The sequence below is a fragment of the Xenopus laevis genome, chromosome 6S (assembly GCF_017654675.1).
Source record: "Xenopus laevis strain J_2021 chromosome 6S, Xenopus_laevis_v10.1, whole genome shotgun sequence".
Lineage (NCBI taxonomy): Eukaryota > Metazoa > Chordata > Amphibia > Anura > Pipidae > Xenopus > Xenopus laevis.
In genome coordinates, this window is record NC_054382.1 from 113,504,021 (window position 1) to 113,648,199 (window position 144,179).

The following is a 144,179-nucleotide window of genomic DNA, read 5'->3' on the forward strand; positions in this document are numbered from 1 at the left end:
TCTCATACCTTTCCCAGAGTCGGTCCTTGGCAGTAAAGAATCTTGGAGGCATCCAATGCAATATGCTGGGTCTCATAGCACTAGAATGATATTGAGTCCAACTGTGCCAGACATCAGAGAAGAAAAGTCATTGCTTTGTAACAAATGGAACTAATTGAATCTGTTGAATGAAATACATGCCATTATAAGAATATTACCTGCTACACAATTCTACTGGCTGAAACAAGATAGTGGCTGATGGGAGACCACTTCCTAATGTCACGTCTGTTTTAGCAGCCTCATAGAAAGTATTTAAACAAAGAGAACAGCACTTTCACTCAAAAAAGACTCTGCTTTTCCAGCACAACGATTCGTTTAGCTAACACCAAACAGCAGTACATTGATGGCTCTCAGCAGTAACCTTTTCAAACCCTTCCTGTTTTTTGGACTATGCCCAAGAATAATTAAATGATTCTAGGCCGTAAGTTCCAAATGGTCAATCATCTAATGTTTAGAATAATAGGGGCTTATGAGATCACTAGATGAGCGAGGAAATCTATTGAAAATAAAATGCAGATTTAAAAGTTTCCTTGTTATACCAAAATCAAACAGACCAAGGGAATGCTTTTGTTTGTATTTTGCTTCATTAATAAGTCAGTTTCTGAACGGAGATTTAATTCCCAGTGGTTAGACTTTTGCCTAAGCTAATAGTATGGGCGTGTGTTCCTGCACAGCAGTATTTCTTTCATGTTGGGGAAATATAAACCCAATTTAATGTTAGAAAGTGGTACTTAATAAGGACACTGGTAAAGTTTAAATAAACATGGCTGCTAACCTCAGTCAAAAAGTGATTTGTGCCTGTCCACTTGCAATTCAAGTCTATGGGAATCTTGGTAACATTTTTTTCCTAAATGCAGGAAAATTTAAATTTTCCACTTATTGGACCAGGGAACAAGCTTTCCGCTTTTAGTAGGATTCAGATTATATACTGTATATCTTATAGGGGGCTCCTTTTGCCTAGAAGATGTATTAAAACTCACTCTAAAACTACTAGGCATCATCTCTCTCTACATGCAGAATTTGTGCAAAAGGCAGTTATTTTGTTAGATTTAGTTCGTACTGGAATAAATTATTTGAGTGAGCTCTAATTCATCTGCTAGGAAAGAAGCCCCCCTATAAGATAAATTGGATCTAACTATCAATAAATATCTGACACCCAACTGCTGCATGAAGAGAGAATGAAGAGAAACAGATGCTGAGAGAGGAATAGTAAAGATAAACTTGATTATTTCAGAAACGGTACTGAATATTTAATTGATTGTATTTATAAGTTTTTTTTTATTTTAGTGTGATGAATCAGTTAATAGTGCTACTCCAGCAGACTTCTGCACTGAAATCCAATTCTCAAAAGAGCAAACAGATTTTTTTATATTCAATTTTGAATTCTGACATGGGGCTAGACATATTGTCAGTTTCCCAGCTGCCCCAGTCATGTGACTTGTGTGAGCACTTTAGGGTGGAACTACTTGGCTTGGCTTTTACTATTGAGTGCTGTTCTACCAGGGAGCTGTTATCTTGTGTTAGGGAACTGCTATCTGGTTACCTTCCCATTGTTCTGTTGTTAGGCTGCTGGGGGGGGGGGGGTGACAGTGTCAGACTGGCCCACAGGGATACCAGAAAAACTCTCGGTGGGCCCAGGTGTCAGTGGGCCCTCCTGCTTCTAAACATTTAGCTTATTTCATGGCCATTCCCTATTTCTATGAGAATAAAGAGGCTAAATAGATGGAATAATAGGTTATAGTCTGTAAAGAAAAGAAAATAGCAGAATAGAGGTTGAGTGAGGAGAGGAAGAATATAATACTTAGAGTGAGCCCCTGGTCTAAAGGTTTTTGTGGGCCCCTGGTCTAAGGGTTTTTGGTGGGCCCCTGGTGTCCCAGTCCTACACTGGGGGGTGATATCACTCCAACTTGCAGTACAGCAGTAAAGAGTGACTGAAGTTTATCAGAGCACAAGTCACATGACTGGTGGCAGCTGGGAAACTAACAATATGTCTAGCCCCATGTCAGATTTCAAAATTAAATATAAAAAAAAGAGTTTGCTCTTTTGAAAAATTGATTTCAGTGCAGACTTCTGCTGGAGCAGCACTATTAACAAATGTATTTTGAAAAAAAAACATGTTTTCTCATGACAGTATCCCTTTAAATATTAATTTTCACGATAGTTCCCCTTTGAAGATCACATACCCATGCAATACCTGCAGAAGTCAGGATTTGGCTGGACAGATTTTTGTGGACCACTCATGAATACCATGCAAAAGGAGTCAGGTCCTGGAATAAAATAATTTTTCAACAAAAAAGAGGATTTGTGATTCTGGATTGTATTTACTGTAGACTGGAAATTACAGAAGTGATTTTGATAATCTTACTTCTAGATTCAGTGGAGATAAATTGGCTCCATGAGATCTGCTGTTCGGGGGGGCTTGGGTGGGGGTGAACTTGGAGAAATGGGCTGAGTCAGTGGGTCCAGGTGGTGTCAGAAATGGTAGCTGAACTAGCCAGTAATAGCCAATGTGCTGAGCAACCAGTTTCAAACATAGATTTGACAAGAACTAAGTATTTAAGCAAGGAAATGCAATAAGAACTGAAAAAAACAAGGACCAGAAGAAAAGTATAAGAAGAAGAGTAGAAAACAAAGTTAGAATAAAGGCAATTGGTCTGACGAAGGTAGGGTGTAACGCCCCCCACCACCACCACCACCTCCGAGATGTTGAAACCTTTGGTGAAGCAATACATGGGGTAAAACTCCCAAACATGTACAAAAACAAACACAGTGTAGGGTCTGCGACAAACAATCAAAGTCCACCAGGTCAAATGGGTCAGAAAATGGGGGAACAAGGACAGAGCCAAAACCTACAGGAGCAATGGTTTCAGGATACAGGAACAGAAATTCAGAATCTCGGAATTAAGAACAAAGGAAGTCAAGGCTTGGTCAAAACAGAAGGGATTATTGATCCTGCCCAGGGTATTGGAGGAGACAGTCTTAAATAGTCCCATGAGGCCTTCAGTGGTTCAACCTGGAGAAGCAGCAGCCAGTACACACCCGGTCCTTGGTTCTAGACCAGATAGTTCTTCGCAGTTGGGACTTAATTAAACAAGTAGAAATTTGTGTGGGTTTGCCACACATGGGTCAGTTGCATCAAAAAACATAACCTGCCAGTATATATTTGTAAGAGCTCAGAGGAAATCCACATCGACACAAAAGGAATGTGTGCAGACAGTGCTGTGATCAAGTACAAGTATAAAGTACAGCCTCACTGATCAAATCTAATCAACAAGACTAAATTAGCAGCACATATTTCCTACACTCATTCAACATAAATCATCAGCAATCCATACTAAATGCCCAATTGTTTTACGCTGCAGCTGTACCTCCAGAAGACATCAATATGAGCTGGTGAGCTTACAATCTAGCAAAGATAATAAGAGGCAGAAAAAAATGCAAATAACTGGATTCCATATACTTGTGGTAATCATAGTTTATATACAATCCCAGGGAGTAAATATGAAAAGAACGCGTGGGTTAAGTAGTCCTTTAACCACCTACAGTTTTAATGTAATGACCACCTTACAAGCGAGCAAAGCAGCAGAGTCATCATGTAGATGCGGAACTTGAACATTCAAAAGCCAAAACGAAAAACAAGATCCTTAAGTATTTCTTCACAACAAACAACTTCAAGCCGCAGTAATAACAGTGCCAGCAGGCGCAGGGTTTTATACAGACACTTGACTTTTTCAATTGCCTTACCATGGCGTTACTAGAATAAAGTCGTTTTTGATTTATACTGAAGTTAAGGAGATTCATTACTCCTCAACTCCTTATTTAACTCTAACGTGCTGCCTCGGAGCCTACTGTGTAAAAGGTACTTAGCAGAAACCTGTACATTTGGGCAGCTGGGACGCTTGATAGGAAGGCCCCTCGCACTGCTATTTGCGCAAATTCTCTGGTACTTAAAAGGTTTTACTCTGGTTAACCTTTTGTTGAGAACCCAACGGGAAAAAAAATTGACATGAGGTAAATGGAAAGTCGACTTGTAACAACTCTGCAGCAGCCAATTGAGCGGCTGAACTCTTAGCTACAATCGGCACAATTTTATATTATTATGGTTTAATGAAAGCGTAGCCGGCATATTATTAGATATAGACGCACTAGTAAATTTATATACTTAGAATGGACTGGGGAGACCAGACGCTCCCACACACTCAATGGAAATCTCAAATCGGGATAAAGCAAGAAATGAAAGCACATGCTCAATCTTTATGGTTTAATCCAGCCAGGCAACGCACATTCAATGTTCCAAGGAAACAATGAAGAAGGAACGGGGCTACGTAACTCTTATAGAGACACGACTGATATTCAATTGATTTTCTCCAGTTTATTTTACCTACAGTTTCTCTGAAGATTTAAAACGGCTTTAAAAATTTGTGAAAGGTTACAGTAAACTCTTACTAAGCATCGTCTCGCCAGTGCCAACAAGTCATGTCATGGTTTATATAGTGAACAATGTACCCTGTATTGTAAAATATAGAGATATTATGTCACCAAGGAGCTCCATGGCAATTTATATAATTTATGGGTGTGGATGACTGAACAGTACAATGTTGTGCAATCATGCATGAAAATATGAAGGTAGATATAATGTATATATAATATACCCATACAAGGGTGCATACATTTCCAGAATTCCAAAAACACTCCTGTCCTAATCCATTTTCAAAAGAACTCTATTTAAGGCATCAAAGTAACAACAGTTAAAACAGTATATGTTAGTATTGGGAAACAAAAATTTATAGTTAAAGGGGAACTCCAAAATTTGATAAAGAGGCCCACATAACACAGAAACCCCTAATATACCCATCACAGTTACCTGTTTCTTCAAAAAGTATAAATAAATGCCATATTCTATGCTGAAATCCAGCTGTTTAACAGTTCTTCACTTTCTGCCTCATTTGAAATCCTGGCAGGGAAGGAGGGACTAAACACAGATGTTACAAATTGTAACAACTACTCCATAGCTTACAGACAGCATGCAGGAACTACATAACCCACAATGCATTGCACTGTGATGTTCTGTTCCTTATTGAAATCACGTGTGCAGGGAATTGTGGGGTTTGGAGGAAGCAGGCTATGGACAGATGGCTGTGGATACAAAGTAACAGTAGTCAGCCAGCTCAGCAAAGTAATCAGACAGATTAGCAGGAGAGCAGGGGGCTAGGCTTAGGGAATGTCAGAAACCATTAAAAATCATGAAAAGTCTGCATATTTTTTAATTGATGTATATTGGAAAGTTGCTTGAAATTATGTTTACTTTTCTAAAAGCTTGTTATGTTTGTGTGGAGTTCCCTTTTAACAAATACCAGATAAGAGAGTATGAGCGTAGGCTTATACTAACAGATAGATGATCGATGAAGTCTTGCACCTTTATTCCAGCTGGCGTCTCCACTCTTATAACAATGTTGCTGGGGCTCAGTTGGGTGTGCCCCCAGCTTGTAACGCTGACCTTGACCCAGGCTATTCCTCTGCACCCAACTAAATACGAATCCTAATTTGCATATGCAAATTAGGGGCGCGAAGGTAAAAAGTGTGAAAAACATTTTTTACTTCCTTCTTTTGTGACAAAAAGTTATGTGATTTCCGTCCCTGCCCCTAATTTGCATATGCAATTTAGAATTAAGTCCGGGCAGGCACAAGGATTCAGCCAAATCCAAATCCTGCTAAAAAAAGGCCGAATCCTGAACCGAATACTGGATTTGGTCCCTAGTATATATATTATGGGAGTCTTTCCTTTCTCTGTCAAGTACCCACCTAACTGAGACAGAGGGGCACAGCTCAGGGCACAATTAATTCCAGTACAGGAATAAGATTAATTTATTCCAGTAGAAGCTGTGAAGAAAGCTTCTAATTCCTTGCACTGTGCTGTCACTTCCCTGGGTTGATAATCCCAAGAAGGTTACCAGGGCTACTAGTCTCACAGCTACACTGGTATCTCTAGGCTAGCGTACACTTACAACCATTTCAAATATGTCACCCTTGCTGTCACCCTATCTCAAGTCACACCTCCAGGACACCACCTTGACCAGCATAGGATCAGGTCAAAGAGGGTCCGCATCACTAGAAGAATGATCGAATATAGTGCTCTCTGCACTAGCGGAGCAGAATTTCTGGTTAAAACCCGGAAATTTGTCTCTTGAGGTGGTTTTTTGCTCCCCCCTTGTAACGGGCCACTCTCTGCCACCTTGTTCTCACCTTCCCTCATGGCAGGAGCAGCACCGATTCCAACATTTTGTCCTATGTACCGGTATGCACAAATTTCTGCATTGTATAACTTATTTTTGGGAATATATTTCCCTCCGCAGGAGCAAGAAATAACTCAATATTGCACGTTATTTAGCAATACTTGAGATGGCTGCTAAGCAAGGCTAGTAATCTCATATGCCTTACAACCTATTATTGATTTGCGAATCTGTCCAGTTTCACTTCGCCAAAAAATTCGAGAATTTACAGCTAAACGTCACAAAACCGTGAAAAATTTGTGAAATGCATTGAAGTCAATGGGCATCAAAATAATTTTGACGCAAGTGTCAATCTTTATGCAACTATTTGGTACAAATGTATTTAAGTCATTGGGCGTTTAAATAATTTTAACGTGCAGCAATTTTTATGCTCGCAGCAATTTTGACGTGGCAGATTTTTCGATGTATAAATTTACAGTTTCACAAATTTATTTGCTTGTGGCGAAATGTGGAAATTCGCCGTAAATTTGTGTCACTACAACCTATCAATAGCAAACTCACAGCTGTTTCATTGTGCCTATAACAGAGAAATAAAACTTGCCTACATTGTTTCTTTAAACAAAACAGTTAACCCTTTTATTGTCAGGGATTAAAGCAGTGGTCAATGGGAGATATATTAACTGAACTTTTCACTCACTTTACACTTCTTCATCATATCATATCACTCCTATCATGTGAATATATACGATTCCTGAATTCATCCCAGAATTCTATTTTCTTCATGAGGAGGACATACTATTCCAACATTCTAACTTCTTCATGAATGGGATGTACCATTCCAGATTTCTAACTTTTGCGGGTACATGCTATTTCAGAATTCTAACTTCATGAGGGCTACATCATCATCATCATCTTCATAAAGAGGACATCTCATCCCAGAATTCTAAATTCATCATGTGAAATACTGTGCATACTATTCCATAATTCAAATTTCTTTATAAACAGGAGAACATTGGAACGCAGTGCTGGTCACATTTCATTGTAAAACCTTCACATTTACTCATGCGGGGAAAGTTCAGTTTGATCATTCTTAATGCTTGGTTCATACTATTCAAAAATTCTAACTTCTTTATGAGGGGAATGTACTAGTGATGTGTGGGCAGGGTTGGACTGGCCCGGCGGGACACGGGGAAAAAACCCGGTGGGCCCCGACCCTCTTGGGCAAGATCCTCTCTCCCAATATTGGGATTCTGCAAAAAAAAATTTCTTCGGCACCGTGAAGCACCGTCTGCTTATGTGCGGCAAGAGGCACCATTCACGTATGCATGTGGCGCCTTCATGCATGCGCGCTGAGCAGCGAGTCACAGTAGGGGGGGCCAGAGGAGGCCCTGGAAAGCAGTCCTGGTGGGCCCCGGGCCCCCCAGTCTAACCCTGCCTACAGGACCCGCTCTTCTTCCTGCTCTCGCCTCCTGCCACTTTACACTGCCGGCTTCTGACTTCCAGCTTCCTCTTTTATAGCCGCACTCCTGCTGCCCCACCTCTTTTGTGACATCATCGGTGGGGCGGGAAGGCGCATGTCTATAAAATGAACCTGTAAGTCGGGCTGGAGCACATCACTAGAATGTCCTATTCCAGAACTGCCACTTTATGCTGGTCACATTCTGTTGTAGAATTCTCTTGTCATTATTCTTGACACATTTCATGTTGAACTTTACCTCTGGAATGCCCTATAAACCTCATTAATCTCCACTAAAGGCCAGAGGCCATTAAAACCCAGTGCTTTGCATTCTGTTCTGTATGTTGCCTCTGTCTAATAATGCCGTTAATTTTGTTTCTGTGCTGGCTCTCTATAAATGCACTTTAATAAAATCACATCTTGAAAGTCATTTACACACTCTATACCACAAACCATATGTTTCCATGCTCATTTCTGATAATCTGGTAATAACGTGAGGGTGACATATATCACATTTTATAGCAGTGACCCATTCGCTTTATGTTACATTTCGTTCTTATTTAACTTTACAGCTGCCTGTGTTAAATGCAGCATACTGCAATTGATGGCTTTGTTCTCTTCCCTAGCACCAGAATGGTTAAGAAAAATATTGTAATGTCAGTCCCTGCAAAGCAAACGCATATTAATATGCTTTTACATCTGTCTAGTATTAATATTCATGCCTGAATCCACATCCCTACACAAAGCCAATTTTCTGGCCATCTGTGTGATGGCTGGTGGATGCAATGAATAAATTTTATTTGCGAGGGGAGTGATAAATCATCTATCTTCTATATTTCAGCTCTCAATGTCTCCTCTTAGGTGCTGAAATTCAAAAAGAAACCCCAAAACGATTAACCCACTCCAGGTGTTAAGATTCTTGTGGTTTTTACCTTAAATCTCAACCCCCATACTATGTTATGGCACATTGTTTTCTCCTGGATAAGATGATGGGCTGCATGTATAAATATAAAACTTCATAGAGGAGTGCTGTCCAGTTTCCTAGATGAGCGGCCATTTTTGATTGACTTTCTGACATTGGAGAGCCAGCCATGAAAGTTGAATTTGGTCCCATATGAACAGACCCTACAGAGCCCTACATAAAGAGCAAAATGATCCTCATGTACATACAGCAAAAGCCCTTAAATGTACATTGGCCCCGTTGGAACTTTTTTTTAATCCCGTACCTAATCTTTTTCTTTTCAGTGGCTTTTCTATTTACTTTTTTCATTCTCCTTTATATACATCTTCCTTAAGCAATTGGAACTATCAGATGTCCTTTCCCATCTTCTTCCTTAGCAGAGCTACATCAGAACATTTCTCTGCTTTGCTTCTGATGGTAAATCTCTTGGACTGTACAGTAACAGGAACTGACCAGTAGGTGGCCCTGTTTTTTTTTAAAAAAAAACATTATATAACCAGTTAACAAAAACTCTGAAACTGGAAAAAAATAAATAATGTAAAATGCAAAATGCTTAGAAAATGCAAAATGTATTTTTAAGGTTTACTTATCATATAAGTTTTTCTTTTCCTCTTGCAGTCTTCTTTCCCCCTGAGTGCTTCAAATGACAATGTTAATTTTCTTCCCTTTATCTCTCTCATCTCATCCCCAACTTTCCTTCCCACAACATCCTCTCCTCCTCCTCCTCTTAATCTCCCCTATTCCAATTTCACCCCTTTCCATTATATACCTTTCCTCCTGATCTAATTTTAAGCTCTGAATAACCTTTTCTTTACTCTCTACAGAGCTTTTCTTTGTTTCTCTTTACCCCTTCTTTAATGGTTCCTCTTTTTCCTTCAATTGCTCTTGTTTACCTCTTACAAATCAGTTTCACCCTCTTTCCTTTTTTTTGTTTCCTCACCATCACCCATAAGGGGTTGTTCATCTTGAAATTTACTTTTAGTATGATGTAGAGAGTGATATTCTGACATAATATTCAACTAGTTTTCATTTTTTATTTGTGTTTTTTGAGTTATTTAGCTTTTTATTCAGCAGCTCTCTGGTTTGCAATTTCAGCCATCTGGTTGCTAAGGTCTAAACCTATTAAGCATACATTAATTTGCATGAGAGACTGGAATATGAGTAGGAGAGGCCTGTGTAGAAAGATTAGCATTTGTTTTTTAGATTGGGTCAATGATCCCCATTTGAAAGCTGGCAAGAAAATAAGGCAAATTATTCTCAAACTATAAAAAAAAAAAATTAAGACAGATTAAAAAGTTGCCTAAAATTAGCCATTCTATAGCATACTAAAATTTAACTTAAAGGGCATGTAAAGGCAAAAAAATAAAATCCCATTTTTACTTTCTTTAATGAATAAGAAACCTATCTCCAATATACTTTCATTAAAAAATGTGTACTGTTTTTATAAGAAACCTGACTGTATGCAGTGAAATTCTCCCTTCATTTACTTCTGTGGATAGGAATTGTCAGTTGGTCCCTAACTGCTCAGCAGGGAAACAATCATACTTATGAACAGCAGGGGGAGCCCCCGCCTTACTTCCCAGCCATGCAGAACTCAAGCAGCTTTGTTTATGACGATCCCTAAGCAGCCCAGACCACACTGAGCATGTGCACAGTCTTAGTCTTGCAAAGATGTGTATAACAAAGTTACAAGATGGTGACCCCCTGTAGCCAACTTTGAAAGCATAAATTATTTGTTTGATTAGGCTTGTGGTGAAGTAAGTTCATGTTTATATTTAGTATACAAAATACAGCATTTCTAGCCTTATTCTATTTTAGACTTTACATGCCCTTTAAAGGTCAACTGCCCCTTTTAAAGCTTTAACACTCAATTTTTTGTGTACCCTGACAATTAACTTCTGTCCTCTCTTTCTTTTCTAGCTACTCCACCAACCTTCTTTTCTCCATTCTGTTTTTTTATTTCCCTTCACTATTTCTCTATATACTGCATCTTTCCCCCATGCCCCTTTTTCTTCCGTGATGCATTTGCGATGATGGGCTCTCAAAATTTGCCATTCTCACAATTTAGTGATGTCATGGTGAATTTTAATTTTAGGTGAAAGTTCATCAAATTTGTCATTTTTGCACTTTTGTAAATATGCCTCAAAGTCTTTATCATTCTAAACACACAGAAAATGAAACTCACACTATGTAGGCCTACTTATGAATGATGGGCTATCCCATGAATAATGGAATACTATTATTTAGGGATGCACCAAATCCACTATTTTGGATTCGACGAACCCCCGAATCCTTCGCGAAAGATTTGGCTGAATACCGAACGGATGCATATGCAAATTAGGGGTAGGAAGGGGAAAACATTTTTTACTTCCTTGTTTTATAACAAAAAGTCACGCGATTTCCCTCCCTGTCCCTAATTTGCATATGCAAATTAGGATTCGGATTCGGTTCGGCCAGGTAGAAGGATTCGACTCAGAATCCTGCTGAAAAAGGCCAAATCCTGGATTTGGTGCATCCCTACTATTATTACCCTCCTAAAGACAGAACAAAGGGTGCCACGTTTTAACTGAATTTATTTTCCTAGACTGGTGCATTCAGGGTCTGTAAAGCATTGACGAATGCTGAATTTGAACTAAAATTTGAATCTGGCACAGATAAAAAAATGGTGCTCACAAATGTTATAACCATTCGCAAATGCTTTATTATTTATTGTGGTTGGTGCTTCCCACCATAAATTATTGTTTTAAATGAGATCTCATATATAACTTTATACAGATGATTGACTCTCCCAAATCAGCAAATAAAATCATGTTTTTCCTTTTGGCCCCCAAAATATTTCATCCCACTCTATATACCAAAATACCTTAAACAGAACTGGAATTCACCCAATCCACTATTTTTTGATAAAGTCAAATACAGAATTCTCTACCACGGATTTTTGCCCAATTCCAAACCAAAATACAAACCCAAATCTTGCAGAAAGTGGTAGGTAGTGTTGAGAGAATAAATTCAGCACGCATGGATTCGCGGCAAAATTCAGTTTTTCAATGTCAGCGAATAAATTTGCAAAACTGCGGCGAAAATTCACCAGCCATAAATCTGCTGAGACAAAAAAACGGCTTTAATGCATTAGGACAAAATAGTCGCACGTATAAAAATTGTCGCTCACATCAAAATCATTGCACGTCAAAATTATTTTGACACCCATTGATTTCAATGCGTTTCACAAATTTTTTGGTAAATTCACACATTTTTCTGCAAAGTGAAACGCCACAGATTTGCCCATCATTAGTGGTAGGATTAACCCTCGATATTCGACTGTCGAATTGAAATCCTTCGACTTCGAGGATTTACCGCAAATAGTCCGATCAAACAATCGAACAAAAATCGTTCGATCGAAGGATTAAATCCATCGATCGAACGATTTTTCTTCAACCAAAAAAAGATAGCAAAGCCTATGGGGACCTTCCCCATAGGCTAACATTGACTTCGGTAGGTTTTAGATGGCGAACTAGGGGTCAAAGTTTTTTTTTAAAGAGACAGTACTTCGACCATCAAATGGTCGAATAATCGAACGATTTTTAGTTCGAATCATTCGATTCAAAGTCGTAGTCGAAGGTCGAAGTAGCCCATTCAATGGTCGAAGTAGCCAAAAAAAACATTCAAAATTCGAAGTTTTTTTATTCTATTCCTTCACTCGAGCTATGTATATGGGCCCCTAAGTGTTCTCCTCCACTGCAATAATTCGGAGAAGGTATCCACTACCTTTGAATCTAAAGCATAAGCAAGGGATGCATAGATTGCTATCGTTTATGAGCAGAGCAGCTTTAGCATAGCCCTATGTTGGCTAAATGCCTAAAATAGTGAAATTGTCCTCTAAATTCAGCATTTAATGAGTTCAAATGTGCTTTGCGATTGAAATCATCAGATTAGCACAGGACTGAATTTCCATAGGGTAAAAGAACACTGTTTATTCAATGGAACACGACAATAGAACAACAAATCCTTCAGAATAATATCATAGCCAGTAGGAGAGAATTAGCTGCTTTGTTGATGCAGTTCTTTCTATTATGAATGCATCAGTGCCATCTTGCTAATCCTGTATTTACACTCTTGAACCCTTAAATACCAGCTCCCAGCTACTTTTAGTGAACAAGGCAAAGCAAAACATATACCATTAGAGATAATGCATCCATTTGCAGGGTTAAGGGGAACAAAATAAAATAATGATTTAAATCCTTGTAACATATAAATTATGCATTACACGATCATTACAATAAGAAAATGATGCATTAATATAATTCAAGGTCTGGCATATATGAAGAGTTTTATTTCCTGCCTGGTTCATTACTGAATACATACAATTCTTTACACTGTTGCATTTAGAATATGTTTTATTCATAGGTCTGTACTTAATGGTATTTAATAGTGTGCGATCTGTTTAAAAGTACTGAATGCTATGTAAATGTTCCCTTCAACGTTGATAAAGCCTACACTGAAATCAATAAAAGAAATTAAATGTTTAATACCTGTCACATTGTTAAAGAAGTACGTTATGTACCAATTGACAGCAGTAATGTACTGTGTCCTTCTCTCCGCCTGCAATAACAGTGTCGATTGCATTCACGCCTTTCTAGACTCATTGCCAGTTACCTAATGAATATATTGTACCTATCTGTATTGTGAGCATAAATACGGTATCTTTTAAACGTGCGCATTCATAGTGACTGGCAGGTGCTAGTGACAGACATGTTTTACATACACAGGGGCAGAGTGAGTGGCAATATCACATTTAATTGTACAGGTATGCAACCTGTTATCCAGAATTCTCACGAGCTGGGTTTTTCCAGATAAGGGGTCTTTCCATAGTTTAAAGGGCATGTAAAGTCTAAAATAGAATAAGGCTAGAAATGCTGTATTTTGTATACTAAATATAAACAGGAACTTACTGCACCACAAGCCTAATCAAACACATAATTTTTGCTTTCAAAGTTGGCTACAGGGGGTCACCATCTTGTAACTTTGTTAAACATCTTTGCAAGACCAAGACTGTGCACATGCTCAGTGTGGTCTGGGCTGCTTAAGGATCATCATAAACAAAGCTGCTTGAGTTCTGCATGGCTGGGAAGTAAGGCGGGGGCTCCCCCTGCTGTTCATAAGTATGATTGTTTCCCTGCTCAGCAGTTAGGGACCATCTGACAATTCCTATCCACAGCAGTAAATGAAGGGAGAATTTCACTGCATACAGTCAGGTTTCTTATAAAAACAGTACACATTTTTTAATGAAAGTATATTGGAGATAGGTTTCTTTTTCATTAAAGAAAGTAAAAATGGGATTTTATTTTTTTGCCTTTACATGCCCTTTAAGTCTACTAAGAAACATTAAACAAATTGATAGGATTGTTTGTCTCCAATAAGTATTTATTATATCTCAGTTGGGATCAAGTACAAGGTACTGTTTTATTATTGGGGAGCAAAAGGAAATAATTCTTAAAAATCTGAATGAGAGATGGCCTTTCTGTCATTTAGGGCAGGGGCACACAACGCTACTGGGGGAGATTAGTCACCCAGCGACAAATCGCTTCTTCTTCAGGGACTAATCTCCCCGAACTGCCTCCCCACCGGCTAGAATAGAAATCGCCAGTGGGATGGCACTCGGAGCGATTTCGTTTTCCAAAGTCGCCTGAAGTTGCCTCACTTCGGGCGACTTCGGTATACAAAGTGCTCCAAGTGCCATCCCACCCGCGATTTACATTCTAGCCAGCAGGAGGCAGTTTGGGGAGATTAGTCGCCCCGTAGAAGAGGAGATTTGTTGCAGAGCGACTAATCTCCCCGAATCTGAGCATGTGCCCTGACCCTAAGGGGTTTCCAGATAACGGATCCCACACATATACATAGAATTATTGCTGCCTGCATAGGCATGATGAGTGTCCTTATCTAATTCACTAATGATTATTTAACAGGTTAGTGAGTTAAGAAAGTGATAAAGAACAGAGGCTATAATCATATGCTGTTATTTGTTTCATTATCAACCCCACTAATTATTTTTTAAGAAAGACCATACTGCTGGGAAACAGCAGAGAGGCTCATGAGTACTAGGAATAAAGCCAACAAAAAAATGGCTATGCTTTTTTCATAATTAAAACTGACATTATTTTTCCAACTGTGCCCTCATTCATTGGACATGATATATTGGTTTAGGTTGAAACAAACACTTGAACTATACTCTCCTCATAATCAGACCAGTCTATGGAGATTTTTGCTTAGTAAAAACCTACCCCCTCCCCCACCTGAAAGAAAAATATTGCTTCTAGTTCATTTATATATGCCCATACTTGTATATGTTATATAAATGATGAAAGTGCAAGAATAAAAGTGTTTGTTTCAACCTAAAACAATATATAAGGTCCAGAGAATGCAGTTAGAAAAAAAAATTTCAGTAATGAAGAAGAAATTCACTGTTACAGATAAGTTAGCAGGAGAGCAGGGGGTTAGGCTTAGGGAACGTCAGAAACCATTAAAAATCATGAAAAGTCTGAATATTTTTGTAATTGATGTATATTGCAAAGTTGGTTGAAATTATGTTTACATTTCAAAAAGAGTAAGATTTATTTTTGTGGAATTCCCCTTTAACAACGTGAATGCTGGAAAAGATGTATGTTAATAAAATAAAGTATGTAAGAGTAGTGACATGCTGTAAACCCTTACTTATGGAAAAGTACCTTCATAAAACAACACCTGTTCTGCCCTCCCTTCTCTTCTGTAACCCCTCTCTGTCCCTATTTATCATAGTAACATTGTAAGTCAGATTGAAAAAAGACACACGTCCATCAATTTCAACCATATAAGTCTATATATAACCTGCCTAACTGCCAGTTGATCCAGAGGAAGGCAAAAAAATCCTCTCCAATTTGCCTCAGAGGGGAAAAAATTCCTTGTGAACCTGCCTCCAAAATGGCAATGGGACCAGTCCCTGGATCAACTTGTACTATGAGCTATCTCCCATAAATCTGTATTCCCTCACTTGCTAAACACCATCCAACCCCTTTTAAAACAGGAAAAAACTATAGCCTTCTACAGGATGAAACATGGCACTCCAGTTGATTTTATAGATACTTGGAGTCATTTATTGATGGTGGGGCAGAATGCTTCGTGCAAAAAACTGCAGAAACCCACCATCAGGGCCTGCATTCCCTCCATGAATACAATGTAGATAGTGCTGTTTTCATCGTCCTTCGCCGCAGGTGTCGGAATCCTCAACGTCATGACGCAGCGCGTCCAGATTCGACTCAACGTTGTGACGCATCACATCCAAATTCGACACAGTGTCATGACGCAGGCAACGTGATGCAGGCGCGTGACGTGCGTCATGACGTGTCGCTATTGATGCTGGGGCCAATTTAAACCTTCTTTCAAGGTCAGGACTTTGCTCAGACATCGTTTTGGCTACACTACCTGAAACTTTTTGAACTCTATTCATGTATTGACCTTTGGAATTCATCTTGAATACGTTTGCTGATCTTCCTTTACTGTTGTAACGTTCGGAATTTCTCTGCTTTCCTGGTTTGACTTCACCTGCCCCTGACTACGTTGGATTTCCGCCTACCCTGACTTGGCCTGCCTGACCATTCTATTTCTTCACTACAGAGAGCCGTATTCTGCAACCACCATCACTGTTATTTCGGCTCTCATACCTACCACTACCAGTTTCTTCTCTGTCCATACTTGGAGGACACAGTGTGGGGTACTGTAAGAGCGCCTTCCTGCAGCTAATTGGTTCCAGACTCCAGTAAGCCTGATAGGGGCATTAGAGAGAGGCACATAGGAAGAAAGTGGGTAAAGTTTTGATAAATGGGGAGAATATTCTTCAAGAAACTCCAGGTCTCAAGCATTTTGAATAATAGAACCCATACCTGTATTCTGGAAACACCAGGGAGAAACAATAAAGCCTGTAAAATCAACATTAAATATCAACTACACTTTGCGTCAAACATATTTTATGTGGACTTCAAATTGGCCCTGTACAGGATTTCTTATAAAAACTGTCCTGTCACTGTTTGCACAATGCACTACAGGAAATCATATGGTTTGCACATTTGCAAATGAAGGGGAGGAAAAAGCCTTTTGCAAACACTGATCTCTTAGGTCAGTGACAAATTGATTAATGTCATAATGAAATCAATATGTATTTACAGAATATCCATTAGAAATAGCTCTTGCATAAAGGACTTTACTGATTTGCTTTCTTTGGGAGCCTGGTGGATGTCAAATAAACACTCATAAAATCACCAGTAGGAATACCCCAGTGTCTAATTTTGCACATTTTCATCAAATAAATTCCCCTTGCAGCCATCTCCACTGTCAGCCATTAGCTGAGCACATCTGCCAACTCTAATGACCATTGTAGTGAATAGATACCTGACTGCAATCTAATTTAGACGTCATCCTTAGGACACTGATGTTGTGCGCTCAGGGGCACGCTATAGCCTACATTTCTATCTGCCATCCGCCGAACATAAAGTCTTGTTATAATAAGATCAAATTCCCATGTTTGCATTGGATGTTCAAGATCTAATAAAGAATGTTTGTTTTTTTTGTTGTTGTTGTTGTGGAGTTAAGACCCATGCTGTAATAATGATACATTGTAGGATGGATCCAATGATAGGCAGACGGCACTTCTGGAAAGGGTTTTATTGGGGTTACTGCTGTAGAACCGAAACGCGTAAGGTTCTACAGCAGTAACCCCAATAAAACCCTTTCCAGAAGTGCCGTCTGCCTGTTTCAAGTTCATTGGAAGTTCGCAGTGGGGACACTGTTCGACAGAGCACCTGGTCAGGAGTAGCGGTGAGCAGTAGCGGTCCCTTCTCTTTGTTTTCTATCTCCAGATCCAATGATAGGCTTTCACTTCTGCACATAATGGAATCTCTCTTTTGGATTATGACTAAATGAATGCAATGCCAAACTTTATTCATGTCTTTCCTATTCCTTGCCCTACTAATGTCATGAAATTATTGCTAAGTTCAATAAAAAAAAATGGTGTACCAAAAACACCTTCAAAACACTTGCTTCTGAAAGGATTTCAGCGATGTTTATGACTCCATGATCTAGTTGGTGTAGTTGGGAGTTACGGTTGACTCTGATAATATAATAAAAGTTGAGCCTGGTCTACTAAGCAATAGCGACCAAGACCAAGAGGGAAGTATTCTCTGGTAGATGTTAAAACAGATCTGATTGCTTCAGCATGATGACATCACAGGCCATACCAATCCTAAGGCGCAGTCCAACCTTACAATATATGAATTTCTAATTTTGAGGCTTTACATAGATACTATTAAAAGGAGAACTAAACCCTTAAATTACCATATTTTTTATACTGAACTTATTGCCCCAGCCTAAAGTTTCAGCTTGTCAATAGCAGCAATGATCCAGGACTTCAAACTTGTCACAGGGGGTCACCATCTTGGAAAGTGTCTGTGACACTCACATGCTCAGTGGGCTCTGAGCAGCTGTTGAGAAGCTAAGCTTAGGGCTCGTCACTAATTATCCAGCAGAAAATGAGGTTGGTCTGTAATATAAGATGTTGCTACAGGGCTGATTAAATGCTGATGCCAATTGCACTGGTTTCTGTGCTGTCATGTAGTAATTATGTGTATTAATTACTAATCAGCCTTATATTGTGACATTTCTAATCTATGTGTACTGTATATTGTGAGTGGGCCCCTAAGCTCAGTAAGTGACAGCAGCACAGAGCATGTGCAGTGAATCAGCAGAAAAGAAGATGGGGAGCTACTGGGGCATCTTTGTAGACACAGATCTTTACTGCTAAAGGGCTGGGGTTGCCTTGGGCTGAAACAGAAGCACAAAACAATGTACAATATTTCTAGCTACTTCTTTAGTTAGGCTTTAGTTCTCCAATGTGTTGAAATATAATTTATTAACCAATACTGTATGTCCCTAAATATGTTTTTTTTTCTTATTTTTTGAAATATGAAAAGGCCACATTCTCTTATAATCAAGGCCATCTGATTTTTATCTGATTAAAGGGGTTGTTCATCTGCAAAACACTATTTTCAGTTGATTAGTTTTCAGATTGTTCACCAGACATAAAGACTTTTTTCAATTGCTTTCCGTCTTTTATTTTTTCAATTTTTTTTTCCAAAATTGTAGTTTAATGTTCGTGTCTCTAGTGTCTTAGGCTGGCAGCTCAGTGATCTAGGAGCATTCTGAACTGTTACAATTGGCTACAGTTAGTTGATACAATTAATTGATACACTTCTCAGCAGTATATGTGGGAATATAAGCAACTATTGTATCAATTCAGATACAATACAAAAAAAAACAGCTGCCTTTAATGAAAAGGAATTCAGCTCAGCAGGGACAAATATTAAAAAATGTATCAGTTTAGAACATTTACAGAGTCGGTGACCCCCCCCCCCCCCCGCTCCGAGCTGCTTTAGTATTAGAAAAACTAAATAGAAAATAGAAATTAATTGCAAAAAGTCTTTATTACTTGTAAACAATCTGAAACCAACTAAATTGAAGGTGAACAACATCTTTAAGGCTAAGGGGCAGATTTACTAAAGAACTAAGTGCCTAACAATATCGACAATTTGCTAGCGTTGGCACCCGCAGGGTCATCGCCAATTCACTAACAGGCGCAAGTGCCAATTCGCTAGCAAACCAGACTGTCGCTAGGACAGTTTCGGACCCTATCGCCAGGCGTATTTTCATTCAGGCGCAAATTCACTAAAGTCCGGATTTTACTGAACATTATCTCTTTCGCCAGAGTTGACTTCGCCAGCTTAGACCAGGTGAAGTTCTAAAAAGAAGTTAGCTCTTCCTCAATCTTCTGTCACATAATATCCCGTGTGCTGAAAATGCATTAAACAATGATTGCTTTCTGGAATGACTGGAACATACTCAAGGGGTGCTCAGGGCCAGTAATTCCTGTGTTTATGTAGCCTTGCGCCATAAAAGAGTAAAAATATTTTATTCACATGACCCCTGTAAATGACAATATTGCTTTCTGAATAGTATTATATTACAGGATAGGATGTAGATTGTTGAGTTTGAAAGAAATCACCTGAATCTTGCAATTCCTATAAAGCTGACAATTGCATAATATAATTTCTTGCTCACAATGATTTCAGTACAAATACGAGGTGTCTTTGAGGTTAATGCTTACTAAAGACACTGTTCAATCAGGTAAAAAAAAAAAAAAAAACCTTGGAAAAAGACTCAAGACCTGTCATTAAAATCTTGGAATTAGAAACTTTTGTTAAAGTAATGAACAAAATAGGAAAAAAAAGCTCTTTAATTTGACCTTCAAGTAAATGCCAGATTCTCCTTATAGAAAACATTCTTTATTCAAGAACAAAATTCATTTGTGAGTTCCTAAAATGTATAAAGTAGGCCTGTCTAATGTATGGGCCTTCAGTTGTTTGTGCAGTACTTCAACAATTAAAAGTTTCAGGTATTGTGGGAGGTTTAGTTAATTAGAACAATTAACCTTGGGGTTATCTTTAAATTTGCCCTGTCCTTCTCCACTCGTATCCAATCAATAACTTAATCATGTCACTTTCAGCTAATGAATATTGCTAAAATGTGGTCATTTATCACACAAGATGCCACTAAAAGTATGATTCACTCGCTCATCATGTCACGTATTGACTTCTATTCTATTATTTGGCCTTTCCCTCTACAGACCACTCCGGGCCATAATAAATTAGACACACACCCCACCAACTACTCTTTGTGTAAAGACATGTGCGGGTCTATTTTTTAAGACGCATACCCAATCCATACCCAATTACCATCAGCCCGACCCACACCTGCTTTCTTGTTTCTGTACAACTCCACCTGACGTACTCCCCATAGTAAACCTTGCATAGACTGGAAGTAATGTCACATAGCACGGAAATGGCATCACTCACAGATCCATGTACACAGGGAAAAGTATATTTCTTTTTTTTTCCCCTTTTAATTGGCCGCCTGTATCTCTGTCTTTAAGAGTTGGAAATAAGCTGTCTACAAGTTTGAATATATTTCTCTGAAATTTAAGACTGTTCAGTACTATTAATCCAGTGGTTCAAGGTGTTAAGGGGGCTGCAGACACTTTAAAGAGGTAATTTGCACATTTATACTCATAATTCCTTATGTGAGGATTAAAATTTATACCGTTAATGGCACTACACTAGGCAAATCCATTATGGAAAAGGACCTTGGAGTCCTTGTAGATAATAAATAATAAACTTGGCTGTAGCAAGCAATGCCAGTCAGCAGCATCAAAGGCAAATAAGGTCTTGAGCTGTATTAAAAGGGGCATAGAGTCACGGGAGGAGGGGGTCATTCTTCCACTGTATAGAGCACTTGTAAGGCCCCATCTAGAATATGCCGTACAGTAAAGAATCTTATCAAACTGGAATATATATTTAAGTAAATATTACCCTTTTACATCTCTTGCCTTGAGCCACCATTTTGTGATGGTCTGTGTGCTGCCTCAGAGATCACCTGACCAGAAATACTACAACTCTAACTGTAACAGGAAGAAGTGAGGAAGCAAAAGACACAACTCTGTCTGTTAATTGGCTTATGTGACCTAACATGTGGTTTGTTTGTGTGCACCGTGAATCCTATGATCTCAGGTTGCGGCCCTTATTTCTTAAAATGGCTTTTTTCTATTTATGATTACCCCATATTATGAAAATGGTTTATTTACATGAAGCAGGGTTTTACATATCAGCTGTTTTATGCAATATCCTTCAATAGAGACCTACATTGTGGGGTAAAGCTTTCCTTTAAGCAACAAATAGTTGATATCAAATTAAGGGGCATATTAAAGAATCTTACCTAACTGGTATATATTTTTAAGTAAATATTGCCCTTTTACATCTCTTGCCTTGAACCACTATTTCGTGATGGTCTGTGTGCTGCCTCAGAGATCACCTGACCAGAAATACTGCAGCTCTAACTGTAACAGGAAGAAGTGTGGGAGCAAAAGACACAACTCTGTCTGTTAATTGGCTCATGTGACCTAAAATATATGGTTTGTTTGTGTGCACCGTGAATCCTGAAATGAGCTGTTTTATGCAATATATTTTGATAGAGACTTACATTGTTCGGGAGGTATTTTTCCTTTAAGGGGGGATTTGATAACTAGGTATAAATATATAATAATAAAGATCATATAATAATCTCTGTAATGCTTTATTTACCAGTAGGTCTTTCCAACTGACACAAAGTCACCCATTCCTATTAGAAGAAAAGAGGTTCCCCCTAAATATTTGGAAGAGGTTTTTTACAGTGAGAGCTGTGAAGATGTGGAATTCTTTCCCTGAATCAGTGGTACAGACTGATACATTAGATTTAAGAAGGGGTTGGATGGTGTTTAGCAAGTGAGGGAATACAGGGTTATGGGAGATAGCTCATAGTACAAGTTGATCCAGGGACTGGTCCTATTGCCATTTTGGAGTCAGGAAGGACTTTTTTCCCCCTCTGAGGCAAATTGGAAAGGCTTCAAATGGGGTTTTTTGCTTTCCTCTGGATCAACTAGGCAGGTTATATATAGACTTAAAAGGTTTAACTTGATGGACGTGTGTCTTTTTTAACTTAACTTACTATGTATATTACTGTGTATCAATGCTCGCTCAATACCGTACATGAGGCTTGTCTCTGTGAACCATAGGAAATAAAGTACGAAATACTATGGGTTTTATTTACTTGAAAGAGGAAGCTCCGTGCTTAAAAAAATAAAAACATTTTGCTGGAGTTAAAAAAGGATAAACATGTTATCATTCCTGACATTTTGAATTTCTTAGCAAAAAAAAAAAAAGCTGGCGCTTGCAGTCAAGAAACAAAGTCATTATTCCAGCATATTTCATTTGAGTGAGCGATGGAATACATCATTTAATGCACCATAAGGAAATAAAAAGAAGACATTGTGATTACCATAAAAGACATATTCAATAATGTATGAGCATGCAAGTTTATTAGCAACCAGATGTTGTGTCCTAATCAAGTTAGCCTTAATATGCCATAATTAATATTGTTAAAATGTTACAAAAAAATCTGGATATGGCAAAGATGTTCCTTAAAACTGTAGGTAATCAGGAAAATAACATATTCTTTATTTAATGTATTATATTTAAATAATGTGACATTTGTGGTTATGCCTATAGATTTTTTTTACTGTAAAATGTACCAATATACATACCCAGTTTATTTTTAATTTACCTTTCCACTAAACAGCCAGGTTGTTTCTCTGATAATCTAAGAAATTCTCCACATGCAGCAATAGCAACATCTGTCTGTTTATGTCAATTTCTGTTCCTCTAGGTCAGACTATTGGATTCATGGATGGGTGGAAAGCCAAACTCTGTTCATGGAGCTCCCTGTTAACATGCTCCTGATTTCTTCTTCCTTCTGCTGGCCTTTTATTTATATACTAGTATCTAGTACTGCACTGGGTCAGGTTTTCGGTTGGTAGAGAATGAGTTAGGAGGTGAGGTTAGTAGAGGATGGGTTAGGAGTTGAGGTCAGTTTTGGGTTGGTAAAGGATGGGTTAGGGCAGGGGTCTCCAACCTTTTTAACCATGAGCCATATTCAAATGTAAAAAGATGTATGCCAAATATGCACTGTAATTGGCTCTTGGTAGCCCTTATTTGGACTTGCAGCCTATAGGAGGCTATCTTTGGCAGTACACCTGTTTTTTTAGCTGGTTTTCATTCAAACCAGGAATTGAAAAATAATCACCTGCTTTGAAGCTTCTGGGAGCAACATCCAAGAAGTTGGAGAACAACATGTTGCTCATGAGCCACTGGTTGGGGATCACTGGATTAGGGGTTGAGGTTAATTTTGGGTTGTTAGAGGATGAGCTAGGGTTGACTTTTTGTTGACACCCGAATTACTAATAGGCACAACCTAAGGTGACCATACATGGACTGATAAAAGCTACCAATGGACTAAGTAGCTGGTTTATTGGCCACTGTATGGGGACCCCTTTAGCAGGCCTATCCAATTCATATCTGTCTGAAAATCTGGCATATTTAGATCAGGTTGAGGACCACATCTGCATGTTGATGTGGACCTCGTCCCAATATATCCCCGATATAGGCTAACTCAAGGTGCCCGTATCAGAAGATCTGCTTATTTAGAATCCTCCCCAAGCAGGCATTCAATGTATGGCCACCTAATCTTGCACCAGAGACCAGATAATGCTGGTGCCTTGAACTCAACCCTCCTATAAAAACAAATCACTCTTTTATTTAAAAAAAAAATATCAATACAGATTCTATTTGGATTTAAATCAGGGCTTTAGCTGGGGATTGAACAGTTACATAAACAATTCATTTCATGTTTTTGTAACAAAAATAACAAATGTGGAATGTATGGAATAATAAAATCACAGACAAATAAATCTTGTTCTTGGTAAACTGAATTTTTCCTTGAGAATTCGTCAAGGGTCTGAATACATCTGCAAGGCACTGTATATATTCATTATTAATGACTTTGCTTTGCTATTCCAGAAGCTGATTGCTATATTCGCTTTCATCTTTTTTTTTTTTTTGCAGTTACATTGGGAATCAGAATCTCCAGGTGGGGCTGGAAGTGTTCTGCTCTTCTGGCATTAAGATCATCTGGAGGAATTAAAGCCAATGGTCTTTAATTTATCATAGCAGTTCTATGAATGAGCAACAATTTGCCCCAAGTAGGCGTTAAGCCCAGGGTTCTGGACTATGATTTATAAAAGTAGAGCTTACCATATTAATTCTGACACTCATATATACGAGTACCCATTCCTATGGGATATTAAAACTCAAATTTATCACTGGGTGAAAGTAAAAGTGCACCATTTGATAAAATAATCAAGAGTAGGGGAATTTCATAGAACAGAATTCTGAATCAGGTGCATAAGGCTTGCAAATCTATCAGCTTACAATGTGACATACTCTCAGGGGTAGTGATGGGCGGATCTGTCCCGTTTCACTTCGTCAAAAAATTTGCAAAACAATTTGCGAAAAAATGATACAATTTTTATACGCACGACTATTTTGTCCAAATGCTTTAAAGTTAATGACCGTCCAAATAATTTTGACATGCGTCAATTTTTGTGCGTCAAATTTTACGCCAGTGAATATTTTGCCACAGTTTCATGAATTTTGCCACGAATACATGCCTGGTGAATTTATTCATCCCATCACTACTCAGGGGTCATCTCACAGGCCACTCTGTGAAGTTGGCATCAACATCAGCTTTGGTCACCTCTACGGTGTCATGCAGAGAGCAGATTAATTTGCCCTCATGGAGTTGGAGCTCTAGGGCTTGATGGGCCGTGTGGAGATGCTACTGAAGGCCCTTTATAACCGCTCCTGCTGTGCACCAAATCCATGTCCCTCAACCACCTCCTGGATTCAGAGTTATGCTGCAAGGTTCCCAGTAAGCAAGGCTAATTGCTTCCCTGCCAGTGACACTGCCTATAGGCATCAATGGCAAGATTGAACATTAGCTTACATTTGGCCAGAAATGTGCTGCTATAGAGGGAGTAAGTGGCCCTGGTCCACATAAACAGACAAAATTGAATTCAACAGAAATAATGATACAGTTAAGGTTATCACCAGTAATGAATGGTAGCCTTTATGTCTTCTTCTTGTGCAGGTAAAATACCAAATCCATATACAGACTTGCCATATTGATACATTTTTAAAATAATTTGTTACATACAAAGGGGGTTATTTATTAAAGTCCAAATGCTTGAAAAACACTTTTACTATACAATGCGAATTTCTTGTGGAAAAAAAACCTAAAATTTTTCGAGATTTATTATCGAGGCTGCAAAAAGTCTGAATCCGAAAATACTCCATCTTCAACCTGTCGAGGTCCTGTAGAAGTCAATGGCAGAGGTCCTATTTGAAATATGGAGATATTTCTTGTCTGCACTGGGTTTTGTACCATAATCTGAACATTTTGGGCTTTGCTGCCGATTTCACAAAAAATTCAGGCTTTTCAGGCACCAAATACGAAAAAGTCACGGTTTTTTAGCAACAATTCGAAAAATGTGTAGCTTGTATTTTTTTTATTGATAAAATTAAGGGTAAATTGTGGAATCTAGTTTGGTCAGACTTTTTTTATTTCAAAAATCCGAAAAAATTGAAATTTTGATAAATAACCCCTTGAAGTTTGGATTTTGATAAATAACCCCTTGAAGTTTAGTGTACGGTAACGGGTGGGTGGTATTAGTTTACTCACAGTACTTGTCTGTAAAACTTTCATTTGAACTATATCTAAAACTCAATTATGAGGCAATATTATGCATTAGTAAGCTTTTCATGCTGGTTTGTTTGGGAAATGTTATCATTTGCTGCCCCCTAAAGGTCATACTTGCAAATATTTTTTTTTTTTACAGTGCCAACGAAAGATTCTTTTTATTTTAGGGAAGCAAAGATAAATATGACTTTTGGGGGGATCTGATTGGTTACTCATTAACTGTACATATTAAATTAATTAGGGCATCCTGGTTTTAACATCAGTAGCTGGAAACAGCACTTATTGACCTAGAGTTGAGTGTGAAGGTTTCGACTATCACTGACTCCTAGGATACAGCAGATGTTGCATGAGGTTTTCCTTCTTATCTCAGTAGGGGTTGAACTTTGCAGTCTATTGAAATATTGTGCATTTTTGTTGGTGCAGTTTTTGACAGATAATTCTTCTGTACCATTGGATCACACTGCCTTGGTTGGTTTAGACAGATGCAGGGGCAACAGGTCATTAATACTAATTTCTAAAGTATCTGCTTAATGTATAAACCTTTTTGTTAGATTATTTTGGTTAAATGCTTAATCCTGTACAACAGCTATTTACCTGGCAGTGATTTGTACCAGAACACGGCCTCCTCGCTTTCTCCTCACAACGCTAGTCAAGTACTCAGGAAATTCTCCCCAGAAAAAAAATAGTGATCATGTAAATAAGGAGAGCACCCACCAAACAGTTTGCCAGGAGCTACAGGCAAATTAGAACATCCCATGTAAAGTATTCACAGAGTACCCGAACTGCCTCTCCTTTAGTAAAATCTTACTTGTATTATTTCCATTAAATGCAGTATAACAAGCATGCTGTATATTCTTGTACCATACATGTAATTTGTTTCATGGCCTCACACCACTTCATCAGGAGCCAGTATGGCCATGCTTAAAGGAGAACTAAAGCCTAACCAATGAAGAAATGTAGAAATGTTGTACATTATGTTTTGGGTTACTATACCAGCCGAAGGCAACCACAGCCCTTTAGCAGTAAAGATATGTGTCTCCAAAGATGCCCCAGTAGCTCCCCATCTTCTTTTCTGCTGATTCACTGCACATGCTCTGTGCTGCTGTCACTTACTGAGCTTAGGGACCCTCTCACAATATACAGTACACATAGAATAGAAATGTAATAATATAAGGCTGATTAGTAATTAATACAGATAATTACTACATGGCAGCACAGAAACCAGTGCAATTAGCATCAGAATTTAATAATCAGCCCTGTAGCATCAGTTTATATTACAGGCCAAAAGTCATATTTGACTAAAAAAGAGACAGTTTTGGTGCTCTGTGAATATTTTACATATGATCCCCAGAAAAAATGCACTAACGATCAGTGAAAAGTGGGCATATACGGCGGGTTCTGGTCGGGTGCAGGTCAAATTGTTCCTGTGCCGTGCCACAAACAGCACCTTGTAAAACTGCTTCCTTGTAAAAAATGGAAAGTTAAAATCATTGGGGGAGTGCCAAATGTTAGTCACCCCAGTGATTTTAAAAGCTTATCTGATACCCCAAACCTGTGCTCCATCTCTGCAATCACCACAAAGCAAACTTTTTCTGCTTATTCTTTCACCCTGGGGCTGGCGTATGCACAATAGATTGAAAAGGTAGGCTTTTTGCTTGGTTTGGCTTTTCAATCTACTGCACATGTGCAACTCTGTGAAAAAGGAAGAAGCAGAAGAAGCTCACTCCTGGTGCTTGCACATAAGTGACTCGGACTTGTGCGTTTTTCTGCTAACAGGAGCCCCAGATATCAGATAAATGCTTATAAACACTCGGGAGTACCTAATATTTAGCACCCCCAGTGAATTTAACTTTACTGCTGAGCTTGTTTATGAGCAGCTGGGAGGACAATCGGGAGAGCATCATGTTTGTCAACTCGCTCCATCTCTGCTCTCGATCTGCAAAATACCTCCACTTGTTCGCAAGAATATACTGTATTCATGCCGCTGATTTAGTGTAAGAGTTGCGTGCAGGTCCAACAGTGATGACAATTTTTGGGTTAGGACCAGGTGATGGTTCTGCAGGTTAGGGTTGGGTGCGGGTTGATTTTTTCCTAACCTACACATCAATACTGGGCATAAATTGGGAGTGAAGTTTGCATTGATGCTGTCCTCTCCAAATGTTGGCCCAAGAGCTAAATGATTGGTACTACTGTGTTTGAGGGCAAATCAGTTAAAAGATTCCCTCATTTGGCAACCTTACCATGTATAGACACTTTTTGCCTGTTTGTAATTTTTCCCTCTCATTGTTAAATCAGCCACAAGCAGTGGAAACAGCCATATAGAAAATGTTAATGAGCCATTCAGATAAAGTGTAACCGATCCTGCTTTTTCTTATAGAATAGTATAAGATTTTTCTCATATGTTTTAACATGAACCCTCAGTGCAACGTTTTGCTCTCATTTCCTATTAATTCTATAGATATTAATTGGAAATCACGGTGTAAAAATATATAATATTATACTCACAATTCATATAATTATGTATCAACCTGTTTTGAAACATATGGTATTTTTATGCCCTGATTATTGTGCCCTATATTGCTCATTGAATATACAGTGTATGCTGTTCCTGCTGCACTGCTTTCATTTCTGCGCCCAGGTATAAATAGGAGGAAGAATGCGAGTTCCTCTGCTCTGTTTCTGCAGTGGAATTGGCTGCAGCAAGCAGCAATCACAGTGGGACAATTTTTCTGCTCGCTATTCCAATTGCAGTTGAAACCACCGGCACTGACACTTATAAGAGAACGCAGTATGGTATAATGTTGCACCCACTCAGTATAAACAGTAAACGAATCACATGCATATATCTGTACACTCCAGAGGAGGCGTATTTATTGTTTGTTAATGGGCATCCATTTAAAAAGACCCCAACGAGCAGAATAACCAAGGAATATTTGAATTTGCCGACCATTTAATGCACAAACTAGCTAAATCATATGTTTGTCACCATTTGATTCCATAATGCATGTAAGTAGCGAGGGCTTCAGTTGAATGAAGCATCATTATTAGAATCATTTGGAGAAATGGTTTGAATAGCCTTCCTTCTTGGCTTTCCAAATAAAAAGACCTCCCCCCCCTCCCTTCCTTTATAGGTTTCCTTTAGAAAATCGACTTGGCTGATATTTCCCAGTTCTGATAAGAATGTTAGGCCTTTCAGAGAAACCATTAGCAGCAAGTTTTTAAGTGCTTTTTATTGTGCAAAGATGCTGTAAGGTCCTATTGAAGTCTATGCGGTTTATTATATATATATATATAATTTATTATATATAGGCACTTATTTACTGAAGCAACTGTACGCAAAGTATATTCTTTTATTGGAGAGTATTTTATAACATTGCATAGTATTTACAGGCCCGGATTTGTGGAAAGGCCACAAGGCCCAGCACTAGGGTGGCAGGATTTTAGGGGGGTGGCATGCTGCCTACCCACACCCACACAGGTTCAGAAACATGGTGGATGCAGGAGATATGATCGTTTTTAAAATTTCTTGTGCACCAATCCCCATTGCTCCGGTCCCGATGATGAAAATTGGCATGAAAAAAGGGGAGGGGATGGGGGCAATGAACTACAGTGAGCCTAGGGGTGCCTGCAATATAAATCCGGCCCCGAGTATTGATTTAACTGTTTTCAGAACTTTGCTCAATCTAAGATTATATATAGGAATTAGGAATCCTGTTATCCCAAAGTTTCCCTTTGTCAGATATTTCTTTTATTTCTTTAAATAACAATTTTATGATTATTTTCTTTTATTGATTACATCTACAGTATTACCTCTCTAGATCATTCATTTCTTCTATCATTTTCCACTGCAGGTTTCCTTGTATCCCTTAATTCTGGCACTACCCAGCAAACAAGCACTTTGGTTCCATCCAGTATTCTCCACTGCAGCACTCACAACTGGTATGGGATCGGTTACCTGTAAAACCAATATTCAGAGAGCATGTAAAATAAACCAATGCCATTCGCCATGATGGCCTATTTAAAGAAGAACTAAAGGTAAAATTACTTGGGGGGGGGCAATTTGTAAGGCACCTTCATTGGATACACCAGGCTGGAGTTCTACTTCCAAAAAATTACACCTATTGTACAGTAAATGCAAATACATTTATCTTATTGGCTGTTCTTTCAAGGGACTGTGCAAAGGGAGAGTTTTTTTCTATTAACTCTAAGAAAGCAAAAATCCAGGAGCACACCATTGAATTGCTCAGTGAAGTCATTGTTTTATTAAGCCCATGTGTATCCGTAAAAAGGGCAACATTTCAGGCCCCTCCGGGACCTTTATCAAGCCTTGAGCCCTTTCGCTAGTGATGTCACTTCACCCTTTAGTAAATCTGCCCCATCATGTTTTGGGCTTCTGTAACAACCCAAGGCAACCACAGCCCTTTAGCAGTAAAGATCGGTGTCTCCAAAGATGCCCCAGTAGCTCCCCATCTTCTTTTCTGCTGATTCACTGCACATGCTCTGTGCTGCTGTCACTTACTGAGCTTAGTGACCCACTCACAATATACTGTATATAAACTGGAAATAATGTAAAAATCACAATACAAATTCTCATTAAATGGTAGCCCAGAAACCAGTGCAATTAGCATGAGAATGTAATTATCAGCACTGTAGCAGCAACTTCTATGACATGTGACCCTCATTTTTTGCTGGACAATTTGGACGACCCCAAATTTAGCTTTTCAACAGCTGCTCAGGCCACACCGAGTATGTGCATGGCACTGGAACTCCTAACAAAATCCGTGATGGTAACCGCCGGTGCACAACTCTGAAACTTCAATCGTTATTTTTAAAGAGATTCTAAAACTTTACGCTGGTGCCGTAAATTCTGGGTTTAGACCTACTTTAAAGGGGACCCGCCGCCCAAACAAAATTATCCAAATCCTATTTTATCATGTTAGTCAAGCAAAATGAACTTTAATTACACTGTATAAATTATTTGAATCTTGTTTCCATCAGTCTGGGAATTCATAATTATAGTAACCAGGAAGGAGCCATTTTGTGGGCACTGTTATTAAGGCAAGCCTTGTATCATCTCAGAATCTTGTTTGTGCACCAGGGGACAGGGACCCAATGTCCATCCCCATGTACTGGTTACACAATTTTAAATCGTTAAGAGAACTGGGGGAATGTAGGGAGAGCGGTGACATCTAGGAAATGCTGAATGGAAAGTGAAAGTAATTGCTTGCCCACCTCTATGCCTAGGCATAGAGGAGGGGCAGACAATATTTGATTGACAGCTGATATTTTTAAATGAGTTTACAACAGCTATGAATCTTTAATAAAAAAAAGAAATTGGATTTCATATTTAATTTAAGAAGGACTTTTATTATACAGCTTTTTATGTCTGGGTGACGGGTCCACTTTAAACAGGCCAATTTAGGTTTAACGTTAACATTTTGGGGGAGTGACAATTGGTACTATAAGCCACCTTGTGCCCCCAACTTTAAAGGGCACCTGTTCGCTAAATATATTATCCTCAACCAAAAGTGCGCGCTAATAGAGCCCACATTACTGTTATGGGGTAGCAGTCTTTTTTAAAAACAAAAAAATTGCCCCTGCCAGAGCACCATAGTTTTTAAAAAACAAAAAATCTACTGTAACCCCCAACCAGAGTCAGGGCTCTATTAGCCCTTTAAGGAGTTGTGCAAACGTTTTCTCCAATGTATTTTTCCCCCATTGAACACAGTGCCTGCTGGCTACATGGAGTTAATAAAGTGTAATCCCTAGGCAAAAAAAAAATCATAACACAGCATAAGGGCAAATTGAATAACTTTTTATTATTGTATTTCTTCTATTCAACACCTACATAAGATGATCGGGTTCCTGTAAAAGAATTCCACAGATTCATTAAAACAATTGTTCAAGGAAACATGACAAGCAGAAATACACAGGCAACGGAGATGCCTGGCGCAACTTTAGCCTAATATAAACATATATGAGTGTCTGTTTCATGTAAGGCAAGGGAAAGTGAAACTACACGATTGGGTAGTGGACTGCATTATATAATAGAGTAGATTTCCTTCTGTTTGCTTGTGTTTGTAGCGTACTCATCTTAATGAACCACTAGATGGCACTGAACACTATGCTATAACCTACTATGAAATTATAATAACAAAATTAAAGTACTGTAAATGTGTTATAGTAAATGAATATAGCATACCTCTGAAAAATGAAAACAGGGACAAAAACGTATGCCGTGTGAAACACAATTTTTTTGCCATGCTCATTTTGTGGCCACACCCCCTAATTACCATGTCCATTTTACAAAATTTGGCAGGTTATGAAAGTTTGAACACATTTCTATGAGTTTTAGTGCAATGTTTTATGTGTTATAACAATTTTGCTAATGAAAGTGAATTGCCCTTTAAGCTGCAAGTCTCAGTTCTCTCAAGAGACTTGCTTATCTTAAATAGTTACAATTGTTTCTTTGCTTAGCTTAAATTATTACAAAAGTATCCAAGTGCAGCTGCTGGCTGTTCTGGGCGCTCTGTCAAAAAGCTTCTTATTTTAATTAAGTTTCACAAACGTATCTTTTTCTCGAGTCAGTGCAGGAGATCAAAGAGAAAGTCAGGACATTTCAGTAACAAACCCAGGACTGCAGGCTGAGCTGTCTCAATCCGGAATGTCCCGCAGAAAACGGGACAGTTGGGAGGTATGCATAGTGTAAATGTAGTGTAATGTAAATAGTGACCATACCTGCTGCAGAAACCATGGTACTGTACCTGTATGCTAGTAGAGTGGACTTGGTAATGGCATTAGCAGCTGTGTCGCCCCATACAAGAAAAGTAACCACATGCTCTTTAAGGAATTGAATTCAGCCGTCTCTGTTTTGGGTATAAGGTATCTAGGTTCTATTGTAGGAGTGTCATGGGTTGCAGAAAATCGTTTAGATTAACTTTAGGAGGCTAATAAATCAGCAATTGAGCAATCAATTCCAACAGACCCATAACAGCATTGCAACTTATTGTGGCAAATATCCAATGCTGCTGAACTGGATTAGAACTCACAAAAGTGGAGAGAGACCATTTTTGGAGTAAAGGGTGTGGTAAAACTGGTATAAAATACTTTCTCCGTATTCACAAACAGAAATCCACCTAAATGCCGACTCAACTGCCACTTTATTTTTTAGTGAAAGACAGTTTACAGTTACTATTATGAATTTGTTTTCAAACAACATAAAAATGGAGCAAAAATGAAATCTTAAACAACATTGTCTCTCGACATTTTAAAAATTGAGTAAAGCTCAGTATATAGTAACTCTTCCCCATGTGCCAGATAAATTCTAAGATCATTTGCTCTGCTCTGGTTCATCCAATCTTCATTTCACACCTCTTCTAGGTGCCCCATTGGGGAATTAGTATATTAATAGGGTTAGCATTTTATAGTCAGGGTACAAATTCTGTGTAACCCTATAGGCGTAAAAGCCTCTAACAAAACAAGTAAAACACAGAATAAACAAAAGAAAAAAAGTGTTTTATACAATTTGATATGTAAAAAGTTTAACTCTTGCATTACTTTACTAGTTTTAGCGTAATGAATGAGGCAATATTTGCAATTTGAGTGAATATTATCTAAAGGAAAAGTAAAGCCTCCCAGCTATTGTTTTAGTAGCACTTTTGTGAATCCCCCCCCCCCATTGTGACAAAATAAAAGTAGAAATGAAAAAATTTCCAACAAATTCACAAACCTCTCTCTCTACTTTTGTGAATTTGTCTTTTAAACTCACAGACAGTTCGTTTAAAACATTTTAACACCATTTTTTCTGAATTTGTCTTTATCTCTTATTAAACTGGTCAGTCAGCCATCAAATTGGAATTTCCAAGGAAGGGGGTTTATTTTACCTAGGAAAATTATACACCATTTTTTAGGATTACCTGGGTTTGCTAAATCTGCTTACATGTTTGTGTAATTTCCCTTCTGTAACAAAATATAAGGGTCTAAATACTAAAAAATATATATTTTGCATAATTTTTTAGGGATTTTTAACAGAAATATCCCTATATCCCCAAGTGTCCAAGTGCTGCTAAAACAAAAAAATAGCTGGGAGGCTTTACTTTTCCTTTAGATAATATATTCACTCAAACTGCTTATATTGCCTCATTCATTAAGCTGAAACAAGTTAAATAATGCAAGTGTGAGTTTAAAAATGTTTTACATATCAAATTGTATAAAATACCCTTTTTCTGTTTAATCAGTGTTTTACTTTTGTTAATGAGGCTTTTATGCCTATAGGGTTAGACAGACTTGTGCCCTGACTATAAAATGCTAATCCCTATTAATATGATAATAATTCCCCAATGGGGCACCTACAAAAGGTGTGAACCAAAGCAGAGCAAATTATTTTAGAATTGATCGGACAAAGGGGGAAGAGTTATACTGAGCTTTACTCCAGTTTTAAAATGTCGGGAGAAAATGTAGTTTAAAATAAAGTTTTTGCTCTATTTTTATTTATTTATTTAGTTTGAAAGACAAATTCATAAAAACGGTCTTTCACTAAAAATCAAAAGTGCCGGTTGAGTCACAATTAAGGCAGATTTATTTTTGTAAATATGGAGAAAGTCAGGAGAAAATTTTTAAAATGTCGTTTTGCTACATTTTAACGTCGCTTGACCAATTCATAAAAGTGTAAACGGTCTTTCACTAAAAAATTAAAAGTGGTGGGAGAGCCTGACTTTAGGCGGATTTCTGTTTGTAAATATGGAGCAAGTATTTTACACCAGTTTACCACCAATATTACTCCAAAATTTGTCTTTCCACTTTTGTTAATTCCCCCCAATGCGTCAGAATGGATCTAAGGGGCTGCAGAAAGAGGTCTGATGGGAACCTGCAAGCTCCTAGCTCCACCTGGTGCACAACCCACAATCCCGTTATCGTCCCAGCATTTATATTGCACAAGCTTCTACGAGGGAGGACGTGCAAGCAGGCCCAAACTGGCAATCTGTGGGTTCTGGCAAATGACAGAGGGGCTGCTGTGAGGTGCCATAGAAAGTCACACCTTAGTGGGCTGGTAGGTGGCTTTTTTGGGCCTGCTTGTGGGCTGTTTGGGCCTCTGTGTACCTGAAATGGCAGGGTCTATTTTGATTCTCAGTCCAGACCTGCGTGCAAGTGTAGGTAGTGGGCTGCCCAGGTATATATCAGTAGCTCTGAGCCAAACTAGAGAGCTATTGACCAAACCGCTAATAGGAGAACAATCCTTTTAGTCTTCTCACTGAAAATGCATCTGAAATACTTTAGAAAACGGGCAATATTGTGAATGATTCTAGCTCCTCCCATCTGGGGACAAAAGGGCTATGTTCAAAACACACTTAACATATGTAAGCAGTGGGTTGACATCTCTGCTACAAAGCAAATCACCATATAATGTAAAGGTGGCAATAGACGTTACAATAAAGATCTTTACTGCGACCAATTGTTTGTTTTCAATACTAATTGAGATGCTGAATTGTCAGATATACAGGTTGAAACAGTAGAATTCCACCTGTATCTGACAATTCAGCACTAACAGTGGGCGACGTTCGAGTGCCTTTGAAGGCACCCGATGAAAATTTTCCAGGCCAGCCCCATCAAGGAGCCGACTGATAAGAGTCTTTCGCCAATATTGGTAGGCTCGTCTCCCGCCACAGGCTAACCGAATATCATACAATATTTGTCTAAGACCAGACCACCTTAAGGATGTAATGTACTGGGAGGAGTCCAACATGCTGTAAAAGCAATAAAAAACGGATTGTTTCCAGCACACTACCTGTGCTTTATGCAGAATGCTTCTATCCTTTTGGAGGTGTACTGCACACCGTGCATGTATTCTCATAGAGTGGTATGGAGAGCACTCGAACAAGCAGATTGACTGCTACAGTGTAATTTATTCAGACCAGCTGACAACGTTTCGGGCCCAAACTTGTGTACATTCTCAAGTGTGAGAAAGGGCACCAGTTTGGGCCCGAAACATGTCATGATTTCTTGCTACTACATGCTGTATGTGAAAGAAGTGAATCCGATTTCTTTGGTTGAGGAAGTCTCCAATAAAGTTAAACGGGTTAGCCAGAAAGGGCCAGATCCAGAAACAAAATGGCTCCACCAAGAATTGCCAGTTGGTTTATGCCCGAGTTTAGCTGGATATATATATCTACAGTTAGTGTGAGGGGAAATTAGTAGTAGCAATAGGGAAGCAGGTTTCAAGATGGAAGGATCCGAGTCCAAGATCAACAGTGCCAAACACATGGATCTTTCACCACTATGCCAACCCACAGGCCAAAAGACTGGATCATAACACACTGATGCGTTTGCCTCATCTGAAAGCAAAACCAAACTCTGCCTGATCAATATCTGATTTTCAGGTAGGCCCTTTGGTACGCTCCATAAAGGGTGAAGACACACGGCTTGATAAAAGACCAATGTCGGACTGAAACATTGTGTTTTTCTGGCGCCCATGTCTAAATAAAGGCATTTTAAAGAAAACTTTCCTGTGAATGGTGCTGTCCGTGACGAAAAGTGAAGACACCTGGAGTCACTAGTAGCAGCTACTTGTTGTGGTTACAAAATGCGAAAAAAATACCCTGCCATAGACAATACTGAGAATTGACAACTAGCTGCTAAAAAAAAAACCTTAACTGGCAGATAAATTGCCTACTCGGCTCGAAGGAGCCAATTTAACAGATTAAATTATGCAGTGTATGGCCACCATTAATCCTATTGTTTTAGGCACCGGTCGGGCACAGTTAACTGCACTGACTAAAAAGTAGAAGGTAGGGCACTTAGGCTAGTTGCAGTTTTAACTATAAAAATGTCGACACATAATTGAGTAGTGACAAAACTGTACACTTTCTTTTTACATTGTTGTGAGTTGGCCTACTGAACCAAAGGCTAATTTGCATATAGCAATTTGAGCAAAACCTGTGTGTTACAAAAAACCCTGCTGGCTGTCCGTCTCTGTGAAGCCATCTGACATTAAGGGATCTGATTCTGGCGAGCATCAACTTGATCTCCAGTTTTAAACTGTGCATGAATAACACAAAAGTTGGTCACTTCAGATTCTTGAATGATTGGCGAACTTCCAATCTTAGTGGTAGGTGTGAACAATTAGAAAACAATTCCTAGGTGAGTGACTGCAGGCCAATAAAATGCAATAACAAGCAGCTTAAGAGTTCTTCCTCAGTTTGGCAAATACTGTTGGATGTGCAACAAAGGTAAATTAGAAAGTGCCTGATATATGGTTCTGAGATGGATGAGTTACATACGTGGGCAGCTTTATAACAGTTTACAAAAGCTGATCACTCTCCGTGTTCTGGTCCATAAGTCCTTGCTTTGCTTTGGTCACTTAGATCATAATGAATATACAATCATCAAATGGAATCTTGATTTTTGAGTGGTTCAAAACATCAGGGTATACTTGAGGACAGCTTCAGTGGGGTTTTTGTTGTTGATGCTTTATTTTTCAGAGTGGTTTCCAAAAGCCAAGCTATATGCTCTCCATTCCATGAACCAATGGTTTTGTCCAATAATGAACACAGTTAGCTGCAATACCTATTTGTACGTTGTAGTGCCCATTTTAATTGCATGTTAAATTCCTCTACAACAAAGCAACTTTTTATTCCATGTTGCTACAGTTAAAGTTATCATATTTCAGTCCATTACTGTGTTGCATTAAAAGGACAGTAATGGGTAGCTGATTTTTTATATACATAACTATACTTTCTGAATTTTTGCTCTAAAGTAGTGCTCTTAAACTACCGGGTATATAATCTATCATACCACATGAGCAGACTGGTGGGGCACAAAACCCACTGGAGAGCCACATCCAGCCCAATGAGCCTCTAGTTACACATTCCTGCTGTAAAGAAAAAATAGGTTCTCTCTGAGATCTGCACTACAGAGTTTCACCAAGTTGTAGAGCAGAGATTTTATATTAGTCACTCCTTTCTGAATTTGTTGTATACAAAATGTTTTGTCATTCTCTGTCATGGATGCCACAGAAATACCTATTCATTGTTATAGACTAGGATTTCTAATTTTTTTTTTATTATTATTATTAAAAAAACAAAAACAGATCAATTTTTAAAATCAGCTTAGCGACCCAAGAAAGTTTAGAAGCGATGATCCTCGTTTTTAACGGTATTACAAGGGGAGCACAGAGTCCCACACAATTACGTAGGGTTCCATTTTTAGCCCCTACTATGGAATAAGAGCTTCACAACAACGGTTTATCCTCCCACTGTAGTAGCTCCAAAGTTCAGATCACTGACAGTTATGGAAGCATAGTAACACGTCCAATAAGAATGGAGTTGGATGCATACCAGCAATTGAGTCAGCAGTGCAAGAATTCACTGGACAGTTATCTTCTTTCCCAAGGTCTTCATTTATCAGTGGTCATTCGGGAGCAGACTGAGTAAAGTGAATTTCCAAAATGCACAAGTTTTTTTTATATAATTTTAAAGAATGCAGCTTCTCCTTTGCTTCTAGTAAGCTTACTAGCAATATAAGAAAGTTAAATTATGGCAGTTGCAATGCAATCCGGATTATTAAAACTTGAAAGTTAGTTTAGGTAACACCACAAAGTAGTCAACCACAGATGCCTCGAAAGATCAGAAAAGTTTGAATTTGAAGACGATATCAAGTATTATTTATGAAATGTTTGATTACATTTATGGTAATAAAATAAGAATGAAAGGAGTAGTCTGAAGTGTAATCAAAGTGACTACAAGGAGAATTAAAATATTCCCGTCAATAATAAGCTTAAAGGGCAACATGTACCCAATTACGTCCAATAAAGAATATTTTTCTTATGAAAATACTTCTGAATTGCACTAACTATTCACTGGTGTAACTGGTGGAGTTGAACAATGAACCTGATTTAAAGTCCTGTAAGGTCCTATGGAAGGACTAAAACGCCAAACAAATGCTGAAGTGATGCAAGAGGGAACTCTGCTAAAAAAAACACCTGGAATCCTCAAGAATACCACATAACTGAGAACAACCTGCTTTTCTCATTAGTTGCTAGTGAGGAACTAGACTTCAAATTAAAAATTGTAAGCTCAAATGAACTTCAAGGATAGTAACATCAAGAAATGGCTTATCAATTGGTATCACAATGCAATAACATTGTAATAAATACCATGTTGCCATGCTGTAGTTTTGTTGGTGCAGGCTTTTCTTCAAAATTGCCTATTTTTGCTTTTTTTCTTCTGGCTGCTTCTCAAACTAGGATGTTCACCATACATGAAAAACATCAAAACCATAACCCCATTCCAGTAAAGAAAGACAAACACCTTTGGCTGGGAAGGACTTGCTTGCCTCATCATTCAAGGTCAAAATGGAATACTGTACGGGTAAGGTATTCATTCACTCCGCTCCCCCGTGTAACAGTTTGTCAGCATTTGCACTGCAAACACTGACCCACAAATCAGCTTTCTTACCGCTGAAATAAGAAACCGAAAGAAAGTCCTTGCCTTAAAAACTTTAAACAGTGAACAGGGAAAATATTCCTGTGTGGAATACGACTGGCTGTGTAAATCAAATTTTTTAATCTCCAAATTTTATCAGTACACAATAAGATGTTATGAAATAGTCACATAATGACTCTGCACTAAAAGTCATTAATCCAAATATTGTAATAAATTGATATTTAGGAATAGTTACAAAATGAAACTGATGTGCAAACTTAATGGAGGTAAACTAAGGAATTAAGCATAAAATTGCTTTTTTGGGCCATATGACTGTTCATGCAAGGAAGTACAAAACGGGCGGTAAACTATACAAAAACATAATACAAAAATGCAGGAAAATTGGGACAGTAATATCATGGTGTCATTGGATAGCTTCTTATTAACCAATAGCATGTCCCATTGCAGGTTTGTATTAGCTCCTTATTAGGCTCATATGAACTTTACGTGGTCCGATAGGCCTTTCATTTAGTTCATTAACAGCAGCCACAGCCACATCATAGTTTTCCATATGCACTATAGCTGTTCCTTTGGAGATGTAATCCATTTCTACAGAATCAGGAACCATGTTATAACCATAAAAGAAGTCTAAAATGTTTTCAATAGTAGCAGTATATGGAACATTTTTCAAGCGTATTGACGCTCCACCTGACCTTGACCGATTTACTGGTCCAACATTCTGGTTTCCCATAGGAAACCTTCCATAATGCTCATCTTGATTCATATCATATGGGCTTCTTAGCCTCTCTGTGGAATGCCTTACGCTTCCAGAACCATGTCCAAAGTCATCAGCCCTATAAGGTCGGGACTGGTCATATGAGCCATGTCCATAATCATATACTCCAAATCTCATTTCACCAGTTTCTTGATATTCATCTCTATAATTAGTTGATTGTTTGGGTTCTCTCTTATTGTGATCCTCAGGGAAGGCTCCAAGTTTTTTCATTTGTTCTTCTGAGATGCGTCTCAGTAAAACTTCTGTTCCCAAGAAAATCTGCTGATTCAAGCCCTCAGCAAGGATAGCCTGGTGTTCTGAAGGAAAGATAACAAGCGCTTCACCAAGACCAACGCCTATGCTATCATATAGCAAAAAAATATCACGTTCATCTACTTGAAATCCAGCAAAGAATTTTTGAACCTCACTTTTATTAACATTAAAAGGAAAGTTTCTCAAATGCATACATCTTTTGAGGTTTGAACGGTCTCTTGATTTTCTTTTTTGAAAAGGATCTTCTTTGGTGTTTCTTTCTAGTTGTTGCCTCTCTGTGGATTCAATTAACTCTAACATATCCTTTCGGGCAATGGGGTATACCCAAACTTCACAGCCATTTAAAAGGCCTTTGTGTAAGCCAAGACATTTCTGATAAAACTTTTCATTTTTGACCAACATAAAGCCTTCTCTTGTCCTGTCACCATTTCGATCAAGTAAGAATTTAATCTGTGAATCTGGAATATCGGGATCACCAAAAAACAATTTAATATCTCTTCTCTCCACAGAATAGGACATATTTAATAGGTGTAAGTAGAACTGCTGGTTATGGGGCGAGCGTGACCTTGTTCTGTGTGTCTTTGGAGATCTGGAACTTGAATGATTTTTTGAAGAAAATCTGGATGACCGCTCTCTAGTTTTATGAGCAGATTCCTGCATCTCATCAGTTGGACCACCAGCTTCAATCCACTTGTGTTCAGTGCTCAATTTTACAGCTATGCGTCTATGACCAATGTATTCATAATCACGTGAAAGAGATGCCTTCGCATCCTGCACACTGGCAAACTTAACATAAGCATTTCCATCTCTAGCTCCATTTGAACGGACAGAAAAGTGAACATCTACCACATGGAAACCATGAAAAAAATCTTTAACATCAAGTTCACTTGTTGAGTATGGAAGCCCACACAGAAATACATATCCATAACTATTATCCTTTATTGGCCTTGTCTCTTTCTTCCCTTGATATTTTGGCCTTGGCACATTTTTTTCCTTGTGTTTTGCTCCACTACCATCAGAACCAGCTTCGACATTACTTTTACTGGCCACGTTTTTCTGATATATGCCTTTGTTTATGACATTGAGCAGTTTTGAAATATTAGGTGATGGCCCCAAATCTTTGTTTCCTTTTCTATTCATCTCAAGGGTATGTTGCATTTCAGCCTTACTACTGAGAAAAAGCTCAATTTGTGATTTCTTTATGAAGCCTCCTGAGCAACGCATTGCCCTTCGAGCATCTTCATCTGTTGCAAATATAATAAAGGCCTCTGCATACTTTCCACCGGTAATATGAACTCCTCCATCAGGAATATGCAATCCAGAAAAGAAGTGACGAATATCATTTGAACCAGCAGTAACAGGAAGCCCCTGTAGGCGGATGACTACTGCCATTCTTAGGTTGTGGCAGGATTTGTCACCTACAAATAAAGTACACAATAGGAATTTGATTTGATTGTAATAGCTTAACATAGCAATCATTTAAAATTATTTCTTTAAATGTTCCATTAACTTTAAAAAATATATATTCAAAGATAAACAATCTATTCAACCTATAAACCCAAAATCTTGCTAGCTATAGAATTAAGCAAACTTAAGCTCTATGTTTAAAAAATATATGCTTTAAGAAGCTTAAGAACAATGGCCAAAGAACAATCCTGAATAGTTAGACCCCATTTGTGCACAAGAAGCCTTCTGCATTGAAAAACTAGAAAACAAACATATATAATCTGCTACAATCTAAAAAAGAACACGTTAGGAAAAATTATACTGAGATTTCTTTTAGCATCTTACCACATGTATGAAAAAAACCAAACAATATTATTTGCAACATACAACTCACCAATGCACAAATAAAGGAGAACTTTCCCCCGTAGACTATAGTGTTTTCTTAATGAATTTTACCAAAATAAAATCACTAAATCAATCCAATAAGGCAACCAGACTAGCCCCATGATCAACTTGTACGATGAGATTTCATAACCCTATATTCCCACACCATCATCACTGAGTTGCAGACCATCCCTAGCGAAGAGCCTGTAGTTGATTGAGAAATCAGCCAACTTCTCCAAAACCCTCCTCCCTACACCAATCTCTCAGCCACGCATTAATCTCCCTAAGCTCCAGTTATCTTCATAAAGGGGTTGTTCACCTTTAAATTAACTTTTAGTTTGATGTAAAGAGGTCCGAATTACCCTAGCAACCATGCATTGATTTGGAATATGAATAGGAGAAGGCCTGAATAGAAAGAGGAGTAATAAAAAAGTCAGTGTTCCCAATTTGAAAGCTGGAAAGAGTTAGAAGAAGAAGGCAAATAATTCAAAAACAATAAAAAAAATATATAACGAAGACCAATTGTAAAGTTGCTTAGAATAAGCCATTCTATAACAGATTAAAAGTTAACGTAAAGGTGAACCACCTCTTTAACGTTGCTCATTGCACAGGTAATATCTCTGAGAAAATTACCTTGGAAGTCCTTGCTCTCAACTTTACACCTAGTTTTTTTAAAATTGTTCTTGAGGACTTCACCACCTCCTCTAACTTTATTATTGTGTACCAAGACTGCTGGGTCTTCCCCAGCCCCTCCCAATAATCTGTCCACTCATTCCACCACATGCAGAACCCTAGCACCAGGCAAGCAGCAGACTGTTCGGCATAAAGGGTCCTTACGGCAGATTACCCTATCCACCTTTCTAATAATTGAATCCCCTACAACTAGAACCTGCCTATCCTTCTATGCATTCCCCCACCAACCGTATTAGAGCCACTGCCTCTCAGGGTGTCTTGAGAGACAGCCTGCTCCATACACGCCACGCTGTCGGGCAGATGTTGATTGGGCAGGGTAAAAAATCGTGTAGGATCGTGGGCGCATCTGTTAGTTGATGTTGTCCCGTGATCAGACTGCCCACATTGCCCCCATTCTGATCTGATCATTGGGGCACTAGGGCTCACAATTATATCAGCCCAATATCGCCCACCTGGGCATATCGGGGAGAGATCCACTCATTTGGCGACATTGACAAACAAGCGGATCTTCCTGTGTATGGCCACCTTTAGAGTCTGCAGTTCAGATTCCAAGATGAAAACCCACCATCTCTCACATGTAGATATTGCATGGAACCGCTGCTCCACACACTGAGTAATACCTGCAAACCCACTTGCACTCATATTTACACTGGGTACTTACAGTCTCCCAAGTGTAATTCTTCACAAATGCCTTTTTGGTTTTCAACGCCTTAAAGGAACAGTAACATCAAAAAAATAAGTGTTTAAGGGCTAGTCCACATGAGGAGATTCGGGGGGATTTTGTCGCCTGGCGACTAATCGCCTCGTCTTTTGAGCGACTATCTCCCCGAACTGCCTCTGCGTTTTTCCCCATAGGTTACAACGCAAAGTCGCCTGCGCTAATGCACACGCGACAATGGCGCAACCATTCAAAGAAAAGGCTCAAGTTACACAGCAGATAAGCTCTGTATAACATAATGGTGTTATCTGTTATTCACTATTTAACCTGTGCCATTAAGTCTTTTTTCAATTTCTGCTAGTGCTACATAAGCAGCTTGTGTATATGAACTATAGTAGTGTTTCTGAAGCAAACAGATCAATTTTACCAGTGCACAGCAACAGTAAGTGATATTTTCATTATTTTAAAACACTTTTATTTCTTGGCGTTACTGTTTCTTTCAGGGTTTTTACCCAACTGAACACTTAGTTCACATGCAACACTCGCTTAGCAGCTCCCAAACTCACTGTGAAGTCACAGATTTATTGAGGTTTCAAACCAAAGGACACTAAACCTGATCAGAACTTACGGGATTAACTAAAAAAATGCTGTTTGCTACCAGCAGTAAAACGACAACCCCTTATTAAGGTAACTAAAAAATTTTGAAAACTATAGCTCAGGCAAACACACAATAAATACATAAATAAATGCACTAAAGAAAATAAATGAACTAAATGTATCGACGAGCTAACCACAAACAAAGAAAAGAAAAAGCAGTTTGTCTCAGTCAGATCACACAGCAGTCAGTTATTTGCACTTACACCCAACACCAATGCCTTAAAGGAGAAGTAAACCCTTGCTACTAAAATCCCCTACCCTACATAGACCCCGCTCCCTGCTCCCCCCCTAGCCTAGGTGGTACCTTTGCTAAATGCCCCTAACTCTTGAATTACACCTCGGTGCAGATTCAGGGCAACAGAGTTCACTGCAGCCATCTTCTTTTCTTCGGGATGATTCAGGTGTAACGGCGCATGGGCAGTTGGGAGCAATTTTCTGTTTCGCGACAACTGCATATGCGCCGAAAGTTGCGGAAATTGCTGAAGCGCTGGAAAAAGACCCGAAAATTACTGAAGCGGCTGAAGATGGTGCCCGTGAACTCCTGGACAGAATCTGCACAGAGGGGTAAGTAAATAGTTAGGGGCATTTAGCAAAGGTACCACCTAGGCTGGGGGGGGGTCTATGTAGGGTAGTGGGTAGGGGATTTTAGTAGCAAAGGTTTGTTTCTCCTTTAAGACAGAGACACATGTGGATATTCGGGGAGATTAGTTGCCCGGCGACAAATCGCCTCTTCTTCGGGCCAGGCTGATTGTCACCGGGCAACTAAATCTCCCCGAATCTCCACATGTGTCTCTGACCTTTAAGGTTTTTAACACTGCTTAAAGGGGTGGTTCACCTTTAAGTTATTTTTTTGTATTTTATAGAATGGCCAATTCTTTGCAGCTTTTCAATTGGGCTTCATTTTTTAATAGCTTTTTTTAATTATTTGCCTTTTTCTTCTGACTCTTTCCAGCTACAAATGTATTGCTATTGCCACTTTTTATTACTCATACTTACTGAATAGAAGGCTAAATAACAAAAAACACAAATAATAAAAAATGAAAACCAATTGCAAATTGTCTCAGAATATTGCTCTCTACATCATACTAAAAGTTAACTCAACCTTTAAAGGAATTATTCAGTATAAAAATAAAAACTGGGTAAATAGAGAAGACTGCGCAAAATAAAAAAAAATGTAATGTATAAAGGCTGGAGTGACTGGATGTGTAACGTAATAGCCAAAACACTACTTCCTGCTTTTTAGCTCTCTTGGTTTACACTGACTGTTACCCTGGTTACCAGGCAGTAAAAAAACAGCGACTTGAGGGGGGGGGGCACATGAGTCATAACTGTTGCTTTTGAATCTGAGCTGAATGCTGAGGATCAATTGCAAACTCACTGAACAGTTATGTCCCATGTGGCCCCCCTTCAAGTCACTGACTAACTCAGAGTTAGAGAGCTGAAAAGCAGGAAGTAGTGTTGTGGCTATTATATTAGACATCCAGTCACTCCAGCCTTTATACATTACATTTTTGCCTAATAATAACTATATTAGAAACAAAAATTGTTGTGCAAGGCCTATTTATCCAGTTTTTATTTTTTCACTGAACTGTTCATTTAACACTTAATTCACATGAAACACTTGTTTAGCAGCTCCCACACTCACTGTGCAGTCACCCCAAATTTACGTTCCAGTTTGAACAGTTTCCTGCATTTTAAGTTGTTTTTTTGTATTTTTCCAGTCCCAACCATTCTCAATGCATTTCTATGGGTGTTGTTATTCCTCTGTTTTACGTTTTGTTTTTTACTGGATTTTACATCAAGTCGTGTCCCTTGCCAATTGCTGCATTTTTAGATAAAAAAGAAAACCTTACTTTGATATTTAGCGCTGCTGGAACTTTCCCGCACTTAGCTGTGTCGTCCTACCCTCGCTGCACCAGTGTGACCTGTGATCTGAAGCAGGCGGAAGAGAAAGCCAGGAAGTTGCAGACCATGCTGGAGAGGGAGGAGAGGGGGAGGGGGAAGGAAATGTGACCATGCAGGCAAAAGTGGGGAGTTGTACTAAGGGTGGAAAATGACTGTGCAGTCAAAAGTGGCAAGCTGTGCTGGGGAACAAGCAGGGAAGGAAGAAAGATGTGAGTTGTGCTGGAGCAGGAGGGGCTTGAGAGGAGCTTACTGAATGCATATTAGGAAATCGTCAGGGGAAATCCATCTCCTGTATCCGATCTCCTATGCTAGAGGAATGCAATGTAGTCTGCTTTTCCACTCACCCCTTTCTCAGACATCATACCTTGCTCTTTCCTTCTCAGCTGTCAGGTCCTGCTCCTCACGCCTCCCTCCTCGGCCATCCCGACCTGGGTCCTCGCTCCTCCCTCCTCAGCCATCTGACCTGGGTCCTCGCTCCTCACTCCTTCCTCCTCAGCCATCCGTCCTGGGTCCTAGCTTCTACCTCCTCAGCTGTCAAAAACCTAAAACGCCTAGTGGCTAAAACAAATTGCAAGAACAAGTAACTATAATCAGGGCACAGGGATGAATATGCGCACCCTGAGGAGTGAGGAGCAACAGCTGATGACTGAGGAGGGAGAAGCTAAGACCCAGGACCAATGGCTGAGGAGGGAGGAGTGAGGAACCAGGACCCAGGACGTATGGCTGATGAGGGAGGAGTGAGAAGTTAGGACCCAGGATGGATGGCTGACAAGTGAGGAGCAAGAGCTGACGGCTGAGGAGTGAGGAGCGAGGTGTGACATTAGCCTCAGAGGATGGGTGAGTAAAAAAGCATGCCATGTCACATTCCTCTTGCTTAGGACAGCGCAAGCAGGACAACGATTTCCCCTGATGATGTCCTAAAATGCGTTCCGTAGAAGCTGTTCTGTCAAGGAGCTGGGAAGGACAGAAGACTGACAAGCAGCAGAAGTGGTGAGCAATGCTGGAGCTGTACATGTGATAAAAATAAAATAATGACTTCTGTACTTATTTCCTTTGTACCTACCGTTTTCAGAGGGACAGTCCCACTTTTGACAGCTCAACCCGCAGTCCCTTGTTTGTACTGGAAAGTCACGTTTTTCTCTGCACTGAAAAGGCAAAGTTTCTAACTTAATTGGCTTTTGGCAGAGAGCCCAGAACAGCCACAGCTGCATATAAAATACTTTTGTAACAATTTTGAGATAGCAAATAAGTAATTGTAATATAAGATAACAGGTCCCTTGGGAGAAGTTAGACTCACAGCTTAAAGGGCAATTCACCTTCATTAGCAAAACTGTAATAACTGGAAAAAAAACACAGAAATATGTTCAAACTTTCATAACCTAGAAAGTTTCTCATTTCAGTATGCTGAAGCTTATATTACATTTTCATTTTTGCGATAGATCCCCTCTAAGTATTCCTGGAATTTAAATAATTTTTCCCTGGTCCCCTGAAAAACGTTAAGTGGGGGTTCTACTGTACTTTAGTTCCATTCAATCTGTGTATTTATCATCATTCTTGGTCCCCAACCAAAACACACTTCAGAGCCTGTCTATGCATCTCCCATAGAATTGAGGTAGAATGAAGAACAATAATGACTTTCACAACGGAACACCATAGGATAGCAAATTGATCTCGCCACTTACATTTAAAAGGAACATGAACCTTAGATAAGATTTATTTCTCCAAAATGTACAATGGGTGCCATTTACTGAGAAAGAAATTCTGTAGGGTGCTCCCCATGAATTCTGTAATCACATGCATACAGCAGAACCATGTGTGCACTGTTTAAAAATAAAATTGCAAAGGCAAAATTTTTTTAAGTGCCTTAAAGGGGAGGTTCACTTTTTGGACAATAGAGCTAATTTAACAGGGAGATGGCCTTTCTGTAATTAAGAGCATTCTGGATAACTGGTTTCCGGATAACTGATCCCATACCTCCCAACATTTTGGAAATAAAAAGAGGGACAAAAATGTGACCATTTTTGTGGCCACACCCCTAATTACCATGTTAATCGAAATTTGGCAGTTTATGAAAGTTTATCTGTGTTTTTTTTAGTTATTACAGTTTTGCTAATGAAGGTGAATTGCCCATGAAGCTGTGAGTCTAACTTTTCACAAGGGACCTCCTTATCTAAATTGTTACAATTACTTATTTACTTATCTCAAAATTGTTACAAAGTATCTTAGTTGCACCTGGTGGCTGTTCTGGGCTCTCTGTCAAAAGCCAATTAAGTTTCTTTTTCTGGCTGTTCAGTGCAGAGAAAGTTGGGACTTTTCAGTACAAACCCGGGACTGCGAGTTGAGCTGTCAAAAGTGGGACAGTGCCGCTGCATCTCTTACACAGAGTGTTTCCCGATCCCAAAACAGAGTGTTTTTGCAGAAATGACCCACAGATTCTATGATTAGCGATGGGCGAATTTCTCCTGTTTCGCTTTGCCGAAATATTCACAAATTTCCCAAGAAATGGCGAAAAATTTTCAGAACACGTATTGTGACGCAGGTGACAATTCAGACGCCAGTGACAATTTCGACGCCAGCAATTCAAAAATTTTTTCACCTGGTGAATAAATTCGCCCATCACTATCTATGGTCTGTTTATCTGAATTAGATAAATTTCAAAAGATAAATTACAAAAAGGTTTTTTATGACATAGGCTGTTAAATAAGCTTTAGGACAGAGACACATGTGTAGATTCAGGGAGATTAGTTGCCTGGCGACAAATCGTCTCTTCTTTGGGCCAATAATCTCCCCGAAATGCCTTCCGCTAGAATCTAAATTGCCAGTAGGATTGCACTAGGATCCCTTTGTTTTTCGAAGTTGCCTCATAAGGAAACTTTGGGCAACTTCGGAAAACGAAGCTGAACGAAAAGGAAATTTGGCTCTTATAGTGCAAAAGAACACGGACTAATTTTATTGACCCGAAAACTCGAATCGAGTTTTTCTCCAAAAAAAACTCAAATGTCAGAAAGGCTACTAACATCTTCAAAATGGTCAATTGACTTATACATGAATTTGGCAGGTTTTAGGTGGCGAATAGTCGAATTTGAATTCTTAAAGGGCCAGAGTTTGATAAATCTCGAAAATCGAATTTGAACTTTTTTAAAAATTCGAATCAAGTTTGGATAATTCACTAGTTTGACAATTTAGACCATAAAAAAAATCCATAAGAATCTAGTAAAAAATAATCCAATGAGATGGTGTAAACAAGGGAGATTCACCAAAATAGGCCACAATCACAAAGTTCTTATTAAAATGTATATTGGATGGCATACATCCAACCAATTGGAACCCAATATTTAGTCTTTAATCCACCAAACTAGAGGTTATACCCATGACCAAATGAAACATCAGTGCCAGCATGCAGTGGAAAAATGCCCAAAACCTTTTTATTAACGTGTAAATAAAAACAATTATTCCACTCACATTTTAGAAGATTTTTAAGGCGTATCGAATCTCCACTTGGGGAAAATTATTATGCGTGTTATTAGCCTGGTGTCAGCTCCCACCCGCGTTGCTTCCGACCACTGTAGCTCCCCTAGGCGCCTGGAGATGACGTCACTGCCCTCGCCTTACGCGTTTGCGTAAGTGGAGATTCGATACGCCTTAAAAACCTTCTAAAATGTGAGTGGAATAATTGTTTTTATTTACACGTTAATAAAAAGGTTTTGCACTACCTTCTGCGCTCTATATTTTCCCGACAGCACGGAACAGCCACAGAGCAGACTACCCTGGTTATATTTGAATACCTAAAAGTCTTAAAAAGTTTGTAAGTATCCAACTTATAAGTAAGACACGTGGTGGAAGTAACAAGTAATCAAGCACCTTTAAAGTAGAATTTTGGGAGAGTGTGGAACTACAACTACCAAAACCCGCTACACTTCTCTTTATGCTGCATTCTTATTTCTCCTAGTTTTTATCGCTGACTCATACAGACTGTTATATTGAGGTTGTATATAAGTCAATGGGAGAAGTCCCGAAGATATCCTGATCTGCTCTGGGTTTCGTGCAATAATCTGAAGATTTTGTGTTTTTTTGGGCAAAAATCTGAAAAAAATCTGCTTTTGGTGGAAAATCCGAAAAATTCATATTATCCAAATTTTTCAAAATTTTTTTGAGTCTTTCCCGAACAGGAAATGTTCAGGAAAACGTATTGGTAAATAAGGGGAAATAACCCATAAGGATTTGATAGATAAATTCAGATTTTGATAAATAACTCCCTATGTGAAGAATGGAAAAACTGCTAAGGAAGTATTTTTTTTGGTGCTGGGTATGTTCTAATACAATAACTAAAACATGCCTGCATGTACCTATAAACAAAGGCAGCTATACAGAAGAACACAATTAAATTACACACAAAAAAAAACCAATTTGTCATTTCACAGACCCTTTATAAATCAACAAAACTACACTACATTAAATAACAGAACAAATAAATCAGCACAGGGGTCATCAAATTGGCTATTTTTACATACAAATATCATTTTATCTGCTCTGCCAAAGAAAAATTTGAAAATCATCCAGAGACTCCAATGAAACACTACTTCAAAGGCAGCATTATCATAAATAATGTTAAATTAGTTTAAAATAGCATATATACTGACTTTGGATTCATAAGGTGGCCACAGACGTTAAGATTTTTTAAAGATTTTTTTCGTTATCATATGACCAAGCTTATCTTTAAACGATCTTTTAAATGTACTATGTAGAAAAAACTATCCCACTGGTAGAAGGGAATCCTTGGTTTCTCAAAAAATCATACACAAAAATCACTTTCAAAATCTGAAATAGGCGGTACTGTACAGTGCATTATGGGCAGCGGATCGCACATGGAGTATAAAAACATTGTCTGAACATTATATAATATACTGTGTGTGTGTGTGTGTGTGTGTATATATATATATATTTATTTTTTGGCTTCGGGTCTTTTCACGGCTTCAGGAATTCAATTTTGGCTCCTTTTGTGACTTTGGGTCTTTTCACGGCTTTGGGACTTCAACTTCGGCTGTTCGACTCTTCGGGACTTCAGCAGTTCGGGACTACGGAAGATGCAACACCTTTAGGCCCTGGTACAGAAGTAGCCCCCTGTGCCCCCCTGATGCCAGCCCTGTCCAGTAGGTCATATCCTTCCTCCTCACTAAGCCTTGCAAAACACTTATGCAGCGAGGGACACTTGGACCACCTAAAATTTATTCCAGGAGCCACCAAAGCTTTCCTACATGTATGAACACTATGATATGATTACCAAAAGAGTCAGCACAAATAATAGCTATTATCTGTGCACCAGAAGCAGTTCATGGTGTCCATGTGTATCAGATTTACCCATCTAACTAGCCACTGAGCCACTTTTACTTCTGTTGGGATACTCTAAACTGGTGCTGGAGCAGAGCATCCGCTCTCTTAAGCTATGGGCAAAAAGGTTGTTGGCTCTGGCTGTTCTCAGCAGACTGAGAGAAGCAGATCTGCTCAATGCCCCTGCTCTTTGATTTGAATATGTGCCGTCACACATAGGCTTTGGTCAGCCCAAATACTGACCTGAGCTTCAGCTCCGATGTGTGTGAATGCAGACAGTCAGATCTAAATCAATGGAGCAGGGACACTGAACAGATCTGCTTCTCTAAAGGTGGCCATACACAGGCAGATTAAAGCTGCCAATGTCGGTCCTTTAGACCGAATCGGCAGCTTATCTGCCCGTGTGTGGGGGATCCCGACGGGTCCTCCCAATCAATATCAGACCAAATATCAGCCAGATATCGATCGGTCAAGTTTGATTTTTTTTCCACGATCCTAGATTCAGAAGTCTGGTGGCACAGTTGGGATGGGGTAGTTGGCCGGAATGAACAGAACTACACAAACTATAAGGTTAATGTATGGTATCCATCTGTTCAGCCCAGGGAAACTGTAAGGAATAGCTTTTCCAGGTGATACCATACCTTTACTAAAGTGTTCACATCTTTTGTAGTTGTAAGAATCGTGTGGTCTGACAATGTATTAAAAGAATGCTTAAAAACCAACACAAAATTGGTTACATGCTAACGTGTCATACTCTTCTTATAAACCTATAAAATACACATTGCAGCAAGAAAATATTGCATAAGGTAATAACATGAACAGCAAATGAAATGCAGAGGAAGTGTCAGCACATAAGAGGTAACAGTTTACAGAACCAATGGTATTTTTTAAAATTTTCCCTGCAGGTGATCCCAAAATGTCGTTAGTCATAAAGTTAAGGGACTCTCCACTGAAGCAAGCTCTCTTGATATTCTGCATTTCTTTCGTGGTCTGAATATTCCTAAGGGGTATATTTGTATCAGTGGAGGAACATATGGTGAAGCTTTTATTATGCCAGGCATGCAATAAGTTACTCAGGCCGACCCTTGAACAACTCCTGTGTTCATCTGTTGTTCCATACTGAAGCTGAAATGCAACATGCCCTTGACGAAATAAATGGGAGGTACATTGCTTCCTGCTTCAAGTAATGGAACATCTATTTATAAGGAAAAAAGCCTGACACTTTATATATTTATATACATGGAATGCCCTTGACCACCACAAAGTTTGAAATAAAATAATTTTTTGCCGGTCTGTCGGTGGAGGATTTAGCCTTCTTGAAATATGCTTCGGGTCTAAGGAACAGCAATGTGATTGTTAGATTTACCACAAGTGGAGATGCTCGTGGATTCCACCCCTGTATCACTCATGCTCTCAGACGAAACAGCGTGGATTAAAGTACGAGGCAGCCGTGCAAGGAAAAGGGAGCTCTCACCAGTAACTTCTTTTGATGACCGTAAGAAAAGTGTTCCACATTCCAGGAATGAACTATCAAAGGTTCAACCTTGATCGCCTTTTGTAGAGCTTTTTGTTCATCTTATGAACCTGCCGAACTATGTAAGCAAAAGAGACATCAAGGTTCGTTTTGGCAATCTTGCCATGAAAGATTCTGACATTACTTTCCTGTGTGACTAGTCTGGTAAAAGAACAATGTTTACAAGTTTAAGTCAATATCACAATGCTTGTGCACAGCACAGAAGAGTTTTTTTGCAGCTGGCTAGTGAATGTATTACCTATTTCTGAAAAAAAGTATGTTGGATTTAATTGCACGTTCAGAAAAAAAACATTAAAGTAGCGCTTTGTGCGGAAAGATACACCCAGAAAGTCTTCACAAAAGTCACATTTAGGCAAAGGGAAATGTATACATTTAAGAAATTTTGCCTCCAAAGTTTCCAAAACTGACAGAGAATTTTTTTCTGGTTTCTTTCTAAAACAAGAGGATACAGTTTTGTATGATGATAATGGGATTGGTCTTGGGGAAGCATTGGTATTATTTCCAACTGAAAAGGAAGCTGAAAGTACAAAAAAAAAGGTAATTGCAAGAAGTTTCAGAGAACAGAAATCCTGCTAAGTTATATAGAGATCCAAAAAGAGAATCACATATACCAGTCACAGAAGAAGGTGGTTTATTTAAAGGGGACCCATCACCCAAAAAATATACCGTATATACTCGAGTATGAGCAGAGTTTTTCAGCCCCCAAAATATGCTGGAAAACTCTACCTCCGCTTATACTCAGGTCAAGCACAAAAACGGTCGCCGGCGTCCAAGAATAGTCGCCTGCATCCAAGAATGGTCTTCGGCCTCCAAAAACGAGATGCCAGCACCTCCAATGGGAGCAGAAACCCTCAATTTTTTGATTGAAACTTACCAGAAGCTGCTGCATTTCTCACACTAGGCTTATACTCGGGTTATACTCGAGTCAATAAGCTTTCCCAGTTTTTGGAGGTAAAATTAGGTACCTCGGCTTATACTCGGGACGGCTTATACTAGAGTATATATGGTATTCAGAATCCTATTTTATAACATTAGTCAAGCAAAATGAACTTTAATTACACTATAGGAATGATTTGAATTTTGTTTCCTTCAGTCTGGGATTTCATAATTATAGCAATCAGGCAGGAGACATTTTGTGGACACTGTTATTAAGACAAGCCTTCCATCATCTCAGAATCTTGTTTGTGCATCAGAATGGGGGACCCGATGTCCATCCCCATGCCCTGGTTACACAATTAAACAGTGAAGAGAACGGGGGAATGTGTGAAGAGCAGTAACATCTAGGAAGTGCTGAATGGAACGTGAAAGTAATTGAGTAAATGAGCTGACAACAACTATGAACGCTTTAATAAAAAATAAGCTCAAAACAAAAAGTGTGTTACCGTGTTAGCCAATAGCAAAAATAACAAATAAAAAAAACAAACAAATACAAAGTATTGTAGAAGTGATACCTATATTGGCTAACAATAAAAATACATTGCAAGTTTTCGGAGCACCAAGGCCCCTTTGTCAGGCAAAATACAAATGAAAGCTAGAAAAGCACAGCATATATACAGTTAGATCAGTGAAAGGTATTCATGGGCAATAAATTAGGAAGTTACAGATAGATAGAGATCAATTGTAGAGATAATACAATGAATTAGGGTGGGTTGTAAATAGTCCAGGAGTCTGGATTCAGTCAGGTCACATAGTGTGACATAAAGGGAACTACCTGACCCACTGACCACCACTAAACCAATCAGAATCTGGAAGTGACATCATATTAAACCAGAAGTAAATGAGTAAAAAAACAAAAACACAATGAAATCTGCGACCTAACCTGCTTACAAGCACCCATGGTCTTGAACCAATCCTGCGTTCTGTATGTCTGCAGTCATTTTTCAGCACTCAGGCAGGATCTGTGTTCTACTGCAAAGGGCAAAAATCTAACTTTTTGGGGTAATGTATAACAGGTGCTAAGTTTGCCCTAGAATGATTGACTCACTGCAACAAATCATCACTAGTATGACTGACCCACTGCAACCAATCAGCAAACAGCATATTTAAAAAAAAAAAAAAGGGGGGTATATTCTCTACATTTTTCTTGATGATATCACATTCTTGATCATACCAACTAAAGTAAGCATCCAATAGCAATTGTACTAATGAATGGCAAAAGTGGGCTCATGTGAAGCATCCCCAATAAAGGCTCTTATCTGGTCCTCGGTTATACTGTTTAATGAAACTTCTGTTCCCATAAACCACTCCTTGTTCAGTCTTGCAGCACAGATTGCCACTTTTTCTGTAGGAAATCTAACCAGAGCTTCTCTGGAAAAGTACCCAATTTTATCATATTTCAAGAATATATCATATTCTTCAATAGGAAATCCGTCGAAGAACTCCTGAATGTGTTGCTTTGTGACTCCAGGAGACAGGTTTTTCATATGAATGCACCTTTGCGGACATGGGAAGGCAGACATGTCTTTTGAAAGTGAAGAAATGGTATAGGAGACGGCTATGTCCAACATCACCTTTTTGGAAATAGGAAGAATGGATATGCGATAATCATGTAAGTATTTACCATGAGCCAATAGGGCCATCTGATACTGTGTCTCGTTCTTGAGCATTACAAATCCCTCTCCTTTTGCAGAGCTCTTTAGAAGTGAAATGTTAAAATCTTCTAACTGAGGAACCTCTAAGAGATCCCGTATGTTGCTTTTTTGAACTTTAGGAGGCAGGTTCAGTAGGTATATATATAACGGCTGCTGCTGCACTGAGGTGATTGTACTTGTTAAACCCTCCCTTATCTTAGAGGTTTTTTCCACCGTTCCACCGGCTTTAACCCACTGCTCTTCAGTAGCGATCGTAACACTTAAACATTTTTTACCCAAAATGCGTATGTTAAATCTGGCTGCTTCAGTAGCATGTGCTGCATTGGTAAACTTAACAAAACCACTGCCAGTTTTTGAGCCATCGCGGCCTCTATAAAATATTATCTGTTCTACAGCTAAAGAATTAAACAAATCTATGATATCTGCTTCTTTCGTGTCCTGGGACATACCAGTTAAACATACATACAAACTGCCAGGTTGAGCTAAAGGCATTTTTTCTAATTTTCTTTTTCTGCTTTGTTGCTTTGCAGCTTCCAGAGTTTTTTCCACCTTTTTTCTATAGGCCTCAAATGCGCAGAGCATTTCGATGTTGTTACTCGGTGAAAGGACAATGCTTTTGTTCTTTATGCAGCTGCCGGACTTTTTCATGGCTAGACGTGCATCCATATCAGAAGCAAATACAATATAAGCTTCTCCACGTTCCCCACGAACAATCTGAATATCGGAAACACTTAAACCCTTGAAAAATTCTTCAATATCAGTAGAGTCGGCAGCGACATGAAGGCCCTCTAAGCGAATGATTTTGTCCATTCTTCATACAAAATGAACAACCTGCAGAGACAAAGTATGACATCTGTTAATTCTTAAAAACCGTATTGCAGTATAACAGTCTGTTAAAGGGGTTGCTCACCTTTGAGTTAACTTTTAGTATGATGTAGAGAGGGATATTCTGAGAAAATGTACCATTTGTTTTTATTATTTGTAGTTTTTGAGTTATTTAGCTTTTTATTTAGCAGCTATCCAGTTTGCAATTTCAGCCATCTGGTTGCTAGGGACCAAATTCCCACTAGCAACCATGCACTGGTTTGAATATGAATAGGAGAGGCCTGAATAGAAAGAAGAGTAGTAAAAAGTAGCAATGACCCTACATTTGTAGCCTTACAGAGCATTTTTTTTTTAGATGGGGTCAGTGACCCCAGTTGAAAGCTGGAAAGGAGCCAGAAGAAAAAGGCAAATCATTAAAAAACTATAAAAAATAATTAATGAAGACCAATGAAAAGTTGTTTAGAATTGGCCATTCTATAACACACTAAAAGTGATCTGAAAGGTGAACCACCCCTTTAAGTACACTTAGATGGACTTGCTAAAGGAGAATTAAAACATCTTTATGGTGTTAAATTACATTTTCTCTGTGTTGATAGCAAGGTGTGTGCGGCAGGCAGCAAGTGCCTATTGGGCACTTGTAATGGTCTCTAGGAGTTTAGAATATCCTACTCTTATTACCTTTTCAATTGGTCTTCTTTTTAATAGTTTTGAATGATTTCTTGCCTTCTTTTCCTCTTTCCAGCTTGTACATGGGGGTCATTAACATTGTTCGCTACTATGTAATTAATGAACTTTCAATTCAGGCCCTCCCCTAGTCGTATTCCAGTTTCTCATTCAGAACAATGCCTAGTTGCTAGGGTAAATGTAATCCTAGCAACCTGGTTTGATTGCAAACTGGAGTGTTGCTGAATAAACAGCTAAAGAATTCAAAAACTGCAAAACAAAAATTAAAGACCAATTACAAATGGTCTCAGAATATTACGGTCTACATCATACTACACATTCATTTGAAGACGTACTACCACTTTAATCCAAACAACTAAACCATAATCACTACTCTCCCCAAACTTTCATTCTAATGGTATCAGGGATTATTTTATACATAGCAAGTACTTTGGCTGGAAAGATTCCTGCAGTGCTAATGACACTCTGTGTATGCCGTAGTGAGAAAATACCAATGAATGAAAAACAAACATATTGCAGGTCACTTTAAGTATGTTACAGAATGGCTAAATCTAAGAAACTTTTCAATTGACTTTTTTTTTTTTTAATATGACTATGAAGATTTTTATTCATCCAGGTCATGGTATATCTATTATAAATTGAACTGAAGAAGCTGCTTGCATGAGTAGTGAAATGTCTTCAATGATTACTCAGCAAGTCGAGTTGTTTTAGAATAACTTATACAGGTATGGGACCTGTTATCCAGAAAGCTCGGGACCTGGGGTTTTCCAGATAATGGATCTTTCTGTAATTTGGATCTTCAATACCTTATGTCTACTAGAAGATCATGTAAACATGAAAAATAAACCCAATAGACTGGTTTTGCTTTGAATAAGGATTAATTATATCTTAGTTAGAATCAAGTACAAGATACTGTTTTATTATTACAGAGAAAAAGGCAATCATTTTTAAAAATTTGGATAATTTTGATAAAATGGAGTCTATGGGACACAACCTAAACAGGTTTCTGGATAACAGATCCCATACCTATACTGTAGTTTTTAAATTATTTATTTTCTTCTTTCCAACTTTGAAATAGGGGTCACTGTCCCCGTGTAAAAAACAAATGCTCTGTAAGGCTACAAATTTATTGTTATTGCTACTCTAATAATCATCTTTTTATTCAGGCCCTCTCATTTATATCCCAGTCTGATATTCAAATTAATGCATGGTGGCTATGGTAATTAGAACCCTAGAAACCAGACTGCTGAAATTGCAAACTGGAGAACTGCTAAATAAAAAATAACAAAATATTAAAAATTAAAACCAATTGCTAATTTTTTCATACTAAAAGTTAATGCAACCTGAACAACCCCTTTAATAGGGATACTGATAAAACCCTATGGTGAATGTGACAAAGACCATACATTGTAAGTTCCATTGGGGGCAGGGACTAATGTGAATGGTGTATAATAGCTATAAATTGATGCAGAATAAGTCTGGGCTTCATAAAGAATACATATGAATGATAATGCAATGCAAATAAATGGAGCACAAATGTGTGTTTGTTCATTAATGACCTGGAGGTGGGCATTGAAAGTACTGCTTCTATTTTTGCAGATGATACTAAATTGTGCAGAACTATAGGTTCCATGCAGGATGCTGCCACTTTGCAGAGTGATTTGTCTAAGTTGGGAAACTAGGCAGCAAACTGGAAAACGAGGTTCAATGTTGATAAATGCAAGGATATGTACTTTGGCAAAAATAATATAAATGCAAGTTATACACTAAATGGGAGTTTCCTTAAATGAGAAGGATCTAGGGGTCTTTGTAGATAACAAGTTGCCTAATTCTGGGCAGTGTCATTCTGTGGCTACTAAAGCAAATAAAGTTCTGTCTTGTATAAAAAAGGGCATTAACTCAAGGGATGAAAACATATTTATGTCTCTTTATAGGTCCCTGGTGAGGCCTCATCTGGAGTATGCAGTGCAGTTTTGGACTCCAGTCCTTAAGAGGGATATAAATGAGCTGGAGAGAGTGCAGAGACGTGCAACTAAATTGGTTAGAGGGAGGGAAGACTTAAATTATGAGGGGAGACTGTCAAGGTTGGAGTTGTTTTCTCTGGAAAAAAGGCGCTTGCGAGGGGACATGATTACACTTTACAAGTACATTAGAGGACATTATAGACAAATGGCAGGGGACCTTTTTACCCATAAAGTGGATCACCGTACCAGAGGCCTCCCCTTTAGACTAGAAGAAAAGAACTTTCATTTGAAGCAACGTAGGGGGTTCTTCACAGTCAGGACAGTAAGGTTGGGGAATGCACTCCCGGGTGATGTTGTGATGCTGATTCAGTTAATGACTATAAGAATGGCTTGGGTGATTTCTTGGACAATATAGACGAGAACAGCACCTTCTTAATGTAATAAAAAGGCCTTTATTCAAACATGGCACAGATGAATAAAGGCCTTTTTATTACATTAAGAAGGTGCTGTTCTCGTCTATATTGAACCTTCCACGGTGTGGGGTGGCCACCGTTGAACGTGCACCAGAAACAGTGGAGGAGTTGTGTGCTGACACAGAATCACTAATTGATTTTTTGGACAGACATAATATCAAAGGCTATTGTGATACTAAACTCTATAGTTAGTATAGGTATGGGTATATAGAATTTATGTGAAAGTAGAGAGGGGTGTGTGTAGATGCTGGGTTTTCATTTGGAGGGGTTGGACTTGATGGACTTTGTCTTTTATCAACCCAATTTAACTATGTAACTATGTAACTGTGTAAGTATGTAAGTTTGTAATTATGTGCATAAATCTGTTTGACCAAACCCTACAGTAAGAACCTTAAACAGATATTCCCAATACAAGGATTTTACAATTGCACAAAGGGTTTTAACATTTTCAGAGCCTAAACATGAAGGCTTCCCGACACATTACCAAGCTTCCAGCACACACTCAGCCCCCGGCCACTACCTGACAAGCTCATTGCCAACTTGCCACTGCGTTTACCCGGAAGCCTTGGAGGCGCTCACCCATTTATCTGCCTTAAGGCACAAAAGGGACTTTGAGGAAGAAAACAAAACGAACGGGATAATTACCGGGCAATAATATCGATGCTTTTCCGCTACTTCCGGTCCTAACTAAAAAGCAGCGTCTTCCTCAACTGTAGCTGCTAGTTCCTATGCTCGGAAAGGACCTTCGTTACGTCACGAACATGTGATCCTACCATGTGACCGCTGCGTTGTGAATTTGGTACCCCCAGACGCCGAATTATGAGTGTACCCCGCCCCCTCCAATCCGCTATTGGCTGTTCTCCGCCGTCCCTCACAGCCCATAGCTCCTCCCAGTGTTTACCCTGAGCCGGCGCGGTGAATTGTGGGTGTACATGCCATGGAGACGGAGAAGCCTCTGGGTCTCCGCGCTGCTTTATGTGGGACTGTGGGACTGTGCTGTGCGGTGCTGCTGGCTGGATTCTGCGGCCCTGGTTCCGTGCACAGCCATTCGATTCCTTTACAGCTGCCACGTGATTGCGGAATCCAACAATATTATGACCCAACCAACCTCTCGTGTGTGCAGTGCCCGGACTTCCAGAGACCCAGCCATTGGGGTAGGCACTAGTGTATCCCACAGTGAAGTCTAACCAGAAAAGCCTTCAGCTTTTCATGAACTACAACTCCCAGCAGGCTTAGCCTGTCTCTGGCAGTAGGATGCTGGGAGTTGCAGCTGGATGAGTAGTAGCTACATGTATCCATTATTTCCAGTTTATATGTGAATGGAGATGCAGACAGAAAATAAAAGTGTATTCTTGCTTCATTAGGTACTTCATGCATATGCCTGCCAGGCTACAGACGCAACTCCACAGGCGACTGCGAGAGGTGCCCCACGAGTCTGGTAACTGTCATATTCTTTATTCAATTAAATGTTCACCTTCATATTAAAGGGATAGTGTCATGGCAATTTTTTATTTATTTTTTTCAAAACGCATCAGTTAATAGTGGTGCTCCAGCAGAATTCTGCACTGAAATCCATTTGTCAAAAGAACAAACATATTTTTTTATATTCAATTTTGAAATCTGACATGGGTCTAGTCATATTGTCAGTTTCCCAGCTGCCCCCAGTTATGTGACTTGTGCTCTGATAAACTTCAGTCACTCTTTACTGCTGTACTGCAAGTTGGAGTGATATCACTCCCCCCCCCCAGCAGCCTAAGGGTCAGGCCACACAGGGCCTTTTGGGGAGATATGGTCGCCGTGCGACTAATCACCTCGTTTTTGCAGCGACCAATCTCCCCAAACGCCTTCCCTGAATATACGCCAGCTAAAATGAAAAAAAAAAACCCGCCAGCGCTAATCACACGCGGCAATTCGTTTTCCGAAGACACCCGAAGTTTCCTCGTTACTTTGGGCGACTTCGGAAAATGAACCGCCGCGTGTGATTAGCGCCAGCGTTTTTTCATTTTAGCCAGGGCAGGAACAGGGAAGGCGTTTGGGGAGATTGGACGCTGCAAAAACGAGGCGATTAGTGGCCAGGCGACCAAATCTCCCCAAAACGCCCTGTGTGGCCTGACCCTAAGGGTCAGTCCACACCAGGCGATTCGGGAGATTTAGTCGCCTGTCGCCTGATCGCCTTTTCTTTGGGGCGACTAAACTCCCCGAACCGCTTCCTCTTGTCCTGCACCGGCTGTAATGAGAAGTCCCCTGCGTTATGACACAAGCGGTGCTTCGTACTTCGGGCGACTTCGGAAAAAACGCAGCGCCTAGTGTGCTTTAACGCAGGCAACTTGTCATTATAACGAATGGGAAGACACGAGGAGGCGGCAGTTTGGGGAGATTGTCGCCCAGAAGAAGAGGCGATTAGTCGACAGGCGACAAAATCTCCCCGAATCTCCTCGTGTGAACTGAGCCCAACAACAGAACAATGGGAAGGTAACCAGATAGCAGCTCCCTAACACAAGATAACAGCTCCCTGGTAGATCTAAGAACAGCACTATCTATTTTACTATAGTAAAATCCAGTTCCCACTGAGACTGATTAAGTTACATTAAGTAGGAGAAATAACAGCCTGCCAGAAAGTAGTTCCATACTAAAGGGCTGGCACAAGTCACATGACTGGGACAGCTGGGAAACTGACAATAAAAAATCTGTTTGCTCTTTTGAGGAATGGATTTCAGTGCAGAATTCTGCTGGAGCAGCACTATTAACTGATGTGTTTTGAAAAAAAAAAAAAAAAGTTTTCCCATGACAGTATCCCTTTAACAAATGGTCATCATTATTTATTTGTTGTGGTTTTTGAATTATTTGCCTACTTCTGACTCTTTCCAGCTTTCAAATGAAACCACTGACCCCATCTAAAAATCAAATCATCTGTAATCATCTGTAAAGCTACAAATGTTTTATTATTGCTACTATTTTTTATTACTCCTGTTTCTATCCAGGCCTCTCCTATTCATATTCCAGTTTCTTATTCAAAGCAAAGTGCATGGTTGCTAGGGTCATTTGGACCCCAGCAACCAGATTGCTGAAACTGCAAACGGGAGAGCTGCTGAATAAAAAGCTAAATAACTAAAAAAAACACAAATAATAAAAAATGAAAACCAATGGCAAATTGTCTCGGAATATCACTCTCTACATCATACTAAAAGTTAATGCAAAAGTAAACAACCCCTTTAATGGTCTGTTATAATAGTTCAGCAACTGTTACACTGGAGTACAAGGGCTATGGCACAGAGGGTGGATTCTCTGGCAGCATCTCCACATAAGACTATGGCACACATACCATTCACTAGTGCTTAACTGGCACTTAGCCCAAAATGCAATTATTGTTCTGGTTTAAAATCTCCAGTTGGGAGCCTCTCTGCCAGCATTTTTTTGCCATGAGCCCTCTGTGCTAAAGTGTTTGACTTTGTCTTTTTTTACCTAAATCATTATAGGGTGTGACAACAGACGGCTGGAGTTGTATAAAATGCCCCAGTGGGCTGAATTCAAATGGAAACTGCCACTGTCCTCCAGGAAGAATTATGGGTAAGTAGGCTGTTTTTGGTTTGAGTAAAATGTTGCCCTGCTTAATCATGCTCTTCTTCTCCTGTATTAAGGGGCTTGGTTTCCAATATATATATACTGGGGAAAATTTACAAAATTCTGGGTAAGTGCACAGTTCTTAAAGTGTCAGTGACCAAATTGTTAAAATGTAGTAAGTTCAACAAATTGAAGTTATATAAAGTATATGGTATGGTTATGGATATTGTATGGGTATTGTATCAATATGGATATGATATGGATATAGTATGGATATAGTATGAATATGGATATTGTATGGGTATTGTATCAAAATGGATATGGTATGGATATTGTATGGGTATTGTATCGATATGGATATGGTATGGGTATGGATATTGTATGGATATGATAGGGATATTGTATGGGTATTGTATCGATATGGTATGGATATTGTATGGATATTATATGGATATTGTATGGATAAGGTATGGTCTTAGACATAATTATATACTGGGGAAAGTTCACAAAATTCTGGGTAAGTATACAGTTCTTAAAGTGTCAGTGAACAAATGTAAGTAAGTTCAACAAATTGAAGGTATATAAAGTAAATGGTATGGATATCGTATGGATATAGTATGGATATGGATATTGTATGGGTATTGTATCGATATGAATATGGTATGGATATGGATATTGTATCGATATGGAGATGGTATGGATATGGATATTGTATGGGTATTGTATCGATATGGTATGGTATGGATTTGTCGTAATGCCACCAAATTTTAGATGCATTTAGGAGTTAGGACACTGGACACATGTTACCAACTTAGGTATATACAGAATCCACTATTTTTTGGCCGAATACCCAACCGAATCTGAATACTAATTTGCATATGCAAATTAGGGGTGGGAAGGGGAAACATTTTTTACTTTCTTGTTATGTGACAAAAAGTCACACAATTTCCCGCCCGCCCCTTATTTGCATATGCAAATTAGGATTTGGTTCAGCCAGGCAGAAGGATTTGGCCAAATCCTGCTGAAAAAGGCCGAATTCTGAACCGAATCCCGGATTCCGTGTGTCCCTATAAAAAACAGTCAGAATTGTGCTGTGAAAATGTTATTTGTGAGCCAAAAACTTTATACAGACCTAATCAAATCAACCTATCAACATTTTCCCCGCGACATTCTCATTATGGAGGTAACACTTTGGCTGGAAAAATTTAGTGGTTCCAACTAATTCTCAAAACGTTGTACATATGACACAAAAATAGCCACCCCTACTTTTTTAACAACAAAAATCAGTAGATGCTGAAATATGATGGAAAATTGATTTGTTACAAAGTCGGCACCAATACGACATATTTATACAACATTTTTATGACATTTTCCTCTATCGTCATTTTTGTGAATTCCCCCATTCTGACTATTTACAGGTTGTGTGTGTCTGTGTATAGACAGTGACACTGCTCCTGTGCAGTAATGAGATACAAGCATGTAGGGTGTGGTCATTGAATGCGAGATTTAAAACACCACTATACGGGACAATAACATAGCAGAAATATGCAAAAGATAGTGAGGTAAAACTAGTCGTATACTGATATCCATTGATATTTTTGGTGCAATCTGATTGGTACTTGTCCTTTAACTAGGATTTGTGTCCCTGATTTTAAACTTTAGCTTGGTGCTGTAGTCTGCTGTGGCCCAATTAGTTGTGGCGGGACCCCCCATCCAAACTCGCAGCCGCTGCACGCATCGCTTTAAAATCCCAGGAGGATTAATATAGTAAAACATTTGTATTTGCAGTGGAAAGAGATGTCAATGGCTCCTTACTGTCAGAAGCAGAATGCATTGACTGTGATGGGACTGAACCTTCCTTCACTGCTCCCAACACCTTAGAAAATAGGTAAGTTTACTCCGCCCATATAATCAAGCAAGGAATCCTAAGGGCAGTGGGATCCAGACTCCCAATATTTTTCTGATTGAACGATATTCAACTTAGCAGGTGTTTAAAATACAAAGGAATAACCCCCAGATTAAAGGGGTAGTTTACCTTTCAGTTAATTTTTTGTATGTTATACAATGGCCCATTCTAAGCAACTTTTCAGTTGGTCTTCATTATTTATTTTTCATAGTTTTTGAATTATTTGCCCTTTTCTTCTGACCCTTTACAGCAGCCCTCTGGCATTTGCCAGGTTATTCTTGCTAATCTGGAGCTGTGTATTCCTTTCAATGTGTCATAATACACTTAAAGGAGAACTAAAGCCTAACTATAGAAGTAGCTAGAAATGTTTTACATTATGTTTTGGGCTTCTGTACCAGGCCAAGGCAACCACAGGCCTTTAGCAGGGGAGATCTGTGTCTCCAAAGATGCCCCAGTAGCTCTCCATCTTCTTTTCTGCTGATTTACTGCACATGCTCTGTGCTGCTGTCACTTACTGAGCTTAGGTACCCACTCACAATATACAGTACACATAAAATATAAATGTCACAATATAAGGCTGATTAGTAATTAATACAGATAATTACTACATGGCAGAAACCAATAGCATCAGAATTTAATAATAAGCCCTGTAGCATCAGCTTATATTACAGACCAACCTCATTTTCTGCTTGATAATTTGTGATGACCCCTAAGCTTAGTGGGCTCTGGGCAGCTGTTGAGAAGCTGAGCATGAGTGTCACAGACAAGTTTGAAGTCCTGGATCATCGCTGCTATTGAGAAGCCAAAACTTTAGGCTGGTGCAATAAGTTCTGTATATAAAATACGGCATTTTTAGCCACTTTCAAAGTGTAATGTATTACAAAAGTGTATGTATTGCAGCATGTGTAAGCCCATGTGCAGTTATGTTTGTGTGTTTTTGTTAATAAAACAAATTGCTATATCTACTTGTTTAGGTGTGAACGGTGCCATCACACGGTTATCAACAGGAGTAACTCTTGCAGCTGTAACCAGCCAAATATTATGGTAAGAAAATAATTTAGTAGCAAAATGCAACTGTAACCAGCACTCACCATGAACTAGGGAATCACTGAATCCAGGTTTGTAAAATGTCAGCACATTTTCATGGGATATAATTAAAGATCCTGACTCTTAATATCATGTGGCAACTTTAGAGCACCGGGCAACTTATATGATCTCATTTTGGGGGAATTTTCTTAAATTTAAAAACATTAGGATCCAGTTTGGTATTCAATTAACCTTCTGTTGAGGCTTCACCTAAATGAATTCTAGAAGTGTAGATTCAGTGCATATATATATATATATATATATATATATATATATATATATATATATATATATATATATATATATATATATATATATATATATATATATATATTAGACAATAAAAAATTATTGGAGCCAAACTAATGTAAAGTGATAACATATTAATCATTTAATGGACTGAGCCAATTGCTACAGCAATGCATCTGTTATTTTTCATGTAATGGGCTAGTTATCCAGTGTACAAGACGTTTGCTGTTGGTGCTACCTTCGAAAAACACTTACATGTTTTGGTTAATGTTCCTGACACTTTCATCTGCAAACCCTGTAATTTTTTTTTGGAGGATAGGAATGTGTATTATCTAAGGCTCCACTGAACAATAGAAGCTCATACAACATATATCTTTACTTACATCTTTTCTAGACTGGAGGCATATGCTACAATGCAGAAGGAAGCTTCCTGTCCAATGCACTTCTGAATGTTCGTTACAGCCAGCTGGTGAGACCCTATATTGTGCTGATGTGTTTGCTTGTAAATGTACATACAGTATGGAACTCTAAGAATGCATTTAACATTTTTTCTTTTAGGGTTTGATATTGAGATCAGAATGGTTTTCCATGCATTTGCAAGCATCGGCTGCGGCTTGCCTGGTAAGATTTTTACACTTTATTTTATCACTTGCTTTTAAAGCCGACAATACATGGTATTGCCTGCTTTAAGGGAAACTTTACCCAGTCTGGGCACCAACATGGTGAGCCAAAATCAGGATGTTCCTTGTTTGGCCTCTTGCCAGTGATCAGATCATAATGGGAACCTGCTGCAACCCAAGACGATTTTCAAACCTACCTGATTTGTATAGTTTTTCTTGACCAAATAAAAATTGGCCAGGACCTCCCAAAGGCCCCATACATGGCACAAAAAACCTCAGACAGAGGCTGGAGGGGCCAATCTTTTATATGCCTACGTATGACCCCTCTCCTCTATAAATGCTGTGGCATAGGAGAGGATCAAGCCCAGTTAGAACAGTACTTTGTTGCTGGTCTGGGAAATCATTCTCTTTTACAAGCCTTAAAGGTGAATTCAACACTTTACCAACCCCCCCCCCCACTCCATGTAAACCACCCTCCCCCACAGCCTAATTGCATCGGAGTTCACCGCAGCCATTTTACGGGTGTTCGGTAAGCTGAGACAGAGACCAGCAAGTGGCGAATGCGCAGTTGGAGCAATTTACTAGTTTGAGATAACTGCGCATGCGCCGAAATGGACGGAAATTGCAGAAGCGCCAGAAGAAGACACAAAGACCCGGAAGATGGCTGCCGTGAACTCCGATGTCAGAATCTGCGCCGAGGGGTATGTAAAAAGTTAGGGGCAGTTAGGCTGGGGGGGAGGAGGGAGGGGGTTTACGTGGGGTGGTGGGTAGGGGTTTCTTTGGTAAAGGGTTGAATTCTCCTTTAAGCGGGCAGAAAAGGAACAAGCCTGTGTAAAAAATCAAAGCTTTCCCCTTATAAAATGCTACTGGCATGGGGGAGGATCAAGCCAATTTAAGCCAATGCCTTGGTCTGAAGACACTGAGACATGCAGTTATGCAGGGAGATGCCAACCAAGAAAAAACTTGACCAGAGATTAGGACCACCATATGGGGTTTACCTTGACGTGGTATGGTGGCTTATCAATTTTATGATCATTTTGTAACTAAAAACCCTTGTTTTGCAAAATAAATGTATTAGCTTAGATACTAAATTAATTTGTGAAACGGGACCAGGGAATGTGGGTTGATCATTTTCTTTTTCCCTCTATGTATGACTAGCTAAGACCAAAATTTGCTTACCCTTTCTACGCGCAAGCCACATTACAATTTATAGAGTCTTTGGAACTTGGTGTGAATAATGTTGCATGGTATGCTAAATAAGGTCTGTGACTGCCCATTTCTTATCCTCATATGGACAGCTATGTTGTGACTTCAAATACCTCAAATCTTGGCTTTTAAAAATAAGCACCTGATCTAAATACATTGGGTGCAACACCAATATGTTGCTGTCAAGCCACTGTTTGGGGATCATTGGTTAAAAACTGTAATAGGATGGATTGGTGTCTGCTAAGTCAGTTCTGTTGCTCTAATAATGACTATCCATCCAGCTTATATGGTAGTGTGTTGCTTTATTCAGAGTCGTCTGATCAAGTTACTTTTTATCATCTCAAGTCTTGTTACTAAGGTTCATGGCACAGCTGCTGCCAGGTGATCAAACATATCTACACAGACCTGCACACAGGGTAGTGTTTTCAGATAGTACACTGCAAATAATTACATTTTAATTTGCTTTCTATTATATTTACTTTTTTATATTGCCTTTTTCTGAAATGCAAGGCAAATTAGTTTTTAGCCTTCTCCCATTTCCCAGTAGCAACTCTGTAAAACAGATAACTGACTTTCTAAATTCTTAGTTACATTACCTGATATATACACAGTGGTAACTTTAGCCCTTACTGAGTACCGTATATACCCTTGTAGCCGAGTACCCAACCCGAGTAGCTGAGATTGCAGTAACTTTTAATCATTCCTATACCAACAGTGCACTTGGGGAGAGACTGCAATATCCCACAATGCCCTCTGTTGGTTATATGAAAGAATTAACAGTGCACCCTCTGTTGGTTATATGAAAGAATAACAGTGACTGCAATATCACACAGCGCCATCTGTTGGTTGTATCAAAGAATAACAGTGACTGCAATATCACACAGCGCCATCTGTTGGTTGTATGAAAGAATAACAGTGACTGCAATATCACACAGCGCCCTCTGTTGGTTGTATGAAAGAATAACAGTGACTGCAATATCACAGCGCCCTCTGTTGGTTATATGAAAGATTAACAGTGACTGCAATATCACACAGCGCCCTCTGTTGGTTATATGAGAGAATAACAGTGACTGCAATATCACACAGCGCCCTCTGTTGGTTATATGAGAGAATAACAGTGACTGCAATATCACACAGCAACATCTGTTGGTTATATGAAAGAATAACAGTGACTGCAATATCACACAGCACCATCTGTTGGTTGTATGAAAGAATAACAGTGACTGCAATATCACAGCGCCCTCTGTTGGTTATATGAAAGATTAACAGTGACTGCAATATCACACTGCGCCCTCTGTTGGTTATATGAAAGAATAACAGTGACTGCAATATCACACAGCGCCCTCTGTTGGTTATACGAAAGATTAACAATGATGGCAATATCAAACAGCACCCTCTGCACATGGTAGTGGGACAGTGGGACAATGCACACAGTAATCCGTTTGGCAATTCTCTGTCACCATCAACTTTGCAAAGAAGTCCAGTTGATTGCTGGGGGGGTCGCTTTGGCAGAATGTGCGCTGCTGGGAGACAGGGCTGTAGTTGTGTCTAGGCTTATACTAGAGTCAATAAGTTTTCCCAGTTTTCGTAGGTAAAATTAGGTACCTCGGCTTATACTCGGGTCGGCTTATACTCGAGTATATACAGTATACTCCCAGAACTTTTAGGTCTGTATATTAAAAAAAAAAAAACTGCTACAAAATAGAAAATGAATAGCAAACAGAAAAAAAAAATATATATATATACTATTCAAGAATGTTATCTTTTTGGTGAATTGACCCTTCAGAAAATGCATTGTCTGTTAGTTTCACAGTTATATGCAGTACACTTATGGCCTCTCACTGTGCAGACCGTGTTATCAAGCCCGTGTTTTGTTATTTTTCTGCTAGTGTAGAAAACACATTGGGGGGAATTCACAAAAGTGGAGATGGCCCATTTTTGGAGTAAAAGTGGTGGTAAACTGGAGTAAAATACTTTCTCCATATTCACAAACAGAAATCCACCTAAATTCCGACTCAACCGCCACTATTCATATTTTAGTGAAAGAAAGACAGTTTACAGACACTTTTATGAATTTGTCTTTTACATAAAAATGGCACAAAAATTACATTTTAAACTAGGGATGCACCGAATCCAGGATTGGGTTCGGGATTGGGCCAGGATTCGGCTTTATTCAGCCGGATTCGACTGAACCTAATCTAATAAGGGCAGGAAGGGACATCACCTGACTTTTTGTCACAAAACAAGGAAGTAAAAAATGTATTCCCCTTCCCAACCCTAATTTGCATATGCTTGTTAGGATTCAGATTAGGTTCGGTATTCGGCCGAATCTTTCGCCGAAGAATTCGTTGCATTCCAATTTCAACACATTTTCTCTCGACACTTTTAAAATGGAGTAAAGATCAGTTTAACTCTTCACCGTTTGTGAGATCAATTCTAAATTAAACTGCACTGTTTTGGTACTCCCAATCTTCATTTCACACCTCTTGTAATTATTATCATATTAAAGGGGAAGGAAAGCCTTAAAAATAAACCCCCTCTCAGATGTTCATCTTAACCCCCTCTCCTGAAACGCTGCCTTATTAACTTTCAAATCGTTACCATTCTCACACAGTATTAGTTGAAAAATCCCCACTATTTAAAAGTTTGCCGCCGCCATATTCCTCTGTGCACGTCACTTCCCTTCCTCCACTGTAATGCTACTGTGCTCTCACCAGAATTTGACCCCACTACGTCAGTTTGTAAATTGAATGCTGTGTTCGTACAGACGACTGTCAGACAGACCTGAACGCAGCTGATGTATCTCTGTGTACTGCTCCTGAGGAGTGCAGTAGCTTCAAAATTTATCTTAACTTCGGGGCGTCTCCATGGCAACGGAACAGCAGTAATCCTACTGGCGCTTGAGCTAGAACAGGCAGGGGCAGCGAGGTCAGCAATTCCTTTCAGGTCACGTGACATCTATATGCTGGGGAAAGCTTTCGACGTTGTGCGCATGTACAGGGCACCTCAGAAACTAACTGCGCCTGCGTGTGCCCTGAATAGAAGAATTTCTGGACTGCAGCAGAGGTATACTTTGCAGAACAGCTTAAAGCTTTTTTTAAAATTGATTCCACCTTCAGAATAACTGACTAATTGTAGGAAAAAAATACTGATGGTATGTATATGTACATTTTACGGCCAATGATTAGAGCTTTATTTATTTTTAGCCTTTCCTTCTCCTTTAATAGGGATTAACATCTTATACTCAGGGCAAAAGTTTATGTCTTTCCCTATAGGTGTAAAAGACTCTAAAGGTGGCCATAGACGCAAAGATCCTCTTGTTTGGCGACATCGCCAAACGAGCAGATCTTTCCCCATTATGCCATTAACAAGCATGGCTATATCGTGGGTAATCTGAACGTTCGGCCGTATGGCCGAACGATGCGATTACGATGCCCAATAGGCTCCGGCGGGATCGGTTGGGCAAAATCAAACCTGTCCAATCGACGAAACGACCGATCTCCGCCAGACGAAAGATGTCGGCACTCTCCACACGATGCGAAAATCGTACGAATCCTTGATTCGTACAATAGGAACTGTGCGTCTATGGCCAGCTTAACAAAACAAGTAAAAAACACTGCTTAAACAAAAAAAGTGTATATTACACAATTTTTTATGTAAAAAGTTTTTAACTCACACTTGCATTATTTTACTAGTTTTACTAGTTTACTAGTTTTAGCAATTTGAGTGACTATAATATCTAAAGGAAAAGTAAAGCCTCCCAGCCAATTTTTTAGTTTTAGCAGCACTAAGACACTTAAGATAATAAACATATTTCTGATGCAAATCCCCCCCCCCCCCCAGATTTAGAAAGCCCAGGTTATCCTGAAAAAAAGGATGTATAATTTTCCTAGATAAAATAAACCCCCTCCCCCACAAAATTCCAATTTGATGGATGACTGACAGGTGTAGTAAAAGCTAAAGATAAATTCAGAAATGTTTTGCGAAAGACAAAATATGAAAAGTGTCTGTTTAAAAGACAAATTCACTAAAGTGGAGATAGAGGTTTGTGAATTTGGTGGGAAATCCGACATTTTTATCTCCACTTTTATTTTGTCTCAATATCACAAGTTTTGTGAATTCCCCCCCAATGTGACATTAGCCATAAGACCTTCCACAAAATATAATTTAACTGAATTGCAGCACAGTTTGTAACATGGTGCCTTTATTTCTCTTATTTTCATAGACTTACAGTAATCAAACATCGTGCCAAGCTCTGGGGAACATGTGTGTCATGAACATGCATTCTACAAGTACTTCTAGTGCTGATGCCTGTGGTCTGTTCCAGTACATATTTACAAGCACAGTAGGTCTAGGAGTTGTCCATTCCCTTTCATACTGGCAAGTGTGATTTCTTTTTGGTGGTTTACAAAATTGAGCTACCATAATAACTTACAAGCTTGCATGATAACTTAAATTACAGCAAATATCATGTTTTCTACAGGCGGACAAATCTGCCATGGCTCTTCTATGGTGACCAACCTGGGCTGGCTTCCAGGACTCTTGTATCCTCCCCAGTTCCCACAAGTTATACGTTTAAAGAAAGTGAGGAGGTATGGAAAAAGCTACCTTAAATGAGCTGGAATAAAATAGTGTCTCTCAAACTGTAATTCTTTGGGGCCTCTCTTAATTCGGAGGTTCATTTGCCAACCTGAAGAGGCTTGAGTGGACTCTTGTTCCTCAGATGAGACAGTGGGGCTCATTTATCAACACTGGGCAAATTTGCCCATGGGCTGTTACCTATAGCAACCAATCAGCGATTATCTTTTTAAAGCCAGCTGCAAGAAGAACAATGAATGCAACAATCTAGTTGCTATAGATAACAGCCCATGGGCAAATTTGCCCAGTGTTGATAAAGGAGCCCCAGTGACTGCTGCTACTTACAGGCCCTAAATACAATAAATTGCATTTTTAATTCTTAATGTGGAACATATATATTAAACCGAAACCTGATACCAGATTATCATGGTTTCCTTTCATCTCTGGAATCGGGTATGTCTGTGTAAAAAAAAAAATATATATTAGTAATAAATCAAAAGTATTTTGGTAAATTCACACCTATCTACAAAACCCCAAATGAACACGCTCATGTCAAAAAGTTGGATTTATTTTCTATTTGTGTATGCTTCGTACTTACCACATCAGGCTACGTTTATAATGCTTCTGGTTCCAGTTTAGGGTTCCCCAGTTTGAAGATTTCCCCCTGTTTTTAAGTCAGTGTTGTCCACGAGGAGGCCAAAAGGCTTTCTCTTGCCCTCCAGAGGATTTTTTGGCCCTGGCCTGTTTTAGGGATATTGCACTACAATGGAAATGTGGACAGCTTGTTCTAATATGCATGCATGGAGAGATTTTTGTTGCAGCATGATGCACATTTGAATTACTAATCCATCAGTGAACAGATATTGGTTCTATGACACTTGTATATCACAGAATATATCGCCTGTATGTCACAGTTCCAAGCAGCTTACAGATTCAAACAGGAATCTGCCATGCTTATCTGATGCTCTTTCTTCCTAGGTAGAAAATACAAAACTGCAGTTTCTAGCAGCTGTGTATGACATTCAAGGGAACTTTATAAAGTGGCAGTCATTGGCTGGAGGATTACTGCAGGTATTTATATTTTTATTTAATTTTTATATAATTCATAGATCAATAGAGAGAGAGAGATGTATTTAGAGGTTAGCTACTATTTGGCAGAACTTTATTGTTTATTTTCTGGTATGTAAATGACATCTCTGTCCTTAAAGCAGCTGAATTTATAAAATTATTTTACCTGTATTTAAATGGCCAGTGTACCACAATCTTTTATTCAGAGCTGAACGTGTTTTTGTTTTTGCTTTGAATATATTACCTGCTCATCTTAATGATTTATACTATCCTAAGCAGCCCATGTCCCTTGTTTGGCCACAAACTTCCTTATGACCTCGTACAGGAGCAACCCTGTGTTACGATCCATTACAAGAGATTTGAAATGGGGTGCAAAGTAGTACTTGGTGGCCTGACACTCCATAAATGAAGCAAGGTTACTCATCACCAGTACAGATCAGTACCATAGATGTACATCAGCATTTGTATCCCATGGTACTAAGCACAAAATAAAATTTTAAATGTGACTGTATATTTGGCCTTTAAACAAAAACTGTTGAGTCATTAGTGAGTGAAAGGACTACATCTAGTCAAGTGTATTCCCCACCCCAAAACATCAAACATACCCACTGCACAGTTAAACAAGTATTTTTTTCTCTCCAGTTGTGTCCTGACACCATGGCCAAGTTAGATGCTGCATTCAGTTTTGGAACAACTTATCAACATGACGTAAGCATGAAATATATATCTTAATACAAGAATTACAAATATCCTGTAAATGATATCCTTAAAAGGTGCTTACTGGTGTCATCAGTTATAATACGTTTCATAATTTCTGTCAAATGAGTCACTGAAACTTATAATAAATAATGTATCCCCCTGTTGTAAAATATGAGGTTATTAAAAGTCACCTCTGTCTTGACCTGTATATTATTATGGTGCTATTCTGTGAATACTTATATTTTATAATGGGATACATGATTTACTATACATACTATACACCGTTAATTGTGACTTGCTCACTTGCTTATTCAATACTCCTATGTTATAATAAAGATGGAAATGAAAACTATGCTAATTTTCCAACAACCTGGCTTATTTGAGCAAGTGTGGGAGGAGAAGTCGTTTATCCGATAAACCTCCTACATACACACACACAGAGTATATTTTGCTACACTTGTTCACTTAATTCTCTCGCATTCCTTTACAGTGTGGAATTAGTGTTTCTAAGCTCCTACACGACCATCCCGAGCCTGTGTTCTATGATGTGTATCTGGTCTACCCAGGGAATGAGGGGCAGCAGAATCTCCTGCCTGTACCTGTCCTGAACCTTAACCTCCAGTACCATGAAATGTTTGTTAACCAAGGTAAATTCTCCAGCACCAAAATATTATTTGGAACTCTGTTTATGCCAGGAGACCAAAGGCTTTAAATACGATATTCTACTTAAACAGAGTGTCTTTTTTTTTTTTTTTTTATCAGAAGTTAGCAGTTAGCAGTTTACTGGACAGAGAGAAGGAAGTCAAACTTCTGCACCAGTTTAAAGACACACAGAGGCTCATTTATAAACACTGGGCAAATTTGCTCTTGGGCAGTAACCCACGGCAAACAATCAGATTATTGCTTTTTAGTGTTCAACCTGTAGCTGCCTTAAAAAAAAAAGCTAATCACTGATTGGTTGCTATCAGTTACTGCTCAGGTGCAAATTTTCCCAGTGTTTATAAATGCACCCCACAGATAGCATAGCAGTCCTCACGGGCATAGCTTACAGCCAGTCATGGTGCTTATCTGTTATCCCTTGGTAAACATTTTTGTCACCTATAAAACTATGTTGTTTACTCCACACTTTCTTCATTTGAATGTGGCTCCTATTTTTACAAAAGGAAGGGACTCGGATTGAACCCATATTTGTTCTGTTTCTTTGCTTATCTCTTCTCTTATGTTGCCTGTGTGGCCTTAGGAATCCGAGCCTGTAGCTGTAGGTTGGACACCATGGGTGTAGAATATTACTTCCTATTGACTAAACATACCTCTTTTTTTATTATAGGAGACAACATCAACAACTGGCTCTTGACTCGCCGAATTTTCTTAGTGGATACTGTTAGTGGCCGGGAAAATTCTCTGGCCGATCCTCCAAGGCTCATTAGAGTTGCTAGCAAAATCACAATCAGGTAATGTGTACAATTAAACACAAGATATATGTGTGTCATGTTACTACACATTGCTGCTTTTTTTATAAGCTTAGTAAAGAGTTTTGGGTAAAAGAAGCTTATACCCCCAAAGTTGCATAGTTAATAGCCCTCATTTATATAGTGCTGAGAGAATCAGCCTGTTTACATACAGTACAGCCTCCTTTCAGATAATGCATAGTTCAGAATTGAAAGCAGTTCTGAAAGTATGTTATTTCATCCACTTATTTTCTTTTTTTTATGATCAGTAATATTGTAATCAAGCACTGTGGACACAGCACTAACATTTAACTGCTTAAATGTTGTGCCTGCAAGTATGCTGTTTGCTGCCAGACTCTCTCTGTTCTATTGAAGAGCAAAATGTTGATGATATTTTAATTTTTACAGCATTAGACTTGTGCCTGACACTTACAAGGGGATAATTTACCCACCCCTGATGACTGTGGAATATGCAGATGTACAGCTGCAAAATCCAGAGTCCCAAATTGTAAAGGTAAGATTTTGCATCAAATAGGAATTTAAAGCACACGTTACACAAGCACTAAGGGGCCCATTTACTAAGGGTCGAAGTGAATTCGAAGTGAATTTTCGAATTCAAAAACGTCGAATTTCGAAGTAATTTTTGTGTAGTTCGACCATCGAATAGGCCAAAATTCGATTCGAATTCAAAAAACTTCCAATATTCGACCATTCGAAAATGAAGTACTGTATCTTTAAAAAACTTCGACACTTCGCCACCTTAAACCTGCCGAATTTTTTAGAAGTCAAAGTATTTTTTTTTAAAAAATCGTTTGAATCGAAAATTTAATTGATCGATCGACCGATTTTTACTTTGATCGAAAAAATACTTAGACTGTCAAAGTATCAAATTCGATGGTCGAATTTTGAAGTTTTTTTAACTTCGAAATTCGACCCTTAGTAAATGTGCCCCTAAGAGTCTCCTTCATTATTCCATTCCTTCGTATCAATTCCCATATAGGTTCAGAGTTGTCTGTCTTCTTCCTACTGTCCCTCCAAGTCTCTTGATGTCTTTACTGGCTTATATAGCATCTGAAATAATCTTTAAACCTAATTTTTATTATTTGACTGCTTCACTTGTAACTGCTCTCTGCATTTTAACATACTCCAGGTATAGAACCTATAATGCAGAATGTTTGGGATTTGGGGGGTTTTCAGATATGAGGCCTTTACATAATTTGGATTACCATAGACTAAGTCTACAAAAATGTGAGACATCACACTGCTCTGCATGACATATATGGATGAAGTCCATACAGCAAATTAGTTAGGCTACCGTTGGTATCCTAGAAAAAATATGTTTAGTGGGAGCACTTACCGGACACCAGATTCAAACGTGCTGCACAGCTAGCCGCCATCCCATGCGGTCAAAAGGATCCCAAGGATAAGAAGAAAAAACAGCGGAGCACCGTGAGAGTCCAGTAAAAGTATTAAAAAAATGGAATTTTTTATTCAGTAAACATGTAAAAACAGGTTACAGCAGCAGTCAACCCTGGCTGCCCGCTTAACGCGTTTCGTGGCGTCCTGCCACTTCATCAGAAGCTGACGGCAGCCAACCTTCAACTCCTTAAAAACCCTCCAAATAAACACGCCCACAAAAACCATTAACCCCATCCAGCCCAAAAGAATAATAATGCAATGGTACTTAGAAAAAACAAGCAACCCTCCCTATCAGAACAGAAATAGTCAAATATACACAAATACAAAATAACAAAATAGTTCGTGCATAAATAGCATAATTTGTAACAATGTGATTAGTGTAAAATGAGCAACAATATATATAAGAGCTAGACCATTAGATCCCAAGTCCCAACCCACAGAATTAGTGAATAAATTATCCCATTCCAATAAATACAAATAGAATGACATAAATAAATCAGCCAAACCAAAAGCATTACCCACATGAACAACCCAAAACAAAATGTATACAAGAGCATTAATTAATCCCACCATAATTATTAGTAAAAACATGATAATTCCCATTCCCTATTCATCCCACCATATGCTTCAGTGGTTCTCAACTGATGAATCCAGAACGCCTCCCTAACCAACAGCCTCCTATCAAGATCCCCACCCCTCACGTCAAATTGAGGCTCATCTATAATTTGAAATTGAATATTCATTACTCCTTCATGTTTATCTAGGATGTGTTTAGCTACAGCGGATTTACAGTCATTTCTACCCACCGCCGAAATATGCTCAAGAATACGTGTTCCTGCCTTTCTCAATGTTTTTCCCACATATTGGGACCCACATGCACATGTGACCAGATAGACCACTCCCTTTGATGTGCAGTTGAAATATTTGTTAATCTTAAAGACTCTCCCTGTATTAGTAGCTGAAAACTCTTTCGAAACCTTAAGAAATCTGCATGATTTGCATCTTGTTCTACCACATCCGTAGTTCCCTTTATACTTTAGCCAGTTTGTAAGAATTACCACGGTCTTTAGAACTGTATAAACTACGTGAAATCCATGATGCTACATTGCTATTTTTTCTAAACACAAAGGATGGTCGTGTGTCCAACACCCTGGCCAGAGTCGAATCCTGTAGCAACACCCCCCAATATTTCCTTACACTGCGTTGTAATGACCATGTTTCTTTACCATATGTAGTACAAAATTTAACCCCTGTATTCCCCTGTTTCGGAGTCTTAGGCTTCTTATGCCGTTTAGAGCCACAGTCGGACAGCAATCTCTCCCTATCCATAGCCACTGCCCTCTCATAGGCTGATCTCACCACACTCATCTCATATCCCCTTTCGATGAAACGGTCCCATAATGCCATAGCCTGGGAATGAAAATCATCCCATGTGGAACAAATCCTCCTTAGACGTATAAACTGGCCTATGGGAATCCCTCGCAAACATGCCGCAGGGTGTGCACTCTCTGCATGCAGCAGGGTATTGCGGGTAATGGGTTTTCTATACAAATCCGTACAAATCCTCCCCTCCCTAGCCATTAGCATTATATCCAAGAATGGAATACATGCATCTTGTGTTTCCATAGTGAATGCCAACCCCGTAGTAGTTTATACAGTTCTAAAGACCGTGGTAATTCTTACAACTGGCTAAAGTATAAAGGGAACTACGGATGTGGTAGAACAAGATGCAAATCATGCAGATTTCTTAAGGTTTCGAAAGAGTTTTCAGCTACTAATACAGGGAGAGTCTTTAAGATTAACAAATATTTCAACTGCACATCAAAGGGAGTGGTCTATCTGGTCACATGTGCATGTGGGTCCCAATATGTGGGAAAAACATTGAGAAAGGCTGGAACACGTATTCTTGAGCATATTTCGGCGGTGGGTAGAAATGACTGTAAATCCGCTGTAGCTAAACACATCCTAGATAAACATGAAGGAGTAATGAATATTCAATTTCAAATTATAGATGAGCCTCAATTTGACGTGAGGGGTGGGGATCTTGATAGGAGGCTGTTGGTTAGGGAGGCGTTCTGGATTCATCAGTTGAGAACCACTGAAGCATATGGTGGGATGAATAGGGAATGGGAATTATCATGTTTTTACTAATAATTATGGTGGGATTAATTAATGCTCTTGTATACATTTTGTTTTGGGTTGTTCATGTGGGTAATGCTTTTGGTTTGGCTGATTTATTTATGTCATTCTATTTGTATTTATTGGAATGGGATAATTTATTCACTAATTCTGTGGGTTGGGACTTGGGATCTAATGGTCTAGCTCTTATATATATTGTTGCTCATTTTACACTAATCACATTGTTACAAATTATGCTATTTATGCACGAACTATTTTGTTATTTTGTATTTGTGTATATTTGACTATTTCTGTTCTGATAGGGAGGGTTGCTTGTTTTTTCTAAGTACCATTGCATTTTTATTCTTTTGGGCTGGATGGGGTTAATGGTTTTTGTGGGCGTGTTTATTTGGAGGGTTTTTAAGGAGTTGAAGGTTGGCTGCCGTCAGCTTCTGATGAAGTGGCAGGACGCCACGAAACGCGTTAAGCGGGCAGCCAGGGTTGACTGCTGCTGTAACCTGTTTTTACATGTTTACTGAATAAAAAATTCCATTTTTTTAATACTTTTACTGGACTCTCACGGTGCTCCGCTGTTTTTTCTTCTTACCGTTGGTATCCTGGCTGGTCCAGCATTACACTCCCCCCTCTAGCGCAACATAAGCTTGCAGTTTTCTTCCTAATGTATTATTCATTTTGGGTTAGTGTAACAGACTTTTATTAGCTAGATGGTGGTATCTTAACAGATAAACTATGCTTGAATGGACTAGCAAAAGGGAATGCTTTCTTGGAAATCAATATTGTGGTTATCTCTTGAATCAGTTGGTTAACTTTCATGATTTTCTTTCCTGCTATAGGTTTCCTTTTCAGTAAATTATGAAATGAGACTATTGGACTCGATGAAAAAAACTGACGTAAGTCCTGCACAGTTGCACTGCGTATTATTTTATGTGTCGATTATTGATTAACCCCTCTCTTGGTATTTTAGGTGGCGATTGGGGTACTAGGGGGACTGGCTGTGCTTTGGTCTCTTCTGAAAACTGCAGCTTGGAAGAGAAGAATTGGAAGCTCATTTATTGACTTGCAGGTGTGTGAAACCTTGTGATCTTTTCTAGAGTTAAAAACTTCAGTCATAATTTGGTATTACTGCTGTGTTTTCTGCAGAAAACATGTAACACAAGATATGAGACCTTATTCCTAATAGCTATCCTTATGCACTTGAAATCATAGGGGCAGATTTATCAAAATGTGAGTCCAGATATTACTATATAAAAACTAATCCACATTCTTACATTTCTAGAAGGATATTTATCACCGGGTGAAAATTGGAACTCACCATTTTATAAATAAGCTTCCAAAAATCCCATAGAAATACATGGAACATGGGTCAGTTTTTATTTATTAAAATCTCACATTTTGATAAATCTGCCCTATAATATCTATCCCATAATTGTTTAAATAACTCATATAGTACAGCTGGAAAGTTGGGAATACCAGAGGCGTAATTACTGTACAGCAGACCCCACACACTCCCTCTTCTGCCTATGCTATACTGTCCTTCCTGTGCCATTCACGTTTCTTCAGCCTTCCTTATGCCTGCGCAAGTTAATTTCTGATTTGTGCTAGGGATGCACTGAATCCAGGATTCGGTTCAGGATTCGGCCCTTTTCAGCAGGATTCGGATTCGGGCCGAATCCTTCCGGCCAGGTGAACCGAATCCTAATTTGCATATGCAAATTAGGGGCAGGGAGGGAAATCAAGTGACTTTTTGTCACAAAACAAGGAAGTAAACACATTTTGCCATTCCCACCCCTAATTAGCATATGCAAATTAGGGTTCTGGTTCGGTATTCGGCCAAATCTTTTTTGAAGTATTCGGGAGTTCGGCCGAATCCAAAGTATTGGATTTGGTGCATCCCTAATTTGTGCACAAGGCATGGGTGATCTTGTTGGCAGGGGTATAACCAACAATACAGCTCCGTATTGAGGGGGAGCCCTGAAACTTTTTTGCTCGGGGGGGGTCTTGAGTAAGTTCTTACACCAATAGTGTATCCTGAAATCCTGCAAACATGGTACACAGCCTTTGAGTTATTAGAATAGAAGTCTCCTGTCATTAGCGGTGATGTCTGTGTGCCATAGGCCTTATATCTTGTGCATACCCTGACTATATCTCATCGTTCATATATATTGCTCGTATATTTCTCATATATCTCAGGATTTGTAGTAGTAAGTCTTTTGTTGCCTGCTAAGTTGTTTTTAGGTGCTCTGCTCAAGAAAGTTTAGAAAACACCAATATTTGGCATTCATATACAGCCTCCTGCTTTAAACTGTGATTTTACTGTAATATTCACACGGATTCATTTTAATTCCAGACTGTGATTCACTTTCTTATATTCTATGCTGGGGCCTTGGCAGATGTGTTTTTTCTCGTGACATTTGGAACTGGACTTTATTGGCTCATTTTATTTAAAGTAAGTAATTTTTTGTAACCCACAATCTTGCTGTAACAGATGCAAGTATTACAGGAAGGTCTTAAAGGAAAAGGAAAGCCCAAATCACTGGTGCTGCCAATATGTTATACACCCCCCATTGAATCCAGTGAATCAAATACACAAAAAAGCAGCATTGTGCCCCTACCTTACCGTTCCCAAACATTCCTAGGCCAGGTGGGGAGGCCTGTTTATCAACATTCTAATTTTAGTACTTTTAGAGGTTTTTGAAACCATAAAAAAGTAATAGGTAATGCAAAAACCTCAACATTCTTCAGCAAAAACAAACCAAAAAAAAAAAAACCTCTAAAAGCTTGAATTAAAGATTTTACAATTAGAAATAGAGTCTTGCACGGGTCAATTTTTTTAAACCTGTACCAGCAACCCGCAATTAGAGCCGCTTCCTAACCTGGGGGACACGCGAACCTGGAAGTGACATAAGATTTGCCCAGAAGTGACGTCGCTCCGGAATCTTCCCAATAAAATGTAAAAACTGGACAAGGGTGGGTCGGAGGGATCAAGCCCGCACCTTTGTTGGGTACCCAACCGGGTTACCAGTGGACTGTCTCCACGGCCAAGAAATCTGGGATTTTTTGCCCAAAACCCAACCACTTTGCGGGTATTCCGTGAGTACCCGACCCGATGCAGGACTCTAATTGGAAAATCACAAAATCCATTGACTGCTTGCATGGCTGTGACAGCTTTTAGTTGGCAAAGCTTTGTATTCGTGTTTTTCGTGTATCTTACGTGTAATAGGTTACAATTTTTTTCATGGTTTAAAATCATTCATATAATTCATGATTTTTAGCGCTAAATAAAAATTATTCGGGGGAACGATTATAATCAGACATTCATAAATTGTCCCCTTAGATTTGCACATGCATAGTAATTCAATAATTTTATTCTACTGTGCATACATGAGTCTAAGACTTTGAAAACTGTAAAAGCTATGTAAGATGGTGGTGCTGTGCTGCATTTCTTTTTACCATGGGCTGGTGCATTTTGTTCCTAAAAATATGTTCGGCACCCCCCCCCCCATTCATATTTTTCTGTCCTTAAAATTCCTGGAAATGTTTCTTATAGCCACATTAAACCAATTAGGATTGATACTTTGATGATGGAAGCAGCAGGAACTAGGCCCTCAGATGATCTCTCATTCTCAATTGATCGGTTAAAAATCGGACAGTGCATCATGTTTTGAGTCTGGTCTTTCCATTCTAAAAAAAAAAAAGGGCTTGAATTAAGAAAGGACACCCCTATGAAGAGGCCCACATAACACAGAAACCCCTAATATACCCATCACAGTTACTTGCATTGCATTGCGATGTTCCATTCCTTATTGAAGTCAGGTGTGCAGGGAATTGTGAGGAGGATTGTTGGAGGATACAGAGGACAGATGGCTGTTAATACAAAGTAACAGTAGTCAGCCAGCTCAGCAAAGTAATCAGAGAGATCAGTAGGAGAGCAGGGGGCTAGGATAAAGAGAACTGTTCCAAACCATTAAAAATAATGAAAAGTCTGCATATTTTTTAACTGATGTAAATTGCAAAGTTGCTTGGAAGTATGTTAACTTTTCAAAAAGCTTATTGTTTGTGTGGAGTTCTCCTTTATTTATATCATTATGCTGCTGCAGTTTATCATTATAAGCTCTGCAATTATACATCTAGTAAAGAAATTCTTTACACATCTGAGACTGCTGCTTTGATCAGCATATTGAGGCTTCCATGTATTGCTATCTTTATTTGACAGTACAGGTATGGGACATGTTATCCAGAATGCTCGGGACCTGGGGCTTTTCAGATAATGGATCCTTCCCTTAATTTGGATCTTCATACTTTAAGGGGCCGATTCACTAACTTCGAGTGAAGGATTCGAAGTAAAAAAACTTCGAATTTCGAAGTGTTTTTTGGGCTACTACGACCTTCGACTTCGAATCGAACTATTCGAAGTAAAAATCGTTCGATTATTCGACCATTCGATAGTCGAAGTACTGTCTCTTTAAGAAAAAACTTCGACCCCCTAGTTCGCCATCTAAAAGCTACCGAACTCAATGTTAGCCTATGGGGAAGGTCCCCATAGGCTTGGCTAACTTTTTTTGATAGAAGGATATTCCTTCGATCGTTGGATTAAAATCCTTCGAATTGTTCGATTCAAAGGATTTTATCGTTCGATCGAAGGAATAATCCTTCGATCGCACTATTTGCGTTAAAATCCTTCGACTTCGATATTCGAAGTCGAAGGATTTTAATTCCCAGTCGAATATCGAGGGTTAATTAACCCTCGATATTCGACCCTTTGTGAATCGCCCCCTAAGTCTTAAATCATGTAAACATTAAATAAATGCAATAGGCTGGTTTGCTTCTAATAAGTTTGGATCAAGTACAAGTTACTGTTTTATTATTACAGAGAAAAAGGTCATAATTTTTAAAAATATGGATTATTTGAATAAAATGGAGTCTATAGGAGACAGACTTTCCATAATTTTCTGGATAATGAGTTTTCGGATAACTGATCCCATACCCGTATAGTGAGACTTCAGACTATAATTTTGCAGATATGCCATGAGGAAGAATCATGATCTGCATAGTACTCCAGGGCTGCCATATATTTTCTTTAAATTAAATACATTTATATGTATCAGGGTGAGTTCTGCTTTTATTATATTATTTTAGTTCAGGATTTGCTTATTCAAAACATTTTGTTTTTCCTTTACAGGGGCAGCGGTATGTTTCTGTTCTGTTACCAGTATCTGAAGAAGAATATAACTTTGTTTCTTACGTCTGGTGTGCATTTGCTCTAAAGGTACACTTTTCCGCTGCTCATTCTTTTACATAGGGTGCTTTTTGCTGGGTGAAAATTAGAATTCTGCCCTTGATAATTACACTTCTAAAAATCCCATAGGAATGAATAGCAATTGTGTGAGGTTTTTCTGTGGTGTTCTCTCATCTCACACTTTGACAAATCTGCTTCTTAGTGTGGTTAGTGCTAGGGATGCACCGAAACCAGGATTCGGTTCGGGATTCGGCGAAGAATCAGCCTTTTTCAACAGAATTTGGATTCGGCCGAATCCTTGTGCCTGTCCGAACCAAATCCTATTACTAATTTGCATATGTAAATTAGGGGCAGGTAGGGAAATCACGTGACTTTCCTTCCTTTCATGCCCCCTAATTTGCATATGCAAATAAGGATTCGGTTCGTTATTCTGCTGAATCTTTTACCGAGGATTCGGTCGAATCCCAAATAGTGGATTCGGTGCATCCCTAGTTAGTACCAATGTTTACCTTATTATACTATAGCAAAATATGGCCTTTATTCACAGGGTAGTGTCACATCAGCAGACAGAAAGACAATTCATGCCTCTCTGGTTTATTAGTCTCATTATCTATTCTGTGCCCTAACTCATTTATTCTGGTTGTATTTTTTCATAGGCTGACTTGCCTGGCTGTCTCTCCTGACCCACACATTATTTCTACACAGTTATACTCCCATTTATTAGCTTTTTTCCGCAGCTATCTGGTTCCTAGCAACCGGGTAGTGGTTTGAATGATAGTTTGAAAGAAGAAAAGGAGAGGGCCTAAATCGAAACATAAGTAATATGAAGTAGTCATAACAATAAAACTGAAGCCTCACAGAGCAATAGATTTTTGCCTGCTGAGGTCAGGTGTCCATTGAGGTGGACTCTATGCCCTACTGAGAAGACAAACATTGCTTGTTTCCACCAATGAAGCCTTAAAGAGATTCATAATTTTTATGGTTTACTTTTTATTTATAAATTACACTGTTTACATTGAAAATAATTCACTCTACTATATAAAATATTATTCTTAAACCAACAAATGTATTTTTTTAGTTGTAATATTGGTGTGGATTCAGCCATCTCAGTCTTTTCTGCCTGATTCTGAGCTTTGAGAAGGAGACAGCACTTCAAGATGGAATTGCTTTGAGACTGCTTTTGTTTCTCCCCTTCCCTTTGCATTTAACCACAACCTATTCTCATGTCTACCACTAGGTGGAGCTATGCAAAGCAAACAAATCCTTCAGCAGAGCTAGGGAGCTGCTTATCTTGTTAGCTACCCATTGTTCTTTTGAAAGGCTATTGGGGAGTGAAGGGAGGGGGTGATATCACTCCAACTTGCAGTGTAGCAGTAAAGAGCGACTGAAATTTATCAGACCACAAGTCACATGACCTGAGGGCACCTGGGAAACTAACAATATGTCTAGCCCCATGCCAAATTTTAAAAGTAAATGTAAAAAATCTGTTTGCTCTTTTAAAAAATGGATTTCAATGCAGAATTATGCAGGAGTAACACTATTAACCGATTCGTTTTTTTTTTTTTTAAAAAAAAAAACATGTTTTCCTGTGACAGTATCCCTTTAAGGAGAACCTTAATTCATTAATTAATTAAAAAAAAAAATGTGAAAAGTTGCTTAAAATAGGCCATTTTATAACATAGTTAAAGCTTACAGCTTGAAGTTATACTACCCCTTGAATGGGTAGGCTTAAAGCTAATAGTGTTGGTAGTAGATGTAGTTACAAGCATCTAGAGACTGTAGTTTGTCCATATCAACATACAGGCCCATAGCTATGATTTCTCGAAGGAAACCACTGCATCCACATGTGGATATCACAGCAGCGATCTCTTCCATGTTTCGAACACAGGGGTAGTTTTCACTGGCTATTTCACAGCCATTAAAAAAGTTGTATCTGTCATTTGAGCATTATTAGACCCTAGCGAGCCATAATGAGTCATTTTTTTGTGTTTTTAGGCTCTGCAGTTCCTGCACAAAATTCTGTTACAGCTTTCAATAGACATCTTTTTCATTGACTGGGAAAGGCCCAAGGCACGAACTCAACATTCTGAAGGTGAGCTTTATGGGCATTCTTCTTTGTACATGTATTAAGTACATATATCCCCTTACTGACATAAAGTGCCTCTTAACAATGTGCAATGTGCTGCAGTACATATCACAGGTAAGTAAGGCACCCAGCATTTAGCTACACCCATTGCTTAACAGACAGGGAGCAGTACTTATCTGATATATATTTTACTGCCACTTTTTTAAACTGTGTATATTGTTGCATTTTTTTTGCACTGAGGAGATGGAGAACTGTGCTGCTTTGAAACATCCATGATGAAATCATGCCTTTCACTGCATGTAATCTTTTCTAAAATAACCTAAGTTTATCCAGGTTATTACCAGAAATGTATAAACTTCATATGTAATGCAGTAAGCATGCAGTTGGCCACAGTTTTGTGCAGAGCATATTAAGGGGCCGATTCACTAACTTCGAGTGAAGGATTCTAAGTAAAAAAACTTCGAATTTCGAAGTGGTTTTTGGGCTACTTCGACCATCGAATGGGCTACTTCGACCTTCGACTACGACTTCGAATCGAATGATTCGAACTAAAAATCGTGCGACTATTCGACCATTCGATAATCGAAGTACTGTCTCTTTAAAAAAAACTTCGACCCCCTAGTTCGCCATCTAAAAGCTACCGAACTCAATGTTAGCCTATGGGGAAGGTCATAGCCAAGTTTTTTTGATCGAAGGATATTCCTTCTATCGTTGGATTAAAATCCTTCGAAGGATTTAATCGTTCGATCGAAGGAATAATCCTTCGATCGTACTATCTGCGCTTAATCCTTCACTTCGATAGTCGAAGGATTTTAATTCCCAGTCGAATACCGAGGGTCAATTAACTCTCGATATTCGACCCTTAGTGAATCGGCCCCTAAGTGTATGCTTTGGTTCTTAAGCTCTGGAACTTCTGTACATCTAAATAAGCTAAAAGTAATTTGCCCTATGCAATAAGTAAAAACTGTGACCACTTACAGTATATCGGGCAATACAACATATTTAGCAACTACAAAGGTCATATTAAAATATTATGTTTTATTTTTATAGCACTCAACTTTTTAAAGCAGCGAATCACTATTCACCTCACTCCCTGTCTCAGTCGATCTGATAGTCTAAGGTCTGTACCACATATGCACATGCTAGGGTCTGTTTCATCAGGGAGGTCAGCAACCATAAAGGGATGTTCCTTGGCTGCCTACATAATAATAAACACCCCAGCCCACCACTGGATTTAGCCATTGAGGGGGGAGGGGGTAAATCTCTTTTCAGTGATTGGCACATGTGGACTGTACAGCACATGCAGCAGTTGGTGAGAGAAGGAGACAGATGGAAGTCCAATGCCTAGAAAAGCACCAGACCTTAACCCCTGGGTGACACATCATGCAATCAGTATGTCAGTACGTTGTGGGGGTCATTAATTAACATAGAGCATTCAATCTGCATCTGGCAACCAATGCTATTCTAGTAAGAAAAGCTAATTACTGATTGATTGTTGTGAGTTACTGCCCAGGTGTAAATGTGCCCAGTGTTGATAAATGTTGAAAAAAGTCTAAAATATAAGGAACAGAGCTTATATTTTATTTGACTTTTTTTAATTTAAATTATCAAAATTCGATCTAATTAAAAAAGAAACTACAATTAATTAAAATATATAGACCAATTTATTCGAATAATCAATCTCCTAGATAGAATCCTATAGCAGTATAATATAATGTCAAATTAACATACATAGGGGTACAATATAAACTACAAATTATCAACTTAATTATTCAGCCCCATCAAAAGTTAATCAAGTATTAGCCAATGTATTAGGACCTTATACATATACTCACACACATATATAGATCAAAGATGTATATAGATTTATAAATCAATCCATAAATTGGTAAAACTTTCTACATTAAAAAAAGTTCTTTCTACATTAAAAAAAAAAAAAGGTCCGTGGCCAAGTTAAGACACAACCCTCTTCAAAAGAAATAACTCATCCCGGCCAGGATTTATGCGACTTACAAACTGTGGAGTTGGCTCTCCCTCACTGACGCTCAGTAAATATCTTCCAAAGTGAGAGACAGGCGTTCTCCTTCTCTCTCAATGCTCCATACACCCAAAAAGGCCCCCAAGGGACAGAACACGACAGGGACCAGTTCTAGCCGAAGTCACAATTGAACAACGCGTTTCGCGCACCAGTGCTTTATCAAGGAGAAATTCCTGGTGACTTCAGCAACTCAAATCAAATAGAAGTGCTGTTCCTTATATTTTAAATTATTGATTGTTGCTACTATCCCAATTTTTTTTATTGATTTAAGGTTCTTAGCAGCTTTGTAAGCAGTAATTAATTGCACATTGTCCACCAGCACGAATTAGTGTTTAGATGTTGAAATAGTTAAGATATTTATGAATGAGTAAAGCTGGCCATAGACGCAAAGATCTGATCGTACGAATCCTCGATTTTCGGAATGTGTGTGGAGAGTCCCGACATTTTTCGTCCGGCGGAGATCGGTCGTTTGGTCGATCGGACAGGTTAGAAAATTTCTGTCGGCTGCCGATAATATCTCTGCGTGTATTGCCGATCGTACGATTTTCAGAGGGAGACTGTCACCAGCTTTGGTCGGACATAGATATCGTACGATTGCTGTCAGGGGCAGAACATTGCTGATCTGTTCTTTAACTAATCTGACTGGTAAGACTTTGATCTGAATGGTTAGTGGCGGGTCGGGAGATGGGAAAGTCTGATCGTACGATGATTCTTACGATCGGATCTTTGCATCTATGGCCAGCTTCAAAGGCCACCTTTTTCTCTTATCAGGCAAGACAAAGAACAGTGGTGCACCTGTGAGCATCTGGAGGAGTTACTTCATAGCAAACGAATGGAATGAAATTCAGACAGTGCGGAAAATAAGTCCCATCTTTCAAGTTTTGGCGGTTCTCTTCTTTTTAGAGGTAGTGAACTCATATCCCTGTTATATGTAAACCTGGAAATTGTAATCCTATTCAGTGCTTTCCCGTCTCCTAAGGCAGCGCATAGGTTGTGTGTTCTGAATTTTGCAGAGTTTGGTCTGTACTTGTAAAAGTCATTCTCTTTCCTGTGTCGCCAAGCAATAATATATGCAAAGGAAAAAAACATCCACAAAGTGGGATTGGCTACTTTACTGTGTTAACATTTTAGATTTACCCTTTCCGCTAACAAGCCATCTTACCTATTTTTATATTCCCTGTTGCCCCCAGGCTAACCCTTATTGTAAGTAAACCATTTATTTTAATGTTAGAAAAGGAGTGAGCTCCCAACCCCAAAGAATTTACAGTCACTCACTAAAGACACCCAATATTATATATATATTTATTCATCTTGCAGATCGTTGGATTTAAACACCTGGCACTAATGGATCCATCTTCTAGTCTTTCAAGAAATGCACAGGATTACATGGCTCCCTGGAGCCGCATTTTAAGATACGGTGTGTCAACTGCGCTTTGGCTGGCTATTGGCTGCTTGCAGGTACCCTCTAGCAAATCATTAAAGGAGAACGCAACCCTTAAAATGAATATGGCTTAACATGCCATATTTTATATCATGAACTTATTGCACCAGCCTAAAGTTTCAGCTTGTCAATAGCAGCAATGATCCAGGACTTCAAACTTGTCACAGGGGGTCACCATCTTGGAAAGTGTCTGTGACAATCACATTCTCAGTGGGCTCTGAGCAGCTGTTGAGAAGCTAAGCTTAGGGGTCGTTGCAAATTATCATGCAGAATATGAGTTTGACCTGTAATATAAGATGATGCTACAGGGCTGATTATTAAATTCTTTTGCCAATTGCACTGGTTTCTGTGCTGCCATGTAGTAATTATCTGTATTAATTACTAATCAGCCTTATATTGTGACATTTCTATTCTGTATGTATTGTACATTGTGAGTGGGTCTGTAAACTCAGTAAGTGACAGCAGCACAGAGCATGTGCAGTGAATCAGCAGAAAAGAAGTTGAGGAGCTACTGGGGCATATTTGGAGACACAGATCTTTACTGCTAAAGGGCTGTGGTTGCCTTGGGCTGGTACAGAAACCTAAAACATAATGTATAAAATGTCTAGCCTACTTCTTTAGTTAGGCTTTAGTTCTCCTTTAAACCTTCAATACATTGCATAGAGCCGTTAAGCTTTTAATACATTCTGAATTTCTTGCAGGTCCTCTTCTTCTCTGCATTTTATGAAAGATACGTGGAGGACAAAATAAGACAGTTTGTTGATTTATGTTCGATGAGTAATGTAAGTTTTTTTCCTCTAATTTATTTCCCAATTTGTATTAGTTCTGCAGAAAGCTGACTTTTCTTAATTTCCCCTTTTTAAAATGAAACGGTTATTTGCTGTAGTTTCCATATCAATGTTCAATTAAACTTATTGGCATATTATCCAAAACTAACCGCACCTTACTGGAAAGTCTTTTAGATTGGGTTCACATACCACTGCGGTAAGTTTATTCAGGCAGAAATATTCTATCCGTTTTGGAAAGCTGTTCAGAAATATTTCAAATATTAAAATCGGATTATGAATACCATGGCAGAGACCATGACCGTGGGCATTTTAGGTCTACTTTGTGTTTCTTTTCAAGCTATGAGGCAAATAAGCAAATATTGAAGGCCACACTTTATAAGACAACTGAAGTAATATAAATTTTACTCAGGCAGCATCCATATGCACATTTACACACAGCTGCACAGTAGGTTTTTTGATATAAACAGGGAAATTGAAGACCATCCATGCTTGGCCCTTGCAAGGTAAATCAGATTACCAGTGCAAGTACTGTATTTAATAAACTTGAGCTAACAAAACAGTTACAAGAAAGGAAGGTAAAGCATAGTGGTAATCTAATTATCTACCTTTCCAGAACATAGACTAGTTTTAGTTTCCAGTTTGGCCTGTTTAGCTCAAGAAATAACAAAAATCACAGATTATTTTTTTGTAATTAAGGCAAAAAGTATATTTGACACAAGCTCTGTTGAGTGAACACCAGTTGCACTGCCCTTTAAAGGTAAAGGTAAGGTCACACCTGGAGATTCGGGGAGATTTATTCACCTGGTGACCTCTTCTTTGAGGTGCTTAATCTCCCGAACGGCTTCCCCCTGTCTTTCGGCTGCTAGAATGAGAATTCGCCTGCGGCATGGCACTCGCAGCGCTTCTTTTTCCGAAGCTGTTCGGGGAGATTAGTAGCCTCAAAGAAGAGGCGATTAGTCGCCGGTCAACTAAATCTCCCCGAATCTCCAGGTGTGACCTTACCCTAAGGCCATTTAAACGGTCTCACAAGCTGGTCTTGACTTGAATAATAAATTATACTCCCATCTTCTCCATGCCTATGACTATGTTTTTATAAGTTCATGTTTGTTTATCTTTCCTTTAGATATCTCTGTTTATTTTGAGCCACCGCTGCTATGGATATTACATTCATGGTCGCTCTGTGCATGGACAAGCAGATACCAACATGGAGGAAATGAATCTAAATTTAAAGAGGGAGGCGGTAAGACCGCAAAGTATTAAGTATTTGTTTAATTTGTGGATTTGGTATATAGAAACCGATTAAAAAAGGCATGATCACTAATTTCTAACAGTAAACTATAAACTGATATGTTTATGTTTATGGTTGGCTGCTCATAGCAGATCCAATTGTGCAAGCTTGAAAGGCTGACGCTAACATAATGCATTCTAATGTCCCAACAGCATTGTTTTTTCATTGCAGGAAAACCTGTGCAGTCAAAGAGGATTACAACCAAACTCAGATATTCAGACTTTTCAGATTTCTATTTCATCTAGAGCAAGAACACATTTTGACCAAATCCAGGACAGTTTAACAAAGGTATACTTTTAGTTGGTGTGACAGTGTGCACACGTTTTAATACTCATACTCATTTTGTTTTTTTATTAACCACCTATCACTTAAAATATAATGATATAATTTTCATAAGTTGTCTGGTGTTATACAGCTGTGTCATTAGGCTCTTTGCCTTTTCCATTGGACAGTACATGGTATGTCTATGTATAAATAATAATATAATATTTGATTTTGCAGAGCCATGGTCCCTCTAGACTATTCCACTCATCTCTCTCCACTTCTGACCTGAATACCAGAGCCTACAATAGCATGAATAAATTCCTTAGTTCTTTTATTGACCATGTAAGTACAATGATATATCCTAGCGGTTCCTTGATTACTTTATGCATTGTAGGGATGAACGGAATCCAGGATTCGGTTAGGTATTCGGCCAGGATTCGGCCTTTTTCAGCAGGATTCGGATTCAACCCAATCCTCATGCCTGGCTGAACCGAATCATTAAAATCATGTGACTTTTGTCACAAAACAAGGAAGTAAAAAAAATAGGGTGTGCCTCTCTCCCCACCCTCATTAGCATATGCAAATTAGAGTTCTGTATTCTAGCTAAATCTTTCATAAAGGATTTGGGGGCTAGGCCGAATCCAAAATAGTGGATTCAGTGCATCCGTTATGTATTGTACTGCTAAAAGGAGAAATAAAAAGGAATATAGCTAGCCACACTGTATTTTATGAACTGTACATACTGAACTATAGCAGCAGAAATGTTCAGCAGCCCTATAACATTAATGATCTGCAGGAGCACTCCATTTTAGCTTTTGTTTTGCTATCTTTTCAATACCAGTGTCATTGTATCCCCTGGTCAGCTAAACTGGAGATGCTGTTAATCCTTTATCAAAACTAACGCTAACATGGCTGGTTATTAGAATGTAAGCTCTTTAGGCAGGACCTTCTTTACTGTGCAATCTTATATGTTCTACGTATACGTCCATTTATTGTGCAGGGCTGCAAAATAGGTTTGTGCTTTATAAATACATGATAATAATAATCATTCTGGTGCAAAATGCTCTGGTTTCCGAGCTGCTTTTTATATGAATGTGCATTGAATCAGCAGAAAAGAAGATGGGGAACTATTGGGGGCATCTTTAGAGGAACACATCTACACTGCTTAAATGCTGTGGTGGCCTTGGACTGGCAATAATGCCCAAAAAATATGTAACATTTCTAGCCTACTTCTTTGCAATGGTACCTTTTACACTTATTGGAGGATAAAAACAGTTTTTGTTTACTTATAAGAATGTAGGTAGGTTATATAGCACCCCTCAACAGACACCTGATTTGCTGTATCATAGCAAACAAACCCAGAACACCTATTGTCCTACTGAAGGCACACAGACTTGTATGTAGAATAGTGGTTACCTGGTACACTGCATGGAATGAGTTGGGCAGCACTGGTCTAAGTTTTACCCAACAATATGAACTTTAGAATGTCTGTGCACTTGCTGCCATTGTATTCCACTCCCTTTATCTGCCTTTAGTTTGCTAGGGGAGTGGCTTTTTTAATCCAGTCACTATTTGTCTTGTTAGGGACAGTGGAGGATAGTCCTTATCCACAAGACTGGACAAAAACCACTAACTGGGTATAGTGGATTTCCAATCCATAAAACTACTTTTTTTTTATTCTTCACTTTAGGCTTTTAAAGAAGTGGATTACTTTGTGAAAGACAAAATGCTTTTAGAAAGGCTGCTGAACATGGAGTTCATGGAACCAATGGATAAAAGCATCTTTTATAATGGTATGGTCTCACCACTGATTAACCCAGTAAATAGAGACAGGCAAACTTTAGCTCTTTGTATTTTATGGAGAGTTGTAATTTAGCAGCAACTGGTATGCCAGAATAAGTCTATCCCTTCCAGCTATTGGATTGTAATACAGGTATGGGACCTGTTATCCAGAATGCTTGGGACCTGGGGTTTTCTGGATAACTGATCTTTCTGTAATTTGGTTCTTCATACTAGAAAATCATGTAAATATTAGATAAACCCAATAGGCTGGTTGTGCTTCCATTAAGGATTAATTATATCTTAGTTGGAATCAAAAGTACAAGGTACTGTTTTATTATTACAGAGAAAAAGGAAATCCGTTTTAAAAATTTGGATTCATTTATTATAATGGAGTCTATGGCAGGTGTCATGAGTCACAAAAGATGTGTTTGGCTGCACAACACTAAAGAACATAGAAAATATTGGCTACAGAGTCTGCATTTAATATATAGTACATGATAGAGACCTCTAGTGACCAAAAAGAAGCAATACATTAAACTCCAAGATATTTCTCTAAACTCATGCTGTTTAAATGATATCATATTAAAATATACATCAATAACCGCACATGGAGCCTGACGCGTTTCGTGCTTAGAACGAGAAAAACTCTGGCACTCGAGGCAAGTTGAAATGCAGGGTTCCCCCTTGCTTTTATTTCTTGTGCACGTCTGCACAAGAAATAAAAGCAAGGGGGAACCCTGCATTTCACTTGCCTCGAGTGCCAGAGTTTTTCTCGTTCTATTAATATTGGGGGCTGCCGTACCTCTACCCTGTGCACCAGGCGTTCTCTGTGAAGTTATTAGAGTGTGCTCTGCTTTACCTTGTTCCTGTTAGCGTTTCGTGCTTAGCAATTACTGGGTTTGCATGAAATGCGTTAGTCTCCATGTGGGGTTATTGATGTATATTTTAATATGATATAATAAATATATTTTTCAAACAGCATGAATTTAGAGAAATATCTTGGAGTTTAATATACAACACCAAAACCTAGCTCTTTGTAGACCTAATATTTTGTAATCTGCTTAAATACGGACAATTAGATGTTCTGAATGAAGTCACATAGATGGGAAGTAGGGACTAAAGTAAATGGCTGAAATAAAGGAAGTAAATGGGTGGGGAGAACGGTGACTAGAGAAGGGGTTAACAAATTAAAGGTAAATATAATGTTACAAAAATATCTTAAGACAGGGAACAGAGAAAAAAGGAAAAGCAAGCGCCATTGCAAGGTTAGTGAGACAGAGGAGGAGAGGAGGGGAAGAAGAAGTGGGATGAGAAGAGGGTAAGCAGAAAAAGAAGGGGCTTGGGTGGAATGGTGAAAAGGATGCCCTAAACAAAAGTGAGTGATTGGTGTAGTTGCCCATTACTAGCCTTTCCCAGTACAATTCTGCATTTCTGTTCCACAGATGAAAATCATTCCTTCACCGATGTCCTTTTTTATGGAAACGAATCGACTCTCCTCATATTTGATACCTTATTCTTCTGCGTTGTTGACGTTGCTTCACAAAACTTTGTTCTGGCTGCCGTCCTCACTTACCTACAGCAAGAGGTACTGTATGTCTGCCTTGTCTGCTTTACTGTAGGCGCTGCAAGGGTGGGGTGGGGAAGAGATTTACTATAACCTGTATTGTTCATACCTGTCTACCAGCATTTTAGAAACAACAAATCTATGGCTGATGGTTTGGTTGAATATTTTAGCATCTAATAGAAGAATATAATAAAATGTGTAAGGTTTGCTGCTGGTTTAGTTACCCATAGCAACCATATAACTGGTGTTATATATAAGCAAGTGGTAGCTAAAAACTACATGATGCTGCCAGTCTGGGAATTAGATGACCAGCCAACAGATAACTCCCTTGTATAATGAGCTTTTGCTTATCTGTACGCAAGAAGGGGTGAAGGGAGGGGTTGTTTATACAGAGCTTCGAATGTTCAGCTAAACTAATTCTGCTTATAAATAGTAAGATAGTATATATGAAATAATAGTAATTATATTGTAACTGCTTAATTTTAATTAATATTTTTATCTTATACCTTTGTCATTATTTGATTTGTTTCTCCTTGTGCTTCAGTTATTCCGGCTGTTCCGTAATGCGGTGGGGAAGAAGAACTTGGCTTCCAAAACCCTGATTGATGAAAGGTTCCTTATCTGAGAAAAAAGAAATGTGTTTCAAAAGCTCAACTGGGACATTCCAAAGGCAGTATTTTTTTTTATATGAATTTAAAGATATTTTTGTATCTTTTCAACTGGATAAGAGTATCTTAGTTCCAGAAAGTGGGCATGTCAAGCTTTTTAGTCCAAAATGATAGTCGCGGACTCCACCGGATGAAGTTAAATACACGTGCGAACCAATATGTTAAAATAAATCCATCTTTATTGTGTAATATTTAAAAATAGTGGGCAGGGGATGATTTACTCGCTGAATTGACTTTATCGTCACGAAACGCGTCGAGCAAATCATCCCCTGACTATCCGTCGACTATCATTTTGTACTATTTGTTTGCCGTGGCCAGAGCGGAATCTGTGGACGCACCGGTGGATGGATTGCCTGCGTGGACTCACTGCTCCTACCTTGCAATGCTTTCCTTCTCCCTCCAATGTCAAGCTTTTTACAAGGGGTCTGAACATGAGTAACACCTTTGAGGACTGATGAATTAGTAACTGTATGCAGAGGGAGCTGGTGTGTGGGCATAGTAAGCCCAGGGTGCAAAGGGAAGGGCTGCAGCTGTGGCTTAGTGGGCTTGCCCATGACAACCAGTCCGATATCTGATGCATTTTTTTTTTTTTTTAACTTGTAGTAGACCAATAAGTACTTTGTTTATATTAGTAATTGCACTGGGGCAAGTGACTGTGTTGGTAAATCTGCTCCATTATCTGCAGTATTGGAAGAAAATGTACCATTTAATATCAAGGCAACCTCCAGCTGAATGCTGCCTGAGTCTTGGGTGCTTTAATATAATCATACCAGCTGGAGAACTGTAGTCTTGTTTTATAATAGTACTGGTACTGGACACCACTACCACTTAGGATAACACTATAGGGAGCAGGATATCCCTCGTCGAGTAGAAAATAACATGTAAATATTCCTTGTTTTTACTTTATATATTTCTGTACCTAACAGGACATTGTCTCACATTTAATGTAAAGTGTTATTAACCTCAAGCAAAACACAGTATTTACCTTAAGGTATTAACACAGGTCTCCTGATTATTCAATCATAGTAGCAGTATTATATGGGCTCAGTGATGTGCATCTAAATCAGAGATCCTCAACTAGTAACTCATGAGCAACTTTTTGCTCAGCAACCCCTTAAATGTTGCTCCCAGTTGCCTCAAAGCACTTGCTTATTTTGGTTGCATAAAAACCAAGTGCACTCCCCAACAGAACTTCCTATAGACTGCCAGTCCACATATGGGCTACCAAATGGCCAATGACAACATTCATTTTGCACCACCCAGTAATATTTTTCAGGCTTGTGTTGCTCCTCAACTCTTTTTACATTTCAGTGTGGCTCTCGGGTTAAAAAAAGGTTGGGGACCTCCAGATTCTAACCCATTTGCAGGCTCTTGCGCTGGACATTTTGACCTGTCTGCATTAAGAGGCAGATTTATCAAGGGTTGAATTGATAATTCTAAATTCATGGTTAAAACTATGGTCAAAACTGTCAAATTCTACTAGGAAGTTATTCAAATTCAATTCATGGTTTAAAAAATATGTAATTCGATTTTCGAGATTTATCATACTCTGGCTCTTTAAGAACTCAAACTTGACTATTCGCCACCTTAAACCTGCCGAATTCCTGTTTAAAGGAAAACTATACCCCCCAAACAATGTAGGTCTCTATAAAAAGATATTGCATAAAACAGCTCACGTGTAAAAACCTGCTTTGTGTAAATAAACCGTTTTTCATAATAATGTACTTTTCTAGTAGTATGTGCCATTGGGTAATCATAAATAGAAAATAACCATTTTAAAAAATAAGGGCCGCCCCCCGGGATCGTACGATTCACGTTGCACACAAACATATCTAACAAACCATACATGTTAGGTCACATGGGCCAATTAACAGACAGAGTTCTGTCTTTTGCTCCCACACTTCTTCCTGTTACAGTAAGATCTGCAGTATTTCTGGTCAGGTGATCTCTGAGGCAGCACACAGACCATCACGAAATGGGGGTTCAAGGCAAGAGATGTAAAAGGGCAATATTTACTTAAATATATATTCCAGTTTGGTGAGATTCTTTAATATGCCACTTAATATGATATAAACTATCTGTTGCTTAAGTGTTTATTCAATAGGAGACATCCAGGGATCAATCTGAAGTTATTTGCAGCCTTCCTGACATTCCTTTCAGAGGAAAAACTTGTATCAAATTTGAGTTTTCAAGTCGATCCTATTTGCCCTAGTTTTACAAATTAGATTTTTTTGAGTTCATGAGAGTTTATGGGAGTTTTTAAAAACTCGCATTAATTCGATATTCAGCCTTTGATAAATGTGCCTCCCCATGTAGTACTGGGATCCCAATTAGGGGTTTGGCATTTTTCACTTTGAAGCCCAGTTGTCATTTTGCCCTTGTCCCAATAAATGTTTTTCTTGTTTCCACTAAAGTACCATAATGTTCCACCATCGAAATGATCACTGTCATTTACTGTTTCCATGTCTGCAGCCGACCAGCCTTTATATCCAAGGTGGAAAGGACTAAAGGGAAAATAACAAGTGATCCTTTCTATGGCCAATAGAAGTGCAGATTTAGAGGCACATTTAACAAGTGTCGAATTTCGTATTCATGTGAGGTTTGTTTTAAACTCCCATAAATTCGGCTAGCCGAAATGTATTAATAAAATCGAACTATTTAAATGCATTCAATTTAAACGACACAAAACCTCGAATCGAATTTGATTAGAATTCGATCAAACTCAATTCTACGTTGATCCCTCGACCTCTCCCATTGTCTTAAACAGTAATTCGGCAGGTTTCAAATTCGAATTCTTAAAGGGCCAGAGTTTGATAAATCTCTAATTCGAATTATTTTTAAAAAAAAAGCCTCAAATCGAGTTTTGTGAACTCCCTAGTAGAATTTGACAGTTTAGACCATAAAAAAAAATCGAATTTGAATTTTCAATTCAACCCTTAATACATTTTCCCCCTTAGTGTACATTTTACTGCAGTGACTCGTAGGAATAACAGTCCTATACTTGCATTCCTTTCTAGGTTAAATGGGGTTAATCAGGCTGTGATCATCTCAGGGTTAATCTGGTGATCCTATGTCCAGCTGGCCTGTAGATATGCAACAGCCTGGAGGCTTTATAAGACCTGAAATGTTGGTATATTTCATTTGTTTTTCAAACTGTATTCACAGTAATAATAATAATAATATTCATGCTTGGCCAGATAGAGGGCAAGGTGGGAAATGATTGGCTGGATGTCTGATCATACCCTGTGTTTAGCCAAGCATTATCATTGCATTGATTCATTGGGAATTCTTGTTTGGCCAAATAGTTCTGATCCAACAGGTGGGTCTGTGGCCCATCTGTCAGATACAAGAACAGGCCCTTGACAGTCCAGTGACTTTCTGTATGTGTTGAATTCAACCAATTGTCTGCTATTCCCATTTTTCAATCTCCTTTGCTTATGGGCCACATAATCAGTTTCAGGGACCACTTGCACAGATTCTCATACAGTGTACAGGTGTGGGACCTGTTATCCAGAATGCTCGGGACCTGGGTTTTTCCGGATAATGGCTCTTCATACCTTAAGTCTACTAGAAAATCATGTAAACATTAAATAAAACCAACAGGCTGGTTTTGCCTCCAATAAGGATTAATTATATCTTAGTTGGGATCAAGTACTGTTTTATTATTACAGAGAAAAATCTTTAAAAAAATTTGGATTATATGATTATAATGGAGTCTATGGAAGACGGCCTTTCCGTAATTCTGACCTTTCTTGATAACGGTTTTCCGGATAATGGATCCCATACCTGTATTAAAAATCTGACTGTTCGGTTGAACGTCTTTACAGTAATAGCTAATGATCTAAATGCATTTATTCACACAGATACTGTTCTCTATAACTGTATGATAATTTATAATGCTATATTTATTATTTAAATGATGGGTGCATAAAGAGATCCCTCCTTAATTTGGATGGATCTCCATGCCTAAAGGCCTATTGATCATCCTGTGTAAAACATCAGAAAAGAACATCACTGGTGCGCTGTGCAATAGGTTGGCGCTCTAAAAATACATGTTAATAATAATAATGTTGGCCAAAGCAACCAATCAGCAATTAGATCTCAACAGTCACCTACAAGTTAGAATACAATAGAGATGATCTGATTGGTTGCTATGGGCAATATCATTGGCAATGTTTATCTCCAGTGTTTTACATAGCGAGATAAATAGAACCCTAGTCTTAAAAAAAATAAATAAACACTAAATAAACCCATATCTGCATTTTGAAGGGCAGAAAGGTACAATTCATGTTTTTTTAGTTCCTCATAGGAACATTCCATGTTTATATATTGCTTTTGTCTAGTGCAACTTCAGTTGTTTCCTTGTATTCATGTAATTATGTACCTTCTTACGTATTCTGAGATGTTCCAGTTAAATCTGCCAAGACTCTTTTGTATTTTCAAGTGGATTAAATATTTTTACAGATACTTGTCTTGTGAATAATTGGGTGTGGAAAAAAAATAAGTTCGGAATAGAAGAAACCGCCACCAATTGCTTTTGATTATACTGAAACCCGGGGACAGATGTCCTATTAAAGGAAGATCAAGGCTCAGAAATGATTCGACATTCAAGGTTATGAGATTGTACACGATTGTATTTATATAGCTTTACAGATGTAAATACAAACTAGTGTATAGTTATTGTAAACTATACAATTCCGAAGTCGTCTGAAGCTTCCTCGCGAGGCAACTTTGATCGACTTCGGAAAACTAAGTGTTCCGAGTGCCATCTGATTGGCGATTTATATTCTAGCCGGCGGGAAGGCTTTTCAAGGAGATAAGTCGCCCGAAGAAGAGGCGGATTGTCGCTGGCTGACTAATATTTCTGGGAATCTTAGCGTGTCACCACCCTTAGAAGGTGGAAAATGACACTTTATACTTCAATATAAGGGAAACGGTCACACCTAGAAAATAGAAAGTGATTGGAAAAGTCTTTATTTCTGGTGAACAATCTGATTCCAACTGAACTGAAAAAAAATGTGTTTAAAGATGAGCATGACTTTTCATAAAATGTTTTGTTTGGTGAACCACAGAAGCCGTTTGGGCCATATAGACAGTTAGGGCCACAATATGAGGTGAACCATGACAGGGTATGGTGGCTTAGCAATTGTACAATCACAAACGACAATAGAAACACTTGTTGTTGCCATGAGCCTAGGCCTGACTTTTTTAAATTTAGCACCGTAAGATGAACTATAAATGGTATATAAATACATGTTACTAATAATAACTATAAATGATAAGGGCTTAATATTACAGCCTTAAAGGGGACACACCGTGGACCCTGCATGTATTGTTAAATGAGCCCAAGGTGTAATTCTTTACAACACATTGACTATGGGGTATACGGCCACTAAATATTTATCATTTATAGCCATGGCCGCCAACAGGGGGTACAAGTGTACCGGGCCTAAAGGGGGGCCGGCTGTGCTGCAGTTTTTTAAATAGCCGGGCCCCCATTAGCAGCGCCGAAGCCGTGCTGTCTCTTCAAAAGTCCTGAACCACCGATGTCACGAAAAGATCCGAAGTCGCGAAAAGAGCTGATCTTGAGTCCTGAGGCCGCGGAAAAACCCGAAGTCCCGAAAAGAGCTGAATTTTAAGTTCTGAAGCCGCAGAAGTCACGAAAAGACGAAAATAGCCAAAAGTCCTGAAGCCACGAGTTCAGTTCTGCTGAACACCAATGTGTGTTTTTTAATATTTTTAAAGCCCTAGCCACCAATGTATTATTTTAATACTCTACAGGCCCCTGCCACCAATGTTGTTTTCAACTTGTAAGGGGGGCCCTGGCACCAACATTTTTTTAACTTATAGGGAGCCCTGACCAGCAATGATTTTTTTAAAAAACATTTATGGGGGTCCCTGGCGTGATTGTTTTTTTTAACTTGTGTGTGGGGGAGTTTACCATTTTTAGCAGTAATGTCTGTGTGTTCTTTTAACTGTGATCTGGGGTGGGGCTTGGGGGCTGGGGTGGACAGGACCCAGGGGCCCCCTGAAAATTTTGTTGTATGGGGCACCGTGATTTCTAATGGTGGCCATGATTATAGCTATAAACTGAAAGCAGCTAGAGGAAGCTCGGTTACCAGAACCAATGTGAGATCCAGAAAATCTGCCATATCTTATTCATCTGTTCTGTATCTACAGTCATTTTTCCAACCATGATATTTAGGCAACAGCTCCATGTTCCATGCAGAACTCAAGCAGCTTTGTTTATGACGATCCCTAAGCAGCCCAGACCACACTGAGCATGTGCACAGTCTTAGTCTTGCAAAGATGTTTAACAAAGTTACAAGATGGTGACCCCCTGTAGCCAACTTTGAAAGCATAAATTATTTGTTTGATTAGGCTTGTGGTGCAGTAAGTTCATGTTTATATTTAGTATACAAAATACAGCATTTCTAGCCTTATTCTATTTTAGACTTTACATGCCCTTTAAACATGATGTTGACACTTTATTTAAACAGGGAGAGATGGGCAGGTGCAACAACTATATAAAAGCAATAGGTGGCAGTTGCAGTTGTATATCAGTCTCCGCATGATTTCTGGTTTGTACAACTGTCTTGGAAGACTGGGTTTTGAGTAAACTTGAAGATTGTGAGTTTTCTACTCTATGGTGCCTGCACATGATCTGAGACAGCTAAGGGGATGACTGGGACTTTAGTAAACATTGCAGCACTCAATAAAACAATACCCCGGGCTGGTGCGATTTTCTGCAAAGAGGAGCACTGGCCCAGGCTATAAGGTTAGTAATAGTTAGCAAGAGTGGACATCTAACTAGCTTTCTCATTGCTCCTATGATTCTTCAATCATTCCCCTTTCTGCTTTGTATCTTACCAAATTGTAAATAAAATGACGTCTGGTTGCTAGGGTCAGTGAACCTAGAAACCAGATGAAGACTGAAAAGCTCCATATTGTCACATAAGGGCACCTCCAGTCCCTACAGTCTAAACGCTTTCTTTTTAGTCAGGAATACCCTTATCTGCTACAGGAAATTATGAAATGGATCTTATCTAAATTACAAATGACATGGCTCCTGCTGAGTGAATGTGATAGGGCCATTAGATTATAAGCGCCACTGGGGCAGGGATTGATGTGACTGATCTAAAGTGCCATTAGATTGTAAGCTCTACTGGGGCAGGGATTGATGCGACTGATCTAAAGTGCCATTAGATTGTAAGCTCTACTGGGGCAGGGATTGATGTGACTGATGTAAAGGCCCATTAGATTGTAAGATCTACTGGGGCAGGGATTGATGTGACTGATGTAAAGTGCCATTAGATTGTAAGCTCTACTGGGGCAGGGATTGATGTGACTGATGTAAAGGGCCATTAGATTGTAAGCTCTACTGGGGCAGGGATTGATGTGACTGATCTAAAGTGCCATTAGATTGTAAGCTCTACTGGGGCAGGGATTGATGTGACTGATGTAAAGGGCCATTAGATTGTAAGCTCTACTGGGGCAGGGATTGATGCGACTGATCTAAAGTGCCATTAGATTGTAAGCTCTACTGGGGCAGGGATTGATGTGACTGATGTAAAGGGCCATTAGATTGTAAGATCTACTGGGGCAGGGATTGATGTGACTGATGTAAAGGGCCATTAGATTGTAAGATCTACTGGGGCAGGGATTGATGTGACTGATCTAAAGTGCCATTAGATTGTAAGCTCTACTGGGGCAGGGATTGATGCGACTGATCTAAAGTGCCATTAGATTGTAAGCTCTACTGGGGCAGGGATTGATGTGACTGATGTAAAGGGCCATTAGATTGTAAGATCTACTGGGGCAGGGATTGATGTGACTGATGTAAAGGGCCATTAGATTGTAAGATCTACTGGGGCAGGGATTGATGTGACTGATGTAAAGGGCCATTAGATTGTAAAATCTACTGGGGCAGGGATTGATGTGACTGATCTAAAGTGCCATTAGATTGTAAGCTCTACTGGGGCAGGGATTGATGCGACTGATCTAAAGTGCCATTAGATTGTAAGCTCTACTGGGGCAGGGATTGATGTGACTGATGTAAAGGGCCATTAGATTGTAAGATCTACTGGGGCAGGGATTGATGTAACTGATGTAAAGGGCCATTAGATTGTAAGATCTACTGGGGCAGGGATTGATGTGACTGATGTAAAGGGCCATTAGATTGTAAACTCTACTGGGGCAGGGATTGATGTGACTGATGTAAAGGGCCATTAGATTGTAAACTCTACTGGGGCAGGGATTGATGTGACTGATGTAAAGGGCCATTAGATTGTAAGCTCTACTGGGGCAGGGATTGATGTGACTGATGTAAAGGGCCATTAGATTGTAAGATCTACTGGGGCAGGGATTGATGTGACTGATGTAAAGGGCCATTAGATTGTAAGATCTACTGGGGCAGGGATTGATGTGACTGATGTAAAGGGCCATTAGATTGTAAGCTCTACTGGGGCAGGGATTGATGTGACTGATGTAAAGGGCCATTAGATTGTAAACTCTACTGGGGCAGGGATTGATGTGACTGATCTAAAGTGCCATTAGATTGTAAGCTCTACTGGGGCAGGGATTGATGCGACTGATCTAAAGTGCCATTAGATTGTAAGCTCTACTGGGGCAGGGATTGATGTGACTGATGTAAAGGGCCATTAGATTGTAAGATCTACTGGGGCAGGGATTGATGTGACTGATGTAAAGGGCCATTAGATTGTAAGATCTACTGGGGCAGGGATTGATGTGACTGATGTAAAGGGCCATTAGATTGTAAAATCTACTGGGGCAGGGATTGATGTGACTGATCTAAAGTGCCATTAGATTGTAAGCTCTACTGGGGCAGGGATTGATGCGACTGATCTAAAGTGCCATTAGATTGTAAGCTCTACTGGGGCAGGGATTGATGTGACTGATGTAAAGGGCCATTAGATTGTAAGATCTACTGGGGCAGGGATTGATGTGACTGATGTAAAGGGCCATTAGATTGTAAACTCTACTGGGGCAGGGATTGATGTGACTGATGTAAAGGGCCATTAGATTGTAAACTCTACTGGGGCAGGGATTGATGTGACTGATGTAAAGGGCCATTAGATTGTAAGCTCTACTGGGGCAGGGATTGATGTGACTGATGTAAAGGGCCATTAGATTGTAAGATCTACTGGGGCAGGGATTGATGTGACTGATGTAAAGGGCCATTAGATTGTAAGATCTACTGGGGCAGGGATTGATGTGACTGATGTAAAGGGCCATTAGATTGTAAACTCTACTGGGGCAGGGATTGATGTGACTGATGTAAAGGGCCATTAGATTGTAAGCTCTACTGGGGCAGGGATTGATGTGAATGATGTAAAGGGCCATCAGATTGTAAGATCTACTGGGGCAGGGATTGATGTGACTGATGTAAAGGGCCATTAGATTGTAAGATCTACTGGGGCAGGGATTGATGTGACTGATGTAAAGGGCCATTAGATTGTAAACTCTACTGGGGCAGGGATTGATGTGACTGATGTAAAGGGCCATTAGATTGTAAACTCTACTGTGGCAGGGATTGATGTGACTGATGTAAAGGGCCATTAGATTGTAAACTCTACTGGGGCAGGGATTGATGTGACTGATGTAAAGTGCTGCAGAATATGTTGGCACTATATAAATAAAGGCTAAGAAAATTGTATAAATACAACAATCTCAGCCTTTCATTGGAGCATTTAGTTGATTTCTCCAAGAGAAACGACAGGAAGGGACTCGCAGCAATAAAAGCTGGAACGGCGCACTCCATTGTCCCTCTCGCCAGGAAAGTCTGCCTCCCAGTTAGGGGAACAGTTTCAATAAGAAAAAAATGTCAATTGGTGCCAAAACTAAGAACATACAGTTCTTTTCTGTTTGAAACTGCTTTTTTCTGGCACTTTGTGGCCCACAGGTTACGAGAGGTCTCTGCATCCAAGGGACATTCTAACGCCATGAACCCAATGACATAGTCACCCAGTTGATGAGGTTGACAAAAGACACGTCCCTCAAGTTCATCATTTTTGTCTCGGTGGAACCTGCGTGATAGTTATGTGAAACATTACAGTATGTATAACATATCAGTGTTGTTATAAACTGTTATACATTTCCAAATGAAAACCTACTGTGAAATACACTCGCCTACTAGTTCTCCCTGCTCTGTGCTACTTGCAGTCTCCTGTGCCATTAGCTGTACAGGGAAAGTTACATTTGCTTTGTATCTCTGGAATTGTTTTGTCCAGTCAATGTAATATAGAGAGCCGCTGCATTTTGCATTGCCCCTCTGTACTCACAAATCTCTGCCACTTCACATGTGCAAATGATTTCTCTGCAAATTTAGGCCTAAGGCAGGGGTGCCCAAAAGGTATATTGGGATCTACCAGTAGACCTTTAGTTGGTGATCAGTAGATCTCAAGACACTGTCAACAAACAGCTTGTCTAAATCACCCTCCTGTTTTATTATTTTCACAGGCATCAAATCTGATGCAATGGAATATAAGGTAAGAAATACAAATGTCGGATCTTGTCGCAGCGTTCATCCAACAACACGACTGTCGAATGCAGATCCTGCAACACCTTCCGACATTATCTTATTCTCCGTCGCATCCAATTTGACGCCTGCGTTTTGGTGCAGAGCATCGGATCTCCCGGAAACGCACCCTTATGGAGCGCTCAAACCTTGTGCGTAATCCTTTAGGATGAGGTGCTTAGCAGTTATTAACCCAACCTGCCACGGGTCAGGACATGGACATGGACAGATGTCTTGACAGTTTCAAAAATTCATTGTTCCATCAATGATAGCAACAAGCAATCCAGGCCCAGATGCAGCAAAACAGGCCCAAACCAGAACACTCCCACCACCATGTTTCACAGATACGATAAGGTTCTTTTGCTGGAATGCAATGTTTTTCCTTCTCCAAATATAACTTGTTACAACCTCCAGACCAAACCGCTGGCCGACTATTCTACTCACCCAAATACTTTATGTATTTTTGTTAAAAATTAGAAACAATTACCATAAATTATTGGCATCGCCACAAAAAAATCTGCTACTGATGCAAATGTTTTAATGAATCCAGCTAAATGCTGCCTGACTACATGTAACACACCTAATGATTATTTTTCAAAGAAGGGGTCTGAATTAACAACTTGCCTCCACCCAGCGATTCTACCTTTCCTTGACCAATAATATGATATATATAGCAGAGTTTGCAATTGGTCTTTTTCTTTTTAAATATATATTTTTTTGTGTTTATTTTAAATATTTACATATTTTAACAGCTCTCATGCTTAGATTTTGAACTTCTATCTCATCTAGTTGCTAGGGTTAAATTATTCCAGCAACCAAGCAGCAGTTTAAGGGCAGGGACATACGCTCAGATTCGGGGGGAGATTAGTCACCCAACGACTAATCTCCTCTTCTTCAGGGTGACTAATCTCCCTGAGCTGCCTCCCCGCCAACTAAAATGTAAATTGGTGGCGGGATGGCACTCGGCGCGATTCGTTTTCCGAAGTCGCCCAAAGTTGCCTCACAAGGAAACTTTTGGCTTTTGGAAAACAAAGCGCTCCGAGTGCCATCCTGCCGGCGATTTACATTCTAGCTGGCGGAAAGGCAGTTCGGGGAGATTAGTCGCCCGAAGAAGAGGAGATTTGTCGCCAGGTGACTAATCTCCCCGAATCTGAGCGTGTGTCTTTGCCTTAAAAGTTAGAATGTAACATGATAAAACAAAAGAACATGATGATCCAATATGGCCGGTGCTTGCCAGGGCAGGAGTGCTAGACATCCAGCTGATTAAGTTTCAGGCTGAAAACGAATACTTAAAAGAAAAAAAAACAACATAAAAGAATTAATCAGTAAGTTAGCCAATGAAAACAAATGTGAGAACTGGCACAACTCGTATTTCTTCCTTTGACCACTTGATGGCGCCAAGAAACTGCATAAAACTCCTCTTCCTAAGGCCGAATTATTGCATCACAATGCTAAAACTGTCAGCACCTTCTTAGTGCCTGTCATTGGTGTTATTATATACATTATTATATACATTGTATCTCCTCTCTCCCTCCTCACTGTATTCAAGCCATGGGCAAGCTAATACCCCCTAAGGGACTTTGATGGTGATGGGGTGGGCAGGAGAAGCCAGTTAGGAGCCCATATGGTTACCCTGCTCCCAGCATATAAATATGGAAGAATTCATGCATATATTAAAAAAAAATATGGATTTTAATGACAAGATTCCCACAAATACTTACTGACCAAATGCTAATATTATAATCCATCTGGGGACAGTGAAGCTGTAAATGTAAAGTATTTGGCAATAAAGAGCCTTTTTTTTTTTTATTTGTTTTCTTTGGAATCTGAGACTTGAGAAACTCTAGAAAAACCACGGGGGCCACAAACAACTCTGTCCCCAGTTAACTCAGCAGGAGCCTGTGCTGCACCAGCTCACTGGGGGGTATTTATACATTAGAACTTCTCTAAATCATGTGCTGCGAGTATTATGGTCTGTGGGAACAGTGCAGTGATAGGGTCAAAGGATCAATTCCAGCCAGGAGTTTGTATGATCTCCTTGTGTCTGTGTGGGGTTCCTCTGGGTACTAATAATTGGCCCTAACGTGTGAATGTGATAGGCTCCTTACATTGTGAGCTCCACTATGACAGTGAATGATGTATAATCTCTGGAAAGTGCAGTATAATAACCTTGAAGCAAAATAAAGGATAATCATAACATCAAGGGGCAGATTTTCTAAAGGGTGAATTGACTAACGTTAGAGAAAATTCGCCATTGTGACGTCATTTTGTTACTTTGCCGATTTACTAATGGGCGCAGGTGTAACTTCGCTAGCGAAGGAGATAGACTCTAGCGCTACTTCGCTCCCTTACGCCTGGTGAAGTTGCGCTCTGGCAAATTTACGTAACTACGCAAATTCACTAAGATGCGGATTTTACTGAACGTTACCTCTTGCGCCAGACTTTCCTTCGCCGCCTCAGACCAGGCGAAGTGCAATAGAGTAGATAGGACTTACGTTTTTCAGGGTGATAGGCTGCAAAAGATCGTAATTTTTTTTTTATGTAGGCTTTCCCCCTACATTTCCTAACATATGGCACATAAACTATACAGTGGGCTCATGTGTAGGGCAATACAGGTCTGGACTGAGAATTAAAATATGCCATGGCATTTCAGGTACACAGAGGCCCAATCAGCCCATATAGAAGCCCAAACAGCCCCCACCAGCCCATTAAATACTGACTTTCTATGGGACCTTATAGCAGCCCCTCTGGCATTTGCCACAACCCACAGATTGCCAGTCCGGGCCTGGGCAATATAACAACTATTTTATTTTATTAAGGTTTCCGGGCTTTTGTAAATGTAATGTATTTGCTGCAACATATACGTCCATTGTACTTTAACTTCCTGCCGTATGCAAATTAGCCAACGCTAGCGCAACTTTGCTTCGCTTGGTGCAGTAACGGCTAACGCATCTTTGCTTCGCTTGGTGCAGTAACGGCTAACGCAACTTTGCCAGTGTTTGGCACCCTGGACGCAACTTCGGATTTTAGTGAATTTGCATTGTCTGGGTGAATTTACGCCTGGCGAAGTGTTGCGATGTGAGCGAAGCAGACGCTTGTGCAAATTCGGCGCTTAGTGAATCTGCCCCTATGGCTCCCTGAGGATGATATTGGGTAGTGCCAATAAGAACCTTCAGTAGCTGGACAGAGCTTTTCCTTACCACCTCCTGCACTGGCATTTCCCCATTTGCCACTGCCTCAGTTGCACTTTAATCCTTAATACAGCCCTTCATGGGACTTCTGGTCTACTCCAGCTGGAGCTTGCATTTACGGCAGCCCTAATTGAGATATCTGATCCTATGCTTAAAGGGATACTGTGACTTGTGCTCTGATCAACTTCAGTCACTCTTTACTGCTGTACTGCAAGTTGGAGTGATATTATCCCCTCCCTTCTCCCCCCCAGCAGCCCATCAGCAGAACAGTGGGAAGTTAACCAGATAACATCTCCCTGGTAGATATAAGAACAGCACTCAATATAAAATCCAGGTTCCACTGCGACACATTCAGTTACATTGAGTAGGAGAAACAACAGCCTGCCAGAAAGCAGTTCCATCCTAAAGTGCTGGCTCTTTCTGAAATCACATGACTAGGCAAAATGACCTGAGATGCACCTACACACCAATATTACAACTAAAAAATAATAAACTTATTGGGTTAGGAGAGAGTAGTGTGAATTATTTGTATACAATTGTAATTTAGCAACAAAAACAACACCATAAAAATCATGACTAAATCCCTTTAAAGGTGGCCAAACACGGGGTGAACACACAGGAAGTTTTTGATGTTCGGTTCTTTGCACACATGCCCGAATTTTCCAGACTGGAACCCCATGGCCAAGTCCCCATTGGATGGTCCATCAACCCCCACAAACCTGCTCACTCACTCCTGCTCTCCCCTCCCCTACTTGTTTGCACATGTGCACTCCTCCTGTACATTTCAGGATTTAGCACACAGGAGATTTAGGGCAGAGACACACGCTCAGATTCGGGGAGATTTAGTCACCCGGTGATAAATCGTCTCTTCTTCAGGGCGACTAATCTCCACGAACTGCCTCCCGTGGGCGAGTATCCAAATCGCCGGTAGGATGGCACTCGGAGTGCTTTATTTCCAAAGTCGTCCGAAGTTTACTTGTGAGGCAACTTCGGAAAACGAAGCGCATCGATTGCCATCCCGTCAGCAAAGTAAAGGAGATTTGTCTCTGGGCGACTAATCTCCCCGAATCTGAGCGTGTCTCTCTGCCCTTAAGCAGCAACATCTTTGTGCCCAACTCTACAAACTTTGCATAAAATGTAGAAGCGGCTGGCTGGTCACTAGTAACTATGTAAACAGATTACTCACTAGTGTCACACTTACTATGTAAAGGAAAAAACTTTGAGAAAGTAAATGGAAAATGTGACCAGGAAGATTTCTGAAATGCCATCAGTTCCCCCGGCCCTTAATCTGTGAATATCTAAATAAGTAAACTGATGTTGATCTTTCTGCCTTATTGTGAGCTCGTTGAATACTTCCTGCAATCAGTAATCTGCGCTGGGCTCCGGCCGGATGATTCTCAGCTGCTGCCGACTCAGATTTTCCATTCAAGGGGTCAGTGACAATTAAGTCATAATACCAAAAGGCAGAGAAATGTGTATTTCTTGGCAGGAAACTCCAATGGAAAGAAAAACGTCTAAAATCAACTGAACGGTTTTAGCTGCTTGTGAAACTCTGGATTTTCTCTAATATCCACAGATACATCCATCCATATTCCAACCTTTCCTACCTTTCCGTGTACTTTGCCCACGGGGGACTGATAGGGTTAAAATAACAGAACCCCTAATAATAGCCAGACGTGTGTCATGGGCTCAGTGCTGGCAAGAACCTTTGGAGACATATGAACTCATTACAAAAATACTGACTTTTACAATTGTTTCACTATACATAGCAAAACTTTGGCATAATACCGTGTTTCTTAACTTGATCGTCTGGACCAAATATTGGGCACCTATGATCTTCTTTAATGGAGGGATTATACCTTCTTCAGCACATAACTATAATTATAAGCAAAGGGGCATATAAGTAACCCACTTTTTGGCTGTTGTCATGCCAGCGCAGTGTTGCTCTGACATTATAAGAATTAACACTGGAGAAATTTGGTCTCAGACTCACAAAGAGACCCTTGATTGGATATCCCACCAGGGGGCTGTGGAAAGGTAATCTGCCTTCTGAGACAATTTGGGGGCAGATTTACTAAAGTGAAGTGACTAACTTTAGTGAAAATTCGCCAGCGTGACGTCATTTTGTTACTTTGCCGATTTACTAACGGTCGCTGGCGTAACTTCGCTAGCGAAGGAGATAGACTCTATCGGTACTTCGCTCCCTAACGCCTGGCGAAGTTGCCAGAAACATAACTAGAGGGGGCGGGCCCTGGCGCAGGACGTGCAGCCGGGCCCCCCGCCCCCCTCCGTACACCCGGAACTGGCCGGCGCACGGACGGCCCTGAGGGGGTGCGGGCCCTGGCTCCCCCGGTAGTTCCGCCACTGGAAGTTGCGCTCTGGCGAAGGGATATAACTACGCAAATTCACTAAGATGCCGATTTTACTGAACGTTACCTTGCCTTTGCCACCTCAGACCAGGCGAGGTGCAATACAGTAGATAGGACTTCAAAAAATAGTTGAAAATTTATCGAAGTCCGAAAAAACGATGGCGATTTTTCAGGGTGATGGGCCCGCAAAAGATCGTAAATTTTTTCTGGGGTAACCAGCTTCCCCCCTACATTTCCTTACATATGGCACATAAATTATACACTGGGCTCATGTGTAGGGCAATATGATAACTTTATTTTATTAAAGGGATACTGTCATGGGAAAAAAAAAATTTTTCAAAATGAATCAGTTAATAGTGCTGCTCCAGCAGAATTCTGCACTGAAATCCATTTCTCAAAAGAGCAAACAGATTTTTTTATATTCAATTTTGAAATCTGACATGGGGCTAGACATATTGTCAATTTCCCAGCTGCCCCAAGTCATGTGACTTGTGCTCTGATAAACTTCAATCACTCTTTACTGCTGTACTGCAAGTTGGAGTGATATCACCCCCTCCCTTTTCCCCCCCAGCAGCCAAACAAAAGAACAATGGGAAGGTAACCAGATAGCAGCTCCCTAACACAAGATAACAGCTGCCTGGTAGATCTAAGAACAACACTCAATAGTAAAAACCCATGTCCCACTGAGACACATTCAGTTACATTGAGAAGGAAAAACAGCAGCCTGCCACAAAGCATTTCTCTCCTAACGTGCAGGCACAAGTCACATGACCAGGGGCAGCTGGGAAATTGACAAAATGTCTAGCCCCATGTCAGATTTCAAAATTGAATATAAAAAAATCAGTTTGCTCTTTTGAGAAATGGATTTCAGTGCAGAATTCTGCTGGAGCAACACTATTAACTGATTCATTTTGAAAAAAAATTTTTTTCCCATGACAGTATCCCTTTAAGGTTTCCCGGGCTTGTGTAGTGTAATGTAATTGCTGCAACATATACGTCCATTGAACTTTAACTTCCCACCATATTAGGCAACGCTAGTGCAACTTCGCTTTGCTTGCCGCAGTAACACTAGCGCAACTTCACCAGCGATCTGAGCCCTGGACGCAACTTAGAATTTTAGTGAATTAGCGTTGTCCTGGCGAATCTACGCCTGGCGAAGTGTTTTGCGATGTGAGTGAAGCGGACACTAGTGCAAATTCGGCACTTAGTGAATCTGCCCCTTGGAGTCCACACCATTTGGGCAGGGAAGCTGGGCCAGTCAGTTCCTTTCCTTTCGAAAGGAGCTGTGAATCTGAAACTGCAGGGGGGACAGTTATGAGAAAATATATGGATTATAGGAAAGGATCCATATTTCCTCTGTCATAAGATCCATATCCTCATAACTCACATATTGGTCATGATTAGGTCACATGCTTCCTAATGATACCAAACAGGGCCAGCCTATACCTATCAGTTAGGAGGGATGGTTCCTGGGGGACTGGAACATGAAACACTCCTCTTGTTTGGTATCATTCCGATCACCCACATATGGATCAAAGCGTGCCCATTTTTTCATTATAAAATTGGGTGCTGGGAAGTAACAATATTATATTGGGGAATCTGGCCTGAAAATAACAACCCCTCCTACCTCATGCATAAGGTAAAGAGTGGAATGTCCCAGCAGGCAATAAAATAGTCTTCTCAATAGCGATTTTTACTCTTTTTTTTCTGATCACGGCTACTTCCGATGATGTCACTTCCGTGTTTACAATGACAGCACTTCCTGTTTTAATCCTTTTTTTCTGATCACGGCTACTTTCGATGATGTCACTTCCATTTTACAGCACTTCCTGATTCTTGATGGTCAGCAGGTCGCGGGTCCGAGTTGCGGATAAGGTACTTGTGGGTCGGGTTGCGGGTCCAAACGGGTAAGAATGCCGGTTGCGGGTCCGGGTTGCGGATTGCAGGTACGGGTCGGGTACGGGTTCCAAAAAATGGACCCGAGCAGGATATAGTAAATGAGCCCTTCCATCCCTTCCCCTTGGCATACACTTCCTCACAGTAGGAATGGTTAACTCCTTCACATCCACTACAAATTCTATAGCAAATCTTGCATAGCTAAAAAACACTAGTGTTATATTTATTAAACATGTAAGGGACATATACAGTACATAAAAAATTGATAGCCATCATAAATTGTTGCACATAACTCGGTATATCACAGTGATATAGCGCTATGATACTATACAGAGCTTTAGCATAAACCACAGATATGGGCACTATGAAGCTTGTTTTTGGACCATGGCAGGACACTGGAGCAAGTACAGGGAAAATTCCAAGTAGAATAAAATCAAAGCCCTGCTGTAAATTACACTTGCACACTCAGGAATTTGGGGGAAGTATGAACACTGATATGCCCAATATGACTCAACCTACATAACCTAATATCATGTATGAAGATTTGTCCTGGTTATAACAAGTATGCTTTCTTTGGAAAAAAAGTCTACTAGATCAGAGCTGTCCCCTTGTGTGGCCGCTCATATGAAAGTCTGCCTGCTGTGTGTAAAATTTCAAAAGTATCACTACAGAGATTAACTGGCTCCTGCATTGTTTAAATCTCAAATTCAGATTGTAATCCCCTGTATACACACTTGTAATCCCCCCCTGCATTGTCCCCATTTGTAACACCTTTATTGTTCACATCCAACTGTTCACACCCCAGACTGAAACTGCCCACATTGTTCACCTGTTCACACTCATACAAACTTCTGAAGGGGCACCAGCACTGTGTCACTGTATGTAGTACATTTTAGACTGGTCCTGATAGGTTTCCCTGTCTCCTGTTCTGTTCTGCCTTCTCTATTCTCCCTGTGTGTGTCATACTCTGTCTGTATGTTCCCTGCTCTGACTGTGGAACATAAGCCTGGTATTTTGTCTCGGGGTTTGTTAGCATTCGAAAATTATTGTTAGGGGTCTCTAGGGTGTTAAATCATGTGCTGGGGTAGTGTATTATCCACAGGGGAGGATGAAGCATGTGGATTTAAAGGTATGTCTTAATATGACAACGTTTTTCACATATGAGTGATATCCCTGCACTGAGCACCATATTTGGTTTTTTGGTGTGCTACCACCATTAATGTGGACATGATCTCGTGGTGACATGGGTGTGGTTCTAAGTGGGTATGGTTTAAAAACAGGGAGTGGCCAACACTGGCTTCCATTAACGGCCCTCCCCTATGTAGGTCAGAAAAATTTCGGCCCTCGTTACCACAAAAATTGGACAGCACTTTACTAGATCATTAAATTAGGCCTGAAAAAATTGGAGACAGTCACAAGTAGCAGCAACAAAGGCTGTGGCTGGTATTACAAATGTACTGGCTATGTAGTAGCCGTTATATTTGTAATAACTCTTCAATATGCCCCTGACCTGTCTCCAATCCACTCATTTCTCTCCATCCTAGCTACAGTACTCTCCAAATTGCCTTGTCAATCCATGCTCTATGGCTCGATCCCCATCCTCTTGATGTCATGCCTGTGACATCACTGATTAACATCACAATAAATATAGTTCTAATTTTTTAGGAAATGGCCTGACGTGTTTCGTGCCTGTTGGGGGCACTTACTCATAGGCTAAATGGCACACACCTGTTCAATGCTTATATAGGGGTTGTGACCAATCAACAGCACCACATGTGTGATTGGTTGAAACATGTGCTGCTGTTGATAATGATTGGTCAAAACCCCTATATAAGAATTGTACAGGGGTGTGCCATTTAGCCTATTAGTAAGTGCCCCAACAGGTATGAAATGCGTCAGGCCATGTCAAAATATGTTCTAATAATCTTTTTTTTCTTGCTACTTTATTATCTTTTGGAGGAACTCAAATTTTTGGGTTTTTTTCACATTTTTGGTTTTTCTGGACCTGTTATCCAGAATGCTCTGACCAGGGGTTTTCCAGATAACAGCTATTTCTGTAATTTGGTTCTTCATACCTTAAATCTACTGGGAAATCATTTAAACATTAAAACACCTGCACTAGAGCAAATTTAACCACGGCCAGCAAATCTTTCATTCCAATGATGTTTATATTGTTTATTCTATTGTATTGAAGCTTCAATTTTGGGTATTCGTTTAAAAAGTTGTTCATATCTTCTTGAACAATTCAATAAAAACATGTAAAGGGCATTTAATCAACTGTTCTGGGTAAATTTCTCCAGGCCCAGTTCCTCAGCTGAGAGTTATTTTCCAGCTCTCTGGCTCTTCAGAGGCATCGTGATGTGTATAATAAAAGTCATGGAAATACCTTCTCTTCTCAGAAGTCTTTTATCGTACTTATTTTGCAGTGACGAGCTTCTTCTTATAATATATAAATACACACACATATATATATACACAGTATATAGATTTCAGGCAGGACAAAGGCAAAGCTGGTGATTTTCGGGCAAACATCCTGCTCCTTATGAAACTCTGTATAACAGAGGGCCAGTTCCATGTATAATATCCATGACTATATGGTACCATAAATGCAGTGCCAGTTTTATGTATAATAATTGTTGAACATATGCCAATATACTGTAAATACTGTGCCAATTATACGTTTTATACCCCCGGCATACATGGCAGAATAAAAGCAATGCCAATTTCATGTAATAGTATGGGACCTGTTATCCAGAATGCTTAGGACCTGGGGTTTTCCGGATAATGGATCTTTCCCTCATTTGGATCTTCATACCTTAAGTCTACTAGAAAATCACATAAACATGAAATAAACCCAATAGGCTGATTTTGCTTCCAACAAGGATTAATTATATCTTAGTTTGGATCAAGTACAAGCTACTGTTTTATTATTACAAAGAAAAGGGGAATCGATTTAAAACATTTGGATTATTTGGATAAAATAGAGTCTATGGGAAACAACCTTTCTGTAATTCGTAGCTTTCTGGATAACAGACCTCCATTCTGTATGTGCAAACTAGTGATGGGTAAATCCGTGCCGTTTACTGCGAAATTCACTTTGAAGTCAATGGGGACATCAAAATAATTTTGACGTGTGTCAATTTTGACGCGAGCAACAATTTATATAAGTACGACTATGTGGTCCAAATGCATTAAAGTCAATGAGCATCCGAATAATTTTGATGCGCGACAATCTTTATGTGCGAGGCAATTTTGACGTGCGTCAATTTTTTTTGACCCAGTGGATTTTTCGCCGGGGAATTGTCACCACAGTTTCACAAATTAATTCACTTGTGGCGAAACGCATATATTCGCCATGAATTAGTGTTGTGAATTTATTCGCCCATCGCTATTGCAAACCCCAGTCACTCTCCATACCCATTTCACAATGCCCAGGTCCTAATCTAACTGATCTTCCACAGTACGTCTCAGTACCCCATTATATGGTATTATTATTACCCAGATATATAGATGTTTGTGTGTTTATAATATAAGAACAGTATGATTGGACCCATTTTAAGGGCAGAGACACAGATTCTCGGGGAGATTAGTCGTCCAGCGACAAATCTCTTCTTCTTTGGGGCGACTAATCTCCCCGAACTGCTTTCCCGCCGGCTAGAATGAAAATCGCTGGCGGGGTGGCACTTGGAGCGATTCGTTTTCCGAAGTCGCCCGAAGTTGCCTCATAAGGAAGTGCTCAGATTGCCATCCCGCTGGCGATTTTCATTCTAGCTGATGGGAGGCAGTTCGGTGAGATTAGTCGGCCTGAAGAAGAGGAGATTTGTCCCTGGGCGACTAATCTCCCCGAATCTGACCGTGTGTCTCTGCTCTTCAGTCCATACAGGATCCCTGGTCCCTGATAATTTTATGGAATGGAGGTTTTGTTACTGTGGAGTTAAAAATAAAATGGTAATATATTAAGTAGTATTCAGTTATTTGGTCCCATGAGAATCACAAACCCTCATGCCCTAGCCCCGAGGCTCTTGAGATATCCCCAGATAGGAGGAATGTCTGTTGGGATAAATGCACAGGGGCGATAGCCATTAACCGGATTTCTTGCATTACTGAAATCTCAGTCTTTCCATTTCTGGCTCCATGATGTCTAAGCACATTGCAGATGGGCTGATCATTATCAGTATAATATTTAACTGCTCGTGCCATTGCCTGGGCCCACAATATGATTTATTTAACGTTCTTTGAATTGTGAAACAAAACAAAAATTCCTTGCATGCATTTAATTTTTACATTACAGTGAAAGGATACATGGGAGATAGCTCATAGTACAAGTTGATCCAGGGACTCGTCCCGTTGCCATTTTGGAGTCAGGAAGGAATTTTTTCCCCTCTGGGGCAAATTGGAGAGGCTTCAGATGGGTTTTTGCCTTCCTCTGGATCAATTGGCAGTTAGACAGGTTATATACAGACTAAAAAGGTTGAACTTGATGGACATGTGTCTTTTTTCAACCTAACTTACTATGTTACTATGTAAACAGGATGTTAGAGAGGGCCAATAAACTAACTTTATATAAATATAATGGTATTGTATCCTGCCCGACTGTGCACCCCAGCTACTGAATGTGAAACCCTCCCAAAAGAAACTCCGGAGAACATGAAGAAGGCACCCTGCAGAAATAGTTTCATCTCAGGACACCAGTGTTGTCTTTTGGTTTATAAATGTTTGCAACCATCATAAAACAAAAAGTATGCCTCTTAGCTAACAAATCCCTCTCCCCAGGCCCGGTGCCTTGGGGTTATCCTAGATTCTGCCCTGTCCTTCACTCCTCATATCCAGTCACTTATTAAATCATGTCACTTCCACCTGAAGAACATTTCCAAAAAACGATCATTTATCACCCAAGGTTCTGCCAAAATTCTTATTCACTCTCTCGTCATATCACGTCTAGACTACTGTAACTCTCTTTTAATTGGCCTTCCCCTCCAGAGACTGTCACCTCTCCAGTCCATAATGAAAACTGCTGCGAGGCTCATACACCCCAGCAACCGCTCCTCCTCTGCCTCACCATTCTGTCAATCCCTGCACTGGCTTCCGTTACCTTTCAGAATCAAATTCAAATTAATGACCCTGGCATTCAAAGCACTTCATAACTCTCCCCCCCCCTACATCTCTGAACTCATCTCTATATACTCACCCAACCACTTACTTCGCTCCTCTACTGACCTGCTACTCAACTCTTCTCTCATTACCTCCTCACATGCTCGCATTCAAGACTTTGCAAGGGCTGCACCCCTCCTCTGGAACTCTCTCCCACAGTCTGTCCGACTTTCTCCCAACCTTTCTGCTTTCAAGAAATCTCTTAAAATGCACTTCTTTCGAGAAGCCTACCCTCACTCTGCTTAACTACCAAACGCAACACCGCATACAATACCACATTTCTCACCGACTTAATTCGATCTTGCCCACTCCCACACCTTGTGTATTACTCCCTTCCCTTTAGAGTGTATGCTCTTTTGCACAGGGCCTTCCTCACCTTTTGTACCGGTATTGATTGGGATGTATGTTCCATGTATATAATTCATGTGATTTAGGGCTAGTCCACACGGGGAGATAGCCACGCGTTTGCGGTCGCGGCGACCAAGCGCCGCGCCAGTCGCCGCGACCGGCGCAGGCGACAGTTTTGTATGGGCGCCTATGTAAAAACGCCTGTGCTAACCACACGAGGCGATGCGCTTTTCAACAGTCGCCTGAAAAAGCCTGGCGAGGCATTTTCAGGCGACTGTTGAAAAGCGCATCGCCTCGTGTGGTTAGCACAGGCGTTTTTACATAGGCGCCCATACAAAACTGTCGCCTGCGGCGACTGGCGCGGCGCTTTGTCGCCGCGACCGCAAACGCGTGGCTATCTCCCCGTGTGGAATAGCCCTTAGTTGTATAATCACATTTACTTTACAGTGCTATGCAATATGTTGGTGCTATATAAATACATGTTAATAAAAATAATAATAATAACCCTTTCATTTATGACCTTTCCTGGAAACTATAAAATATAATGGCAACTTGACACAAAGCAATGGATAAAGTACTCTCCGAGTCCGGAGAGGGGATTGACCCAAATGGATACAGGGAGCAGTTCAGGAGACAAGGAAAGAATGCTGAAGAAGGAGACTCTACTTCAATTTTTTTTTTTTTGTATCAAGAATTTAATGTTGAATGGTTCAGTATATTGTGAGTCAGTCCCTAAGCTCAGGTAAGTGACAACGGTCCATGTGCTGTGAATTAGTAAAGAAGTTGGGGAGCTGCTGGGGCTTCTTAAAGGACATGTAAAGCCTATATTTTCCTTACATGTATATAAGTGGGGCACATCTTACCCACCCAAGCCACATCATTTGTACTGTTAAATAATTGAAAATTATGCGGATGGCATTGGAGCTCACCCAGTAATGCTGTGCCTTCCCAGCCGCTGCCTTTGCGAGACGCCAGCTACTCCATGTCGGTAATTAATGCAGAAAAAAAGTCCTTTATCCAAAGATAGCTGTCCCAAGGCTTTTGTTTTCATAAAAATATTGTTTTATTAAATTAGCATTAAAAATCAATTACAACAACAACCCCACCAGGCCCACCTTAACTATGACTAAGCGCCGGAGGGTGCGAAACGCGTAAGGTGGGCCTGGTGGGGTTGTTGTAATTGATTTTTAATGCTAATTTAATAAAACAATATTTTTATGAAAACAAAAGCCTTGGGACAGCTATCTTTGGATAAAGGACTTTTTTATATGTGATCGCCTGAGAACTGGGGCGAGTCCCTTTGGCATAATCAAATGTAAATCAGATGTGGACTCCCAATCGATGTATAATAGGTAATTAATGCAGAACAAACTATACTTCCGCGTATTAGGCGCTGATCCAGGACACCATGTGAGGACACAAGCGTTCGTGTTGAATTGTCGGCTTTATTAAAAAAACACACAGGGGGAGAATCTAGCGGTGGGTATGCTGGGCTGACTTGCCCGATCTCCCGGCACTTCCTCAGAGTCAGTAAAAATCACATGACTCAAGATTTAAATAGCAAATGTACTTAATATACAGGTGCATTTGAATAGTATGTGTGATTAACATTAGTGTTTAGAATATCCGTGATTATTCATTTGGTCATAGAGATACTATAAATTGAATTTAATACAAATTAATATATAGTCTAGCTAAAAAAGCAAATTGAAATAGAAAATATGGGACAAAAATAAAAGACAACAATAAAAAATGAATATGAAAAGGAAGAAAATTAGCTAATTGCCTGTTTCTATACAATAAGAGGTAATAAATACAAATAAAATTATATTATAATACATAAAAAGTAATTTAATGAATTAAAAATATATAAAAGATTTAAGAAATTCCCATAAGGAATTTTTCTGCTCCAGAAATGACTTTAGATAAAAAGCAATGGTTACATAAGTTACAACAGCTAAAAAAGTGAGAATGAAAACAGATTAAAAAGATACATAAATATATACAATGAAATGTAACATTATACAACAAAGTAACACAATTACTCCTCATAGGAAAGAGAGATGTCTATTTTACATTTATGTTTACGTGAAATTAATGATTTTAAATAATATATAGTTCACTTTATTAGTAACGTATTGATATGAAGACAATGTTTGTTTAATACAGGTTTTTTAAAAAGCGATTTATACACATTTGTATTATTTATCATTTTAATCAAATGATTATTCATAAATTAACACAAATGACATGCAGTACAGAATTTTGCTTTTAAGGGCTCTTACAGACGAGCGTTTTTACCTGCGCAGGAATAGACAGCTTTACATTTTTTCCAATGGGGCTGTACTCACACAGGCGCATGTAGGCGCCGAACGCAGGTTGAGACACAACATGCTACATTTTTCCTGCGTTTGGCGCCTACACGCGCCTGTGTGAGTACAGCCCCATTGGAAAAAATGTAATGCGTCTATCCCTGCGCTCCCCTATGGCTGAACGCAGAAAAACGGAACGCAGGGGAGCGCAGGTAAAAACGCTCGTCTGTAAGAGCCTACACATTGGATAATGAATATTAAATGCACGGACATTCTAAACACTAATGTTAATCACACATGCTATTCAAATGCACCTGTATTTCAAGCACTGATGATAGTCACATTTGCTATTTAAAGGGCATGTAAAGGCAAAAAAATAAAATCCCATTTTTACTTTCTTTAATGAAAAAGAAACCTATATCCAATATACTTTAATTAAAAAATGTGTACCGTTTTTATAAGAAACCTGACTGTATGCAGTGAAATTCTCCCTTCATTTACTGCTGTGGATAGGAATTGTCAGATGGTCCCTAACTGCTGAGCAGGGAAACAATCATACTTATGAACAGCAGGGGGAGCCCCCGCCTTACTTCCCAGCCATGCAGAACTCAAGCAGCTTTGTTTATGACGATCCCTAAGCAGCCCAGACCACACTGAGCATGTGCACAGTCTTAGTCTTGCAAAGATGTTTAACAAAGTTACAAGATGGTGACCCCCTGTAGCCAACTTTGAAAGCATAAATTATTTGTTTGATTAGGCTTGTGGTGCAGTAAGTTCATGTTTATATTTAGTATACAAAATAAAGCATTTCTAGCCTTATTCTATTTAAGACTTTACATGCCCTTTAAATCTTGAGTCACGTGATTTTTACTGACTCTGAGGAAGTGCAGGGAGATCCGGCAAGAAACGCGTAAGTCAGCCCAGCATACCCACCGCTAGATTTCCCCCCTGTGTGTTTGTTTTAATAAAGCCGACAATTCAACACAAACGCTTGTGTCCTCACATGGTGTCCTTGATCAGCGCCTAATACGCGGGAGTATCGTTTGTTCTACATCATTTGTACAGCATATACACCCTCCATTTGCCAGCACCATTACATTTTCCTAAAACAAATAGCAGCTTTTTAAAAAGTTCTGCTGGGGTTGAGCCCTGTAATGGTTACTAATTTTTACAGGGGTTCGCAAGTTTATTTGCCGGCGGTGAAACACGGAAATTCGTTGTGAATTCGCAGCAGGTGAGTTTATTCGCCCATCACTAAACACACATATATAAAACTACAGGGAACGGTACAATACAGTGAATTTCCAGTAACTGTGAAAGTATTTCCAGCAACTCTGTGCTGTTCTTTTTATGGTCTTTGCTGTGATATTAGCATGGGAGTCCAGCTGACATTAATCCTTGGTGAATAAAACAGACAATCCTTTAAAAAACAATTCCCCTGGGTGATTCTGACATACAGATAAAATGGGGGTTTTATGTGCAGTGACAGTGCTAGGAAAAGTGAACAATTCCATAAGCAAAACGGGAAATGATACCTTTTAGTTATTGGAAACAATTACCCCTTAAAGGGATTGTTCACGTTTGAGTTAAAGGGGTTGTTCACCTTAAAATGAACTTTTAGTATGATGCAGAGAGTGATATTCTGAGACAATTGGTAATTGGTTTTCATTTTTTATTATTTATGGTTTTTTAGTTATTTAGCGTTTGCAATCTGGTTGCTGGGATCCAAATGACCTTACCTTGCAGTTTCATCAATTTGGTTGCCATGATTCAAATTTGCCTAGCAACCATGCATTGATTTGAATAAATGACTGGCAGATGAATAGGAGAGGGTCTGAATAGAAAGAAGAGTAATCAAAAGTAGCAATAAATATATAATAGTGATGTGCACCCGATGTGATGTCTAGCCGCACCTGACCATAACCTGTGCACCCTTGATCTGCGTCTGCCCGCACCTAACTGCTGCCTTCCTTTTATAAAAGGAAGCCTATAAAACCGGAAGCCAGAACTCGCCCACGACCCACAAATAGGGGAGCGAGATCGGCCTGAACCTCCTCGACCCACAGGTTAAATCCGGCCAGCCCATCACTAATGTGTAACCTTATAGAGCATTTGTTTATAGATGGGGTCAGTGACCCCCATTCGAAAGCTGGAAAGGATGAGAAGAAGGCAAATAATTAAAGAACTATAGAAAATAAATAATGAAGACCAATTGAAAAGTTGCCTAAGATTGACCATTCTATGGGGCAAATTCACTAACCGGCAAAAATTCACCAGCGCTGGCTTTGCGCACATCGCAACACTTCGCCAGGCGTAAATTCGCCTGGAAAACGCAAATTCACGAAGATCCAAAGATGTGCACAGGGTACTGAACGCTGGTGAAATTACACAAAATTAAGCATACGGTGTGCAGTTAAAGTACAATGGACGTATATTCTGCAGAAAATACATTATACTACACAAGGCCAGGGAACCTTAATAAAATTATATAAAGTTGTTATTTTGCCCTACACATGAGCCCAGTGTATAGTTTATGTGCCATATGTCTACTCTATTGCGCCTGGTCTGAGGTGGAGAAGGCAAGTCTGGCGATCGAGGTGACGTTCAGTAAAATCAAAAACGTAGTGAATTTCCGTAGTAACGCTCTTTCGCCAGACTGAAAATTCGCCTGGCGTTATAGTGTGTGCGAATTTACTGTTAGTAAATTGGTGAAGTGCCGAAAGGACGTCACGCTGGCGAATTGTCGCCAGCATTAGCCACTTCGCTCTTTAGTAAATTTCCCCCTATATTCTAAAAGGATTGTCAACCCCAAAATAGTTGTTGAATAAATATAATATACCCACAGTACATGGATAATTGTCCAGAGCACTCTTCTGATTACTTCTGCTGTTTACAATCATTATTCTATTTATAGAGTTCATGGTGTATTCATTGTTACACTAATAATATCATGAATATGTAACACTGAACACTTTATGCTATTCTGGGAGAGGACAGGACAAAATCAACTATAAGGGTTGCCATCTAACTAGAATTTGACCTGCTGAGCCAGGGCTGGTATTACAATTTAATACAGTAATGTAGTTGCTGGTAAATTTGTAATAACCTTAATTGAGCCCCCCATTATTAATATAAAAAGTCCTACCTTTAATTGTCTTTAAATTCTGTTGAAGGCTTGAGTAGTTGAGGTTCAGATAAATGGTGGCTGCTTTTAACCATGACAGTTGTGGCCTTAGTAGTTGGGAATCTCTATAAGTATATACAGTATTTATATTTATCATATATTGCTACTTTACTGATATAGTGATACTTGTACAGAATATGCAGAATAACAGTAACCGGAATGGGAATTCTCATCGAGCATGCTTGGTACCTGGGGTTTTACAGATATGGGATCTTGTAATTTGGATCTCCATACCTTTAGTCTACTAAAAAAATTATATAGGATTATTTTTACTTCTATAGGGATTAATTATATCTTAGTTGGGATCAAGTACGAGTTATTGTTTTATTATTACAGGGAAAACGCAAATGGAGTCTATGGAAGGTGTCCTCAGGGCCAGGCCAAGGCAACCAGGCTCCCTGGGCAACCTGATTGGCCACTGAACTCCAGAGGGCAGCAAACATTGGGGCAGATTTACTAAAGGGCAACTTTTCGACAGAAATCACATCCGCAGGGACATCGCCAAACAGGCGCAGATGATAATTCGGTAATGAAAGAGACCGTTGCTAGTGTCCGTTCTCACACTATGGCCAGGCGACTTTTCATCCAGACAAATGGCCGTTGCTCTGCAAATTCACTAAAGTGTGGATTTTACTGAACGTTACCTTTTTCGCCAGAGTGAAGTTAGATCTTCCTCAATCTTACGTCAATTACATCATAGCCTGTCTGCCAAAAATGCACTAAAGTTGAAAAAAACGCTTGCGACTTTTCCTTTTTTTAAGCAGGATTTCCTGCCAAAGTCCTAACTTAAACTTTTTTGGGTTAACATTTTCCTCCAGACATGTCTAGGACATTATGTGATCTCTTTTGTCTTCATTAAGGTTCCTTGAAGATTTGTAATAATAAGCATTTGCACCAACATCTCTAATACAACTTTAATGTACCCGCCTATTCAAATTGACCTAAGCGTAAGATCACCAGCGACTTTTCACTAGGCATTATGGAATGCTCACACTGAAGAAGTATCGCTAGTGAAAAGTCGCCAGCATTTGGCACCCAGAACGCAACTTTTCATTTCAGTGTTTTATCGTAGTGGTAATGAATTTACAACTGGCAAAGCGGTGCAAAGCGTGTGAAGCGGTCGCTGTCGACAATTCGCCCTTTAGTAAATCTGCCTCACAGACTAGAGGTAAGACACTTTAACAGGTACCTGCCCACCACCCCCTATTATTGCACCGTAGGCAGGTGCCTTTTGTGCCTACCCCTAGTTCCGGCCCGGGGTTTCCTTCCTATAATTCAAGTTTTTTAGATAACCGGTTTACGGATAACAGATCCCATACTCTCTTAATGTCACAAAGTATTCATTTTTGTATGTTGTCAAAGTTAACAAGTCAGTGTTTTCTATACAGTATGGGTTTATTTCTTATCCACATTTAAATGAGATTTTATTTTCACTATAGAAGGCCAATGGCTGTAGCCTGAGGCTGTTGGAGCAAACAAACTCCATTTTTCATGGATATTCAGGATTATGTTGAGGTCCATATCAGGATAAGTGTCAGCAGCATGCCGGTGGCAGGCCAGGTATATAGCAGTGAATAAACATGCACATGTTCTCAGGAGCTGGATATATAGTTGTATAAACGCCAGCGACACCGGTTATACTGAAGTGATGTATTGCGAGTTCATTGTGCCACCTTCACTTACTGGAAATGAGCGCAGCAATAAATGAGTGGTTTGTTTGCTGAGCCAGAAGTTTATAGTAGCTGAACTGTTCCATGCAGATATTCCTGCCAGGGTTCAATTGATGAGCTAGTAACCGCTGTGTTTCCTAACAATATTAACCCGAACAATTAGACCCCACTCTGCCGTGAATCATTATTTTTACAATGTAATGGTTTTTCTAGAAATGTTCTCATTATTATTGCATCCGCTTTTAGTGCTTAATTGATGATTAATGTATCTGTATGTTTCTTTGATTCAAAAAATCTATTAACAAAAAGGAGATGAAGAGAGGATGAAGAAAGAAACCTTGTTTGTGACTGTAACACTTCTCTTTCTAATAGATTGGAAGGAGAACAAGTGTTACAGTCACAAACAAGGTTTCTTTCTTTATCTTTCTCCTTTTTGTCAACTTTTATTAAATCCTTGAGTGTCTGAGGAGTCTTGGGGGTAAAGTGACTAAGCGGCAAAAATTCGCCAGCGATGGCTTTGCCAGGCGAAAATTTGCTCAGACAACGGTAATTTACTAAAATGCAAAGTTGCATTCAGGGTGCTAAACGTTGGCGAATTTTTGATATCGTTACTTCGGCAATGCGAGCAAATCAAAGATTCACTAGCGTCCAATTCTGCCTAGCGCAGCTTCATTAGAGGTCTTCATATACGGCGGAAAATTTAAAGTTGAATGGACGTATATGTTGCAGCAAATACATTACATTACACAAGCCTGGGAAGCTTAATAAATAAAATAGAGTTGTTATAATGCCCTACACATGAGCCCACTGTATAGTTTATGTGCCATATGTTAGGAAATGTAGGGGGGAACTGGTTACCCCAAAAAAAGATTTAAGGTTTTTTACAGGCAAAACAAATTCCCTGGGATTGTGTAATGTAATGTATTTGCTGCAACATTTCCTGTCGATTCAACTTTAATTTTCCGCCGTATACAAATTAGCCAACGCTAGCGCAACTTCGCTCTGCTTGCCAAATTAACACTAGCGCAACTTCGCCAGCATTCGGCGCCCTGGATGCAACTTCGCATGTTAGTGAATTAGCGTTGTCTGAGTGAATTTTCGCTTGGAGAAGTGTTGCGCTGCCTGCGAAGCCGTCGCTGGTGAATTTTCACTGCTTAGTAAATTTGCCCCATAGAGTCTATGTCCTCCTCTAGCAAAGTGACACCTACGCCCATTAGTAAATCGTCCCTGGAAATGGTAACGCTGGTGAATCTTTGCCAGTGTTAGTTACTTCGCCCTTTAGTAAATCGGCCCCATGGCATTTATTTGATTTGGGAAGAGCAAATTTCCCCGTCTTTCCCTTAAAATCAAAAAAATCTATTCTGAAGAGGGGGAATTTGTGTGTCTACAAGTGCTGCAAATTTTTACCAATCTGCACTACAAATTGGCTGATGAATTTGAAGCAGAACTGACCAATTTCCCTCATCACTAGTTACAAATAGCGATGAAGTGAAATGGCTCAGTTTTGCTTTGCTGAAAATTTGATAAACCATGGAAAAATTCACCAAATTTCACTGAAATTTCACCAAACACATTGAAGTAATTTGTACTTCTCTTTTTTTCTTGTTTTGCTCAGAAAAAAAGTCAAGTCTTTCACACAAAAAATTACATTTGGGGATTATTTAATAAAATGCAGTTTTTTTCTCAGTTTTTTTGGTGCCAAATACATTAGAGTAAATTTCCCTCATATGTAATAAGAGGCATTAAGTTTGCCCAGGAGCAGTAACCCATAGCAACCAATCAGCAGGTGGCTGTCACCTATTGTAAAGCAAATATCTTATTGTTTGCTATGGGTCACTGCTCCTGCACAAACTTAATGCCTTTTATGACATATTACATATGAGGGAAATTTACTCTAATGCATTTGGCACAAGAAAAACTGTGGAAAAAAAAATAAAAAACATTGGCTCCATTGCATTTCATGATAAACGACTTTCATGCACTTGGGGCAGTTTTGCTAAAAATTTTTGAAACCATGGAAATGTTCACAAAATTTCCCCAAGTGCAATTTTTATTGAACAGGGATAGAAAAAACCAGTTGTCAAAAAAAGTAATTTACGAAGCAATTAATAGGCCCGCCAGGACCTGAACCGACCAGGATAAATAAAAGAAATGAATAATAATCACATTAAAACTGTAGAAAAAACATAGAACGGTACAAATAATAAAAAGGAAGGCCAATTGTTTGACAAAGGTCCATTAAACTACATAAAAATATTCAAAAAAGCCAGTAAACTTGCTCACAACTTTGGATGATTCAGATTCAAACAATTGTTAAAGGGATACTGTCATGGGAAAAAAAAAATTTTTCAAAATGAACCAGTTAATAGCGCTGCTCCAGCAGAATTCTGCACTGAAATCCATTTCTCAAAAGAGCAAACAGATTTTTTTATATTCAATTTTGAAATCTGACATGGGGCTAGACATTTTGTCAATTTCCCAGCTGCCCCTGGTCATGTGACTTGGGCCTGCACTTCAGGAGAGAAATGCTTTCTGGCAGGCTGCTGTTTTTTCTTCTCAATGTAACTGAATGTGTCTCAGTGGTACATGGGTTTTTACTATTGAGTGTTGTTCTTAGATCTACCAGGCAGCTGTTATCTTGTGTTAGGGAGCTGTTATCTGGTTACCTTCCCATTGTTCTTTTGTTTGGCTGCTGGGGGGGAAAAGGGAGGGGGGTGATATCACTCCAACTTGCAGTACAGCAGTAAAGAGTGATTGAAGTTTATCAGAGCACAAGTCACATGACCAGGGGCAGCTGGGAAATTGACAAAATGTCTAGCCCCATGTCAGATTTCAAAATTGAATATAAAAAAATCTGTTTGAGAAATGGATTTCAGTGCAGAATTCTGCTGGAACAGCACTATTAACTAATTCATTTTGAAAATTTTTTTTTTCCCATGACGTATCCCTTTAAGCTAATAAAGATACAGGTCCAGGATCCATTATCCAGAAACCATGTATCAAGAAAGTTCCGAATCATTAGAAGGTCGCCTCCTACAGACTTCATTGTAATCAAATAATTCAAGTGATTTCCCTTTTCACTGTAATAATAAAACAGCACCCTGTACTTGATCCCAACTAAGATATAATTAATCCTTATTGGAGGAAAAACAATCCTATTGGGTTTAATTAATATTTAAATGATTTTTTTAGTAGACTTAAGGTATGGTGATTTGAATTATGGAAAGATCCCTTATCTGGAAAACTTCAGGTCCAGAGCATTCTGGATAACAGGTCCCATACCTGTAGTATATAAAAGCTTGATTAATTAGTACTGGCGCCATAAACCAATTAAAATTAATCCTTAGCCCATAGAAGCAACAAGGCGGCAGGTTTGGAGGGTCTCTTCCACTAGTAAAAATGAATATCACATATAGTGAGCAGAAACTGTTTACATTATTCCCTAATGAGAAATGATGTAAATCAATAAACTACATTTTTTTTCAATGTATATCTACAAACCACTGCTAATTCATTGGAAATACTGTAGCCAATAAGTTCCCCCCCATCTTTCTGTTAATTATAGAAGAAAACATGGATTTCAGATGCATCTCATGTTTTGCAAAATAATGATCAAGGAATGAAACCAAATATTTCTACAATCTACGGGATGTAGAAGGAACAGAATTCCTGTTGATGGAGTTTCGATATTGAGGGCCTTATCTATAAAGCATGAAGTAGCAATGTTTCTGGCCGTGACTGATCTGATCTTCCTACCCCCTTTTTTGTGGAAACGAGGGGGGCAATGAAATATTGTCAGTATGTATACAGTTATTTGGCAACTAATGGGGCCTTTGGGAAGGATATCAAATTTGCATACAATTCTAAGGGGAAGGGGGGGTTAGAAAGTGTAAAAATGCATAAGAATAAAAACAAGAAATAGCGTCAAAAGAATGTTCAACCTGACATTCAGTAGGTGTTTTAGGAGTAAAGGTGGCCATAGATGTAACAATTACAATCTTTCTTGGAAAGGATCTTTCCAAGAAAGATCGTTTGTTTCAATACACACGTGTAGAGCTGAATCATCAGATATATAGATAGAAACAATTGAATTCTACCTGTATCTGATGATTCAGCACTAACAATGGCCGATGTTTGGGTGCCTTTAAAGGCCAGTCTGATGGACGAGCCAAGTCTTCTGCTTATATCGGTCGGCTCTTTTCCCATTATACATGCACTGAATATCATATGAAAATTAGTTTTGTTCGATATTATCCGTGCATCTATGGCCACCTTTAGTATGATTGGCCTCAGGGATTCCCAACCTTTTTTTCCCCATTCAAATGTAAAAGATGTTGGAGAGCAATACAAGCATGCAAAAAAGTTCTTGGGGATGCCAAAGATGAGCTTTGATTGGCTATTTGGTAGCCTCTATTTTGGACTGGCAGCCTACAGGAGTCTCTGTTTGGAAGTACAACTGGTTATTATGTAACTAAAACTTGCCTTCTGGCCAGGAATTCAAAAATAAACACCTGCTTGGAGGCCACTGGAAGCAACATCAAATGGGTTGGTGAGCAACATGTTGCTCATTAGCCACTGGTTGGGAATCACTGAAGGCTAAATTCGCCGCAAATTCGTGACAGACGAATTTATTTGCCCATCACTACTAATGCCCCATCATGTGACTGATGTGTTTTTTGCATGTAAAATAACAATGGTTTATAACCCCTTCCCTTCACCCCTTGTAAAATGGGAAGGGAGGATTTGTCGCATGCGTTTTTTCAGACACGACAAATCTTCCCATTATCGGCAATGGACAGGCATTTTTGGGAGAGAAAACTTCCCGTGTGCCACTGCGTTAGCAAGTGTCCATTATGCACGAGGATTATCTGTAGGAATCTAATCATCTACTTTGCAAAGAGATCCATATAATTAAGCCTGCCATGCATGTTCATGTTTTATTATTAGTGTGTCTTGTATAGGTCAATCTAAAAACAACTGGACTTGCTGAGTAATCAATGAAGACGTTTCACTACTCATCCGAGCAGCTTCTTCAGTTCAACTGACTGGTGTGGGAAGTTCTCAGCATATATTCTCGGCCGAGAACTTCCCACACCAGTCAGTTGAATTGAAGAAGCTGCTCGGATGAGTAGTGAAACGTCTTCATTGATTACTCAGCAAGTCCAGTTGTTTTTAGATTGACCTATACTAGATTACTATGACCTGGATGAATGAAAATCTTCATAGTCATTATTAGTGTGGTGAATGTCCAGATACCGATCTTACGTTTTAATGCAATGATTTGAAACTAACATTCAGACTGAATTGTAGGATTAAAGTCCTAACAATAACAAATCTGACGACAGTGGTGTAACTATAGAGAAAGCAAATTCCGCATTTATGTGGGGGTCTAAATCTGCTTCCTCTGTAGCTAAAAACCATAACCCCCTCTCCAAAGCTGCTCTCTTACCTGTGGTGGGGAAGAGGGACGCACAAGAATGGGAAACTCTAGCACAGGGCAGGGAGTAGATGGTCGCAGGGCAGGGAGTAGATGGTCGCAGGGCAGGGAGTAGATGGTCGCAGGGCAGGGAGTGGGCTGATGCAGGGTGGGGAGTGAGGGGGCAGGAGGCAGGTTTGGGATTGGAATGCGCTGGGCTTCTCTGAAGTTTTTTTTGCAGGTGCACTCTAGATACTCCACAGCCTGACGATGTTTTGGCCATTAATAATTGACAACAATAGTACAAAAGTCATGTTCTGGAAATACATAGTAGGTCACCCATGGATACCAATATAAGCACAGATATTATCGTTATTTGACAAATCTTCTAACCTGTCCAATTGACTAACGATTGACTGTTTTTTGGGTTTTTTTGGCAACTGATCGCTATAATAAAAAAATTGTTGAGTGAAGAATTGGGAGCCCACACATGGTCCAAAAATCACATAAAACTTATTTTTATTAATCTGCCCGTCTATGACCAGCTTTTGTCTACCACTGCACAGAGAAACAGGGATTAGGGGCAAATTCTTATTTGCTGTCAAAGATTTTACTTGAAACTCTTGTTGAATGACTGGAGTATTGTTTTCATATACTTGTCATCTTGTTATTAGTTAAGAGGGGCCCTGACCAGATGTTGAACCATTATGGAACCATTCAGTGGAACTGAAAAAAAGTCTGTTACCATTTCTTTTATAGATGCCTAACTGGGAACTGCGCCGTCATTCATCTTGTCATTGTGCTGCAGGTTTTGGCACTTACAAAACAACCAAATCAAAAATAATCTAACTGGGAAACCACAAAAATCCCATTGATATTTCATTTCTGTGCAAGTGACAATCGTACATTCATCTTAAACTCCACTGATTTTCCTACAGCGGAATAAATCTACCTCTTTCTATTTACGTTGTTTGCTGACTTGTAGCCGTAAAAATAAACAGATTTGTTTGAGCACCCCAGGCACTTCTGAAAAGAATTTAATTGGAATAAACTGCAGTTATTACTGTGATGCTACAAAGAACAGAAAACATCTGGTTTCTATCTGGGTGAAGAGGATATTCCTCTGTTTGGCAATAGGTTGGGATGCCCCTAGCTCAACTGTTTCTCCTCTCTATGATCACACTTTATTCTATAGTTACCTTCTATGGTTTTGTTTTAATGTATTTTCTTGTCTCCTTCTTTAGATCCCAGGGTTTCTATACATTAAATACACTGTGGCACCTACTGTATGGGACGCAACGTCAGCACCCATTCTTGAAAATCAAGAAGACCAAAAAAAGTGGCCAAGATACTTTTAAGGTTTCAACTTTCCGAGAAACCCTGGACTTCATACCAGAATATGTAATAAAGATGTGGCCCTCAAAGTGTCACTCAACTCATGAACTGTATGGCAAGTGGTGCTACATACTGTAGACATCTGTGGGTTCAGTGTGTTTGGTCCATTGTACATTTGCTATCGTTGCCTCCATTTTTCAGGGATGAGCTCTACAAACAAATTGACCCCATACACTTTGCAATGGTTACATGGTGACGTGAGGATGTTTTGGTTTCTAGTGAACTCAGTTTTGAAAGTTAAACTACACATATCCACTGTACCATTCTTCCACTATGTAGAACTTTGCAGAATTTGAGATTTAGGCTAGGGCTACATTATGGCTACGGTACCTATGATGGCCATATCTGAGATGATGTACTATGGAAACACGGGGAAGGACATATGCCCTGAGACATAACCTTGTGTATTGCTGTAATATAATCAGTGATAGGCTCTGCCAGGCATCACTCTTCATTCATTGCTTTCTTTAGCATGTCAGATGAGTGAAGACCATACCAGGCACAGCCTATTAATGGAATCACTGAAACATCAAAGATGAAGTCAAAGGGGATCTCCTACCATTAAGCATCTCAATCAGAATCAACAACCTGCCCTTTATTCCCTCCGTACATCATTTAACTACCTGATGGGAACCGGTAGGGACGTTCTGGAAAACTTCTAGCTATAATGATGTATATTGTGTGGTTTCAACCTCACACAAGAGCTAGTTTCTTATTGGTGTGAAACTGCCCAAGAGCTAGTTGCTTCTTTGTGCAATTGCTACACAACTGCTGCAATATCTGGAATTGGTGCTTGGTGATGCCATTGTTTTGATCTTCCACCAAGAAATTTTCTATTAATCCCAGAGGCGACAATGGCAAATCTCGACTAACCATACACATTCCAGTACAGAGTAAATAGAACTGTTCATGAACTGTAATTCCTGGCAGCAAAATGATAGATTGGAAGAGCTTTGTGCAATGGATGAGCGTGTCTGGGTACCCAGAATCTGGCCGCCAAGATGTTTTACCCACTTCTGAGGTTACATTCCACACATGCCCCTTTTTTATTACATTGTTTGTGCACTGCAAGATCAAGGGCAGTGAATGTATTGCTGGCCTGGCATATGCCTTGAATGAATTCGAATTTAAAGCAAAATGAAAATATTAACTCAATCCTCCTGCGAAATACAAACCTGGGTGAAACAAAGGACTTGTGCGATCTGAAAGTGTTACCCATCACTGTCCTTTCGCGCATCCAGAGCCTTTGTTAACATCTGTTTTGGAACCGTCTCCTAGAAACCAGAAAACCTTGGCTGTGACTTCAAGTATATTAATTTGACACTAAATTTTAAAAACACCAGATCTACTCAGATGTTATGACAAGCTTTTCAGATGAAAATCACAATCAGTGTTTTACTGGCCCAGGGCCCAATTCATTTGCATTTTCTCACAACTATCATCATTTTTGAACCAATGCAGCAAAAACGGAATATTTTGTACACACAGAAATTGTTCAGCTTGAATATTTTCTGCATAGAAAAAAAAAAAGTTTGGGTTCAAAAACTGTTTATCAAGTTCAACCCCTTCAAACAACCACCAGTATATATATATATATATATATATATATATATATATATATATATATATATATATATATATATATATATATATATATATATATATATATATATATATATATATATACCTATATATATATATATACCTATATATATATATATATATATATACCTATATATATATATATATATATATACCTATATATATATATATATATATATATATATACAGTATATATATATATATATATACAGTATATATATATATATACAGTATATATATATATATATATATAATTTCCCAGCTGCCCCAAGTCATGTGCTCTGATAAACTTCAATCACTCTTTACTGCTGTACTGCAAGTTGGAGTGATATCACCCCCTCCCTTTTCCCTCCCAGCAGCCAAACAAAAGAACAATGGGAAGATAACCAGATAACAGCTCCCTAACACAAGATAACAGCTGCCTGGTAGATCTAAGAACAACACTCAATAGTAAAAACCCCATGTCCCACTGAGACACATTCAGTTACATTGAGAAGGAAAAACAGCAGCCTGCCAGAAAGCATTTTTCTCCTGAAGCGCAGGCACAAGTCACATGACTGGGGCAGCTGGGAAATTGACAAAATGTCTAGCCCCATGTCAGATTTCAAAATTGAATATAAAAAAATCTGTTTGCTCTTTTGAGAAATGGATTTCAGTGCAGAATTCTGCTGGAGTAGCACTATTAACTGATGTGTTTTGAAAAAAACATGTTTACCGATGACAGGATCCCTTTAAAGTTTATTTTGCTTGACTAACATGATAAAATAGAATATGGAATATTTTTTTAGGTGACAGGTCCCCTTTAAGTCTACTAGAAAATCATGTAAAAACATTAAATAAACCCAATATGTTGGTTTTACCTCCAGTAAGGATTAATTATATATTCTAAAAAAAATAATTATTGATAGGTTATAATTTAAATATTAAAGATAATTCAGTGTCTCAGAGATACAGATATATGAGTGTTATACAGTAAACGGAAAGCCTTGTTATCCTCAGTTAAAATATTGCCCTCTGAATTTGAAGTATTTATAGGTTTGTAATCTGTTCGTTTGATGTGTGCAACTTTCTATTGTATAGGACAGTGAGCTATGTTGAGAATTATAAGGTAAATACAAGATTATATGCAGTAAATGATCTGCTCCTTTAACACAGACAAAAACAACCAAATCTTCTCCTTAATTATTTGGATTCAGTGTTAAAGGGTCACATTGTGAATGTTCAAGGGAAAAATGTGCTGTTTGGTTTATACTATGCATGTCACACACTTCATTATATGTTTGGAAGGGCAAGTTGTTGGGTCATCAGAAATGGATGAAGACATTTTCCAACATTCTTTCTTCTTTGATGTTAGTCCAAATTATGCTTTTGACAGTTGTTTTTTCTGATGATTTTTAAAAAAAAACCTTCTGGCAGAGATTCTAATACATTTTTGTTATTTCCCAATAACCATATAAAGGATGGTATGAATCAACACAATAGCTTTTGCAAACTCTACTCAGAAGTCAACAACAGTTTGTGAATTATACAGCTGTCTCTTTCAAAACGGCCCATAGATAGCCCAGGACTATGGTTAGCGTGTGATCTACTATCATATACTTTTTATCTACATGATGTTCAGTGTAGCTACACAATGTCCCATGGGTGTTCTCCCATTTATCTAAATGTCTATATAGCTATTGATATGTTTGGGTGATATGTGGAATATAGATATTAGACAGTAAAGAGGCACATCCTGAGGCCTTAAATAGTGAAAAAATTGATATTCTGGTGTTATGGGTTGTCTACCTTCAGCAATGTCCTACCAAATGAAAATCACCCACATAATTACGCTAATGGTTGTCAATAGGATGATTGCAGTGCAAATGAGTTAGAAAGAGACAGGGCAAGTGCCATAGTCCATCAAGCCCATTGCGCTGATTGCTTCTTATTTCCAGTTACAGAACTTTTCATCTGTTTAATGGATCCAAGCAGTGTCAGACTGGCCCACCAGGATACCAGGAAAAGTCCCGGTGGGCTAAACATTTGGCCTATTTCATGGTCATTCCTTATTTTATCGAGAAAAAGAGGCTAAATAGATGGAATAATTGATTATAGTTTGTATAGAAAAGAGACTAGGAGAATAGAGGTTGAGTGAGGAGAGGAAGAATAATAGTACTGAGAGTGGGCCCCTGGTCTAAGGTTTTTGGGTGGCCCCTGGTGTCCCAGTCTGACACTGAATCCAAGAGGAATGGCCTGAACCTGGAAGTCAGCTCTTTGCTTACTAAAATTATGAAACTAAACCAACCCTGTTAATAAGTTGTTGTTAAATACTCTGTTAATTTATAGTTATTGCAAAAGTGTTTATTTGGGAAGTTCTACGATATTGCTACAACTGCTAAATGTGAACATCCCCCCCTGTTCATGTCCTGTTGGTGGACCTTTGCCTTGACAAAGGTCTGCTAGCTGGACCATAACCTTGACAACTGGATTGAACTACAAATAGTTCCTTGGATGTAGAGCATGTACAGTGTTGGTAGTATAATATTTTGCTATTGGCCAAATTTAGAGAAGGATATCAAACTACCTGACTACCAACTGTATGTCTGACATCCCTAGGATAACTGTTGAAACTGTTGAAATTTAAGGAATTTTGCATTCCTAAACCCCAAAACCAAGGAATTTAGATTATAAGATGGAGAGAGTGCAGAGACGTGCAACTAAATTGGTTAGAGGGATGGAAGACTTAAACTATGAGGGGTTGTTTTCTCTGGAAAAAAGGCACTTGCTAGGGGACATGATTACACTTTACAAGTACATTAGAGGACATTATAGACAAATGGCAGGGGACCTTTTTACCCATAAAGTGGATCACCGTACCAGAGGCCTCCCCTTTAGACTAGAAGAAAAGAACTTTCATTTGAAGCAACGTAGGGGGTTCTTCACAGTCAGGACAGTGAGGTTGTGGAATGCACTGCCGGGTGATGTTGTGATGCTGATTCAGTTAATGACTATAAGAATGGCTTGGATGATTTTTTGGACAGACATAATATCAAAGGCTATTGTGATACTAAACTCTATAATTAGTATAGATATGAGTATATAGAATTTGTGTGAAAGTAGAGAGGGGTGTGTGTATGGATGCTGGGTTTTCATTTGGAAGGGTTGAACTTGATGGACTTTGTCTTTTTTCAACCCAATTTAACTATGTAACTAACTATGTAACTATATATTAAAAGTATAGGAAGTTAGGTTTGATGTACCTGAAATATAACAGGGATAAACTAAGGGTCACAATGTCTCCCTGGTTTACTGACACGCCATACTCCTAGACACATTATAAATGGACACAGAGGGGGTCCGGGGGGTGATTAAAACCATGCACTTGTAGATAAATACTGTGGTTGTTTAATGAACTCAATGAGCCCTGTTGTTCCAGAAAGATCAGGGTGCTCCATTAACATCTACTAGGCTTCCACTGGCCTTACAATATTTAAGAGAGGTGTATTATTTCTAAAGCCCTTTGTAAAATGGATGGGTGTCTGGGAGTTAAGAACAAGTGGATTCTGGTTAGATTGTACAAATCCATCATAACATATTGTTTAAAAGACTGTCCAAGAGGAAAATAAGAGTCTCCCATTATTGTTATTACTGCTCTGACCTGAGTCTGTTGTTAAAACATCATCGTCATTTTACATTTGAAGAGATTTGGGGATACTGAAAGAAGGAATTTTGCTTATACAAGAGATGTAAATGCATTTTCCATTTCAACTCACGGCGAGACATCTGTGAAACTCTCTACAAACCAGCTGGAGGTTGGACATCCCTGATTTATATTATTGTTTCTTGCTCACCAGCCTTTTTGCATTGCCAGGTGTCTTGTGAAAGGAGGTGATCCTTAATATCAGCACCACACAAACAAATGTATTTACGCAATCAAATGTATAATGGAATGGCAGTTTATGGACCTATGTTCTACTCACGAGGCATAATGGCGGAGCTTACCCGGACCAATGCGCCGTCACTGCTCTCGCGACATGCCGGTCACTCCTTCAAAGCCACAGCCGGCTACCAAGGCGCAGATCAAGAACACCCGGAATCCGGCACAATTAACATCAAGGTTCAGCTTTATTCACACATAGGAGGGATGACAGTGGAGGGTGTACAATTCTAACGTGTTTCATGCCCCATAGCTGGGCACTTCATCAGATGGGCTGAACTATGGACCATAGGTGCCTACATAATTGGTGAACTTTGCAAAACCATGAAGAAGAATTATTTAGTGAAACTATCAATGATCTGATCACTGTACTGTATCACTGAGAGCCTACTGGAGATGGTTTATTCACCACTGATCTTACAGCCAGAATAGAAACACTATGGAAGCCCAGCTATTGCAGAACTATTGTTCCAGCAGCAGACACTCCATTAGTTGTTAACCCCAAGCAACATATTGTATACAACAATCCTGCAACAGCTGGACTACCCTTGGTTGCCCGTCACTGTGCTAGTGCTTTTGTTAGGTCAGTTTGAATAAATAAGACATTATTAAAACACTCCATTGTCCATTTTTAATTTTATGAATCCCTCAGGCACCAGTTATATGTATTTGCAGACCCCTTGGATGATTTATTGAGACCCTTTCAGGCAGCAAACAGCATCCACCCTACATCTACAGCCATCCATTAATTTATGTTTCGTCTTTCCATTGGTCATCAACAACATGGCATGGAAATCTCATGGCTTTTGTGTCAGAGTTTGCACTGATAAGTGACGGGAGGCTGGGTTTCCCACAGTCCCATCGCATTGTGGGTTCAAAGTCGCAATCCTAACGACGTCTTGTTTGTTGTATCAAGACCAAAACAAATATCCAGCAGAGATTAACGCTTAGGTCATGATGTTGTGAATTTAGTTGGATAATATAAAAAGAGCAACAGATTTCCCCTTTTAAGGAAACATGGGAGCAAATGATAGTGAAATAATGTTTCTTCTGGTTATAGCAAAGATACTGGAACACAGGAGGAGTTATCTACACATAGCCTAATGGGGTGTCTGAAGCCCCTATTTAAAATATAAAGATAAAGTAATTGTATTTCTAGCACTCTTTGCATCACATTGAAATTCGTAGTTTAATGGAAATATCAAGGTTTCTCATGGCATATACGGCTTCCAAGAACCATGAAAGCAAAAAAGTGCACATGAAAACAACCCCAAACCGCTTTGAAGATATATTGATAATAAAACTATCTGCATTTTTACTTTGGACATAAGCCTTAGCCTGGTTAGCTTTCAAGCAGACAGTTATTGAAAATAAACCAATCTTTTCTTAGATTACCAGCACGCACACTTTGAGGAACACAACCATGGAATAAAGGGATTTTACTGCGTGTAAGATCAAATGGTAATTCCTCATTTATGTGCATCACTTAAGCGAAGTTTCTGAAACAGTTTATTTTTATTGCGCTTTAACAAAAAAAATGCAAGATGAGTTAAATAGGCAATAAAATACTCCAAAAGAGTGAATATATATATAAATACACACACACACAGATGATAACTTCTGGTATTCCAGTTCCAGTAAATATAAGTAATATATTACTTATATATATATATAACATTTACTCATCTTTTTACAGCAATGTTATCATAGTAAAATAGTAACATAGTAAGTTAGGTTGAAAAAAGACACACGTTCAACCTTTTAACTTTTTTTTTTTTTAAACTGCCTAACTACCAGTTGATCCAGAGGAAGGCAAAAAAAAACCCATCTGAAGCCTCTCCAATTTGCCTCAGAGGGGGAAAAATTCCTTCCTGATTTCAAAATGGCAATGTGACCAGTCCCTGGATCAACTTGTATTCCCTCACTTGCTAAACACCATCCAACCCCTTCTTAAAGCTTTCTAATGTACTGTATCAGCCTGTACCACTGATTTAGGGAGAGAATTCCACACAGTGCCGGATTTAACTTTTGCGCGCCCCTAGGCCGCGCGGTCCGACCAGGCGGTCGCGCGGTCCTAGCGCCCGCCTTCCCAGCGCGCCGGCGAAAAAACGCCGGCGCAGCTGGTGCAGTTGAACGGCGGCTGGGCGGCATGCCGCGCCTATTTCTTTGCCGCCCTAGGCCCGGGCCTATGCGGCCTTGCCGCAAATCCGGGCCTGATTCCACATCTTCACAGCTCTCACGGTAACAAACCCCTTCCGAATATTTAGACGGAACCTCTTTTCTTCTAATCACAATGGGTGACCTTGTGTCAGCTGGAAAGACCTACTGGTAAATAAAGCATTAGAGAGACTATTATAGGATCCCCTTATATATTTATACATAGTTATCATATCACCCCTTAAACGCCTCTTCTCCAGCGTGAACATCCCCAATTTGGCCAGTCTTTCCTCATAGCTAAGATTTTCCATATCTTTTACCAGCTTAGTTGCCCTTCTCTGTACCCTCTCTAATACAACAATGTCCTGTTTGAGTGATGGAGACCAAAACTGTACGGAATATTCTAGATGGGGCCTTACAAGTGCTCTATACAGTGGAAGAATGAGCCCCTCCTCCTCCTGTGACTCTATGCCCCTTTAAATACAGCTCAAGACCTTATTTGCTCTTGATGCTGCTGACTGGCATTGCTTGCTACAGCCAAGTTTATCATCTACAAGGACTCCAAGGTCCTTTTCCATAATGGATTTGCCTAGTGTAGTGCCATTAATGGTATAAGTGGATATTTTTATATCCCAGGTGCATGACTTTACATTTATCAACATTGAATCTCATTTGCCACTTAGCTGCCCAGATTGCCAGTTTGTCAAGATCATGTTGCAAGGATGCCACATCCTGGATGGAATTAATTGGGCTGGATAATTTTGTGTCATCTGCAAACACTGATACATTACTTACAATACCCTCCCCTAAGTCATTAATGAACAAGTTAAATAAAAGTGGACCCAATATCAATATCATTCACATCATCCTTTTTCTCCAGTGGAGCTTACAGTCTAAGGTCCCTATCACCATTACACACACTAGAGTCAGTTCATCAGTAACCAATAAACCTGTCTGTACATTATTTTGGAGAGTGGGAAGAAACCAGACAAGAGGTGATTATATAAAGCTTCTTGTAGATATCATTGGTCGGAAGCCATTACAGAACCCACTGAGCGACGCTTTGAGTCGATGTGCTGTGTTACCATATAATTTTGTAAGGAGATCCTAACACCAATATTAAAATGCTTTACTGTAAGATTAGATAATACTAATAGTAAATATTCATCCCTCTTGCAAGGTTGCAGCTCTTTTGAGAAACCTGACAAAGAATCCACACCAGTAGATGTATATTATATATAAGTAATTATATATTGAGTAAACATCTAAACAAAATGATATATTTACATTATTTACAATTACGGATTAATTATGCTTGGCGGACATTATAGTTACCAACAAACATAGGCTGAAAGAAAAACATGGATGTCAGCTTCCTTTAGTCCAACAGATTCATTATGGCTCTGCAGTCTCCAACATATTTTGTCTCCAGCAACTGCAGTCCATACATGCCGTCCCCACACTACTGTCCAGTGTTCACTTTTATTCAAATTTTCCTACCTGCCCCTACATCGAACATCCAAGCTGATCAGATGGGGGATGATAAAAACCCAACCTTGCCTTAGTCCACATCCTGTTGAGTGAGTTTCTTACATATAGAAAATTAGAGTTATATGGCTCCTGTAGCAGACATACAGCCCAACCAACATTCATAGAAACCTCTTCGATTATGAGATGTGTCTTTGGGTGTAACTAAGAACGCAAGCTTCCTTGGAAACTGGTTCTCTGCTGTCACCTTTTACTGCCGGTTACTCTGGGTCTGCTGATGATGTTGAGGGACGGGCCGGTGATGTATCGGGGACAGGGTGTTGCCACTCTAGGGGAGGCCCAGTGACATCAGGGGTCGTTGGTCAATTGCCACGTCCGTCTCAGGTCAATCCTGTCCGATTTTCCTAATTTAGAAAACCCAGCAGGCAGTCTTGACCAGGACAGCCCTTCCGAAGAGATTCCAGAGGTGCTAACCCTGGAGATAATTTATTCTTATAAAATGTATGAAACACTATTGCCATGACTACATACACATATATTATACAAATAATAACAAAACCATTATACATCGATATTTTCTCAGATCACTCCCTACCTCCATCATTGTTGTGAATATATGGTTATTTTCCCTTTAGGTTCATGTAGTGCTCTGCAACTGGTGACCCATGGACAAGATGTGGCCATCAAAGAGATTTTTATTGCCCTGAAAATGCTCAAGGACTCTACTGATCTCTGTGGGCATCCGCTGAAAATTTTTATTGGAGGGGCAAGTAAGCTAATATCTCATAGGGTAACATCCTTCACACCCACCGTAAGCCTTCCCGCTAAAATAGTAACAGCCAATGAACACTCCC

General features: G+C 39.3%; 3 protein-coding genes and 1 pseudogene across 5 annotated transcripts; 2 read left to right on the forward strand and 2 right to left on the reverse strand.

Moving 5' to 3' along the window:
• Positions 1-39,484: 39,484 nt before the first annotated feature.
• On the reverse strand, positions 39,485-46,187 carry rbm12b.3.S (RNA binding motif protein 12B gene 3 S homeolog). Of its 2 annotated transcripts, none has more exon segments than NM_001089669.1 (2): positions 39,485-41,832; positions 46,106-46,187. In NM_001089669.1, a coding segment is annotated over 1 exon segment (1,965 nt). In that variant the 5' UTR covers positions 41,807-41,832; positions 46,106-46,187; the 3' UTR covers positions 39,485-39,841.
• Positions 46,188-52,262: 6,075 nt separating this feature from the next.
• On the forward strand, positions 52,263-54,961 carry LOC108719744 (annotated as a pseudogene).
• rbm12b.1.S (RNA binding motif protein 12B gene 1 S homeolog) lies at positions 54,345-60,353 on the reverse strand. 2 transcript variants are annotated; one of them, XM_018268771.2, is made up of 3 exons: positions 60,202-60,353; positions 57,114-57,368; positions 54,345-56,441 (listed from the first exon to the last, which is right to left on the reverse strand). In XM_018268771.2, the coding sequence occupies exon 3, from the start codon at positions 56,418-56,420 to the stop codon at positions 55,161-55,163; it is 1,260 nt and encodes a 419-aa protein (XP_018124260.1). In that variant the 5' UTR covers positions 56,421-56,441; positions 57,114-57,368; positions 60,202-60,353; the 3' UTR covers positions 54,345-55,160.
• Positions 60,354-60,421: 68 nt separating this feature from the next.
• Positions 60,422-96,996, forward strand: tmem67.S (transmembrane protein 67 S homeolog). Its single transcript, XM_018223860.2, has 28 exons — positions 60,422-60,710; positions 60,921-60,994; positions 63,033-63,123; positions 64,906-65,005; positions 65,998-66,067; positions 66,753-66,827; positions 66,917-66,979; positions 72,410-72,564; positions 72,668-72,776; positions 73,741-73,833; positions 74,473-74,538; positions 75,020-75,176; positions 75,857-75,980; positions 76,386-76,491; positions 80,369-80,425; positions 80,500-80,598; positions 81,883-81,981; positions 84,715-84,801; positions 86,767-86,863; positions 89,667-89,800; positions 90,213-90,353; positions 91,038-91,118; positions 92,248-92,364; positions 92,584-92,700; positions 92,914-93,018; positions 94,367-94,469; positions 95,901-96,043; positions 96,567-96,996. The coding sequence occupies exons 1-28, from the start codon at positions 60,494-60,496 to the stop codon at positions 96,645-96,647; spliced, it is 2,961 nt and encodes a 986-aa protein (XP_018079349.1). The 5' UTR covers positions 60,422-60,493; the 3' UTR covers positions 96,648-96,996.
• The last annotated feature ends 47,183 nt before the right edge of the window (positions 96,997-144,179 follow it).

Coding starts and splice junctions, on each gene's coding strand:
- rbm12b.3.S (XM_018268631.2), bottom strand. CDS start 44,707: ATGCAGTTGTCGCGAAACAGAAAATTGCTCCCAACTGCCCATGCGCCG. Junction 41,833..44,556: donor GTTAGGGGCATTTAGCAAAG/GTACCACCTAGG, acceptor CTTTATTTGTAG/GTGACAAATCCTGCCACAAC.
- rbm12b.1.S (XM_018268771.2), bottom strand. CDS start 56,420: ATGGACAAAATCATTCGCTTAGAGGGCCTTCATGTCGCTGCCGACTCT.
- tmem67.S (XM_018223860.2), top strand. CDS start 60,494: ATGGAGACGGAGAAGCCTCTGGGTCTCCGCGCTGCTTTATGTGGGACT. Junction 66,068..66,752: donor GTAACCAGCCAAATATTATG/GTAAGAAAATAA, acceptor CATCTTTTCTAG/ACTGGAGGCATATGCTACAA. Junction 76,492..80,368: donor CAGAGTCCCAAATTGTAAAG/GTAAGATTTTGC, acceptor TTCCTGCTATAG/GTTTCCTTTTCAGTAAATTA.